General features: G+C 35.1%; 7 protein-coding genes and 2 long non-coding RNA genes across 10 annotated transcripts in view; 7 read left to right on the plus strand and 2 right to left on the minus strand.

The window, feature by feature from the left end:
• Positions 1–6,156: 6,156 nt before the first annotated feature.
• LOC124445095 (52 kDa repressor of the inhibitor of the protein kinase-like) lies at positions 6,157–6,984 on the minus strand. Its single transcript, XM_046995804.1, has one exon. It carries the CDS (start codon positions 6,982–6,984, stop codon positions 6,157–6,159), a length of 828 nt encoding a protein of 275 aa, XP_046851760.1.
• Positions 6,985–29,705: 22,721 nt separating this feature from the next.
• LOC124446830 (signal peptidase complex subunit 3-like) lies at positions 29,706–39,135 on the plus strand. Its single transcript, XM_046997711.1, has 5 exons — positions 29,706–29,922; positions 31,837–31,910; positions 32,064–32,140; positions 32,548–32,663; positions 38,917–39,135. Exons 1-5 carry the CDS (start codon positions 29,780–29,782, stop codon positions 39,047–39,049), a joined length of 543 nt encoding a protein of 180 aa, XP_046853667.1. The 5' UTR covers positions 29,706–29,779; the 3' UTR covers positions 39,050–39,135.
• A 3,746-nt stretch (positions 39,136–42,881) lies between these two features.
• LOC124445096 lies at positions 42,882–43,848 on the plus strand. Its single transcript, XM_046995805.1, has 2 exons — positions 42,882–42,901; positions 42,966–43,848. Exons 1-2 carry the CDS (start codon positions 42,882–42,884, stop codon positions 43,846–43,848), a joined length of 903 nt encoding a protein of 300 aa, XP_046851761.1.
• Positions 43,849–53,233: 9,385 nt separating this feature from the next.
• On the plus strand, positions 53,234–81,943 carry LOC124446009 (putative ATP-dependent RNA helicase Pl10). Its single transcript, XM_046996798.1, has 17 exons — positions 53,234–53,362; positions 53,580–53,652; positions 56,097–56,201; positions 56,987–57,145; positions 57,950–58,019; positions 59,168–59,267; positions 59,648–59,695; positions 59,957–60,047; positions 60,325–60,401; positions 62,069–62,164; positions 66,067–66,227; positions 67,834–67,978; positions 68,407–68,551; positions 73,423–73,604; positions 78,502–78,619; positions 79,437–79,593; positions 80,091–81,943. The coding sequence occupies exons 1-17, from the start codon at positions 53,318–53,320 to the stop codon at positions 80,314–80,316; spliced, it is 1,998 nt and encodes a 665-aa protein (XP_046852754.1). The 5' UTR covers positions 53,234–53,317; the 3' UTR covers positions 80,317–81,943.
• Positions 75,007–76,926, plus strand: LOC124446010. Its single transcript, XM_046996799.1, has 2 exons — positions 75,007–75,673; positions 75,776–76,926. The coding sequence occupies exon 2, from the start codon at positions 76,035–76,037 to the stop codon at positions 76,638–76,640; it is 606 nt and encodes a 201-aa protein (XP_046852755.1). The 5' UTR covers positions 75,007–75,673; positions 75,776–76,034; the 3' UTR covers positions 76,641–76,926.
• A 3,805-nt stretch (positions 81,944–85,748) lies between the features above and the next one.
• LOC124446443 lies at positions 85,749–86,616 on the plus strand. Its single transcript, XR_006948430.1, has 2 exons — positions 85,749–85,818; positions 86,407–86,616. It is a non-coding gene; the product is annotated as an uncharacterized LOC124446443 (long non-coding RNA).
• Positions 86,617–89,438: 2,822 nt separating this feature from the next.
• On the plus strand, positions 89,439–90,516 carry LOC124446317 (histamine N-methyltransferase-like). Its single transcript, XM_046997163.1, has one exon. The coding sequence runs from the start codon at positions 89,502–89,504 to the stop codon at positions 90,369–90,371; it is 870 nt and encodes a 289-aa protein (XP_046853119.1). The 5' UTR covers positions 89,439–89,501; the 3' UTR covers positions 90,372–90,516.
• A 6,595-nt stretch (positions 90,517–97,111) lies between these two features.
• LOC124445716 (guanine nucleotide exchange factor DBS-like) overlaps positions 97,112–120,811 on the plus strand; it is a 47,654-nt gene continuing 23,954 nt past the window's right edge. The window contains exons 1-10 of one of the 2 annotated variants that reach the window (XM_046996462.1): positions 97,112–97,560; positions 107,262–107,336; positions 107,440–107,554; positions 107,944–108,034; positions 110,055–110,168; positions 110,639–110,755; positions 112,507–112,713; positions 115,974–116,165; positions 116,304–116,423; positions 120,551–120,742. In XM_046996462.1, the coding sequence (XP_046852418.1) occupies positions 97,479–97,560; positions 107,262–107,336; positions 107,440–107,554; positions 107,944–108,034; positions 110,055–110,168; positions 110,639–110,755; positions 112,507–112,713; positions 115,974–116,165; positions 116,304–116,423; positions 120,551–120,742 (1,305 nt within the window). In that variant the 5' untranslated portion in view covers positions 97,112–97,478. The remainder of the gene's footprint in view (positions 97,561–107,261; positions 107,337–107,439; positions 107,555–107,943; positions 108,035–110,054; positions 110,169–110,638; positions 110,756–112,506; positions 112,714–115,973; positions 116,166–116,303; positions 116,424–120,550; positions 120,743–120,811) is intronic. The other variant, XM_046996463.1, reaches the window with a different exon arrangement.
• On the minus strand, positions 106,688–118,745 carry LOC124445720. Its single transcript, XR_006948233.1, has 3 exons — positions 118,711–118,745; positions 111,701–111,962; positions 106,688–106,929 (listed from the first exon to the last, which is right to left on the minus strand). It is a non-coding gene; the product is annotated as an uncharacterized LOC124445720 (long non-coding RNA).

Genomic DNA, 120,811 nt, shown 5'->3' on the forward strand with positions numbered 1-120,811 from the left:
CATTTGCAAATTGCAATAGATTCTCGAATCTCGATTGTTGAAGATGCTAAATCAAAATGAACTTCAGTTTCACTTGAATAACGCGTTACAAAGAATTAGTCAGTTGGAAAGTTCAAATATTACTCCTAACAGTCCGCTTGGTTCGACGAACAACTCCAGAAGAGCAGCGGCTCGACGCAAAGTCGAATTAGAGAGGCTAGGAACTGGGTTGAGCTCGACGTTAGTAATCTATTCAACTGACAAATGGACTATTTTATAGGGAAAATTAAACATTAAGTATGCCTCTTTATCGCAGACAAGGTGTGGGCATCATCGAAGTTGATTGGGCGTCATCATTACAGTCTGCCAAATCAGTTATAACCGGTATAGTGTCTTTTTTGACCGATACCATTGTCCAGGTCCCTTTAGATAGACTAGATAATCTGGAAATCTTATATAATCTTTACGTGTTCTTTTTTCATAACTCTGCTAAACAACGCAAACACTGATCAAGAAACATTCGGTTTGCTTGCAAACGTCTTAAACAGTCTATTGTCAATTCAAAGAGCACTTTGTCTTGAAATAGAAAGGCTCCAATCAATCAATGATGAAAATTGTTACAGGTGTCCAATTAATCCAACACACAGGCCGGGTCGACCAAAATACTATATTACAAAAGATCAACTGGAATTTTTGCGAAGCAAGCACTTTTCGTGGGTTAACATTGCCAAATTACTTCATTTGTCTACGCGAACATTACGGAGGAGAAAAAACGAATTAGACAATTACGAGTTTTCTAATACCTCGGAGGATGAGCTTACACAGGCTATGGAAGACATAAGGAAAGTTACCCCAAATATTGCTCAGAGTAGGATAGTAGGTGCGCTAAGGGCTACAGGGATTCATGTTCAGAGGCAAAAGGTGAGAGAGTGTTTAAGACAAATTGATCCAGTTGGAACAGCACTTAGATGGATCTCAGCAGTCTACCGACGTAAGTATTATGTTCCGCATCCTAATGCACATTGATGGCAACCACAAGTTAATACGATGGCGGATATAAAGAATGTTATATGCAGTGCGGTGTTTGAAATTAAATGAAGATATGATCTTCGCACTTTGCTGGACAATTTAAGCAATTGTCTCATGAACCTGAAAAATTCAGGTGACTCAACGGGATTCGAACCCATGACCTCTGCGGTGCCGGTGCAGTGCTCTGACCAACTGAGCTATGAAGTCACACAGTAGACCAATTTTGTTGGGCTCATGTTTTCTCGTGAAAGGAATAACATATGAAGAATGTTATATGCAGTGTGGTGTTTGAAATTAAATGAAGATATGATATCATAATCGAATCCCGTTGAGTCACCTGAATTTTTCAGGTTTATGAGACAATTGCTTAAATTGTCCAGCCAAGTGCGAAGATCATATCTTTATTTAATTTCAAACACCGCACTGCATATAACATTCTTCATATGACATTCCTTTCACGAGAAAACATCAGCCCAACAAAATTGACCTGCTCTCCACTGTGTGACTTCATAGCTCAATTGGTCAGAGCACTGCACCGGCAACGCAGAGGTCATAGGTTCGAATCCCGTTGAGTCACCTGAATTTTTCAGGTTCATCAGACAATTGCTTAAATTGTCCAGCGAAGTGCGAAGATCATATCTTCATTTAACGATGGCGGATAGTTATTCACGCATGTACTGATGGTTACAGCCAACTTATTATATACTTGCAACGTGCCAATAATAATCGCGCATCATCTGTGCTAGAGTTTTTTACACAGGGAGTCAAACAGTTTGGTTTGCCATCAAGAGTCAGATCAGACCATGGCTTAGAAAATGTAGGCGTTGCACGCTTTATGCTAACCAACAGGGGTTGTGGAAGGGAAGTATTATAACGGGTAAATCAGTGCATAACATTTGAGTTGAGCGTCTCCATAGAGACGTTTATTGTGGCGTACTTTCTCATTATGTCTGGCTATTTACTAACATGGAAGAAGATGGTTTGCTTGATTGTCTTAACATCACCTATTCGCACTAAATTACGTTTACATCCCAAGAATTCAAAGATCTCTTAACGAATTTAAGTACCAATGGAATAGTCACCCCGTTAGTACTGCTGAGAATCTGAGCCCTGAACAACTATTTATCAGTGGAGCTATGTCCAATTGCAATGAAAATATACTGGTAGAAGAGAGTGACCAAGACGAACTTGGTGCCGGCATGGATTTAGACGAAAATGAAACTTTCTTAATCAGTGATGACGAGTATAATGTTTCTGTGTCGCAAGTAAATGTCAATGAAGAGCAAACAATCTTGGTACACGAAACTATTGATCCCCTACATGATGATGGAAATCATGGTGTAAATGTGTCTAGAGTGTTTACAATTGATGAGCGAAACAACAATCAATCAATAGAATGTACAGTTCTCCTAATTTTTTTCCAATATAAAAATACCGTTCATTAACATAACATTTTCGTTATTAAACTATATATTCTGGAGAAAAAACAACGCTAATTCAAAATTGGAATCACAAATAGGTTGAAACTAGTTGGTGTCTCCCATACTTAACGAAATATTAACCTAACCTTAACATAATTGTTTAGTTGTTTAAGCAATGTGAAATGACCAAGACAATTTATCAGCTAAGATATTGCTGAACTCTTCGGCTAACTCGTTGTAACATTGGTACGTACTTGGGAGCTCTAACAATGGTGCACATGCAGGGGCGGATCTAGGATTTTTCAAACATCAGTCATAAAACGTCGGAGGCGCTGTGCACCTGGGGGGGTCTGAGGCATTCTCCCCTGAGGAATTTTGAATTTCAGAGCCTTGAAAATGCCATTTTCAGCGTTTTAGAGCAATACAAAATGTATTTTGTGGGCATCGGTTTTGCGTGAATACAACACATTTTGCTTACGTTTCTTTTAAAAAAAATTGAAGTGAACAATACTTGAATGTTTTGCCAAATATTTAGGCTCATTATCATGCCAAATATATAGCTCATTAGCATGTCTAGGAACGTAAAATTTATTTTACAACAATGCTATTCAAAAACAGATATAGTCTTTAAAAATTTCTACCAAGTTTTCAGGCATAGACCCCCCTAGAGACCCCCATTCAAACCTCTATGTAATGAGTTAAGTTAGAAATTTGGTACTACAAGTGACAGTTCATAGATATAGAAAAGCTCAGACTTCAAACCATGCAAGTTTACTGTAACAGAGCCAGCAGATTCACCTTTTGAGAAAAAACTTAAAATTTTTTTCTGCCAAAGATTAAGCAAAAATTATTAGAGTTAAAATTTGCAATTAAGGAGAACTTAAGGCCATTAATGTTTATTAGGCATTTCACTAGACTATTATCTTCTGTAAGTATATGCTAGGTGTGCTACATAGCAATCACTAGTAGCATTGTATTTGCCAATACAAATAGAATGTAACCAACATGCCTTTAATTATATAATTACATGAATGTTAAAATTGGTTCATGTATCATGCTTACTGGTTATGATAAATATCTTTTCATATGATCAAAGCTCGTTTAAATGTAAATCTGAAATGATTTAGTTTAGAAATTATAATGATCATCAGAAAAATTACCTAGTGATCATGAAAAATACTTTGCTGTTTTGCCAAATTTCAAGGTTTATCTGCATACATAGAAATCTTGACATTTTTACTTTATAGAAAATGCTTTTCATACATCAATAGCCCTTTGGAATTTATGGCAAACAATCTGGTATGAGTCGTAGATTAACACAACTTTAAATCTCTACATGAGGTGTCCAGTTAGAAAAGGGGACAATATGTGACATGGGACAACATTTCATGTATGTGAAATACTCGGGTTTAATACCATTTTAGCCAAATTATCAAAATAAAAAGCTTCGTGGATCAGAAGACTCAAAATCATAGGTTATAGTAAACAGCTTCTCATGTAATCAATGTTAGATTTCTCAAATCTTAAACAATATGTAGTATAACTGTCCAATGATTGAATGATCAATGATCATAAACTGAAAAGCCCCAAACATTTGTTTATGATAAAGTAAATAATAGTATGGCGCCTTATGGCTACAGATTTTTTGTCCATTGAAATATATTTGCAGGAATGTAGGATTTTGCCAGGGGCGGATCTAGGATTTTGGATACCATAGGCAAAACATTATGACGTCATTCAGTGCTAAACCTATGACGTCATACTTTGCAAAACATACTACACTATTTATGCTTTCGATAAATTGTTTAAATCAAACAGTCTAATCATTCAGCTATGCAGAATCTTGTAGATCTCAATCGTATAAATACATAAAAACATTGTATATTTATACTTACATATCACAAGGTCGTTGATTTTCACTATTCAGAATATTGAATGCACACAAGACTGTTTCGCCCCATATCAGGGCTTATCAGCATGCCTAGGCACACTTTAACGCAAAACAAAAAATCGTGATCCGGCATGGACAGCCCTGTGAGAGCCGAATTAAGCAGACTGGTTATGTCGCCAGAAGTTCGCCTACACACCTTTGAAAAAGGAGTTTGGTTAGAAATGGGTGACTATATGGGATATTTCATGGATGTGATATTGCTCAATTTTTCACACCATCCCAGTCAATTCCAACCCTTTACCCCCCCACCTAAAAATGAGCACTCTGGTTTTTGAAGGCGCCAGAAACTCGCCTTTCACACCTTTAGCAAATAGCAAAAGGAGTTTGGTTAGAAATGGGTGACTATGTGGGACATTTCATGGATGTAAGATTGCTCAGTTTCTTACACCATCCCAGTCAATTCCAACCCTTTACCCCCCACCTAAAATGTGCACTCTCATTTGCCAACAAATGAGCAGAATGTAAATGTAATGTAATAGTCAAAATAGAGCTTAGTATAAAGAGTCTTTGTGAAGACTAAAATTTGGTGTAAGGAAAAATTATTCTATTTATGCTTAACAATTTTTGTGAAAGTAAATTTATGTCGACAACGGCCGAGTACCATACACGTACTCAGCAGTTTTAAGATTGGAATGTATATAGGGAAAAAAACCTTTATCGGGCGAGCTATTAGTTTGATGCAAATTCTATTGACGTTACTATTGTGTACAACGCACAATAAATGGTTAACATATGGACATTTCAACAAAATAAAAAACTAGGATATGAATAAATTCATGCAAATTTTAGCCTTGTATTTCCAACAGCAAAAGTATTAATAACCTCACCAATATCTGGTACAATTTCCTGATGAATTTGCATCAAGGCCAAACCATTTAAGCGTTCCCCAACCATGGTACTTCGCTGATAGTTTTTAAGTGTCCTAAGGGAAGAAATAGATCGTTCACATTCACAAGAGGTAATGGGGAGCGTTCCTAAAATACGTAGTAAAATTTTAATGTTTTCAAATCCGGCGAAATGAACAGATTTTAAAGTCTGGGCAATGTTATCAGGAAGGAGGCCGCAGTGGGTCTCCCAATAAGTGTACCACAACCTAAGTTCAGCATCTAAGGCCAAAGGATTTGGCAAATCATCATAATAAAAGTTAGCCACAGTTTTGAATGGCTCTTTCCAATCCACCCCATCTCTTGTCATGGACATCATTTTCGTCGGTACAATGCTAAGGCCTTTATAGACATTCACACTCTCAAGGTCGAATCGTGATTCTAAAGAAGATTGCAAATGATCTAGTAGAGGAAGAGTAATTGCACGTTTATAATACTCAGAAATGGTTGTGTGGGAATATTTTCCCTGGTCGTTTGTTTGCGCACTGTTCTTGGTTTCCATTCTTCAATGCCAACTTTTGCTGCCAGTTCAAGCGCTTCGTCATACCAGGTGTCATGATAAAAATCAGAGGAATTCCTCATGTTCACCACCTCAGTTTTCAAAGTTGAAATTAAATGAATACCATCCATTATATCGATACTCTTACCCTGTAATAACTGTGTTACTGGAAGAGTTGAATCAAGAATATTTCTCGTGATAACTAAAGCAACGACGAAATCAAACCTGTCAATAAGTTGAAACAAAGATGAGGCATCAGACTGAAGCGACGGTTTGAACTCACCATCTAGATTTTCAGACATATCGTTAAGGGTGGTGTATACAGGTACAAAAGCTCTTGGAATGTATCTAAACCTTCGATACGTTCTACCCATCTAGTTTTGCAAACGTCTGTTAATCTAGTCTTTTTCGAGTTTGTTTCTGAATTACGTATATGTTTTTCAAGGGAATATTGCGAGTTTGGGAAATTTTAATAAAATTAGTGGCATTGTTAACATGTTTCAACATATCATTGACAACACGTATACTCAAAGAATCGCAAATGGATAAGTTTAACCTATGACTATAGCAGTGTGTATAAAGAGCCTTTGGGTTAAGCTTTAAAATTTGAGCTGCTAGACCATTAGTGCAACCAGCAACTGAACCAGCCCCATCATAACCTTGCCCCCTACAATCATCTATTGATAAAGTCAGTTCCTTTAGAGCCTCTAAAAGTAGCTTGGCAAGTTGAGCACCACTTAGTCTCCACTTACAAAAAAGAAATGAAATGAATTCTTCCCTGATATTCATATCGGTATCAACAAAGCGCAAAACAAGAGACATTTGTTCTTTATATGAAGAATCAGATGCTTCATCAGCAATAACAGAAAAAAACTTTCTTTTTTTGATATCAGAAATAATCTGATTACTGATTACCTGGCCACAACATTTAATGATTTTATTTTGACTTGTTTTAGAAATATAACTTCTATTCTTACCACAATTCTTTAAATGATTTTCTAAAACTTTATCCCCTCTCCTAACTCCATAATTGAGTGTTTCAATGAAATTACCAACCCCTCCAGATGAATAACAACCAACAGTAGGGTGATACTTGGAATCATCACGATGCCCACGAAGAGGTAAACCTAGACGTCCACAAAAAATGACAGAATCAATAATTGGAGATAGTATTTCCCTATTCTGTTCTATTTCTTTCTTGATACCAGCATCCATGATCATCTCGATAGGCTGCAGAGTACCTGATATTTGGGAACGCAAAGCATCAAAAATTGGTGATGTGGATGCATGCAAACCGACTTCCCTCCCTTTACTTTTTCCAGCATGTTGAGTGAAAGAGCATTTAGCATTCTTCCAATCTTGAAGAGGTTCAGTAAACAACTTTTTTACTTTACTGGCCTTGCCTGGGAATCTATTGCCAAACAACACACACGATAGACAATACGCACCATTTTGTGAAGGTGAATAGCAAAGCCATTCATGCTGGTCTAGCCAATCATGCCTAAATGATCTGCCATTAGATTTAGGAAAATGATACTTTTTATCTGGTTTATATACATTTTTTATCAAATGACATATTTCAGAATTATCCATACCCTTAACTTTCTCCCTATACAAGGAAACATCAAAATTATGGGTTAAAACAGCAGGTTGCATATCACCAGAAGTTGGAATACCAGGCAATAGTTCCTGGGATGATGTGTGAAGCAAAAGACTATTGGCTTTATTTAATGTCTGAGCAAGAGCTGCAGCAGAAGAAAAACTCTCATTGGGCATCCTTTTAAAAGTTGGTTGGGCAGCAGGCCTATTAGTTGAAGTAAAAAAATTTGAAATGTCAACTGTTTTTGGTGCAATATTTGGAAAAATTTTGACAAATTTTCGTTTCTCTGTTGTTGAGCTGCTAGAATTAGACTGTGTACAGGAATTAGACAATTTTCGTTTCAACCTGTGGGCATGGAAAATGAGAGGCACAAAATGATTAGACTGAAAAGTCTCACCTGGTTGTACAGATCCTTCATGACAAAACAAAATATTAATAGCATCCAAACCTCTTTGGCTTAATAACCGGGGCTGAACAATACGATTAAATAACAATTTATATCTACTTTCACCAGAATCAGGATAAAAGTATGAATTTTTCTACCTAAAACAGAAGATAGGCCCAAAATACAAAGAAAAGATGACCATTTCTGGTCATTACAATTTAAAATAGCCTCCTGTTTTACCAGTTCATCTGTTGTAATCCAGTGTCTAAACATTCTTTAGACACTGACAAAGGCAAAGATTGTTTAAGCTTTGGGCAAAGTAATCACTGTGCTCACTTATAACAGACAAAAAGCATGGGTGTTGAGCATAAAAAGCAGCATGAATAAATAGCTAAAGCGATGTTAAAATTCGCAAAGTAGGGACCAATGCATTGTTACCTACCAGAACTAGGAAGCTGAACTGTAGAGGCAATTGCCAGAAGCTTCAGATCTTAAAAATATTCAAGAAAAGAAATTAATATTTTGTTTGGTAGATTGATTGCATTGTATGAATGAATTGCTGACTGTAGACAAAGATATAGCCTAGCGAAATTGAGATTTAACCATTTTACACGTATATATAAATACTACAATACGATATATATAATTATAATATATTTACCTTATTGCAGTACAAGTCTTTCCGTCATGAGCGTGCTTTGGCACATATATTTCAGCTCCAAAATTTCGACACAGAGTATGGTCGGGGTCATAAATTCTATCTAACAGCTGCTCGTTAGTAAACATAGGTCGAACGTCGACCAATAAACGAGAATAAAGCTCATTAAGGCATTTTAAATCGTTTTGGCCAACGCAGACTGAGCAGTCTCGTATAAATTACCACAACACAATGAAGACATTATAAAATATCACAAAACCGTAAACTGAGCACAGAGGCTGTTCAGAAACAATACGAGTGTATGTTAATTTTCAATTGCCTAATTTGCCTAGCTCAACTATGCTTATCAACAGCAATGATTGGTTGGAATTGCTCAAGTTAGGCAAAAAATTGACCAATGAAAGCATACGGTTGCAAAAATTGCCCAATCAGAATACCTATACACGATGTCAAGTTAGGCAAATTCATCTTGTTTAGGCAAATTGCTAACAACCAATCAAATGGCTAGATCGCCTTCTTGACTTAGGCAAAATGGCTGCTTTGCCTAACGACACGGAGCTTTATAGATAATCATACGCATCTGGACTACGATTCATATCAAAATTACGTCATTTAATTGCACAACATTTCTAAACAAAAGTCAGATGATTTGACTGCGATAAAGTGCTATTCATAGTTTCATAATTCGATAAATTCGTATCGAATCTAAGTCGAAGTATATTTTGGTAATTTCACCATACCATAGGCACTTGCCTATGGTGCCTACCCCTAGATCCGCCCCTGGATTTTGCTGCCATTTAACGGCCACGATTCCCCAAGCACTAAAGAAATCATAGCTAAAAGTCCTCGGCAACAACAATTTTAGAAGCATCAATCTGCTTACCATACGCCATATTGACATAAATCGCATCACACACTCGCATAAATTGACTTTGATATATTACATTCATGCATACACTTCACTTGTCCTTTACTTACGATTTTGGATGTAAATTTCTGCTGATAAAACTCAAAACAATGTTGGCTTTCTTTTGAACATCAATGACTGAAATGTCGCTTGCGAGATCGTCTTTGCCAAGCATTTACAGTTTATCCATAAATTTTTCACCCTCTTGAAAAAATTCACAGTTTGGACAGCAGCATTCATGTCAATATATGAATTTGTAAAAGATTTCCATAAATTCCATCTGATTGTAGTTTAGTTTCTATCATGCTTATAAAAATTACTATGAAACGATCAAACATTCAATTCAGACAGTGAGCTTGACAATGTTAGTTCAGTTGGCTATCAGTCGAAACCCGTCAAACCAATCACAATAAAACAAAAATTCAAGTGAACCAATTGTAAGATAGCAATTGGACTCCCTTATACGTCCGGCCACCCCTATTATAAGTCGAGACCATTCCAGACTGTCCACTGATCTAGCCATTGACCAATAAAATAAGCGTTTTTGGCGTTCATGGACTCCTTTATCCGTCGAACTAGTCAAGCCACCCCGCTTATCAGTCGGTTATTCCAGGTCAATTAAAATTCAACTGATCTGGTTACCAACGAGATATTCATTGGATTAGTCATTAGTTTTCAATGATAAATAAAGCTGGATTTTTATCACGAAGTAAATGCGATAAGAAAGTAAGAATAATTAATGAATTTTTAATTAATATGAATAGGTAATTTTTGAATTTCAAACATCAGTCGCGCGACGGATTTGACATACTCTAGATCCGCCCCTGTGCACATGTATGCGCAATTGGCCGCCTAGCAAAACCCTGGGTAACCACAAACTCTACTTTGAACTGTTCAGTTACAATAATGTCGCTACCTGTAGTGAACTGAAGAAATTGTGTTAAAGACTGATCCCTTAAAGACTTAATGTACTGCTTTAAAAAAGCCATACATTGGTTTTCAGCATCATTATTTGGTTCGCATTTGAGTAGTTTTATAACCTTACGTGTGGTTGGTTTCTTTTCATGATACAGTTTTCTTATCTCTTCGATGGACTGAAAAGGAGGAAATGACTTTAATTTATGGATATAAGGCGTCCAACAGTGGACTACATGTTTAAGCTTCTGCAAATTTTCTTGATGTGCAATCTCACTAAGTATGGACATCACGTTTTCTTCACTCGGCATGCGGAAACACTTGTACGAACTCAATATAACTCCTTGTTCATACACTTATCAAAGGTCTCACGTTCATCATCACAGATGTACATTCTGAAGGATTGTATCAAGTCATCACGCTTTAAGCTTTCTTCCTCAAAAAGACAAGTAGCTATAAATGCTGCAGAAAATGAAATTGGGAAATATTTTTCCCTTATGTAGCCATAAATAAGAATTTTAACAATTGCAACCCATTGCATTTTTTGATGGTCATGCCTTATTGAAGGCACTTTTTCCAGCACACCAATTCCCAATGAATCAAAAAATTGTTGCCAAAAGCTCGTAAGGACCTCCCTGGCTACATCCACTCCTTCACCCTTTTCAGGCAAACCGTTAAAACCAATGACAGTGAACATTAAAACACTGCTCAAAACGTTTGGGTCTTGAAAAAGTACTACCAGGTCGTTTTTAATGTTTGTCCTGTGTACTGTAACAGCTCTTACATCACAACTTTCCAAGTGTTCATCTGTCAAAGGGTACACTAAGTTGGAGAAAAAAGGAATTATATTCAGAAAATGTGCATCATGTTCCATTCTATTTATTTTGAAATTTTTAGGGAGTTTTTGAATATTTTTTGTCTGTTGTCATATTTTCATTTAACATATACAGTAACTTTTAAGGAAGAATATTACCTGAATAGACCTTTTCAAGGTTATCGTAGCCATATTGCAGGGGGTGCAAAAACATTGGGCCGAGCGCGCGGTCACGCATGGCGTCCATATAAATTACTAATAAATGCGCAAAAATTACTCTTATACATATTGGGCATTTCTTTCAAATATAATTCTCAAACTCGTCCATTTTAATAGTCGAATTATTATTTGCGATTTTTTATACATGTGAGTCCAATTTTGTGGTAATCAAAAAGCGGAAAGTTAAAGAAAACATTTGTTTTCTTTGAACAACTTGACCGTCGTTTGAGCGATGTTCTTGAGTTCGTAACACACGCACATGTCTATAGCAAAGTCAACAAGTATCACGAGGAACTATTCTACGGCAAACTCTTATTAGTATTTCCAATTATTTGTAAAGAGACATTGCTATTTTTATTATTATGTATGGCGACTAAACAGCCAGAAGAAGAAACAGCCAAGTATTCAAATACACACTTAAAACTGTTAGTCGATGGCAGGCCGGTGTGAAACCTTACATCATACTCTCTCGTCAACTGTTCAAATTCCAAAGGGACAGGGAGTAAAGATGCCTCAGATTTTGCAGGATTTCCATCAAAACTTGAATTCGAATCCTCGGTGTCATAGGCTTGATGAGGACGCTTTGATGTCGTCCATGTTTCTCCTCCTCTACGTTTAAGCGGAGTCCTCGATTGCTCGTACTCTGATAGCGCAATAAAAACCGAAGGATAATCCGTTCCGCAGTTATTTGGGGTTATCTGGGAAAATAATTTGAGCAAACGAAAGTACCTTGTGCACCAGGCTTTGGGTTAGAGTCATCGGCTCTGCTGTTTTCAAGTTGTTTTCGCCAAATTTCAGCAAGTGCTTGATCTTTGGGCCACTTATGAAAAACTAGCTTTTCTACGTGAGACCTCTTAACTTGATAATCAGGATAGCGTTTATCATTATCGCAATATCCAACTGCACAACGCGCATTTTTTATCATTTCGCCTTTGACTGCTCACGGCTACTCGACTAGTTTAGGGTTTAATTCGTTTGACTTGGCTTATGAGTTCCGCACATTTGCGAACTCAAGAACATCGCTCAAACGACGGTCAAGTTGTTCAAAGAAAACAAATGTTTTCTTTAACTTTCCGCTTTTTGATTACCACAAAATTGGACTCACGTGTATTAAAAATCGCAAATAATAATTCGACTATTAAAATGGACAAGTTTGAGAAATATTTTTGAAAGAAATGGCCAATATGTATAAGGGTAATTTTTGCGCATTTATTGGTAATTTATATGGACGCCATGCGTCACCGCGCGCTCGGCCCAATGTTTTTGCACCCCCTGCAATATGGCTGCGATAACCTTGAAAAGGTCTATTATGACTAACTTTTGACATTTTGACTAACTTGACATACTTTGTAAAATGCTATAAAAGCATTCTTAATATGAAAAAAACCTGAATCTTTTTGATTTTAATGGAACCGGAAGCGCTCAAATGAATAAGACATTTTTCCTTGGTTTTTAATGTGCTATCATCTTAATTTTATCGATTTACCATCCCCATGACTTGGTTCAGGTAAGGAAGAAGATTGAGACAGTGGCTGTTGTGGAATACCAGTACATTGTTCTACATATACGGGCTCTAAAAGTTAAAGACTATTAGTATGATTAAAACACTTGTTAACCTAGCATTTCATTCTACGAATGATTGGGGGGGGGGCATATTTAATTATAGTAACAAAGTAAAATGTGGCTTGATATTGTTAGGTTACCATTTGATTGTTCCTCAAATGCATCAGGTACCCTAGCAGGAACTGCGATCTCACAAACTTGCAATCAATTCTCCTGCATTGGTGACTCTAAAACTTTGAGCAATAAATTAAGAGTTTGGTATTAGGATTGGTAAATAATTAGAGTCACTCACATTCTAGTAACTTAAGTATTTATTTAAACATCTGATTTTCATACTATCAGCACATTTATTAACTGTTTTGGCTAAACCAACAGGAGTTGGTACAAATGAAAAATGATTTAATTTAGCTGGCTCTACTTTTATTGCTTGTAGGATTTAGTTATTTTCTTAAGTCATACATTTGGCAATATGATATTAATACATTCATATTTTCCACAGTCTTTATTGATATTGAGTGGAAGTACTTTCCTGTTATGGTACGGTGATTTATGTATGATATTTACATATAGACACACTGACTCAGACAAAAATTCACAAAACCTTATCCCTATATGCATATACAAAAAGGCTGCATGTTAAGCACAACCTAATTTTGTATCTGTTACGAAATTGTTAATTTATGCCTGAGCTCCAGTTACCTGTTCCTTCAATATCTGACTCAGATTGAATTTCCAGGACTTTTGGTTCTTGCTTAATTAATGCTGGTTTCAGCAATTCATCATCAGCATAATTGTCAGTCTCACTACAAGCAATAAGTTTTTCATTGGAGCGTATGTAAACAGCACCTTGACCTGACAACTTCAAGAGCATGTTGCAGTTCATAGTCACCCCAGGGGCTAAATTTGGTAAAACAAGTTTTCCATATGAGGCCTATAGTAAAAAAGACGAGGAAATAATGTATATATGCATTAATGAATTACATATTTATAAACAAAACATTTATCACTGAGTAAATAAACGGTGTCTTAAATCCAGATATTATAATATTCATACAGAAATTATAAGGCAAAAGGTATTTCCAGAAAAGTAGGAGCAAATGGCTTATAATACTAATTCATTTGTGTGCTGTTTTTTAACTCCCCTCGCTGCGCACCCACCAATACATCCTGGACAAGATGTTAAAGCTTATGCTGTTACGTATATTAGAATATATGGTTTATGGTACCTTCACATATTCATAACCACAATTTTGGGTCTGCGGAGAAACTTTTTCTATTTCTTCTTTTAAATTAATATCATTCTATTCTCTTACAAAAGGAAAGCTGTGAATAACTAAACCGTCACTTTCCAACTAAACACGAGAAGAATGAGTAGGAACTGAAGTTTGAGTTGGTTCCGGAACCAACACACCAGGTCTTTGTGTACTGCTTTGGGTTTCATAGTTGATTTAGAGGTCGTCGATGTGCGCTTACGTTTTTTCTTGTTGCCAGAAAGATGCGACGTTGAAGCCCGACACAATGGCATTTGGGTTGATGTTGACCTTATTGCTGCGTGATTTGCTAAGCTTGGAAAACTCCTTCGCAGTTCTTCCGTTAAAGTCGAGACGGTCGAGCCGCTGTTTCTGCTGGAGTTGTTCGTCGAACCAAGCGGACTATTAGGAGTAATATTTGAACTTTCCAACTGGCTAATTCTTTGTAACGCGTTATTCAAGTGAAACTGAAGTTCATTTTGATTTAGCATCTTCAACATTCGAGATTCGAGAATCTATTGCAATTTGCAAATGGCGGCCACGCACGCTTACTGCCCACGTGATAAAAACAAGGCCGCAAAGCATCATAATTAGAACATATTTTTTTCGGAGAGCATATATTTTTTAAGTTTAGCATATATTTTTTAAGTTTAGCATAAGTTTTTCAAGTTTAGCATATGTTTTTTAAGTTTAGCATAAGTTTTTCATATTTAGCATAAACGTTTCAAGTTTGGCAAATATTTTTTAATTTTGGCATATATATTTTTAAGTTTATCAGATATATTTTGAGTTGAGAACCGATTTATTCGATTCAGAAAATGCAAATTTGAAGTTCAGCACATATATTTTCTGAAAGACAAATTTGTCCGGCTTGGCGCCTCATATATCCAATGGACCAATTTGAGCTGAAATGATCGCTTTGCAGAAAAATTATATTCTCGACCTCCCCCTAATGTCTATAGCTAATTATACAGCATTTTGCACTTCTTTTAAAATGCCAACACTTCAATCATTCAATTGTTGGATATCGTAGTGTCCACAAAAATGTACATGTCGCTTTCACAGGTGAGATATTTGTTTTGTTTTTTCATCAAAAATTGAAAAGCAATTGAACTTGAAGCCTGAGCGATAAAATCCAACTGTTGTTTTCAAGTTTTTGTTTTTAACTATCAACATACTTTTCCACTTATTTGTTAATGTGTGAAACCGTAAATCTGTTTGCAAAATAGTTTCCCTGACGCTAAAACAGATTCTGTTCTTTTTACTCAGTGGGGAGATACTATGAAGAAACGATCACCCCCAAAGAGAACCCATGAAGTAGAGCAGAGTTTGTTCTGATCAATTTTCTGACAACATGACGAGATGATCGGATAGCAAAATGTTTCTCGAATATGCTGAAGTACCACTATATCATAGATCACTATATTAAGACAATTAGAAGATGCTATTGACCAGACAGAGTCTAACTGGAAAATGCTAAGGCTGAATACAAACAAAGGTAAATGATTTACAGACTTCCTGTCCAACAGTTATTTGAACTTGGACTAATTCTATGGATGGAGATAATGGATTTAATAAAGATGCCTTGAATGCTCTGAAAGTAAAGGTCAAGTACCAAATAAAGATAACAAGGTGATGTGTGTCTTGATGCTTGATGAAATGTCATGTAAAAAGGTCATAAACTTTGTGCTTATGTCCTATATTGATACTATATTGATACTGAGATTGATGATGACTTACTGCAACTGTACAATCTATGTAGTGTGTTTTGTATAACTAAATTGTAAAATCATGTTACATCATGATATTGAATTATTTCAGTAGAATGTTGTTTGAATGTTACTTATATGTGATGCATGCCATATTGAAGCATTAAAGATTCAGTAATGAAAACCTCAGTACTATATATTTCTTCTTAATTTCAGTTTTAGCTGAAAAAATATTTTGAGCTTATTTACCTAATAAAGTACAGAATGGACATTTGCCCTTGGCTTTATTTTCTGCTTTATTAAACCAGAGAAATGTTTTGACTTTTCCAAGTTTTTCTTCAATTTTTTGCTTCTTAGTTCATTTCATAATATGAATGAAATACAGGTAGTACAGTTTAATAACTCTATAATTACTGAAACGCTGTTAAGCTTCTCATAAAAACACAAAATGTTTTTAATTAATTTGGTTTTATTGCCTTATTTTTACATGTGTACATGCACTTCATCATTCTTGCATAAACAACACCATACTTAGAGGGAAAAATCTCATAGCAACTAATATTAAATATGGGTATAAAATTTATTATTGAGGTGAAAGTTGTATTAGTCAATCAAATTCTGAACTCACATGGCTTGTAGGAAACACATAAAAAGAGAAAAAGAAGAAAAGTATTAAATACACAATTGTGTATTCATGTATTTAAGTATTATGAACACTGTTATAATTTAAGTGTTTAAATTATTTGCATTTTTTCCATTTCACAATCATTACAACGAAATCAAATATGCTACAACTTGGCAAGTATTTGATGCAGTTCTTGTTCAGAAGACCACAAAAATCTCAAAGGTTCTCGTGATTTGTATACAATATTTTTTTCATTATTCATTTACGAAACGCGAGATGCATGAACAAAAACAAATCCTACTATTGTTGCGAAAAAGGCCATCACATGAAAGAAAGCAAAAAACTAATGAGAATAAATGAGCTAATATTTCCCTACTGATCTGCTGAGATAAAATATGATATATTTTGTTTCGTGCAGACTACAAACTTTGATATCGAGCAAATCATTAAACGACAGTTACGACGCGCACATCTGTATTCATATGTGGCCAACAAATAGCTCGTTCGTCGATAGTTAAAAAAGGCAATCCGTCGTAGAAGCCGACAACTGGCGACCACAGTAGACTCGCTTTTATGAAATTTATGTTTTTACATTGATTTTCATCATAAAATGCTTGCCAAATATGCGAAAAACACATACACTTTTTCCTCACTCTTTCTTAAGGGGGGAGAGAGAAATTATGAGATTTTCGGAAAAGCAGTCAATTTCGGTAAATCTCAGCGGTAATGGAACAAATCTTCCATTTTTTTGGCGTCAGCCGCTAATTAAAGCCGTGTTAAGCCTCATTTCCACCTATCGCACGAATTAACTCGCAGCTCGCTGCGAGAACTCGCAATTGCTCGTGTCTGTTTCGAGTACTCGTTGTTTGATAACTGTTTTTCAGCGAGCTAAGAAAAAAACATGGCGGACGCTTAAGAAGTGAAGAATGAGTCCGTTGACTAGAAAGCAAATAATTCTTTTACTCTATTTGCGAAGTCGAAGAAGACAGCGTGAAAAATACCGCAAACGTTTTTGGATCAGGCCGATATTCCAAAAGAGATCTCAACATGGCGAATTTTTCACTTCAGTGAAGGAATTACGAGATGGAGACCACGAAGGTTATTTCCACTATTTTAGGATGTCACCTGATCAATTCGATTACTTACATGGCCTTGTAGGCTCCCTTATTCATAAAAGCGATAAAAGTCGTGATGTCATTAGTTCAGAAGAACGATTAGCGTTGACACTTCGCTATTTAGCATCAGGAGACAGTCCACGAAGTTTGTCTTTCAGTTATAGAATAGGAGTGACAACTGTACACAGAATTATGTCGAAACGTCCGTCAACAACAACAAAAACAGTCCTTCTCAGGACTCTACTGATCTAGACGATCTACATCTACAAACATGTAACGATACTCCGGGTTCAAACCATTTACTTTATTACGATGATTAGTTTCCGTGGTAAAAGAATCACACAACTTGTTACTGCTTGTCTTGTATCTTCACGTCTGTAGTATTACTTTTTGTATTATCCGTGTATAAATGCAATTGTTGCTTCCTATGAAATACACCCAATTGCCTGAAAGGTTTGTACAGTAATTTTCTGGAAAGAAATAATTTTTACCTAATTGGTGGTTCACTTCTATGTTATAGAGGACTAGAATTTTTTGAGACAACTTCTCGAAAGAAAATATGTAGAAATTGCTCTACTGCGGTGGGCAATGCATGTAAGCGATGTTCCTACTGTGGACAGCTCATTCCAAAGAGGCCCTCTTCCGTCTCAATACCACAATATTCGACCACGACAAGACAGAAAATGCTGCTGATGAAAAGGGTTAGATATGTGTTCTTTAATGTATCTTACGGTATTGGAGCAGATGTTAAAATATCAATGTATAATTTGATTGGTTTCGGAATTGGACTTTTTTGTAGGCTCAGACTCTTCATGAGAACCACGGTTATCATGTGGTGGTAATGTATTATCACTTATCAACCACTGGAGGTCCAACCGTCTGGGATTATGCTGCAACTCCTGGTTTGGCGACAGATTTTATTAGCAGCAGTGGTGTAATTGGAAAATCAGCCAGAAACTTGTTTCAAACTGGAACGAAGAAGTTATGGCAAGATAGAAATAAAGATAGTCAACTTACAGATCTTTCATCTACAAATACTATCCACGCCTCTACCTCCCCTTCCGTGTCGTTTTCTGTTTCGCCTTCTATTTCAACATCTTCATCTGTTACTCTTTGTAGCTCTGTTACAACCTCTCTTCCCCGTTAGTAGCGCTGTTTCGACATTCATTCCTATACGCAAAGATTTTCATCTTAATACGATTTCTGCGACTTTCGAATCTCCCTTCCTCCCTGCTGCTACTAATACCAATACAAATGTCTTCACTGATTCTTTTAGCACTAACACCACTCTGGCCTCTTCCAGTGTATGTACCTCCATCGGCATTTCTTCATCTGTTTCAACCTCTTCTTCCTTTTCTTCAAGCTCCTTCGCCGCTACAACATCTGTGCCAACCATATCTAAAACGATGGCTCCATCTGTCCCTACAGCAACTTTTAGCACAGGTCAGAAATAGTGTACATAGGTGTTAGCATTAGAATGGTTGATTTTTTAGGTTCTTAGAAGTTATCAGGTTGTCGCAAAACAAGTTCGATCTTTTGTTTATTAATTTTGTCATCAGCATTGAACACATTCTACAACAATAGACATGACCAAACACACATGACTACTTTCATCTTTAAAATGTTAAAACTTATTTGGTTCTTTGGCAGCCACATACATGCCGATGATGCGTATCAATATTTTTCTGTCATAAGTAGTGATTAACGAAGCAAATGGCAATGTCTTGAATTTAAATTGTTTCATGTATAATTAGGAACTGTTGTAGCGTTGGCCAACCAGAACAGCGTAGTGTGTGGTTTTGGATGTGTCTCAGGAATGTCGAAGGTGCATAATCGACCCGTGACTCCCGGCTACCTATCTGTCTTTTTTACTAGTGTGGTACCGGGCAAAATAGTTGCTCCACCATTGCCTGGTCCATTCGACGAAGATGTCGTAAGAACTGGCGAGTCTTACATTTGGCCAGTTGACAGAATGTTTGTTGCTGGACCAGATGATTTTATTCACAATATATAACTACGTAAATCTTCCGCATTTTTTTTCTTTATAGATTTTATTGTTTTCGTAAAGAAACTTCCTTGTATATGTATATTATAGTAAATTTTTTATTTTTGTGCCTGATCTTCGAGTGGAAATATTTTTGTTTGATATCATTGTATTATAAAAAGAACAGATTTTATATTATATGCGTCATATCACGTAAGAAATCCAAATAAAATTTGCGATATGCTTAGAACAACTAGAGCTCATTTATTATCTAAAATATTTATGTAATACACGCACGCGGTTTTATTCAAGTGTTGTTCACCTATTAATCCCAAAAATAAGATGATTTAAAATTCTTTCTATGGAGAGGAATAATAAATTCTGAAAAAAAGCGTCAACTGTTGCGTGAAAAAACACTAAGACGCTAGCAACCAACGAATTAGATTCCAGATGTATCAAAAAAGTAGACTCTTGGAAAAATTTCTCTAAAATAAGACGCGCATGAGTATTTTAACGTTTTCTGGTACAGCTGGTAATGATTTATTTGCAAATTTGAATAAAGTGCAGTATGAGATTAAGAAGCCAATTCCAAAGGTAAGTGAAATACGAAAAAGCAAAAAAAATTCAAGTGCTATAAAGATCTTGCGTTGGCCAGCGCTTGCCCTCAAATTGCTTGCAATTAAGATAGCTTGCACAACCTCTTCCATATTTTGAATCAAGATAATTAAATTGTCTTTTCAATGAAAATTTTTCGTGCGCAAGGACTGTTTTAAAGGACTTTTACCAGCAGATATTTCACTGCTATAACACTTTGCAATTTTGAAACTTTCATTTCCAGCTGTACCCCTGTACCGCGCGCGTCTTGTTACGAAGAACTTTTTATCATAATATACTTTTTTGATGCACTCTTACTATACAAACGATATATAGGCAATACACGTTATATTGGCTATGCACACTATATACACTATATAGGCTATATACACCGTATAGGCTATACACGCTATATACACTGTATAGGCTATACACGCTATATACACTGTAATAAAGTAAATGGTTTGAACCCGGGAGTATCGTTATATGTTGAACAATACAATGTTAAAACAATAAAAACTTAAATTTTGCGCCAATTCCAGTCGTTCTGAAACAGTTCTAACGTAACTTCTCATAGTCATTGTTTTTTGTCACTGGCTATTAACTATATACTGAATTCAAAGAAAAATATTAACTTGGCTATAAGAATGTACTATGGCTATAAAGTAAAAAATGCTGCTACAACTGATTTTATAAGGTGAAAATTTAACTACTTCCATGTTAAAAAAACAGTTTTCCTTAGAGAAGAAATAATCTTTAGCGTAAAAATAATTGTTTTTCACTAAAAACTGACACAATTTTCAATTACAATGATGTGTTCCGTACAAAACTCGACTATACATATATGACTGTTCCGTAAAAAAGCTACTAGTTTTGAAGAAAATTAAAAACAATTGTCGGAAATTATGTAAATAAATTATGATTGTTATTTGAGACTAGGAACTTATCGTTAAAGCGGAAAAAGGAACTTATGATTATTGAGTATTTTAGAAGGGTCAAATTCATCTGATGCGCGATATATTTTTTGCTACTTTGGCTAGCAATATTGTGATACATCACACAACATCATACTATCACACTCGAATGACGTAATGTCCGCAGTGTCGCATTCGTCTTTCTCCCGAAAATACTCGATGAAAACTCTCCTCACTGACAATTTATTCCATTCCGTTTATTTTTACGTCTTAATACTCAATAATTCGAGCGAAAAAAGTTTGCAAAACGCTTGCAAATATCGAGCAAGAGTCTGTCATTATACTTTTTTATATAGCGTTCGTCATCGTTTGTTATCTTAATGGCACTCCATTAAATTACAGAACCGTGCATCATAGTACATATTAATAAATCCCAGACACTGACACTACAGGACACGACTACATCAATTACAATACATCACACAGAACGATACTGCCCTACACTTAATCACACAATACATCACACTACATCACAATGCATCAAACTACATCACAATGCATCACACTACATCACAATGCATCACAATGCATCACAATGCATCACACTACATCACAATGCATCACAATGCATCACAATGTATCACAATGCATCACAATGTATCACACTACATCACAATGTATCACACTACATCACAATGCATCACACTACATCACACTACATCACAATACATCACAATGCATCACAATACATCACACTACATCACAATGCATCACAATGCATCACACTACATCACAATGCATCACAATGCATCACACTACATCACAAAGCATCTTTCTCGTACACATTGCTTTTAATTGAACGGAAAAATCAAAATTATAGGCAGACAGCAGACGGAATCAAATTTCTTTTATGTTGGTCATATTGTACATAATTTGAACTTATTTTTTAAAAAAAACATGCCCTAGCTTTAACATCATGAATATTTAGTTTTAATCAAATTTTTAATATATTGACATTAATGTTGATTGTCGAACTAGTCACATTGATAAGTATGTCATGCAGAAAAAAGGCATTGTTTTAAAACAGACAAAACCTTTAAGTGTAGCTAATTGTTGAACAAATAGAAGAGTGTAAGAAGGATTTGTTTACAAATCTAGTGCACAAATAAAACACTGGTCTTTCTTTATACTATACAAGGATGTGTGAATTTTCACCAAGTTTAATATTTCAAATGCATGGCAATATTTCTTTCACGTTTTCCATGCATTGTTTTAAGATTGATCATGAATGTCTTTGCTGTTTCTCTAAAACATGAGTGCTCTTTGAAGAAATTTCTTCAAAGAAAAATGATTTAGCTTTTAACGTTCCTTGTGGCAGCAATGAGTTCTCACTTCCTTTGAAAATGAAACGTCCATCAAGTGAAGTACATCCATTTGAATTTCCTGTATATTGGGCATAATACCAAAGTGTCACATTTTGACGAAAAACATGCACCAGCTAATAAAAAACATAAGTATTGTGATGCAGTGTGACAACCAGTCTCTTTGTAGCTACTTACTTAAAGTTTTTATATAATTTTCAGTCATCTTAACGTTTAAAATTTTATACTTAAGTGTTTTTTCTCCTTAAAAGGATATTTTTCCAGCCACAGTAATAAAGTTCAACAATTTTAATGATGCATGATAATGCATCCTCCGTTATCTTGTCCATGCATTTATTGACAATTGTTCAATAATGAGAAGGCTCATAAAATATTCATGTCATTTATAGCTGGTGCATGTTTTTCGTCAACATGTGACACTTTTGCACTATGACCAGAATAAAGGAAATTCAAGTGTTTTATTTGTGCACTTCAGATTTTGAAACAATTCCTACTTACACTCATCTATTTGTTCAACATTTACCCTCAGAGATTTCGTCTGATTTAAAAGAACGCTTTTTTATGCATGATATACTTATCAGTTTGACTAGTTAAGCAATCAACATTAATGCTTCATATTCCTGCATTGATTTGCAAACATCTTTTTTGTACATTATCATAGTGCTAGCTTGGGTTTCAGCTAATATCAAAAATTTGATCAAAAGAAAATATTCATGATGTGAGAGCTTGTGTATGTTTTTGAAACATATGTTCAAATTATGTGTAATATGACCAATATAAAAGAAATTTAATTCAGTCTGCCAATAATTTTGATTTTTCCTCTCAAATAAAAGAGAAAAGTATTCAGTATGTAATTCACTCTAAATAAGAAAGATTGCATCACAGTTTAAAATAAGCAATAAAGTTTTGTAAATTGCAGAAGTATATCAATTTGAGTTAAGGCACCATTGACATGTAGAAGGTATTCTTTCAATTTTTTAATGTCCAGGAAACAGTTATTACGACATGGTCTCTTGATTCTGTTTGAAACTTATACCTGTACCAGACACCGATCCTTGGTAAATTAATTAGACATTAGTTACATATAGTAATAGTTAAGGTTCTGTCGAAGTTGCGGAGGAACTAACAGCAAGTGATCACTAACTGGCATATATGTACATACTTTAATTGAACGTTTAATAAAACTTGATTTTTTAATACTAATGTTGTATGTTTTTATTCAATATAACTTGTTGAAAAAACTAGGAATTGTGATGAAATTGTTCAAAGGAATGCTTGATTATATTTAGAGATGACACAATTCGATTAATCGATGATACCTAGCGGGGGGGATTGGGGGGGGGGGTTGATGATTTTCGAATGAACATTATTAGTCAAAACAGGTTAATTGAAACGCAATAAAATGATAAAATAAAACACAACTTAACATAAAAATAAAAATAAAATGATAAAATAAATTTTAAAGAAATGAAGGTTGAATGAACCACGCAATTCAATACTAGTAAAAATGACTATTATTCGTTTGTTGTACATAATCGACCATGCATATATAATTGCTCATCTCCAATTACAGATGCGTAAATTCAAAAGTGAATGAATTAGCTTTCCGTCTTACGAACCACTGGTAAAAGAGGTTTTTTACCAGTCTTATAGCATCTAACAGTATATTTGTTTCTGTGCTTTACCATTCTATGTAAATAAAACAAATGATGCACTTTGGGCATAGCACACAGAATCTTCTTAAACCTGGAAAGCCAGACGAAAGTCTGTTCAGCAGCCATTGTATTTCCATTTGGGATTTCAGTTTTTAAAGGCAAAGGATTGTATTTCTCCAGGCAATTCTCGTCTTTGTGATTTTTGATATGAAGGCTATCAATTATTTTACAAATTGACAGCCATGCTTTATCCCATGGTTGAGACCATGGCAAAACTTTTTTCGCTGCTTGTAAGCCATCTAGGTGGCACATGTTGTCATATGAAAAAAAACGGAACTCCAATTCATTGGGTTGATTTCCTTTAACATAATGCGCAGCCAAGAACGAGTAATCAAAAACACTTGAGAAGGGCTTTCAGATCTGAAAAAAATTAATTGTTATGTAAATGTATAATAAATACAAAGTTTTTCTGAAGATGCGCTTTTGTCAAACATTCTCTGTGCTTACCTATAAAGAGGACTCCATTTATCGATTATTCCTCCTCCTCTAACTATAAACAAATGCCCTCTTGACCACTTTTGAAGTCTTTGTTTTCCCCCAGTTTCCTTATTGCATTTTGTTTTTGTTGGTTCAACACAATCTCTTAAAATAGCTTTAATTGCATCTGGCTCATTATTAACGAACTCAGCATTGCCTATATGGTACAAATTAGCGTTAGCACTAGTTATCAATTGTGTTTAGAAACGACACACAATACACAGCTTTTTTGTTCCATGCATTGTTCAAAAAGAATAAAACACCTACACAAGGCTTTCTAAGTTCTAACCGACAAGAAATTTGTCAAGAGATTTGGTTTTCATTTACAAAAGAATGACTTTGAGGCTTGAGGCCTGAAACTTTTGACGCTACACTTTTATAAACATTGAAAGTGCGAGAAGGCAAAGAAAAAGCACGCAAAATCAAAATAATCCAAAGTAACAATTTCCCCACCATCACGCGTGCAAGTATAACTATAATCCAAATGCTGTCATAAAAAGTTATTTTTCTATCTTAAAAAAATAATAAGTTATTAATTATCGGTACCAATGTATTGAAATTTCGTCAAAATATGGACGAGGTTAAAAAAATTCAAATTCATGCCATCATTCACAAACCTGCTTTATAACACACTGTCATTTACGACCACTTTTACGTTAGTAGGAAAGCCTAGGTTTCACTGATATATACTACTAGATTAGCTACAATATAAAACTGTTTTTCATATTGCGAAGTAAACAAATTTTAGACAAATATAACTTGTGACTCCACAGCACTATTTCCTACGGGGAAAGTGTCGTGATCTTTATCAAGCTTTCTCGGTGTTTCGTCCATTTTTGACACGTCATTGTTAGAAAGCAGACCTGTGTCGTCAATCAATTCTTCACCTATAAAATAGAGTAACTCTTTGTAGTAATTTTCTGTCAGCTCTGTAATACACATATCATTGAGATAAATTTAGAGAAAGGGGTACCAATTTCCCTGCAAAATACTATATACCAAAGCAAGAGCTGTTGTGATTAAGTGTAAAAGCTCTTCTAATATATCTCGAATTGATCATGAAAAATCGGACTCTATTCTTAAGCATGATTATAGTCATGACAATTTTGGAGTACATACCTATGTTACTTGGCTTCACACCACAATATCTTAAAAATCCACGCACACTAGTGGGTACATTAGGGAAGTTTTTTTCCAAATATTGCACATGCTGTTCGCAGAATGCCATTCCATGCTGAGGCGACCCAGTGCATACATTGGGATAGTTCAGCAATGGAATACCTTTTACAAAATTCTGAAAACATTTTCATATAATATTATTAAGTTACGAAAAGCAAAGGAGTAATGTTATATCAAACAAAGATAAGTACCTTTCTACGCATCATGCAATGAGGAAACATTAGTTTCCATATTCCATCGGCAACCCATAGCCTTCCACATCCTATAAGTTTGATTACGAAGATATCTTAGCCTGATGAGAATCACAGCTATTTTCCAATAGAATACATTTATAGCTTTTAAACTAATTTTAAAATACAATTGCATTTAACTTACCGCGCTCTTTGCAAATATCAGAACAATCGTCTGATGTACGCTCGTACAAACTTCTCGCCCTAATTTTGTCTATTTGTTCTAGAACCCTAGAAGAGTCCCCATATCGTTCTCTTACTGCCATTGTATACTTCATTAAACGCTTCAGAAAAACCGTTAAATGATACCAACGAATGACAACTATAGAAAACTTGTTTCATTTGTAAAATCTACTTTCTATGTTAACATTAATTAATGAAGTGATTATATTGTAACTTACGCGAGTGACAGCTGCCACTGAAGCAAAGTTGAATCAATAAAACAGACATCCGTAGCCTCGATCATTTTTCTTTGTTCGGGATATAACATCCAGCCATCTTTCCCATTACCGTACTTGGAATATCCAAAAAGCAAATTACAGCGATTGCATCTCAGCGAAACTTTCACTCCATCGGTAGTTCCAGAAAGATCGTGTACCTGAACTTTTACTGGCTTATTGTAGCTCACAAGATCATGGTTGCACTTAATATACATTTGGAGCATGGAGGTGTAAATACATGCAACTTCCTATCGGTTGTACTAGGAACTTTTAATTTAGAAGCGGACTGTAAAAGAACATTTCCATCTTCTTCTTCTAAATTGGGACATACCAAAGCCAACACTTCTTGGCGTACATTCACGGGGAGTACAAGCAAAGAAGACGCAACATTGGCAATAGAGCACACAAGTGACAACCCATATTTCAAAACAAGAACAAACAGAATTACATCAACATTTAGATCATTGCAAACTTTCAAATTAATAGATTGGATATCACTTAATATCCTCGACCCCACATATTCTTGATGAAGTTCCTCGTTGACATCTTTTCGCAAATCGTCAACCGATTGGCAATTGTTACGCCTGCGCTTCGACATATTTTCAGCTTTCCCTAGTCAGAAATGATTTCGGCTTTCCCAGTGATCCAGTGAGAAATTATTTTGACTTTTCCCAGTCAGAAGTCATGGGAAATACTATTATTATGCATATTATGCCATCTCGATTGCAATTGGCTAAGAACCTACCTACACTGCTATAGGTGACATATTATATAATTGTTCATGCAAAATTGTAAATAAAAAAGTATAATGACAGACTCTTGCTCGATATTTGCAAGCGTTTTGCAAACTTTTTTCGCTCGAATTATTGAGTATTAAGACGTAAAAATAAACGGAATGGGTTAAATTGTCAGTGAGGAGAGTTTTCATCGAGTATTTTCGGGAGAAAGACGAATGCGACACTGCGGACATTACGTCATTCGAGTGTGATAGTGTGATGTTGTGTAATGTATCACAATATTGCTAGCCAAAGTAGCAAAAAATATATCGCGCATCAGATGAATTTGCATCAATAAGGTTCAATTAAAAGCAATGTGTACGAGAAAGATGCTTTGTGATGCAGTGTGATGCATTGTGATGCATTGTGATATAGTGTGATGCATTGTGATGCATTGTGATGTAGTGTTATGTATTGTGATGCATTGTGATGTATTGTGATGTAGTGTGATGTAGTGTGATGCATTGTGATGTTGTGTGATACATTGTGATGTAGTGTGATACATTGTGATGCATTGTGATGCATTGTGATGTAGTGTGATGCATTGTGATGCATTGTGATGCATTGTGATGTAGTGTGATGCATTGTGATGTAGTTTGATGCATTGTGATGTAGTGTGATGTATTGTGTGATTAAGTGTAGGGCAGTATCGTTCTGTGTGATGTATTGTAATTGATGTAGTCGTGTCCTGTAGTGTCAGTGTCTGGGATTTATTAATATGTACTATGATGCACGGTTCTGTAATTTAATGGAGTGCCATTAAGATAACAAACGATGACGAACGCTATATAAAAAAGTATAATGACAGACTCTTGCTCGATATTTGCAAGCGTTTTGCAAACTTTTTTCGCTCGAATTATTGAGTATTAAGACGTAAAAATAAACGGAATGGAATAAATTGTCAGTGAGGAGAGTTTTCATCGAGTATTTTCGGGAGAAAGACGAATGCGACACTGCGGACATTACGTCATTCGAGTGTGATAGTATGATGTTGTGTGATGTATCACAATATTGCTAGCCAAAGTAGCAAAAAATATATCGCGCATCAGATGAATTTGACCCTTCTAAAATACTCAATAATCATAAGTTCCTTTTTCCGCTTTAACGATAAGTTCCTAGTCTCAAATAACAATCATAATTTATTTACATAATTTCCGACAATTGTTTTTAATTTTCTTCAAAACTAGCAGCTTTTTTACGGAACAGTCATATATGTATAGTCGAGTTTTGTACGGAACACATCATTGTAATTGAAAATTGTGTCAGTTTTTAGTGAAAAACAATTATTTTTACGCTAAAGATGATTCCTTCTCTAAGGAAAACTGGTTTTTTAACATGGAAGTAGTTAAATTTTCACCTTATAAAATCACTAGTTGTAGCAGCATTTTTTACTTTATAGCCATAGTACGTTCTTATAGCCAAGTTAATATTTTTCTTTGAATTCAGTATATAGTTAATAGCCAGTGACAAAAAACAATGACTATGAGAAGTTACGTTAAAACTGTTTCAGAACGACTGGAATTGGCCCAAAATTTAAGTTTTTATTGTTTTAGGCAGCTACACTTAAGTGTTGTTTTGAAAACAATGACGTATGTACCAAAATGAGGCATCCAGCATGGAGACAGAAAAATTTTACAAACAAGTGTAAAAACTCACCCGTATTTTTGGGGATTTTCGCCGTCTTTTTAAAAGCTAAGCATGGATTCATGTAAAAAAAATAATCTATTTTTAGTGATATAATTATTATTTTGAATTCTTGTTTGGTTTTTCGTATTATTACTTTATATAAAGGCATGTAATGTGTTCGTATCTGCTATCATAGTTACCTACCTTAGGTAAATATATAATATAGATACAATAAATTAATACAAAATTCGCGGCGCACGGTCCGTCACTTTGGAATGGGGAGAATTATCGTTTGTTTAAACTATTTAAGTGATTTTTTGAGCCGCCTATGTTCATAACAATGGTTCATAATCAAAAGGAAAAGTGCACTTAAATTGCAAAATGGCGCAAATCAGCCAAGCTCATTGCTTGTCCTGATCATCTCTTCTGACTAGTATTTTCAAATGTCATTTTTGCACAAATAAGTAGCATCCTGCGTCACAAAATATTTTGTTATTTGTCATAGAAAAAGATGCAACAGGAAGTTGCTCTATGAGAAAGCTAAGTTTTCGAAAATTGTAACATAAATTTCATGTTGCCTTATAAAGTGATAACTCTGGATGTACTCTACGTAATTTTCTCTAATTTTTTTGATATGGTTGAGAATAAAAGGCCATTCTAATCAATTACAATTTATTACTTTTTAAAAATGACACTCTGCGTGTCGTCAACAAAAAGCAAACAAATATAGGTCATTTTCAAAAAATCCTGTCGTGTTGTGAAACCATTGAATGAAAATGGACAAGAAAGTGACCAAACTTGTGAAATTTAATCACCAATGTAGTGAAATGTGAAATAATGGAGTGGCAACATCGGTTACAAACACTAAACGTGAATCCTGTGGTAACTTCCCGGTAGTGCCATTGTTATTCTTCTTCTGCTCTCTCATCTTCTCGCAAAATGAATACGTTTCTTTCGCGGGCAAATAATGTTTTTGCCTTTACACTGACTGTTTTGGCGTTATTAACGTTTGGATGTTTTGTTTCTACGTTTTTTAAGGATTACAATCTGCCTGTAGACTTGAAAGCAGTGAAACATGTTGTGTAAGTGACTATGTTTTGATGTATTATAACTTTTATATAATTATTGTAGAAAAATATGTCTTACTTGTATGGAAAAACGACAAAATATTTGAATAACATGTTTTTCATTGTTTAAATGTTTGATACAGTCCTTTGGATTGTATTCCCTGTGAACTGTACGCCTGGATACGCCGAAATACAATGTAAATTGAAAGTTTAACAAATGACAGTAAATGCAATCTGGCACTAATGAAGAATTACAAGGTGTAAAATGATAATTTGGAAAGTAGTCTAATGAGTAATGTGCTTCTGTTTTCCTAAAAATCTCAAGAACAAAATACTTGAAAATGTCAATTCAGGGGTGCAAAAATATCCTGGGGATGGACTCAGACCCAAATTGACCATAGTTTGTGTTGAATTTGTTGTTTTCTCCCTACTGAAGGGCTCTAAAACTTGTCGATTAATTATTTTTTGATGCGGCAATTGCCCTTCTTTGCAGTCAGGCCTTGTGGTACAAATATATCTAAGATTTTAATTTTCAAATTTGGCAAGATAGCTTTGAGTTAGAAATTTATAGACATCATACTGTCCAAAGAGAATTGCAGAAAAGGCTTACTTTGTTATGGTTTCAGTGTCAGGGAACATATAAATTTTAGCATATTGCTTGTTAAATCTGAATTGATTTGTTGAAGGCATTGTACATTAGCTAGTGAGTTTGGAGAGCAACAATTCGCTACAATGGACCTATTGCACTGATGTTATAAATCTTAGTCTCATCTCAATGTAGCCACAAATTATTACTATACAAGCTTTTGACAGGCAATTATAGGCCAAATCTAGCAATTAAAAAAAAGTAAGGTTTTCTTAAAGATATGAAGTTGACGTTGAAGTTTGATTCCAGCTAAAGTTGTCAAAACATCTGTCAACACCAACACCAATAGTCCTTCAAACATGTGACAATTGAATTTACTAATTTTTTATTATTTCATTTCAATAGTAATTTTAAGTTATTGATTGTTGTCGATACAATGTAACTTGTTAATAATTTTATGCACACATTGAATCATCAGGAATAAGTAACAATACGTATAAATATTAAAAATAAGAATGTCTATACGAAGGATTGAATTAGATTTCTGTATAAAATATGCAAAAGTCAAAATTTTTGTGAATCTAGACTGATCGCATGCTGCCCGACGCTGCTGTAGCACTTACCTGTTGCACATGAGCAGCTTCATTAATGTGACTACGTAGTGACGTGCTGGTGAAGTTGTAAATTTTACAGCAAGTGTTAATCATGTAGACTATGAAGTCACGACTTTTCATGACGAACAAGAATTCAACTTGTATAAACTCAATAATACAGAAATTTTTGTGGTGTACGTCAATTTTCACAACTTTGAACGCCCATAGAACCGAAATTACACATCGATGCAAATAAAAAAGGCGCTAGGGGGCTTATTAAATGTTGCTTTTGGTATTAACGTAAAAAAAGTTTCTTGATGCTCATTTTTCGTACCAGTGACCCTTCGTTTACACTACGCTGTTTTTATATCTGGTTTCGACGCTTTTCCAGTTCATGTATATTACACTGAAAGAATGAAAGGCTTTGGTAGATTTAAATTATGTTTGATTTTTTTCAGTGCAATCAACACCTGCATGTGCCCAACACCAGCATTTTTCTATTTTTTGACAATGTGATTTTTTTATATTCATATCTTGTTTATCTGCATATCGTTACCGATTTTCGCATTATAGATGTCTTAAACCATGAGCTATACCATTTTCTGGTGTTTGAATGTCTAAAGTATTTACTAACACGATCGCTAACTTTAGTAGTGTTCATTTTAATTCTCTATTTCGTGCCGTAAAACCGAAAAACTAATAGTGAGTGATGTGCACTTTCACCTTTTGCTTTAATTTCTTCTTCTCTAGGAAACATGTGAAGGACTTCAGTGTTGGAAGAGAATTGAATGACTTGGGGATAGTAAATGTTGATATATCAGCTGATATCTTTTTAAAAGTTTATGTCTAAGAAAGTGAAGAAAACATCCTACAGTTAGAATTTGAACTCTTTTTCACATACTCAGTTTATGAATAGGAGTTAATAGTTTACTTCTTGCATTGCTTTTTATACTGCTCTTTTTCTTAACCATTGGTATATCTAACTGGCCTCTTTGACTGGAACACAAAAATGTTATTTGTCTATTTGACTGCGGAATACTCTACGGAGAAAAATGCAAGTGATACATGCGCTGTAAACTCTTTTTATAGCTTGCAAATGCTCTAATAAGTACATATTTGAACTATTGTGGGAGAAAACAATCACAAGATCATCGAAAAATCTCTTAAATAGCGAAAGTGGTGTATCTCGAATTCTACGCCCAAGTTATATACCTCATCTACTCAGATTCCATAGCAATTTTTTGATTTCTTGCCATTCATAGAACATATATTCTTGACACAAATTTATATTTTTTCAAACTTTTTGCATGCTGACAAATGTTTCTGATCTACTAAAAAAGTCTGTCATATTTTATAATGTAAATAGTTCTTCACCAACTGCCAGTATTTTTTGTTCTACTTTTTTCTTGTGTTTGACATGATTAACGAAGGTAATCATATTTCTTACTGTGTGTATTTTAGAAACTGAATCAAGTGGTGTTGTGGGATAAAATTATCGAGCGTGGAGAAAATGCCATCCTTAATTATAAGAATATGAACTCGGAATACTATTACTTTGACGATGGTTCCGGTTTAAAGTACGTATTTGAATTACCTGAACCAGTTCTGATGGAGAAGTCAGATTTCTACACAGGGTGTGAAAAAACAATAGAACTGTAAGGAAAACGTTGCCAGATTCATGTGTGCGCAAGAATTTAAAAATCTTTTGTGGAAATTGATTATAGGACTTCTAATGGTTCATATGACTGCATGTAAAGTGTCGCAGATAGTAACCATTTTTAGCATAAGAATTGTGTTACCCAGAGGCACTTTCGAAATAGCTTGCGCACGAAAATGGCGTTGCTAATAAACAACTGAAAAACATTGGGTTAAAATATTGCACAGTTCTTGATGCTGTGCTAAGCATAAGCTAAGCTTTGAAATCTCGTTGATTTTTTTAGAACCTTCACAGTTGGTGAAGGTTTTAAAATAATCGACGCTTAAAAAGGAAAAACACAAAACAATCAGTGATTTGGATTCCTATAGCGTTCCTGCACGCATTTGCAAAATCTTTTAAATCTTGAGCAATATGTGCCATAACTTAACCCTATGTGTTGCAATCATTGAACTAAATACATGGAAGGCTACGTCAGTCGGTATTTTTAAGCCAGTAGAGCCCAGTCTTTCTACGCATTGTAAACACACGGCTAATGGAACAGAAAAAATAACTTGTACAAACTACCAAGCTCCAAAACTAAAACACAAATTCTTTTTTGTTTTAATTTGGCAAACAAAACTTTCACAAATGAGACTTAACACCAAGTGTACACAACTTTTTGACAATTACATTTTTGTAAAGGAAGCCATAGCCAACCATAAATAGAGGGCATTTTCCTGTTTTTGCTTGTTTTGGTATGTCTGTAAATGTGCCAAAAACGAAAGCGTTTTGGTTTCAAAGCAGAATAGAAAAGCACATAAACTTTTAAACAAACATCAGTTTTGTAAATTTATTTTTACCGAAAACAATTATTATTAGTGTTCCTCCGCCGTGGACGTACAAAAACGCAATTTTTAGTTCAAACTTACATGAGATAGGCTTTGAAAATGTAGTTAGATAATATATGATAATACTCGTCACATCCTCCCAAATTAAGGGCTTCTGTAAATAGATGTACGTACAAATATTTCATGTTGAAGCATGCTTCTGAAGTGTTTCCGATTTGTATGAATTGAACGATCAACGATGTCATCGTTTTTAACAGTTTCTACAATGATATTTTCCAATTCGAAATAGGTATTCAATAGGAAGCATCATAATTCACAGTAAAAAGATTAAGCCGCATCACCTTTAATGCCACTATACTTTCTACAAATATTCTTTCTTTGAACAGAATCAAAAAAAGACTTCGGAAAACATGTTTATTTAACAACTCTTGCATAAATTGTAGCTTAGCGCTTGCAATACACGCAAATTGACCTCCAGACACGCGTTGCTTTTTAACTGTGTCATTTTCTATCTCAAGTCATTTCAAAACTGCTTCTTGGTAGTACAGTTCTTAGTTCCCACTACAAAATAGTTATTATTTGCAACAATTTTACTTTGAAATGAACCATTAGAAGTCCACCTTACTATTTCCATCAGAGATCTTTGCTAACCTCGAGGCTTGCGCATAAAAAGTACAATATAGTTTCTGTTTTCACTATTTCACAGAATGTCGTTATGGTTAATGCCGGTGGGGAGGGTTTTAGCTACGCTTTTTGTATAGCTATATAGTTAAAAAGTATTTACATTCAACTACGCAGCTAACTCAGGCGTGTGACAAAGTTTGGCTTTTCCCAACTGCATTTAAAAAGTAGTAAAATTTAACCATGCTATGCATCTAGCGTGCCAGAAAAACGTTTTGAGTACCACTCTAATGATCACCCGTGGATCAGTGAATATCTCCGGCATCTTATAAAACTTCGTCAACGTGCGTATTTTACTGGAAATAAATCCTTGTTTAAATATTATCGAAACATTGATAACAGAAAAAGGAAAACATGTAAGAGCCTTTACTATAAAACAAACGTAGATGTTTTAAAACAATGTAACTCAAGACACTGGTGGCGGGAAGGAAAACGTATCAACGGTCAAACATCTCACTCACGTTTGCATGACTGTATTCAATCAGAAAATTTAGAACTATTATCTCCAGTCGAATTGGCCAATGCCATCAACAATGCTTTTCTCGAGCCCATGCAGGAATCTTGTCCTTTCATTTTATGCAGTAATGAATTTGAGAGTGAACAGTTTCCTGATGTAGCAACACATCATGGCAGACATTAAATAAATGAAAATCTCTGAAAGCTTCAAAGCTTCTAAATTTTATGTATAAAGAATATGCTGAGATCTTAGCAGGTTCAATTTGTACTCTAATTAACTGTTCCTATCGCCCTCAAATAATACCAACTTCATGGAAGTTAGCAAATATCATCCTTGTTCCAAAGGAAAACGTCGTAAATGACATAAATAATCACTTAAGACCAATGTCTCTAACCTATTGTCTATCAAAACTGGCTGAAGAATTCATTATCGAAAACTTCGTTGGCCCCGCTATCCTAAATTGTATTGATCCTTATCAGTTGGGAGGAATACCGAAATCATCCTCAACAAATGCGCTTATTAGTATGTTGCACAAATAGATATAAGCCACTGATGGTACTGGAAACTCAGTGCAAGTTTTACTCATTGACTATAGAATAGCATTTGATTTGATTGACCACTCTATTTTGATTAACAAACTTCAACAACTTACTCTTCCGAATTTTATCATAAATTGGATAACTAACTTTCTATGCGATGGGAAACAACGTGTAAAATTAGGAAAAAATTGTATTCTCCTAATGGGGTCTGGTTCCAAACAGTATCCCACAGGTTACAAAATTAGGTCCCTTTAGGCCGTTAGCTCTGGCACGAAATTGTTTCGTTTCGTCGCCCCCATCGCGGTGCTAAAGTATTTCAACGGAAAGTAGTAGATTCGAATGCGCTGATTTCAAATATCTTTGTTTCCACACGCCAAAAAGCGCTGCTTTTTCCACAATGTAAAACCAAACTTGGGTATTTTGATCGACTAAGCGCCATCTTAAATTCCGCAGTGTGTTGATCTTTTCACATTTTTACTTGAAGTACCTTCAACATACTCATGAAACGTTGACTCACAAACAGGAACATATGTTGATGCTCATTGTGTCGGAAATGCGTGCACGCGCTTAATCGGGAAGATCCACCTATCCGACTGAAAAATGTATACACTCGTAAATATACGGAAATTAACATATACGGTATATAAATATTTTATAATATATATATTCTAGCTTTGCCTGATAGTTAGCCAAATAAGCTAAGCAAGATGACGCGCACACCCACCAAAGCGATAAGAAAGGTCGGTCTTCCCGCTTTGGTGTGTTTAAGCGTCATACATGCACAACTAATTTGTAAAGTCACGCAATGCTGAAGAATATATAAGGATAAACTATAAAATTAAATCGTTATTAACTCTGACTGTTTTCTGAGTACAATTCTGCAAGTCACAAAGAGCAAATCAAGAGAATGGATGAATGTTTCATTCATTTTGATAGTAAATCAGGCAAACTGTGTCAATCAACGGCATGCATACAATCGATGAATTAAGTGGGCATGCATACAATCAATTCATTTGAATGGGGAACCTAGTAAAATTGCGGCAAACGTTTCCTAACAAGTCAAACGTTGATCGCTGGGTCCAGACAGAGCCTGTGAGAGAAGAAATTGCCAAAGTGCATTTTTATAAGGAATGCTTTATTCGTTTCTGTGATAAAACAGAAGTCAAAAGAGCCGGAAAAAGAATACAGAAAAAGACAAATACTATTGATGCATTCACACAAAGTGAAACGAGCGCTCCTGTCATCCACAAGATCTGGCGTGCACATGTACGAATATCACAACGGACATTGCTTAGTGGTGATAAAAACATAGTCAGACGAAATAAACATGTTTTATTGTGCAACTTGTGCAAAAGCAGATAATGAAGAGGAAGAAAGTGATGGTTACGAAGAAGCAAATATTCAGCCTATATTTCACCATACGGAAGTCAATTTGAAAGAATTTTATGATGTTGCGATGATTTTAAAAAATGTTATAAAAGGAGTACTGGGTATGGATCCATGTTTGCCACCATCGGCTGTCGATCTTTCAACAGACCAAGTTCTAAAGATGGTCGCAGTTGTATTGTTTAATTTTATAGCTTGGATGTTAGGTTTCTCAGATTATCCAGAAATTTCATCTCGTCTTGAGTTGGAGGATTCGCATATGACAAAAGTCCTATCAATCTGCCAAGACATATTGTATATTGCGTCGAATGGGAAAAAACAAACTCCAAAGTCCTTAGCACTGGTTATGGCAGTCTGGCAACTTTTAAATGGATTTGGCCATTCTGCCATTTAGACTTATGAAACAGAGTTAGCTAAGCTATCTGTGAAATCAGATTCTTTCCTTCCAAAAGGCGCAGAAAAAATAAACTTACTTGCCTCGTGTACGATAATGACGATTTCGCTGAAGATTCTAGGAACAAAACCCACATACTCGGAGTCATATTAATTCAACGAGAGGATTCGTCTGGCAATGAACCTTTTGTTGTTTCAAAATAGCAAAAGAAAGGTGGGAGAATATATAATGCTCTAATTAAAGATATTGTCCCATACATTCTTGGGAAAAAGCAGACACCACACTTTGTTGACATTAATACACCAATGTTAACTAATTATTATGAAAAAAATTTCTCGTCTCATGAAGAACTTGCCAAGCGATTGAATTTTTGCATATCTTCTAATGAAGCTATGCCAAATTCACTTTGGGTCTCTACTTCATGGTTGGACAGGTTTTAACATTCTTTTGAGGCAATGTGCAATACCATAGATGTCTCGAACAGACAACGGCCTACTGGCTTTTCATCCTAATGATTAATGACCTAAGGCAGACAGATATTTTCCATTGGAAGTATGTCGATGACACAACCTTTTCGGAAACTATTCCAAGAATCGAAATCAGTTAATTTCAGTGCAGAGGCGATGAACTAGAAAAGTGGAATCAGGAGAATAAGTTCCAACTTATTGTTAAAGAATGCAAAGAACTGCTTTTCCAATTTATTAAAAATAAAGGTACTTTTGATAACATCCATCTCAGTAGGGTGCCCAACTCTAGTCCATCAAGACAAAATTCTTGAAGTGATGACTTTGGAGGATCTGCCCATGTCACAAGCATAATCGAGAAAGCCAACGAAAGAATTTTCTTTATAGTTGAACTAAAGCGAGCAAAAATTCCACGTAGAAAAGTCGTTAATTTTTATTGCTGCTGCATTAGACCCGTTCTGGAATTTGCTTGTGAAGTATTCCACTTTGCTTTGCCAAAATACCTTAGTGACAATGCTGAAAGAGTACTATAAAGACGAACATCAATAATCTATCCTGGTTTATCTCATTGCGACCGATTACATAAAGTAAATTTGACTCTCTTAAGCGATCGTCGAAGACATGCCTGTTTCTAATTATACTATAATATTACTAAAATTCCTTCTCATAGACTGTCAAATTTTTTACCAGAGCGTTGTTCTATCAACAATAAATTACGGTGCACACGTTCTTTTAAACTGCCTCTAATAAAAACTAATAGATTTTTTAAATCTTTTATTCCTTCCTGCATTAAAGAATTCTCTTGAATATAGTTTTTATGTAAGTATTTGTCTCTTTTATCCATATCTTTTATGATCTGTATTTGATTATTCTTTTTTATAGTTTAATATTGATGTAAAGTAGCACGCAATTCAGTTGTAGTTAACTGCAATGTGCTTTCTTTGAATAAAACCAATTTATTTATTTATTTATTTAATTTTTTCAATCTACAAAGAAGTCAACTCTGTACTGTTTCATCCAACATCGTCGAATATTGTTGCGACAATTTTTACCCTTTTTGACCACCATTGTTGGTTAATGTTTGTAAATGATGATCGTCCAGGTTAATAAAGTCCTGAGAAGGACTGTTTTTGTTGTTGTTGACTGACGTTTCGACAACCTTAGCGGTAGTCATCTTTTGACTCTGAAGATGACTACCGCTAAGGTTGTTGAAACGTCAGTCAACAACAACAAAAACAGTCCTTCTCAGGACTTTATTAACCTGGACGATCATCATTTACAAACATATAACGATACTCCCGGGTTCAAACCATTTACTTTATTGTTGGTTAATGTTGTGCATTGTTGGATGAACTTTAACTGTAGTAAAATATTTATTCAACAAAAGATAGAACTTTTTCCCATTTATTTTCTGTTATTTTTTAGAGGAAATCCAAATATCACGCTATATTTGTCGTGGAACGTCATTCCAAACGCTGGTCTTTTGCCCAGAATCTTCGCCGACCAAAAAACGGAAACATTTGCTTTTCCTAATGAGTATACTTATGTTAGAGTGTAGGAGTTACGAGCTAAACATTAGGTATTTTCTGGCAGTCGTTTTGTTTATTGTACATCTAGTGAAATAAACCTTACAAATTCTTGGTAGTTGTAGGTGATGGGTATTAAATTTGCGATTCAAGCCCCATTTTCTATGACTTCTCTGTTTTTAAAGAGACCTTAACCCAAACTCAACTCAACAATGATGTGTCATATACACTCAAATTAAATTATTGCCTTTGAGCAATGGATCTAAATTTAAAGATTCTGTAAATCGGTATGCATTGAAAAATATTTCTTCCATCCGGTTGTTTGGGAAGCTCGCGTGATTTAGCAGTTCATTTGTAAAGATGTACGAAACGACGTTTTATAACTTTTTTTGTATTCGTCCATGCTTTCGTATTCTGTGATTGCAAAACAAATTTTCATTGATGAAAGTGGAACATAGATGTAAAACGGTTTCTCGTTCGCATGCAACAATTGAACTAAGGAGCATTGACCCAGCGACCTACATACGATACAGTTTAGACACCGGAAATAAAATTATCTAGCATCCACCATTTTTGTTGCAAAAGCCAGCAAATTTAGAGCATTAAATGGGGGAAAACAAATTTTCTGTAATGTTTTCTTATTTACGAACAGACAGCGATGGCTACCTTTGGAATTCAGTTGTTTATAGATATCGTAATAAGAGAAATACTGTTTTTTCGAGCATTCGACCAACCTGCGCCCTTATTTTTAAAAGGTTATTTCATAAAAGTTAATGTCGAATCCCAGAATCGAGTATTGGAATGGAGTGAAAGGAGTATTGCATTATCTTCAAGGAACATTAGAGTATGGTCTTATATATTCTAATAACAATTCGAGCACAGTTTTAACAGATTACTCTGAAGCAGATTACGCAGGGACTTACCAACTTGTCTTTCAATAACTTTTTTATGTAATGAAAATTTAAGGAAATACTACGAGTTGGAGTAATCAACGAGAAACATGCGTAGCTAGATTAAGATTAACCACTGAAAAAGAATAACTGTCTTGAGCACAGCTAGTCAAGAAGTAGTTTGGCAACAAAGACTTCGGTCCCGTTTACACTTTACCGGATTGGTATCGCAGCAGGTTGAATATTCTTTATATTAAAGGCAGTAAAATTGTTCAACGTCAGAAACACAATCAAATAGACAAATCTATCAGCTTAGTAAGCTTTTACTCCGAACAGTTACCCCTTTAAAGCAAATGAAGATGTCGTGATCAGCAAATCCGTTATAATGTAAACGCAGCCTTCCTGGCCATGTTTTGAAGAAACATGATTGTCCTAATAATAGGTGGTGTGGAACAATTCCCCTGGGAGTGGAAGAACAATGGAATGTTCGCCATGTTGGATTTTATTTGCATTGTAGATAAGGACATCCCTTTGTTAAAACAATCCAACATGGCGGCCATGACGTAGCTTGCACACCAAAAATTTACATAAAGACGACCAAGGAACGATAATGCTCACCAGAAGTCATAAGTTTCGTAATCAAATTAAACACATAGATGTGTCGTAGAACAAGGAATTAATTAGTTGAGATATTCAAATCTTTGGACACGTGACATGAATGACGTCACATATGCCTGCTCTCTTCTCTTGTGTTTTATAAGTTGTCAACTTTGCAATGTTCTTCTGTATTAAAAGCCTTTTTTTCACGAAGTGTACAAAGATTTTTCGAGTGATTTACCCCTCGTTCAAATTAAATGCTGCTTTCAACTTTTTCTGGAAATTTGTTCGTTTTCCTTGCTCATACTCCATTAGTCCGACATTAAAACATTGTGCAAGGACTAGGTCTTTAACCTTTGTATTTGAAGCGGAATTTAAACGTTTAGCGAAATGGAATCTCTCAGTTTCTTTTTTATTCATGAAAATTGAAAAGCTTGGCAGCGAAACAAACACCTGGGGTAGAACCAGCTCAACGGAAACCATATTTATTCAGTATTTTAGCTAAATTTTATGTTTTGTTAAAGTTTGTCGATGAAAAAGGCATATTCACAAGGGCGGCGGAACATTGATGTTTGTGGGGTGGGTGGTATTATTCATATATACATGATTTACTCTTCTATTGAAATCAATTGTGTTTACGGATGATAACTTATGAATACATGAATATAGCCCCCTCCCCAGTTATCAATTCTTTGTTTGCAAAGACGTCACTTCCCGTATTTCCACTGTCATTACGTATTTATATTTCCAGCTGAAGGGCAGGTAAAAATCATATATTTATTCAAATATGCCGGATTGCTGTTCAGTTTTTACTTGCTCTAATCGAGCTAATCGAGAAAAGGATAAAGGCTATTACAGGATACCGAAAGAACTTCTCCATGAAGGGGAAACATTAAAAATCTAACAAAAATACGTCGTGAAAAGTGGCTCAGAAACCTTTCATTGTCTCCGAAAGGTATCGAAAGCCCCCATGCTCGCGTATGTGGTGAACATTTGTTAAAGGTGCGTTGACGAACTTTGTGATTCAATATTAAAAGCAATTGCGAAAGAGTTTTAACTGAAGCGCCTTGCAAAATGTCTATAGACTCTATGAATATAATTGTTTACATTTTTTACAATTTTTTTGTTTCCAAGGTCGTCCAAGCAATGTCTACGACGAACACGACGTTGATTGAGCTCCTACACTTAAATTGGGTCACCAGAAATTAAAACCTATTCGTGAAAGTGCCATTAAAAGAAACGATCGGACCAAAAAGCGAGACCTTAAACGACGCCATTCCGAAGCAGCCGTTGCCCTCCTTGATTTACAAAAGCTGGCTCGACTGGAGTCTAACGTCCATCAAGAACATGAACACCCAGGAGAAAATAACTTATATTTACAACAAGGTAAAAGTATTTTTATATTTGCTTTTTGAAAAACTTTGTACTTATTCATGGTTTTGCTTCAATAGAGTCTAATATCAACCATGCTGAATGCCAGACTGAAAGACAGGTTCAACATGTAGAGTGCCGCATTTAATTTTAAAAACGGTTCTTCTAAGAACCACCAAACGCAGTAAAAGGTTTCTTTTTTTTTCGTTTCCCGAAAACAAGCGCATGCAAGATATTTGGATTGAAAAAATCCGACGCAAAAATTGGAAGCCAACAAAATGTCATTGTGCAAAATGTCATTGTGGTTATGTTCGATACTGGAATAGCCAACCTCTGCATGGGCGAATGCCTTTGGGCAACTTGATCTTTGCTGCCAGCATTTTGTTTAGTGGTAGTAGCCCCAGCAAAGTTCATCAATTCCTTAGTCACTCAGGCATACAATTTCTGTCAGAGCGAACATATAGCTATATTCAAACAGCGTATTTGATACCTAGTGTTTCAAATGTTTGGCATATGAACCAAAAGCATCTTCTAGAATCAATCAGAGAAAGGAACATTAACCTTGGAGGAGATAGAAGATGTGATTCGCCTGGATATTGTGCCAAGTATCGGTCATATAGCTGCATGGATTTGGAATCTAACAACATTTTAGACACACAACTTGTTTGGTAACAATTCTTCAACAACTGTACATAAAACATATGGTATGTAGCAAAAGGTATAGATTGTCATAACAAACCAACCTTTTACACATTTCATCAATAATAAAAATCCACCAGGAATCAAAAAGAAAATTTTGGCAGCATCAGAAAAAAGTGGTTGCAAATTATTGTCAGATTGGGCCCAATCAATTTCCAACCATGTATACTGGTGTGCTGCTTCCAGCAATGGTGATGAAGAACTTGTCAAAGCGAAGTGGTTGTCAGTTCTCAACCATATATGTGACATCCATGAGGGACAAAGTGATGTATTCCCAAAATGTGAACATGATATGATATAGCCTAGAATGTGGATAAAAAAGGTATTGTAAGCGAATAAATTTCAAAGTAACATCAACATATTTTTTTTGTTAACTAACTTCTGATCTTAGGTTCACACAAGACGAAGACTGCGGTTATCAACCACCTGTTTCAGAGCATGTCGATGCTAATGATGAAAACATTGATGACTTGGAGAAAAAAACGATTCAAACAGATATTACTATAGACACTGGAAAAAACACCGAAAATACTGAAGACCAAGAGGTCCAACATAATGACAAGCTTGTTGATAGTAACGGGGAAGATGAGGCAGAAGAAGTTTGTAATAGAGAAGTTGCAAATACAAATACTCAATATGATGTGGTTCCTGCTGTACTAAAGTTTCATGATGTTGGTTACGTAGAATTTGACGAAATGACAAAGCTTCCGCGAGCATCACAAATTCTTCGCAATGAAATAATTACTCTCGGATCCTTAAGTTTTCAGCATACAGACAATCTATCCTCAGTATACGGAGAACGTTTGATTACATCGGCATCGTTTAAACGTCAACTGGTGAATGGAGAGGAAGTAAATCGGTCATGGCTGTTATATTCACCAATCAATAAAGCTGCCTACTGTTTCTGTTGTCTATTATTTACATCATGGACTTCAAATTCGCGAGCTGCAATTGGGTTAAGCAACGGTTTCAACAAGTGGAGAAAGCCAGAAAAACTAAAATGTCTTGAAAACAATCCTAGTCATCGCATGGCTTTTACTAAATGGAAGGAAGCTGAACGACGGCTAGTTGGTGGTACAGGAATTGAAGCAGTCGTTCAAGCGCAGATTCATTTAGAAAAACAACGCTGGCGGGGTGTATTACAAAGAATACTTAGCTGTATTAAATTTCTGGTTTCACAAAATTTGGCACTACGTGGTCATGAGGAAAGCTTGAATGCCCAAAATAATAAAAATATTGGAAACTTTCTCGCGCTGATCAAACTCGTTGCTTAGTATGACCCACTATTTGCAAAACACGTCCAACACGATCAGTTTTCTATTTGTCATCCGAAATTCAGAATGAATTTATTCATATACTTGCATCAGCTGTAAAGAGCAAAATGTTAAGTGATTTCAGGAATAACAAATACTACGCAATCTTACTTGACACAACTCCTGATTTAGGACATCGTGAGAAACTTTCTCAGGTCATAAGATTTGTGGATGTGGATTTTCAAACTAAAAAAGTAACTATAAAAGAGTCATTTTTAGGTTATATCGAGATACATTCAAGAGATGCAGCAAGCCTAGAGAAAGTCGTGGTCGAGAGATTGAAATCTGATGAGATACCTCTAGCCGACTGTCGAGCACAATGTTACGACAATGCAGCTGTGATGTCTGGGCATATATCTGGCCTTCAACAACGAATATATGACAGAAATCACAGAGCACTGTTTGTGAACTGTGATAACCACAGCTTAAACTTAGCAGGAATACACTCAGCTAAGCAAGATCCAGTTGTCGTCACGTTTTTGCGACACTTGAAAGTATATATTCATTCTTCTCTCATTCAACAATTCGTTGGGAAGAGTTAAAAAGAGCTCTTCCGATAACAGTAAAACGAGAATCTGAGACACGCTGGAGTGCACGATCACAAGCTGTTAAAGCTATCGATGAAGGACTGGATGAACTAGTAAGATTGCTAGAAAAAATTATGGGAGGACTCTACTATGACCCCTGAAACTAGAAGTGGTGCACAGCAGTTACATGCCGCGTATTGAATTTTAATTTCATAGTTTTATTACAATTCTGGAATGCAGTTCTTGGGAAAATTGATCGGGTACGTAGGATCCTACAATGAATTTCAAGGAAGCTGCAATTGATATTGAATCTTTGGAGCAAGAATTTGCCACGCTTGGTAATGGTTTGAGCCAAGCTGCTATAGAAAACGCCAAAGGAAAATGCTCGACCTGAGGGATTGAAGTGGACAGAAGAATCAAGCGTGTTAAGAGAATGCCTGGGAGAACTGGCAAGAGATGCAGGACTTTCATCAGAAGAAGAAATTGTGCGCGTTATGAAGAATGCATTTGATCGGCTTCAACATGAGATGTCAAAACGTTTTTTACGACTAAAAGACATGAACAATAAATTTAGATTTTTGCTGGACGTTAAGACTCTGGCACAGATGAGGATGCAATTCGTCGAAATTGTGCAGATTTTCCAAATTTCTACAACACGGACAACAATGGCTACAAACTTTTCATCGAAATTGGTGATTGCAGAATGCTGCTCCGTAACCGAACTGAAGCTCTACCAGAAACTCCCTTGGATCTTCTTGGTTTTACTGTGTTTTATGGAGATAACGTATTTCTGAATTTGCTAATTTCACTACAAATTTTGTTAACAATAGCAGTTTCAATTGCAAGTTGTAAGCGGTCGTTCAGCAAATTGAAACTGATTTTGTCGTATCTGCGTGCATCAATGGGACAGGATCGTCTCAGTGATGTTGCTCTTCTTAGCGTTGAAAGAGAAACATTGGAAACAACAAATTTCGATAACGTGATTGACCAGTTTGCGACAGTGAAATCAAGAAAAATAAATCTATTGTAGACTATATGAATTATCTTTGACAATGACTGAGTGAGTCATATGCAATAAATTGTATAATATTGCTTCTTCTTTAAAAATAATGGTCCATTGAAATGTGAACTGTTTTTCCGTATACAGTAAGGTATACAATGTTATTGTAAAAGAAAATACGATTAAACACGCAGGAGGGGGCGCCAATTTTACAATTTGCCCCCTGGCGGAAAATACACTGGCTACGCCTCTGGCCGTACTGTAGCCAACTTACAGCGTGTTAACTTCTTTAAAATTAGGTATATATATATATACTGTAACAGGGGCAGTTGAAAGTATCTAAAATAAATAAGAATACATTGAAACTTTATGGTATGAGTGGCCTTCACAATAACAGAAATAATTGCTGTTGCAACAGAGCAGAATAACAAAGTTTTGTGCAACACGAATTATCAATTATTTCACATCAATTGAACGGCACTTGTACAGAACTAACGAGCAATGTTCTAAGAGATCTATAAGGCATGCTAAAGATTTTCATTCTATTTACTATGTACAGATATAAGTAAGTGACATTTTACTAAACTTAGAAAAATGAAGCGTTGTTTGTGATGCTTCTACAACATCTTGGGATTTTGACATGCCATTGTGTTTATTTGAGTTGTGCTTCAAAAAATTATCAGCATTCATTTCTGAACCACAATCTTTACATTTAAACTTTCGTTTATAAATTCGCGTGCTTTGAGGTTTTGGTTTTTTTGCGCGGGGCTCCTGAACGTTATCATCTTTAATTCTAGTTGCGCCTCCCTCTTGAGAAATTTCAATTAAATTAGAAATGTATCTGAGTAAACATCAAAATTATGACAGCATACTATGAACTCACAACTCTCCTTCGGTAATTGTGGGCCTACAAACTTCGGGAAATATAACTGACCTTCCATTGAAAAGTAGTCTTTCTTGCCCAAATATACAAAACCGCATAGAATTTGATGAAATTATTGGATTGAAGCTCGCTTCACAGCATTCGACAATGCAAAAATTAGCATAAGCATTTTTTTAACATTTGCAATCATTGTATCCAGCGGAATCAATTACTTCATCTTACACATCTCACAGACACATTGCACTGTAGAATTAAGCCAACATTGTCAAAAATGAAGGTTTGTTATTTCCACTTAGTAATCATTTAGTTGTTTTCGATGGTATGGCAATTTTTCTACTTCCTGAACACTGCCCTGCCACTTGACGGCAATATGCCCTGCAAAAACACTGTTTTCAGCAATTGGGAGGATATCACCCCCCCACACACCCCCAACAGTTACGCCCCTGTTGATGGCATCTGTAACATAGCTGTAGCTGCTAAATGTTTGTTCTGCAATTTTTACATTCATCTTAGGCCTATGCATAATAATGTGCCTCTTTAAAAGTTTGTTAACAAAAAATTCTTTAGTGGTAATGATCAATTTCTTACCAAGCTTTAATGTTCAAGGAAAAATTTATGAAAAGATGCGTTGCTATCCTTCGAAAAGTTAAGTTCCGCACGATTTAACCACGATTTATTAAAACTGACAAGACTTGGGTCTAAAACATGCTTCTCCTACGTTGATACATAAGTGGTGGAGGTGATAGTTTAGGTTTGCTTCCAAAATTTTGACAGAATTCTTTATTTAAAACTGACATTTTAATTAGATTTTATTAAGGGTATCGCCTTTTTGCCACCTTTCAAGAAGGCGCCCGTAAATAATTTTGCCTCACCGTGACAACGGCAGTTAGACACATTTAAGTAAAATACATGGAACGCCACCTGCAATACAAAACCCTAATAATTTTTTGAAGCCGTGATTTTACCCCAGACGCGCGTGTGTAGTCAATCTATTATTACTCCACGAGAGAATCTCGAAACATTAAACACGCGTGTCTGGGGTAAAATCTCGCGTGTCTGGCGTAAAATATGGCAGGCTAGCAAGCGATCACAAATATCAATTATATCTCGTTCCAGCGACCGGTATTAGCAACTTGTACTTACTAGAATGTATTGTCTGGTATATAGTCCAATTCGGTATTATTTACATTGCTTCTACATTGTTCGCTTTACTCATACAGACTCACAGTACACAGTTGGTGAAGTCAAACGCTCAAAGCAAATGAATTTATTTTGCTTTCGAATATTGTACAAAATACAAATACTATTTTTATGGATTTACAAATTTAGTTATTTTACATAAAGTGAAATATGATACGTGTCAAACTATGAAAAAAAATACAAAGGTCTTGCGATTTACATTGTATTTACAATGCTCAACGCAAAGCGTTTCCTTTCAAATGTAATCTAATACAAGTCATAAGCGTGCTGTGTTGATTTATTGTTTATGAGAACGTTCTCTGAACGATATGTTAGACACGTCAGAAAACTTTTTCGAAACACAATTATAGCAAAAATGCTTTTCGATGAAAAACCTTTTTAAATTCGCGAGGAATGGCAACAGTTTTTCATTAAATCGAGGACATTGCGTACAGGCGACGAATGACTTAACACTAAATTCAGTGAATGACCACTGCAGTGGACGTAAGTTGCCAAAGGTTTATCTCTCTTGATAACTGCTTGAACTGTAACATTAGACGAAGACATGTTGCTAGTCCCATCATAGCCCTGACCAGTGACCACTTAGGCTTTGTAGTTAAAGACCAAGATCTACAAGCGCTTTCTTAATTTCTGACGCGATTCTCTCTCCAGTTATTCTTTCTAGCCTCACAAAAGAAATAAATGCTTCAACGATGTCTTCTGTACTTTTCTCAACATAACAAATACACAATGAAACTTGCTCGACATTGTGGCTTGTAACTTCTCTGCACTTATGACAAAAAATTGTGCCTCTTTAATCTCATCAATTATGTTTTTACGAACAATATCGTTTGCCAAAATGTCTATCATTTTATTTTGAACTAAAAGGGATGTGTATTTAGCATTCTTCATTTGAGGAAAGAAGAGTTGCATTTTTAATACATCGTCATATTTTGCCAATAGTTTTAAAAGTTCTAGAAAGTTTCTGTGATTATCAGGGCATGTAATGTCTTCATTTGATGTTCGAAGAGCTATGCATTGTTTCACACAGTATAACATCGCTTCAAACACACTCTTCAGGATATGTCTACTTCGTTTGATGTTCTCATCCTTCTTTTTGTCCAACAGAAAGGCACAGTTGCTTCAGAGTGTTTATGACCGTAAATCATTTCCAGGGGCGGATCTAGGATTTTTCAAACATCAGTCATAAAACGCCGAAGGCGCTCCGCACCTGGGGGGGTCTGAGGCATTCTCCCCTGAGAAATTTTGAATTTCAGAGCCTTGAAAATGCCATTTTCAGCGTTTTAGAGCAATACAAAATGTATTTGTGGGCATCGTTTTTGCGTAAAAAAAAACACATTTTGCTTACGTTTTTTTCAAAAAAAAAAAATGAAATGAACAATACTTGAATGTTTTGCCAAATATTTAGGCTCATTATCATGCCAAATATATGGCCATTAGCATGTCTAGGAACGTAAAATTTATTTTACAATAATGCTATTCAAAAACAGATATAGTCTTTAAAAATTTCTACCAAGTTGTCAGGAATAGACCACCCTAGAGACCCCCATTCAAACCTCTATGTAATGAGTTTAGTTAAGTAAGAAATTTGGTACTACAAGTGACAGTTCATAGATATGAAAAGCTCAGACTTCAAACCATGCACGTTTATGGTAACCCTTTACCCATCTCCACATCAGTGCCAGCAAATTCACCTTTTGAGAAAAAACTCAAAATTTTTTTCTGCCAAAGGTTAAGCAAAAATTATCAGAGTGAAAATTTGCAGTTAAGGACAGCTTAATGCCATAAATGTTTATTAGGCATTTCACTAGACTATTATCTCCTGTAAGTATATGCAAGGTGCGCTATATAGCAATCACTAGTAGCATTGTATTTGCAAATACAAACAGAATGTAACCAACATGTCTTTAATTATATAATTACATAAATGTTAAAATTGGTTCATGGGTCATGCTTACTGGTTATGATAAATATCTTTTCATATGATCAAAGCTCGTTTAAATGTAAATCTGAAATAATTTAGTTTGGAAATTATAATGATCATCAGAAAAATTACCTACTGATCATGAAAAATACTTTGCTGTTTTGCCAAATTTCAAGGTTTATCTGCATACATAGAAATCTTGACATTTTTACTTTATAGAAAATGCTTTTCATACATCAACAGCCCTTTGGAATTTATGGCAAACAATCTGGTATGAGCCATAGATTAACACACCTTTACATCTCTACGTGAGGTGTTCAGTTAGAAAAGGGGACAATATGTGACATGGGACAACATTTCATGTATGTGTAATACCATTTCAGTTAAATTGTCAAAATAAAAAGCTTCATGGATCAGAAGACTCAAAATCACAGGTTATAGTAAACAGCTTCTCGTGTAATCAATGTCAGTTTTCTCAAATCTTAAACAATATGTAGTATAACTGTCCAATGATTGAATGACCAATGATCATAAACTGAAAAGCCCCAAACATTTGTTTATGATAAAGTAAATAATAGTATGGCGCCTTATGGCCACAGATTTTTTGTCCATTGAAATATATTTGCAGGAATGTAGGATTTCGCTGCCGTATAACGGCCATGATTCCCCAAGCACTAAAGAAATCATAGCTAAAAGTCCTTCGTCAACAACAATTTTAGAAGCATCGATCTGCTTACCTTACGCCATATTGACATAAATCGCATCACACACTCGCATAATTGATTTTGATATATTACATTCATGCATACACTTCACTTGTCCTTTACTTACAATTTTGGATGTAAATTTCTGCTGATAAAACTCAAAACAATGTTGGCTTTCTTTTGAAAATCAATGACTGAAATGTCGCTCGCGAGATCGTCTTTGCCAAGCATTTAAAATTTATCCATAAATTTTTCACTCTCTTGAAAAAATTCGCAGTTTGGACAGCAGCATTCATGTCAATATATGAATTTGTAAAAGATTTCCATAAATTCCGTCGGATTGTAGTTTAGTTTCTATCATGCTTATAAAAATTACTATGAAACGATCAAACATTCAATTCAGACAGTGAGCTTGACTATGTTAGTTCAGTTGGCTATCAGTCGAAATCCGTCAAACCAATCACAATAAAGCAAAAATTCAAATGAACCAATTGTAAGATAGCAATTGGACTCCCTTATACGTCCGGCCACCCTTATTATCAGTCGAGACCATTCCAGAGTGTCCACTGATCTGGCTATTGACCAATAAAATAAGCGTTTTTGACGTTCATAGACTCCTTTATCCGTCGAACCAGTCAAGCCACCCCGCTTATCAGTCGGTTATTTCAGGTCAATTAAAATTCAACTGATCTGGTTACCAACGAGATATTCATTGGATTAGTCATTAGTTTTCGATAATAAATAATGCGGTATTTTTATCACAAAGTAAATGCGATAAGAAAGTAAGAATAATTAATGAATTTTTAATTAATATGAATAGGTAATTTTTGAATTTCAAACATCAGTCGCGCGACGGATTTGACATACTCTAGATCCGCCCCTGATCATTTCATCCCCCATATTTCGTGCATGATTATGGTAAGCAAGATTTTCATGATCTCTGCATTTTTCATGCTGTCTATGCCAATTTGAAAATAATTTTACAACAAAACTTCCTTCATTTGTTTTGTCCTTACGAAAACAAAGTACAAAATATGCAAAAAAGACCATCCAAATGTATGCTGTAGCGGAGCCATTGGTGGTTTATTAAAATATAAAAGCTCAAGTTGAAATAGTGAAATTATAACCCTCAGGTGGCAGTTCTAAGAAAATTGTACTTCTCGCCCGAAGTGAGATTATCTATTGCTTTTTGGATATCCTCTTTTGATCCATTGGCTATTCTACCAATATCAGAACATGCCATCCCTACAATTTAAAACATAATTATATAATGACATGTAGTAAGTGACAGATGTTAAAAATGAACTATTAGGCATAGTAAATTAAACTATATAACCATCAGCATGAGAAATTCTTCAACCTACTTTGAGGATAATAGATATCTTTACTTTTTTCTTGTATCTCACTAATAAGATGTGCTTGGGAGCTGGTATGAGTTTCTTGGCAGATTTTGATTGAGGGCAAATTTTTCTCGGGTAAATTTTCCTCAGTATCTGACATTTAAATTAGTTTAAATGATTAACACTCGAAAAAAATTTTTATATGCAGTAATGCAAATACAGTTACTGAGTTACTGACCATCTTTCTGTTGCTTTGGGTGAAAGAAACCATGAATACTTTTGCATGATTTGGCTACCTTTCTTTTTTTGCGTTCTCTTTCCTCACGACGTCCCATGATAAATTACATGCTCGATATAACTTATGCTCGCTATGAAATAATGGCATCAACATGGCCGCATGATTGTGTTTATTTTAGCGCATGCTCTAGTACTAGTGCACTTTTTATTTGAAGCTACCGGGAAACTAACAGGTTCTAAAACATAAAGATATGATCGTTTTCATTTTCAAAAATGTAAAAGGCAATTTAGATTGTTCATTGTTCTTTTATTTCTGTAAAGCGAGCTAGCTTAGAAAAGCGGACATTTTTTAGTTATGGGGGGAGGTTGCACCCTCTGGTTACGAGCCTGGTTTAAAGTAAAGAGTTTTTATGGGCTGCTCGTTGTTGTTGGTATCGGTTGTTATATCAGACGTTTTAGTGTTGCTTTGCAGTTAGCATTTTTTTTGTCTTGGAGATATCGTTTAACAGTTTTGTTAATGAAGTGTAGTGGGAGAGAGTTGCGTAATAAAATAGATGTGATGTTCTTTAGGTCTTGTTGAAAGCCATTGTCGGCGTTGTTAATTTTGTATGCTCTGTCTATGAGTGTGCGTTTTTTTCATACAAAACTTGATTAATACGCACACTCACAGACAGACTTGTCCACCAGAATCAGGGAACAAGCCACAACTGACAAAAACTCACATATCTATCGAGACCTTTTAAAATCACCTTCATGTAAGACTTACTATTCACCCTCTTGCCACAGTATAGGAGTATACAGTAGGTCCACTACATGTGCAATTGGCTGCTGTATATTTAATTAGACTACTGGCTGCCGTTAGCCATTTCTTCATTCCTATTGTTCAAAAAAAAGTGATTGACTGGCTTCTACTTTGGTAATTACATGCGTAATAAGATACGTGTGGCACGAAAAAATTCAATAGAGTGTCTCTACTGTATATTCACTATACTGTGCTCTTGCTTCAAAATCATCGACACTGCAGATACTACATTCGCCCTCAAAATCAAAGAAGCACTTCACATATCACATACATAATACCTTTCTTAAATTTTGAAGATGGCATTATGAGATTTTGAAACATGTTTATTTTAAATTTACTGTTGAAACGTCGATAATTTTAGGACTTCCAATTTGAACAGTCTTGAACAAAATTGACTTTCTTCGAAGACATCAGGGGATAGAGTTATCCTCTGGATAGTGTTACCCTCTGGATAGCAAATTTTTCTGAACGTTCACAAAATCTCTTGGAGGAGAAATATATACGATTTGATATGTGAAATCATGGATATAAAATATTTTTTCGAAGATTACAAAATTTGTTTGTCATAAGAAAAATATAAACACCTTTTTTACACGTTTGAAAATTTTCGCTATCGAATGGATAGCGCTATCCAGGCTTCGTGCAACCGGCTCCAGAATTCCACGATTGCCTACTTGAAGTACTCCATTTTTCACTGTGACCGATGGATTGCTGCCTGAAGGCTCACTTAGACAATAAAACAGTTTTCACTTTTACTTAGCAAACGCCACCAGAAGAAATCCTACTTATTTAAAATCAAATATCATTTCAGTTATGAGTTATGGAGCCCCAGAAAATAATCGAAGTCTAGATCGGCAAGTATGTTAGTAATATAGTCTTTCTTTAAGCGGACTTTTTATCGGGAATTTTCTGTTGATTGTAAATATCAAACTTGCTTTGCCATTGCCAAAAATAATCCTGTTAGCGCGCGTTCATTGCCTGGGCATGTACATTTGTGTTTTACTTGACGATGCCCTTTTTAACAGATAATACTGTTTAAAAAAGTATTATACATATACGTTCGTGTTTTTCTTAGTTTGCTGGCCTAGACTTGAAAGCCGGTGATTTGCAAAGTCGGAACGCTGGCACTCAAAGGACTTCACAAAGCAGTAAGTTATGGTTTACTCTATTTATAATAAATCTGCACTTTTAGGTTTTTGTTACTGAAAAATAGTCTTTAAAGCATGCGTGACGTGCTGTTTTACTATTACCCACTACATACGTAATTAGCTATAGAAATAATAACCTTTTTATTTCTCATATTGCTTTGTGGCATGAAATATTGATAGGGACTTTGATCTGGCAATTCCATTGGTGTTCTAGGCTGATTATGCAATGCTAGTAAATGTAGTAAACCCTGCAGTATATGAAGCCTACTAATTTGCGTAGTTTAATTAATTACAAGTGTCTTGGCTGATTATGATATAAAGTATGTAGCTATTGTGGCAAAGTATATGTCTTATTGACTTATTCTACAACATTTTCACCATTTTGGAATCTTGAAAGAAATTGTAGAAACTCAAACAATTTAAAAAATAGGTTAAGCTAATATAGGATTCTAAGATATGTTGTAGGAGAGTTACCATTCCAATTTTAAATCAAGGAAGTTGATAAGGATATTTGGGCAATTGATAATTGGGGAGCTATTATTCACATATATATGATATGCCATATTGAATTCTTTGGAAAACCATTGCTTGCTGTTGACTGTGGTTTTACAAACTGCTGTTTATTTTGAAAAACATGCAGAGCCAGTTTTCTCATGTTTGCACTATAGTGCAATATTACCCAACCACTATCCTTATTAAAAAAGAATCAAAGCTGTTCTTTCACACTCATGTTTCATAAATGGTCAGCATGTTCATGTGCGTATTGAATAACTAAAATAGTTTCTCAACTTTTTGAGCAATAATTATTAAGCTTATACCGAATCTTTAGTTTTCACTCGTATGGTTGTGACATAACTATTTACTTGTTAAAAACTTAAATTATGCCTTCCTGAACACTACTCTTTTCGTAAGAGTTTATTGTTATACTTCATAGCTTTTCTTTTGATAAAAATGAAGAATTTATGTCTGTCATATTCGACAAAATATGGAGAATGTGGTAGAGTCTTGTCCAGCACGTCCCTGTAGTCCTCCTGGACTACCCAAGCTTTTATAGCAATTTCAAAATAAAAAGTTTATATAAAATAATCAACTATAACCATGAAAACTAAACATCTGATGTGGGATTTCTAAACATGTCATAATTATAAATTAGGTCCTATTCAATTTAATGTGCTAACATTATTGTCAAAAGTTGCCTTCTTATGCTTAGTTTTTTCATTCCTCTGGTTTGATTTGAGGTTGTTGGGAATCGCAATGATGTTTATTAACATTTAAAACCTGCCAATTTAAAGAATGTAAATTTGTTGAGGTGCATGGCCTTAGAAGTCCATTATGAAATTTCTTGTTTATCACTTCAAGTGTCGATGCTGTACCATGTCATACATTTGTTGGTCTACCCACTTGCCATCTTCATATCAATGTCTCTGAACACTTGAGAGTGTTGTCTTTGACATGAAAACAGTCATCACGCCCTGCCATATCTACCATCTTATTTCATATTAATTTATCAGCTTACATAGCTTAATAAATCTTGAAAGTCTACCAATCTCTTAACTCGCACTCACAGTGATTGTCCAAAGCGCTTCCATCCCACTTGAGTTATTTTAAGCACCCCACTACTCTTTGTGATCATATCCACCATTGTTTACATCTGTATTGTACGTATCGTTTCTCACAGTGTAAGTACTCTTGGTCCAATTTGTCACTGTAATTTAATCTCTGTATTTATGTTCGTAATATATAAGTTTTGCTCAGCTTTGTCTGATGATTTCTTATACAAAGATGAAAATTCAAAAACCAAATAAAATTATGATTATTGTTCCAATGACAACGCTAAAAATTGCTGCTAATTAGAAATTATGGTAATATTATCTACGACTTAGCACAAAATTATCATGGAAAGGTTTCCTTGTCGGATTTTCGAAATTATGAAAAGTTTGCCAATTGTCTTTATTATGAAAAATTTCTTACTTTAAACTATAACTGTATGGTGGGAGAATTTTTATTTGCCTTGATGAAAATGGTTTGGAATTTAGTTTAACTATAAAGGTTGATAATGTAAAATAAATGACTTTTTTTTATTTAATTGCATTATCAAGTGTATTTGATTTCAGTCATTAAGGAAACATTGCATTAAATCTAAACAGTTTTTAGCTTATATACTTTTTAGTATATTTTGTATATATCCATTTGCATGTCTTACAATGGCATGTTAGTTAAGCTGAGTAATAGTTTGCATTAAGTATCACCCGGACAAAATGTATGTATTTGATTGTCATTCATGGTGATGAACGTCGAAACACCACCCTTTAAGTTATTTTGTGGTGAGGACTGTTGAAGTTATTATATTTTATTTCACAAAAAAATCTCAACCTTGCTTTTCTGTGCAGTATCTAATAAGGTGACGTGTCAGCTTGTGAAAAATATTGTTCTTTTTTATGTAGCTTACATCCCTCCTCATCTTCGTGGAGGAGGTGGAGGCACACAACAACGTTCAGCTGAATTTTTTAGCAGAGACAGCTATTACGGAGGAAGAAGTGGTGGAAGAGGTACGTATGACAAAGAAATTTACACTAGGTACCATCTCAGGAAGGGAGTGTAAGGACGTTTTTGAAAGTTATTCTTCATGCTTTATTTTTCTTTTATTATTCTATTACCCAACTCAAATATAGCCTACAAAAATCGTGAACTTTAGCTATTTAGGTTCAGCCACTTAAACTTAAAACTTGACCAATACGCGACATAAATTAACAAAACAGTTACGTACGTAGGTATGGTGTGAATCAACACAAACTTTGGTAATATCGCTTCACAATTTCTAAATAAACGAAGCTTATATTAACAATATAAATGCGCTGACTTTATGGAGTTCTCGACAATATATGTAACTCCGACGCATTGTTGAGTAAAATGCTTTGAAAAACTTAATTCTGCCGGCATAAATTCCCGCACAATCTCGCTGCAAAAGCAGCCAAAAGTCATGCAAATTCTTTGGACTATACAATGACCGAAAATGCAAGCTGTCACTGGATTGAAACTTAGACCAACTAGATTGCACAATTGTTATGAATGGACCAATCGATACAGACAAAGTTGAACTTTCGAGTGTTTCATTCACTCCAAAAGTCAGTCAAGAATCACGGTATCATAACTCCTGCGAAATGACTATGTTTACTACACAAATCGTTCGAAGTCAAAGTAGCGAATAATTGCTGTATTCTCTTTGCCGAATTCCCTGACTACCGATGCCTCGATCCATTACTTGAATGCCCCGAGGAAGTTAGTGGTCGTAAGCTAAAAGTTCGTTTAATCAGTGTCTTATTTTATGTTATAGGTTATTCCCGTAGCAATAGTTATGGCAACAGTTACGGTGGGGGAAGTTATGGATATAATCAATACAATAACTTTGGTGGCAATAATAGAAATAACTATGGCGGTGGTTATGGAAAACGTGGTAGTGGTTATAGGGACAGAAATTACGACTCTCCCAAAGGTATAAAATGTTATAATAGTATCCATTTATTCTCGTATTCTAAAAGCTCACTCACAATCATTGAGTGCGACATGAAAATTGCCCTCTCTCTAATCAATGACAAAGTCGTTTTTTCATCGATGGCAAGATTTTCGCTAGAATCATACAATCATGGCTATGAAATTGTTCTCTTCGAGCACATAACTGTGAGCTGATTTTGAAGCCCTGCTCAGTGATTGTGAGGGTGAGTGAGCTTTTAGATTGTGGGACGTACACACTACGCCATATGGTGGTTCTGTTTTTGAGGTTTGCATTTTAGGGCTAATTTTCAAAAAAGTCGGGTTCACTAGAATCCTTTGCTTGCTTTTCGAAAAACTCGTAAATAACAAGAATGGGGTAAATTTGTGGAAAATTACGTGTGTTAACGAGGCATTATTGTTGCTGATGTAAACGAAATGTAAGCACTATTGAGACCGTACCATAGTTCTAGCGGATAGGGAAAACGTAGGCTTCATTGTTTTCACTCTGGCGTGGTGTAAGTCTTAACGATGAAATAATGCTGCTTTTATCAAATAATCAGACGCTCATATAAACATCATTGGCCAATCGGCTTTTCTAATGTCGAACAAGCATCTGGTAAAAATCATGTAGTATTATAAAACCTAGCAGTGAGCTACGTAATCTTCATGAGACATTTTTCGCCCAAAAGTACGAAACATCGTCGTTTGAAACAAAGTATCGTCACTTTTTAACATTCATTGTATCTATGTAGAAAAACATACACGTCTCGTGCATATAAATATGTTTTTGACTGTAACATTGTAGATCCTTGGATGTCGTTGCCCTCTGCGGAAGATTGGGGCAAGCTATTACCACCCAATGAACGCTTGGAAAGGTACTTAAAGATCTTTTAATAGCTAAATTCAGTATGAAAAATACCTGTGACTCATTCGGTTTTGAAAAAGTCTGCCAAGGGAAAAGGAAAGTTAAAATGAGGTTTATAATTATCATTTTTGGAATTTTTGAAATGTTAGTTCTCATAAACTGAATTCGTTCATGTTAAGCATAGCGGGGCAAGATCTTAATCTATTGTGGAAATTTTATTGATGCGCGAAGAAATTGCTAATTTCTAAGAAATTCTAGTCAGTAAAGATTGCAATTTTTTATCGGATAAATTTAAATTTTATGCTTTTCTTATGTGTGAATTAGTTTTTTTGACTATGGTTTGCAGTTAGCTTTAGACACCTTCATTTACGTAGCGCAGCTTCCTAGGATGCTAACAACTGTCACTCATTGGTTTGGTAAAAAATGGATCATTTGTGATGATAGAAAGTTTAGTTTTTTGAAGCACTTATATGTACCATGTCAAGAAATTGCTTGTTCCCATTTTCCATAGATGGATTTGTTCTCAAACCATAAATTAAAACAGTTGTAAAGCTTTGTTTTAAAGTAATTGTAAAGGTAATTGTAAAACTGGAAGTAGAGTTTAAATTGAGCATTTTTGTGGTGAAGAAAGAACGCAATTAATAACTACTCTGGAGAAAAGAACACATTTTATTGATACATCTTTTCAAAATAGAAAAAAATTCAGTTAAAAACATTTTAAATTCCTTCACTTCATCCAAGTTTGGAAATGTGTTATTTTGTCTTGCGTGTATTTACAATTTGAATTCTTGCATGATTTTTTTCTAAAATCTGGAATGCCGTAATTGCAAGCATTCTTTACAAGTTGCGCTCTCTGTTCTTTGTTTGGGAGTTTGTGACTTATTAACTAATCGTGGAAAATCAACCAAGCAAAAACAACATTGTGGATTATTGTCACATGAACTAATATGTAACAAATTTGTTGTTCTCCTTTTTTTGCGCGCAATTTGAAGATTTTTTGAAAATGAAGTGTTCAATAAAAACAGCTGAAATGTGCTACATTCACATGAAATCAATTTTGCAAGATCGATCTTGCACGCCGATTTGCTCTCTGTGATAGTATACATGCGACTGAAACGCGTGTTAATCTCTCTTCTAAATGTTTATTTTAACTTTCAGAGAACTGTATGCTGGCTGCAACACCGGTATCAATTTTGACAAATACGAAGATATTCCCGTGGAGGCGACCGGAGATAAATGCCCAGATCATATTGAAAATGTTGTTAGAATATATAAATTTTGCAAGACGTTGCACCTGTGCATTTTGCTTTGTGTATAGCTTGTTAATTCATACCCGGTTATATTTGCTGAAAAAAGTGCTACCTCTTGTATACTAGGATCCCACTCATATTGCACGAACATGTTTGCTACACAATCATCAACTACTTAGTCATCACCACCGCGTTTTAGAAATAGGTTTTCTCTTTTTGCTAGCTTATCAACATTTTATGTCGAAATAGTTGTTTTGTTTTGTGTCATCACTAATTCAAAAATTGAAGGTTGTTGGACGTTCGTCCTCGTCAATTGCTTACCATTTTTTCCAAACACTAAATTTTATTTTTACTTTCTTGCTGATGTTTTTTCTACGTTTTTATATAGTTCTCTGATTGCTCCAAACTGGGAGAAGTTATAACTCACAATATTGAAGTAAGTCTATCCGCGAAATTCTCAAAAAGAAGTTGTTATCGTGATTATTCAGTGTTTCCACAACGTACAACAAAAAAATTTTCGTAGATTCTTCAGATTACTCAGATATTGGAAAATTTCCTCCGATTTCTTTGATTCCTGTTTTTTCGTCGAAATCCAATTTTTTGGTCAGAATTTCGTCAAAAAGGGAAACCTTGCGATTATTTGAGACGGGATGTGACGTAGATGCGTAGACAGTATTTTTTTTTCATTTACATTCAGCTGTGTCAATATTCCAAGCCAACACCGGTTCAAAAATATGCCATACCGATCATCACTGGATATCGTGACTTGATGGCCTGCGCTCAGACAGGTTAGCTTTTTTAAACTACTTTCTTTTGAGTTGTTCATGCCATGAATACATTGGCGAATTTTTGTTATTTTTAAGTGAATCTGTTGTAAGAGTGAATTGAATGTGTTGGAAACGCATTACATGCATTAAAAGGATAGAAGTTTATGCTAGACATTGCCAATTTAAAAAAAATTGTTTTAAAATTGGATGCGTCCGTTTTCTAAATCTTGTACAATATCCGTGTCCCTTTTCTGTTCGCCAAGGAAATTTAATTGAGGAAAATTTATTCATCTTGCAGGATCTGGAAAGACTGCTGCATTCCTTATTCCGATTTTGAGTCGAATTTTTGAAGATGGACCTCCGTCCCCCCCTGACGTATGTACTTTTTATGTATTTTTTTAATGACAAGACAGTCAGACAATCATCTTTTCTGTTATTTATCGTATTTGACCAATCACCGTTAATCGTGCAATCATCCTTTACCGCTTAATGCTTAGATAATGAACTCTAGAGAATGCAACATTTGTTTACTTTTGTTTTCCTGTCTTACTGATTTCGTGCTAAAGATTAGACCCATCCCCAAATTTTCAAAATTTGATTTTGGAAAAATACTCTAAGAAAAAGTCTCCTAAAGATTTGTTACTCTACAACTTACTTCATCTAAAACTTAGTTTAAACTAAAAACTTAAATTTCTATCTAACACTTTCGCAGCATTGTGGCAATTAATCCTTATTCGCACTCGAATATCGAGCTGGTAGGCCCCTTCGGAAGATATCTTTCAAAAATGCTCATATTTAAATTTGTAAATGGTGCATATGTTGTGCATCACATGCAAGAACATTGTATGAATGCAGTCAAGCTTTTGTGAGTAGCACTAAGTTATACTGCATAAAAGTAGACGGACGACCGAAGGATGGACTTCCATATCATTGATCTCTATAATATACTGGATTTAGCTTAAACAATATTATTAGTAAAAACTCGAAAGCTTAAATGTATTATTCTTTCGAGTTGTTACAATATAATGTCGGCTTCAATGATTTGAAGCATTACGACAACCCATTTAAACACATGATGCGAGTAAAACTATGGGCAATGAATTCAATGAAACATTTGATATGTGCAATTCCTCTGCATTCAAGGATGAAACTTAAGTTCAAATCAGAGCAGATCGTTTCTGAAAAAGCCATAAGCGTTTGATTTTATAGAATAATGCCTTTTTTCATCTTTTCATTTTCTTCACAGAGCACTGTGACCAGAGTGTGAGATAAACGATACGCATTAAAACCAAACTGCATTAAATACCAATGCGATTTTGTTATTTTACTTATTTACATAGTTAAGGTATCAGATAAGAGTGAATGTGCAAGTACAATGTAGAGCGGATATGAAATATGATTGTAAAAGACGAGTGGACAAGATTGAAAGAAAATGTGTGGGAAGGGGGGGGGGCAAGTAATCGAAGAAATTAAAATATGAAAAACACAGTGTTAAAAGAAAAAAGTTGATGATGGCTTGAGTTTAGAAAAACTTAATCGTTTAAATAGCTAAATATTATGCTACACAATCTGTAGTTAGTCTGAATAAGTCTTGGGTATGAAAATAAATATTGTATTGTCAATGTTGTCTGTTCATATGAAAATAAGCTTGCTTTTGATTTCTCGTGAGTGAACGACCTATCATACTCTTCAAAAACGTTCAAAAGATAAATTGTTGAACATATAGCGTTTATCGTACTGAATAGTTACATACACAATTGCAATACATGTATCGTTGGAACCATGGAATGAGTATTATTTGCGCAAAATTTGCACAAAATACGTAATGAGTTTAGAGATGAAGCCAAGATGGCGGATTGATTTGCTTAATTGTCACACTGCTTCGCTTCGTGATAATGACAATGCTTTGATCGAAGGTTGCGCTGATTGGGAGTATACAGTATTTGTAACACCAACATAAAATTTTGTTACTTAATAGCTATGTATTAAATTATTAAAAGGAAATTTGGTAACATTGTTGAATTTGTTGCATGTTTTTACAGATGAAGCATCTTGGTCGACGAAAGCAGTTTCCTATCGGTCTTATTCTTGCTCCGACCCGTGAATTAGCCATTCAAATTCTCGATGAAGCAAAAAAGGTTAGGCATGTGTCTCTCGCAGCAGTTACCTAGATACTGCTCAATTTTTCTTATTGAAGCTGGTTGTAGTTTTGTATTGTGTTTGTTAAATTTTCTCACCTATGCTATATGAAAAATGAAAATCAATTGTATGAACGAGACAACTCACGGTTACACAAAGAATTGATTGAACTTTTGCTAAAAGAAGAAAGATATGGATTTTATTTATCGATGCCCGGTTTCCATATAATCGTTTCTGTTGCGTGATTTAGGAGTGACTGACAACGTATAATAAGGACGGTGAATTATATTTGAAATAAACACAATATTACTTACTAGTAATATAATAGTTTAAAAACAATAGATGCAAGCGGGTGGTAAAAAAGAGGAAATTGAACTTTACTTCAACTGAAAATAAAAGCCCTAACTCTAACCTAACCTGCTGGATCAAACTAGTCTGCACAGCTAATACCGGCAACAGCAAAGATACCTCAGTTGGTGGTAACCTCCAAGTTTTTTCGATACTCTAGACTATGGGTATTATTCTGTGGTCTTTACGAAGCTCTGATCCACCGATCTGTTGATGTGACCAACTTCTCTTACCTCAGGGAATTAGTTCATCTCAAAATACTTAAGCTTGTTGATTATTTACCATTTACAAGAGAAGGGTACGCAGACTAAGGAACTGATGGTAACATGATAAAACGATAAGGGCACACCAGAGAAGTAGTGAGCGCATACATCCGAACGATTCTTGAATTGCCCACTTTAAAGGAGAAATGTTGCTCAAAGTTCACGAAGCATTTCAGAAGAAACATATATGTTGAAAAATAGAATCCTCCTGACACACCCTTGAAAGTCTTGGTAAATTTGATGCGGCTCTTCATTTCACATCAGGCAAACTACAGGTGATCAAGGGAAAACTAGCGATAACCGATGGAAATTGGCGTGAGTGGTTGTTTTAAGAGATGGTGAATGCCTTAGAACAATAAACAAGGAACTGTTTCGTGAAGGAATCTGATAATAACATAATTAAGAAAGGATAAAGCTCGCAGGGTCAAGATTAAGTTGTTAAGGGATGTCTGTACTTTTCCAGAGGTCATAATTCAGTCAACTCTACTGCGATTGTGATAGCATAAGAAAGAAAAAAGATATTGGTACAGAAGAGAGTATGTTTTAACTGTGTTAAAGGGGAAGATACAATCCTTCCGAATGTAAAAGTAAAGAGAGATGCCAGGTTAGTCAAAGCGACACCATACATCTATTTGTGAGACATAACCAACTTTTCTGACGAATCTTGAATGACAGCCAATCATGTTGGGAGGTCTGCGATCATGCATTCTGTGGTGTTGGAAAAAATAAATGGGTTCAAATGTTGTGCACGGCTGGATAGTGAAGCGAGTCATTGTTAGGAATCTTCAACTACCCTGAACTTGATTCCGAAGTTCAATCAATGAGCCACAGACAATTGAAGGTTATATATCACCGCTGTGAAGGAAAAATGATTTTTCAAGATTGTTGAGTTAAGTTAGAATAGAATTGGAGAAACGTACGACGAAGTGGAAGTGCGATGTAGCTATCACCGTTTGTCTCGTTTTAATGCAGAGAGCCAAGAAATTACGAACCCATCCTCGAGATCCATTTAGCTTCCTTTGGTGATTCTAGCAATAAGGGAAAAGCATTAGTTGTGGCCAAATCTCGCACAAACTACTCTAACCATCCCAAGATTGCAATTTGTGGCTGCTCATATGGCTCTGAATTTGGTTGTACGTAATTTTACTGTCAGCTGGACGGCATGACACGATTCCATTTCATTGGTCTAACCATAACAGGAGTGTCGTCAGTTTGTGGCCAGTCGAATTTGAAAAACGTCGAGAATGTTTTATGGCTACCTGTTTTTACAACTGACAATCAAGGGAGTAGAGCCAGAATTATGAATAGCATAGAAATGGAATGGAACGGAGCACGAAGTACCAATAGAGTATCAACTCAGTCACGAAATCAGGTCAGGCAAGCCAGGCAGCGAAGAACATTCAATGAGACATGTTTGCTGTTGATGTTGAGATAAGTATTTTTACGACAGTACTGACGAAAGATTTGTCGAAAGATATAGCTAACACAAAGAGGTGTTCATATGTGCCATATCAACCGCTGAGGTCGAAAACCTAGGAAGATTTCTTGTTAATAAAGCACAACAACATGCAATCGAACAGTCCAACTTTGCCGAGGAAGAAAATCAACAGCGATTTACGATGTATAAAGATGAACTGTTAGAGTCTCGTGGTCGTATCCAGTGAAATTATCCATTCTACCTATCAGATGATGTGTTATTTACAGCTGAAATCGTACATAGATCTCATTTCACGGTATTACAAGGAGGATAGGAATGGTAATGGCCAAGGTTCAAGAGAAATTTCGGATACCTCGGTTACGTAAAACAATCGAGAAGATTATCTCGAGATTTCATAGATGTAAAAGCTCTGTGCGTTTCACCGGGTTTACTGCCATATTGTAGAACCGAACAATCCACACCATTAAATGTATTTGTGGTCGATTTTTTATGAAGTACAGACAGAAATAGAATAAAAGAAAGTCCTACATCGTTTATATTTTCAGTCTTACTCGTGCAGTGTAACTAGAGTTACTACCGACTCTTGAGATAAAGGAATTTCTTCCTAATTTAAATCCTCTTATTACGCAAAGAGGTAGGCCGTCGGCGATTTGCTCAAATAAAGACCACACGTTTGTTGCTGCTGCAAAGTGGTTAAGATGCGTGAGAAAAGATGAAAAGTTTAATTAGCTTTTTCGCTAGCATTCAATTGCTTGAAGATTAAACTTGAGCAGGGCCCCATTGTCGGAAGGTGAGTTTGAGCGTTTAATCGGTATGATGAAAACAATTTTCTAACTAACTTGGAAAACTAACTTGGGTAGAGTTAAAGTAAAGTCTCGATTGATAGTGAATTGTTCATGACCAGTTGATTGCTATGCTATGTGAAGGATGATATGAAATAACCACTGTTATCACCAAATTCAATGCTGTTTTGAATGCAAATTACATACTAGAATTGAAAAATCATGTGTGAATAATCGAGATAAGAAAGCGCCCGAAGTATTTGAACCCGCTAAAAGAAGAAATACGGAAGCGAGGGATAATTGAATACATGCAAGCTTTTTGGAAACGTCTCGAATACTCATTCATCAAAGGGAAACTCTATTTAATGCCGAGGAAATTATGTCAATTAGGCAGACATGTTTTGTTATAGATGGACGATCGAAATTGAAGGAAGTGATTTTCTCGTGGTCGAGATCTTGAGAGATGAGGTTGTTTGGGGAGTGAAGTTTTAGAAATGGTCGTGATTATTTAAAACGAGCCGTAATAAAATCACTACGCTCTCGAACTTCAACGTGATGACCCGTGAAACACCGACCAGATGACAGTAGTTCAACTCTCAGGCTTAAATTCTGGATGGTGAAACGTTTGTTCTGAAGTGCAAAGTTTTTAACGCAGTACAAGCAATTAAAGATACTTTAGATGTTGGCATCAAGGTGTAAAAAGTATACTCTTGGAAAAAGTTCTCTAACCTAAGACACGCGCAAAATATGCAAAAATTTGCGATAATTCTAAGTATTTTAACGTTCTCTGGTGCAGCTAACTCTTAATCTTTTGAAAACTCAAACTTTTGAACCAGCGAGAGAACTGTTATTGAAAGTCTTGAAATCTGCAAGCCAATTTGCAAATTTTATTGTAATTCCAGTCTGAACAACATTGATCCTCGCCGTTCTAAACCTAACGCAAACCTTGTGAAATATCTGCCATTATTCTGTGAATTATCTTTCTATAGGTGCATTACAGAATTTTGATTTTTTTCTTCTAAATGTTCAACGTAGCTTAAAGAATAATAGAAAGATATTTTGGGTTTTAGTTTGCGTATAGATCTCACGTACGTCCTGCCGTCGTCTACGGCGGAGCTGATGTTGGCCAACAAATGCGTGATCTTGACCGCGGTTGTCATCTTCTTGTTGCCACCCCTGGACGTCTGGTGGACATGTTGGATCGTGGCAAGATTGGCTTGGATGTTTGCAAGTAAGAAATGCCACTGTGCATGACAACTTTAAAAATTTGCAATCAAAAGAATTAGTATTTCGTATTGTGGTTTCCCAGTAGACGATTTTATGACTATGCTTTTGTCGACTCACCTTTTATTTAAAATCGTCTTGTCCTGTGCTGATCTTTAGTTTAATTTTTTTTCTGTGAATTGATTGAGCTAAATATTTTTCTAAATGAGTGACTGCCCATTTCAGTGTAGTAATAACTTGAAGTTCACTTAAGTACACTGTAAAAAAATTAAATTTAACCTTGTTTGGATTAATTTTACTGGCAATTAATTAGTATTCAACCTAGCATAATCTAGTTACATGAACCAAGACATCCTGTTTAAGATGACATCCTGTTTAACTTTTTTCCCTGATCAATATATTAATTAGGATTTTTGCTGTTTTTTTTACCTTATAAAGGTTATTTTTAGGTCTACAGATAATTTGCAATGTATTGCCATCGACAAGCACGAAAACTTTATGGTTTCCGATACAAAATAGTTTGAAGGCTTCTGTGTTAAACTATAGTGACTATAATTTTTGATATCATTCTCAATCTCATCCAATGCTTGTTAAAGATCAGACAGGAGAGATTCGACCCGTCAAATTTTTCCGACATACCTGGCTTTAACATTTTTAAGGCGGCAACTTAGCAATACTTTGTACAGTTTGCCCAAGCACATCAACAAAAAGGTTAAACTACTTGCTAAACTATAGGTCACATTTCCTGACTAAACTGAAGAGACAATAGTAGGGACAAAAGCTAACGAAATTTGATTATTTACAGAACCTGGTAACTTTAGTTTAAAATGATTTAATAAAATAACAAAAGAATATAATTAAATTTTTTACGTTATTGGTCTGCAGCTGTGTTGGCTTTGACCTGTGCAAAGCAATCTGAGCTCAACCAATCAAATCAATCGATCAAGCAATCAATCAATCAAATCAATCAATCAATCAAATCTTCAAAAGAAAAATAGATCTTTGTGGTGTTTTCACTAGCTTATGCAAACCTCGGACACGTTTGTGAGAACTCTCTTGCATTGATCTGCTCCCGAGTTCTCCCAAAGATCCCCTCGGTTTTCATAAGTTTGTGCAAACACAGTGAACATCACTTATTTCTTAAGAATTATTAAAGCTTAAACGTAAACCCAAATTTTGTGTATGGTTCTAAGAGCAATTACAAAATGAGTTGTTTACAGTTTGGTAGTATATTTTCATATATTTTGCTTCTATTGTGTTGTGAAGCTCCCACAGAAAGCTTGATGAAAGATTATGTCAAAACAGAGTTGTACTGCGAATTGCTATTATTAGTCATGACTATAGCTTAAGTTGTTTTCATGCAAATGCAATCTGTGTAAAGGCTTAAGCACAAACGGAATACAAATAAATTGTGATTTTCGTTTTTCTTCACCCAATTGAACAAATCAGGTGAGATTCTTTTGTCCTCAAACAAGCATGAAAAAGTGGATGAAAAATTTAGTGTCACGTAAATTCTCTGTTATACTTAAACTTTTTGATGACAAAGTTCACTCTGGGAAAAAAGACAACTATTTAGTATTTTTTTCATATGACATGAACCCATTTTCTTAAAGGTTCTTGGTTTTGGATGAAGCAGATCGCATGTTGGACATGGGATTTGAACCCCAAATTCGTAGAATTGTCGAGAAGGACTCGATGCCAAAAACAGGCCAAAGGCAAACCCTCATGTTTAGTGCTACATTTCCAAAGGAAATTCAGGTACGCCTTTCTCTTGAAATGGCTGGTTGGCCACATAAAGTTGATTTTCAAGGACTGGTTAAATGATATTTTCAATTCCTTAATGTGAAAAGTAAATTTTGAGAGATAATTGACGAGTGAAGTTACTAAATTTGTAAAGCTGTTTTTTAATATAGCTATATAATTTAGCTGCAAACCTCGTAAAACTTAATTGCTGCAAATCAAAAACGGCAAGATTGTATTGTTAGTATGCGTGTATAAGCTACCCACAAAAAATATTTCTCGCACCCATTTAAGAAGTATTTAAAGAACTTAAAATTTCATAATGCAGTAAAACGTTCACTGATATAAAATTTTTTACTGCATTATGTATAATCCTGATATCGGATCACGCCTTTTTTCTACTTAAAATTTCGCCAAGATTCAAGTTCTAACTTCTTTTATTTAAGGTACTTGCACGTGATTTCTTAGACAACTACATTTTCTTGGCTGTTGGACGTGTTGGTTCAACAAGCGAAAATATCACTCAAAAGGTCGTTTGGGTCGATGATGTTGACAAGAGATCTTTCTTGTTGGACCTTCTCAATGCTTCTGGTATGTCATACAATGAAATAAAAGAATTTGAAAATATTTTATTGTTAGTAAATATTCCACAATATTTTAAAAGCTCTCCTGCACTAAGCGATATCGAGACAATCTGTTGCTAACTATGAGAGTACCTAGTGTTCTTAATCCTAGCTTATACCTCGAATTTCAGAAAATGTAGCAGAAGTGGTAAGCTCAGTTTATAAGACGATATTTCGTCGAATTCAATTCGTTGAGTTAGTATACGCAGAAACTTACCTTCCTTCAAAAAATGGCGGCTCACAGAAAGGCTATTATTGGGCAACAAATTTTAAAAATTACACGAGAGAGGAGATAAAAGAAGTTCAGTTTACTGCTACATATTATTTCTAAAAGGAGAAATGTCGTTCAGCTGTGCCTGTTATTACATAATATATTTTTTTTTGAGAAGTCTGAGATTTCTCGAATCCGTTTCAGTCGTTCTCTTCAAAGAACATCAACATGGACCTACTGGTTGGACTCTATTTGGGCGATTTACTCAGTTTTCGTCTCTCTAAGAATCTTTTTGCTTTTATTCTGTGAAGAATTGAAAACAAATTGGAAAAAATCGTATAACTGAACGCTCAGCAGTGTCGCTTTTTTGTCGTTTGGCCATGTGCATTTAAGACTAATACGTTGTGACTATTATACACTGTCAGCCATGTGTTGTCTTGGAATTGCTACATTTCAGAAGATAATAATCGAACTTTGTGAAGCATTAGTGGTTCAGGAAAGATTCTGTTACCTCTCATTTTCCAGCTACTGAGCAGCAACTGAAACCAAAGATCGCTGATATGGAAGGAATATGGCAACATGCTGTTGGCCTACAATTTGTGGTTGCTACATTTCTTTTGAATGTCCTGAAGGAGGTCCTGAGGCAGCAAAAGGGTATCATAAGTTTAAAAATTTTCATTCAATTGTATTAATGGGTCTCGCTGATGCTAAATGTAGGTTAGTTTGGCCATATGCTGGATTTCCTGGAAATACCTATGATGCTCTTAAGCCCGGCGCACACGAGAGCTATGTGCTCAGCAAAATGTCATTCGTGCCAAGTGGCGTAAGCAAGTTGCTCTCGTGTGCGCGTGCTGTTTCCGAAGACTTTGGCCATTCCAGGCAGGACTGGCAAATATCTAACATGTTTGATATTTTTTGCCACGCGTGGCGAAATGCTTTGTCGATTTGTCCGTGTGCGGCGTCTTGAAGCAAATTGCTTTTGTGTTTCCAATACAGCGCTTGCTCAATAAATTTCGTATCAAACCAAAATAACGGCCCCGACTGAACAAAATGATTCAGTCGAAGAAGCAATTTCAGATGATAAACTAGTTGATGTCTGGCCTTCGATCAGCAGATTTAAACGGAGACAAAAGATAGTCTGCTTTTGAGGAAATAAGAAATCGTCCATGTTTTACAACAAGAAGCTCGTAAATGTCTGTTTCTACGGAGAATTAGCAGCAGGCATACAAGTGCTACTTCGTCTTCTTCAGAACCATAAATTGACGCAGCATTTAACTCATTCAGTTGAGCAAGCCCCTCATTTCAGTTGACCAAAATAGCGGCCCCGACTGAACAAAATGATTCAGTCAAAGAAGCAATTTCAGATGATAAACTTTAGATAATAAACTAGTTGATCTCTGGCCTTCGATCAGCAGATTTAAACGGAGACAAAAGTTTATCATCTGAAATTGCTTCTTCGACTGAATCATTTTGTTCAGTCGAGGCCGCTATTTTGGTTTGATACGAAATTTATTGAGCAAGCGCTGTATTGGAAACACAAAAGCAATTTGCTTCAAGACGCCGCACACGGACAAATCGACAAAGCATTTCGCCACGCGTGGGAAAAAATATCAAACATGTTAGATATTTGCCAGTCCTCCCTGGAATGGCAAAAGTCGTCGGAAACAGCACGCGCACACGAAAGCAACTCGCTTACGCCACTTGGCACGAATGACATTTTGCTAAGCTAAGCTTTCGTGTGCGCTTGGCTTTATCCTCCATACAACCAACCTGTGGAAAGATCTCACTGAATACACTGCCGTTCCATTAATATCCAAAAACATGAAACCCTATACCAATGCTAATCTTACACCTCAAGAGAGATACTTTAATTATCGTTTATCACGAGCAAAGATGATTCTGAATGGGTGTACGGTCAGGTAAAAGGAAGATTTCGGGTGTGACTCCAAGAGTGTGAGTGCAGTGAAAAAACCACTTATAAACTTTAGCTTGTAAAGTTTTGCATAATCTTTGCATTGAGCATAATGAGTCCTTACCTAAATAGCTTGACGTGTTTTCTGACCCATAAATATAACGGCACGACCTGGATGTCGTAAGAGACATGCTTAACATGATCAGCTGTCAGAAGGTCAAAGAAAGCTCTGTAGAAGCTGGTAGATAAGTTCTGTTTTGAAAGGAAAACTTTTGGCAGAAAAGCAAGAGCACAGAAAGCGCCATTGATTGAACAAACCTCAGTATACACTCTAAGTTGATGGAAGCTAAATATATACAAAAATATAATTACAAATAACAAAATAATTACTTTGTGTATAACTAAGTTGAACTTTTTATAGTTCAAGTCAAAGTTTTGTTAATGAGCTCATTTGTGATCGAAATGGTGAACTTCTTTCCCCAGCTTGCATACTGTTGCCTTCGTAACCACGAGGGGAGGTTTGGGGTGTAGTTTGATCTCTCCTAGTCGATTGAGGTGTTCCATATAAATAAACTTGTTGGGCTGAGGGACTTCCTGCATGAAATGTTAGCTGCGCAGGAAAGCCTTGAATTTGCACTCTATTATTTTTGTTTGAAAAAATCTTTAGAAGCACTATAGCTTCACCTCTCAACATCTTTCCGCATAAATTTCAAAATATTTTTCGCATCCGATTTAGTCAATGTCTCCACAAGTTTCAATACTTTACCGACTGACTCTGCATTATTGTTCTTTCTTTTTTTCTTTTCCTTACAGGAATAAACATGTTCTTGAAGTGTTTCTCTTGTTTATTTTGTTTATTGTGAGTTTCATCAACATCTTCACCTTCTTTACCATCAACATCATACTCATGAAAAGGTGTACTTGGCGAACTTTCGCTTGGGGGCTGCTGATGGTTCTATGGATTGTTCCGGCTGGCATGAATCTCTGCCTTTCATCAATGGAAATAAGGCATCAAACCACTTTCCGAATCCTTTTTCTTCCACAAAGCGCTTGTTGACAGTGGCTGTTTTTCTAGTTAAGCAACTTTGTCACACATATGAATGCTCCGTTTGAAGTTGGTTCGCATTTGCTGTGCTGTGCATGGTAATTATTTGCAGCTTCCTTTGTTTTCTTCCAATTCGTGTCTATATATTTCGTTATCTGTTGCTCTTTTGTTGTTTGTGAATATAAGCTTTCGCTTATAGCTTTCGTTATGGACAATGATGTCTCCTATGTAATATATGTGCTCTGAACTCATCATAGATCTTTTGCCGCCAGTTTGCATCTGATGTTTTGTCTTTACGATATGTCATATCACATGATTCTCTTCTTCAGCTTCGTCATCTTCATAAATATCGTGCGTTGTAATAACCGTTACAATACGAAACGCTAACATTTTCTTTCCTGTCTACAGCATTTTCCTTTTCTTCAGCAACTATGCAAGTTGGACGATTGCCAACGCTTCAACTACAAGTGAAATTCTTCATCTAATTAAGCGGAATCAGTGAAATTCTTCTAATTAGGCGGAAAATTTCTTTTTAAAAGAAATGAAGCGACCCGGAGAAAGCAAGCTCAAGCCATGAAAAAGTTGCAAGCTATCAACTAAAAAATGTTAAGTCCTTTTACCGATTCCTGTCTCAACGTCCATACTCACCAGTGTCACCTGTATGTATGTTACGGTTAGATATGAGTAGGGCTAGCGGTTCTGACAGTGTTTTCATCTCTAACATCGAAAAGAACAGGGAAGTTAGATAAGTACATTCAAGATGCAAAATAATTGCAGTTCAATGGACAATCTCTGGCGTGACCGGTTGTTAGGCCCGGAAACTGAAATATAATAATTGAGGTTACGGGGTAAAATGGCGAATTTTTAAATCTGTTTTTATCTGATATTTTGCTGAAAAGATTAGAGTTCTTCGCCAAATGCGGCCCTACAAAAATAAATTTATCGTGCTTGATTTTTAAATACTTCGCACCAATCATTATTTGCATATATTGCGTAAGCGGCGAACTGTTTTCATCTTACATGCCATCTATTCCAGTATTATTTTTTATTGTTATATATGCTACATATAGGAAGTTTTTTGTTTATAATTTTTTCGTTAAAAGTGTTCAATACATATAATTAGAGCTAATAGATATAGATATATTTGTTAAAGAAAAAAGTAAAAACAACTACAATTTTATCCCGACAAGCCTTTTTCGTGGTTGCTCACTCATTATATCCCTTGATGAGTGAGCAATCACGAAACAGGCTTGTCGGGATAAAATTGTAGTTGTTTTTACTTTTCTTTAATATATATATATATATATATATAGATAAGTTTCTCCGGATTTTAAATGATTTTATTGAGCTTTCGACTCGTTGCTTCGAGCCTTCATCAGAATGAAAAATATTTATTTACACGTGCTTTTAGCAGTTAGATACACGTGCTTTTAGCAGTTAAATATGCTTTTAGCACGTGTAAATAAATATTTTTCATTCTGATGAAGGCTCGAAGCAACGAGTCGAAAGCTTAATAAAAATCATTTAAAAATCCGGAGAAACGTTTATCTTTTATATATTCAATGCCTGGATTACAAATTTTCAAACTTATATATATATATATATATATATATATGTAGCTACGAGAAAATGAGGTTTTATTGTCTTCGACAAAGATGTGTTTATTTTTAGGTCCTGACTCATTGACGTTGGTGTTCGTGGAGACGAAGAAAGGAGCGGATGCATTGGAAGATTACTTATATCGTGAGAAATATCCTGCAACGTCCATTCACGGCGATCGCTCCCAGCGTGAGCGGGAAGATTCACTGCAATCATTTCGGAGTGGTAGAACTCCAATTCTTGTGGCCACTGCGGTGAGTTTGTTATGTCAAGTCTGATAATGTAAAGCAAGTGTTTGTCGATAGCTCCTTTCTTTTTAGAAAGAATTTTTTTTCCGAGAACCACTTTTGAAATAGCTTGCCCTAAAATAGGACACAAATAAAATGCAGTTAGCTATAACACATTTGGTTTAAATATAGCACAAACATAAGCCACGATATAGAAACTGCTTTGCATACACATAGACCAAATTTCCTGAAGTTTTAATATCTTGAACACCATATGCCTTATTTTAATCCTGTGCGTTCCGTCATTTTTGTGCTCAGGCTTGTTTGAGATTGCTTCACGGAAACAAATTCCTCGCTTATATTATGTATTTATCGTGGCAAATTTACTGTCCGGTGAACCATTTGAGGAAGTCTTTAACTACCTTTTTCCACTAAATGTGTTGGCAAATCTTGCCTGCAGAGTAATATATTGACGTTTTTCCAGCTGATGCATTTTTATATGCATTGTAGAGACGCCGAATGTGTCTACAATAACCTCGTAGACGTTTGTGACAACTTTTGAGCAGCTGCAACCCTCGACCTTCGGTCTTAGGCTTGCATTGATCATCTCTCAAGTTCTTCTAAAGGTTTGCTCGATTTTCATAACCCCTGTGCAAACACAGTAAACATCTTTTATTCTTAATCACACGAATAAATATTTAAAATACCCTTAACTAGTTTACGAAACTTGATATTATTTGCTTGATCATGGTTATAACAGAAGCCTTTAGCCTTAGCTGCAGTGGAAAGGTCATAGCTTATCCAATTACCAATTGCAATGGTTGTTATAGTTATCAGTCCAATGATGACTAATCTGATCTCTAATCAAAATTGCCTTCTTAAATTGACGATGACGTAAATGAACATAATTAAATTAATTTAAAAAGTTCGCGTTTATTGATTGCATCGTATAAATAGGATTCGGGTTAGTAGCTATAATCACACTTTAACAGTCTAAGAAGAAACTAGCGTTATTTGGTTGTTATAAAGTGCGTCTTTATAACGTCTTATCTACAAATAATATTTTGTGCAATTATTGATACAATTGAAAGCCGGTTTTGAAAAAATCAAATAAACGCGATGTTTGCCATAGTTTGTAAAAAAGATATGCGCAAGCTTTTGAACAAAAAGAAGGCGGGAAAAAGCGGCTAAGCTTGTTTTGAACATATTTACAATCTATGCAAACGAGAAAAAGTTCTAATAAACCGTCTGACCAAAGGGTTAATTGGCGAAAGTTTTTGAAATGTTTTACATTGATATGTTTTAATAATATTTCTGTTAGTTGAAGTGAATAAGCTTCGCTTCTGCAGATAACATTGACTCGGTCTGAATAATACTTGATATTATGCTCAACCTCATCCAATAATTGTTTATTAACTCCCTACGTAATGCTGCAATTGCAAAAAAATTCTGCTACAAGTTACTTAGGCTTAGTTCAGACGCTTTCTCATGTGCCGAACTTAATACAACGCATTAAGTACATGACAAGCACGACGTATGAATCAATTAAGTTCGGCGGTTTTAATTTTGATCGACTCAAGGATATAGCTCGGCTGGGCTTGCCATGCCTAATGCATTAAGTTCGACACGGCACGTTGTCAATTCAAACGGCGACCTTCTCATGTGCCGAACTTAAAAAAGCGACGTGAAACGAGTGCGTTATCACCCTATTCGTGCGTACATATCCTATTCAATCCATGATCTAAACCCGAGTAAAATGGCGCGAATTTGTAAACAATATGGCTTCTTCGTCGAGACAAAGCCAATCGATTGTTGACTGTAATTTTTGCCAAAAAGAAACGAAATACAAGTGTATAACTTGCAATCGTCCAGTTTGTAACCGTTGTAGTTTATTTCAAGACGATGAGGAAACTATTGGTTGGGAGGCTGGAGTATCTGTTGGATATTGCCCAAATTGTGTAAGGAATTCTACCACCGATAAGCATCCAGTCGAATCACCGGAGATGGAAAATCATTCCACTCCGTATAATTCAAATACTTTTTACGCTGAAAGCCGAGAAACTTCAACACCCTCTCCGTTGATTTGGAAGAAAAAGGTTAGACCTAAATAATTATTGTTAAAGCCCCAAGAATTATAATTTTCTTTTATTCAATATACCGTATTCGTACTAATATTTTGACCAACATTTTATTTGTAGTGGCTCAACTGATGATGAATCTGAAGTTAATGATAATGACAAAGGTTCAAAAAAGAAAGCTGGCAGGAAAGCCTTGTAGACCGAGAACGTTCTAAATGATTATATCGATATTGTTGCTTACAGTGATTACTACAAGAAAAAATTAATTTTCACGAATACAAAAAACCAAAAGAATGGTAATATATACGAAAATATTTTGACAGAGCTTAAAGCAAGGTGCCATGAAAGAAAAGAAAGCATAGACTTTACTGTGTCTCAAATGCGTAATAAATTTAAGAAATGCATTGGAGAATGCAAACATGCTGCAATTACCATCAAAACTGCTAGTGGCATAAAACGTTTCCAAGAAGACAAAGGCTATGGTGTATGGTTCAAGCAGTTGTTTCAGCTTGTTCAATCCAGAGACTCTTGCAGACCTGAGATGGCAATAGAACCTTCATTTTCAAGTGATATCAGTAGTTCTAGCTCCAGTGGTAATCCTTTTCTGATTGACCTGGAAGAAGAGGAAGAAATTCGACACTTGGAAGAAGGTGAAGATAGTGTGAAAAAATCATTTGTTCCCATGAAAAGAAGAAAATTGTCAACAAAAGACAATGTTGGTGAAGCTATAGCTCTTTTAAAGACTATGGTGGACAATGATCCATCCAAGGAGCTGCTACGTTTCATGCAAGATGAAGCTGAAATAGCAAGAAAGCATGAAATTGAAATGACCAAGCTTTTTCTTAATTGTCTAACTTCATCAAATGGTGCACATCATTCATGGTCACCACATCAATATAACTCACCATTTCCACCACAACCCAATATTCAACCAATGCCAAACTTTCAACCGATTCCAAATTTTCAACAGTCATTCAGACTATGATCTCAAACAATACCAATCTTTATAGAAATTATGTATGTGAATAAAAATAACATATTATGGCATTTATTATGCCCTGAAGCACTTGCAATGTTTAATTAGTTCTTATTATTCAGTTGTGTTATTAATAAAGACATAACAAATAATAAAGATATTTTTTACTAATTGCTACACAAACTTTATGTTGTTATATTATCAAAATGTTCAAATCAAATGTTATTTGTGCACAATAAAGCATTATATAATCACATTAGTTAAGATTGAGAATTAGAAAGTGCCAAAAAATTAATTTTTTATGAATGTGTTGTTCAATATATGAAAATGAACTTTTTTTCAAAAGTCAAAGAAATTGAACCACTTCTCCAGTCTCCTCCAACCTAAGTTTTTCCACCAAAGCATTTCTTATATCATCTGCTTCTTTGGAAGTATCCCTGACTTTAGGACATGCTCTCATTTGTAGCAATTCTCTTACTGAATCTCTATCTCGCGTTTCACTTTTGCCAGGGTCTTGTGAAAGATCCAATTGTTTTGAGATAGTATCTTTCTTCATTAAGCAAATGTTATGGAGGACCAGGCAAGCCAGGAAAGTCATTCTGACACTTTTTCTATTACTTTCACATTTTCTGTACAGCACATGCCACCTACCTTTAAGCTGTCCAAAAGCACTCTCTGTCACCATTTATGCACGGCTTAGTCTGTAATTAAAATACCTTTTCCTTTCAGAAAGGACAGCATCTGTATAAGGCTTCATAAGCCATTTGGTAAATGGAAAAGCAGAGTCAGTAACTATAAGTGGCTGGACTGTTTGCTGACCAATTACTTTCCCAATTGCTGGCAAATAGTTTCCTTCCTGAATACTAGCCCAAAGCTGTGTGGATTGAAAAATAATAGCGTCGTGTGAGTTACCTGGGTAGCCACAGCTTCCCCAAATAAATCTATAGTGGGAGTCAACCAATTCCATAAGAACAATAGAGTAAAAGTTTTTAAAGTTGTGATACTCTTTGTTTGCTTCCTGACCACCTGGTGGGCGCTTTGTAGAAACGTTGCAACCATCAAGGGCTGCCCAACAACAAGGGAACTGCCAAAAGTGTTCCGTATCAATCATTGAATCTTTGAAATCTTGCTCAGACTGTTTGACATATTCGTCCCAGAGATGTTCAACGATGGCTTTGCAAACTTCATCAGTAATAGAACATACGGTGGAAACACGAAGCCCAGTCAATTCTGCAATTGTATAATATGTTCCTCTTCCAAGGCGATACAAGCAAACAGCTAGTCGAACCTCTGGAGGAATGGGCTCTTCAACTTTGTTTTTCTTTTCGAGTACGTGTCTTAGGCGAGCAAGAATAAACAGAAACGTTTCCCGAGATATTCTAAATGTTTTCTTGAATCTCATTGCAGAATATTTAACCCAAAGTAGATTCCACCATCCTTTATTTCTAGCAAGTCTCCGACATGATCGAGGCGTTATTGATGTTGAACACGGGTTTTGCGAGAATAAACACAGAATCAGGGTGATCGCAGCTCTGATTGCTATGATTCTTCTATTAATCAATAACTGAATAAGAGAATCAAGCATTCTCTTTCGATTTTTGGCACGCTCTAGCATATGTCGCATAAAAATGATCTGTCTTTGTGCTATTTTTTTTCGCCATATTGAAAATCCCGCTATTTATTTGAGCATGTGCGTTGTATAAACGCTGACGTAAAGGAACGAAAGGTCATATGAAGGAATTAAGTTCGATTGAATTAAAATCGACGTTTGAATCAAATTCCTATTTTGCCGTGCTCTGCCGAACTTAATAGTAATTTGGCACTACACATGAGAAGTTCGCCGTTTGAACTAAGCCTTAAACTGTTTTAGGTTGCAGCTCGTGGTCTGGACATACCACATGTGAAACATGTGATCAACTTTGATATGCCCAGTGATATTGAGGAATATGTCCATAGGATCGGTCGCACAGGTCGTGTCGGCAACACAGGTAACTTCTTCGGTTCTATAAAAGTTTTATTCGAAAGTTGCAATTCAATTTTGATTGTCTAACTAAGAACAATGCGGTTATATATTATTGGGTGAAAGTTTTTTCGTGTATACTTTTAGGCCTGTGCTTATTATCACATTAAACACAATGAAACACGCAAATTAATAAAAATTGCCGTTTTTTATGGTATGCCGAAATTAATCGCTCGTATTCAAACCTTTTTCTTCCTGTCATCTTTCGTTTCATGATACGAATATTTTTATTTAATTAATGTGTTAAATGTATGTTCGGTGACAAAGACGTTTTAACAAGCTTATGATCAAACATTACAGCAGGTGGGATTATAACGTGGTAGAGTTAAAGCAGACAGTTAGGTGAAACATTTATTTAGGATGTTTAAATCTGATATTTTGAGGGGTAGCACCCCCAAAAAAATCTGTCCTTGGTTAACGAGCTTTTGTGCGTTTTTCATTGTTCACCTTATTCACTCGTTTTGCGCCGCTTTGAATTATTTTCAAATTCATGATTAATCGACACACGGTCACACACCATCAAATTTGTTGAAAACGCTAATACAAAACAACCACAAATCTTAAATCGCCTCAGAAATTTATTTTCTTGTAAAAACATTGTAAAAACGTGTTTATTTTCGGTTAAATTTTCTTGTTACAACCCATAATTGACAGATCTTTCTGAACAGCACCGCCCCCGAATGAGCGCCTCATCTAAAGATCTAAAAATTTGAAGAACGCCGCGGCGCTCAAACAAGTAAATACAGAAATAGATTTTACTATTCGTTGATATCTTTGTTGTGCAGGCTTGGCAACTTCATTCTTCAATGACCGAAACAAAAATATCAGTAAAGTATTGGTGAATATTTTGGGTGAAGCAAAACAGGAGGTGCCACCTTGGTTGGAGTCTATTGCTAGCGAATATCAAAGCAGTGGTGGATCGCGTAGTAAAGGATATCGTCGGTAAGTAATTGTTATCTGTCAACACAATGCATGATAGCATTCAGTTGCTTCGGCTATGTTCTTTAATTTAAAAGGCACTTAAAGGATTCAAACTTTACTTTTGAAACACGTTTTTGTTGCATATTTTCAAACAATTCATATGAACAAATTCACTAATTCACTAGTTACTACAACTGAATTTGGTGGAGTTTTTTTCTATATTTTTTATTATGTATGTTTGTAATTTATAAATGAAAATATTCACATTGTCAGTGGCAGTTTTTAGTACGTAGAAAGTTGTAACACGATGACGCCATGTTGGGATTTTAAATATAGAAGTGCTACTTGTTTGTGATGTCTTCTGAAAATACGCATTCGAAAAATCAAACCGCCTCTATAATCTATTTTACTTTCAGTGAAAGCAAAAGTATTAATAAATAAAGGTGCTAGTCGACATGCTAAATTTAAGAAACTGTTTTGACAACATGATAGATGTATTGTGTACAATTTTGTTATAGAACTGGCAATAGTGCATTTGGCTCTCGTGATTATCGTCAACAAGCCAATCGCGGTGGTTACATGCAGAGTAATGCAGGCGGTTATGGCCAAGGCTATGGGGGATTTGCTCCTGGCAACTATGCTGGTTCTTATGAAGGAGGAAGTAACTATGGTTATGGTAACTATGGTGGCTATTCACAACGTGGTAACTCCAATAGTGGTCGCTCCAACGATTGGTGGAATTAAACCATTGTGTTGTATTTTACGTTTTTCCATTACTCTATTCTTTCATTTTCTGTGTTTGGTACGTTTTTGTGCAGTTGAGTTGGGATCTTGGTGACGCACCTTTTCAGGACTTCTTGGATGTTTTCTCTGCCATATATATTCTTCCGTGTGTGTACTTTCTCGTATACTTGCGATCATCGCATTGAAAATGTACGTATTACTGAAGGACATAACCTTTTACGATGGATGGCCTTGGCGTTCGCGTTTCCCGTAAACATTGGTTTATATTTGGAAGTGGAGGTCTCTGCATTCTTAAGATAATCTGTTCGGCCAAGGCTTGAATGATTTAGTGGTGTAACCCACAGAATTGATGTTTGTATAATGATCAGATACTACAAATCTCTTATAAGGTGTTTAAAGTTATTCAAATTTTGGCTAGAAAGTATTTGTACCTGTAACTATTTTGTACTTGTTTTAATTTAAGCCATGCACGTTAGGTTGTCTTTGCTACTTTGATTTGTACTTGCCTATGTATGCTAAGAAATTAACGTAAGTTTATTTAAGTAAATTAGTGCTTAAATTGTGTTCAAGTAAGTCGCATTTGTTACGTACGGCTTTTAGCAGCATTGGTTAACAATACCTGACCCTGCGTCCTTTCATCATAATACTGCACATGCTGCAAAGTCCGCTTTACACGTATTTCCTTATGGGAAGAACACGTTGCATGGTTGAAATTTATTACTGTTACAGGAAACTTAATATTTTAGCAGGTTTTGGTTTGGACAATTTAGTCGTTCTAAATTTCGGTGACATAGCGGTCTTAAAACTGTATTGAAGTCATCCTCACCATTAACAAAATTCCTTTTTAATAACTGGCTGATTAAAGTAGATTAAAATTACTTGGAAACGATACGAATACTTTTGTTAAATTATAATAAACCTATTTCTATGATGACATGCGTTGCTTGTTTTTTGGAAACAATGAATTATAAGACCGTAATGTCGAAAATTAAATAAAAACATTTAACTTTCTTCTGAACGTTATGTACTTTTACAAAGGAAACTTTCTTGTTGATATCCAGTGTATAAAGGCGTGTTGACAAATTTTCACGTATAGATTCTATTGTATAGTATATATATCTCAATATTGATAGATAGAGATCGAACTTGAATTGTGATCGACGTCTATTTATATGAAGGATGCATGCTGATGATATTTCAGAGTAAAAAAGGTATTTCGCTATAGTGTTACAAACGTTCGTAACCTTACCAATAGGCATGATAGAATCGTTAGAAAATCTACTCCCCCAACTAATTTATTGAAAATAAGTACTTGAAAATTGCGATTTTGCATTAAAACCTGCGTCAAAAACTGCATGTTCTATTTTCTTGTGTGGAATTTGTGTTGATTGAATATACCTTCCTTTCAATGCTCGTCAATGCTCGTCAAATGTCTTCAACCATGCCGAAAGAGATGCATAAGCATGTTGCATTTTCGTATAATTATATCTTTTTCCTAAGGAAGTGTTAATGCAAAATCAGCTCTTATCGTAATTGTACTGTTACGTTACATTATTGTAATTATTATTATATTATTTGTTATAATAGCAAGAAGTCCTTTAATTAATTCAGTCATCAAGCACGTAAACTTGTTGAATTGTTTTTTTATTCTTAAATTTCACTTCTGTTCCATGATAAAACTTTTCGTTCTACGTTTCAAAATTATACTGTCCAGACTTTGATATCAAATACGTTTTCCTCGCCATCTCTTGGTTACAAATAGCTGTGATGTATATTCAAACTCGGTTAAACCATGATTAAACCAATGGTTTTTTAAGATTAATGGTTTTTGAATGGTTAAACCAATGATTTTTTAAGATCTGGAGCGAACAAGCGGTCAGGTATACTTGCTTTTAAAAACATACCGGTTTATTACTGTTCAAATATATAGTTCAAAATATTTCCATCATTTACTCTCTTGATTTCTATTAAGAAATAAAAGATGTTTACTGTGTTTGCGCAGGCTTATGGAAACCGAGGAGACTTGGGAGAACTCGAGAGCAGATCAGTGCAAGCCGTTGGTTGCACCTGCTCGAGAGTTCCCACAAACGTCTCCGAGGTTTGCATAAGCAAGTGTAAACACGAAAAACATCTTTATTTCTTTTATAAAATAAAAATAATGCGAAAAAGACAAACATTTTAATTTTTCCTCTGAAATGTATTCATGATCGATTTGCAAATTATCTTTGACTGGTTGATTGTTTTTATGGATTTGATTGGTTGAGCTCAGATGTGTTTTGCACAGGCTAATGCAAACACGGCTCTAGACCAATCAGCGCATTCGTTTTCTTGTTTTTATTTTATAAATACTGTTTTTACACGAAAGATAATCAGTGAAAACTACGATACAAAAACATTTTCGAAAAGGAGGAAATGCTTGAGTGTTTTATAGAATTAAATTTTTTAGACACATCACTGTAACAATTTGATGGTTAACCACCAAAAAATATGATATAAAGATTGGTCTGAGATAAACTAATTTACTTAGGTCGAAACAACCAATACGGCAATACCAATTGAGTAGAAATTAATTGCTACACAATACTTTTTGCAAACATTTATTTCCTGCAAATTCATTTTGTTTATTATAACCAAATTGTTCATCATGAGTAAATTCAATTAATTATGTCAACTCAACCGTTCGTAGTCTTGACGATTTTGCAATTCAATAGCTTTTTGGTAATCTGTCATTACGATAATTTTGACTGTTTTAAGTGTTTTTAACATTTTTAGACTTAAAAAATCACACTTACCAATCGTCAAAACTTAGATTTTCTCGCACAAAAAACAAATCATTGTGTATATCATTGCGTTCTACACAACTGATATTGTTTATTAACACTATATTTGTTTTAAACACATTTCTTTTAAAATGCCAACTTTGTTCGATTGTTAGATGTGATAGTGTTCACGAAATGAAACATTGTCGCTTCTCGCAGATAAGATATTTTCTTCTTTTGTTGAGGTTCATTTTAACGATAAGCCCATACCTCAAGTTTTTGATGAGGTCATACACAACTTTCTCGGCAACATTAGACCAACAAAGTCACGGTCTTGAATAGTAACTACATACTGTACTGTGGTCACGCTCTTATAATTTATATAGATGTTTACTTCACACCGCTGGTGGACGATAATTCATCGTCAAGAAAACACTTTCTTTTTCTTTGTGTTGAGATTTGCCTACCTTTTCAAAATATGGCAAATACCTTGAAGACTATACATACGTCATAGAATAGAGAATAATAGAAGCATAGAATAGAGAATAATAGAAGGGCAACTCGCGTCGGTAACCTTTGATGTAAGCGTGGCGCGCAGTTTGTTTCGCGCATACCGGAAATGTGACGGCCGCCATTACTCTGGCCAGTAAAGTGTACAACATTTACTATGAAAATATATGGAGTGGAAGCCGTAAAGTGGGTTAAAATGTAGATTTTTTGAGCTGTTGGCTGTTTTCGGCATCTTTTTGAAAGAAATTGAAATAAAAAGGCAAGTATTTTGTATATATCATGTAACAAATGCATTTATTTAATATATTTATAGCGAAATTCAGTCGGAAAGCTTGAACAGGTTCTGAGGTTCACAAGTCCTGAGGACTTAAATGAACTTGGATGTATTACATGTTAAATATATTATTGTGATATAAAAGCTTTTTTTTTAGTTTTATAAAGGACAAAAATTATATGCACAAAGCCCTCAAAGGTGTGTGACTTTAATGTACTTTCTGTCTTTCTTTTAGTTGTTGCGAATATGCGGTTCGCAAATTTTATGGCGTAATAAATACGCATTCTTACAAAAAGTTTCTGCAAGAACTCAAATGGGAATTCCTTACAGCAATCAAATTCCTTTGGTATGGACTTGACGGTGTCTAATATACTTCGACCAACACCTTCGCTCTTTGTGTAGACAGAAAACGTCTTAATAAATGTGTCTTCAAGTTTGATGATGTATTCCAGATAAGGAGAAGATGGTGATTGTAGTCCTCCTAAATCAGATTTCTTTTCATCGAATGCTTTAAAGTGGCAGAAGAACTTTCTGCTATCATCCAGTTCTGTAGATGAAAGAGCATTGGTGCATTTCAGACAAGAGTGGAGTTTGAAACTCTTCATTAGAAGAAAACCAGACACATATGCAATGGCATTTTCCCTCATTATGTTAGTAGCAACATTTGGCTCCTTGTAATTCGAAAACAGTTAAAAATAGCTTTGGAAAAAGTACAACTTTATAATCTCGAATCAAAAAGTTGCAGTAGAGACGCACACGTGAGAAAGATCCACAGCAAACCAAATATACAATGCTTTGGGCGATTTGAGAATTGAATAACATTGGAAACTTATTTTGATAAAGACATTTCTGAGTGAAAAATATGTACAAAATAACAGCAATATAATAAATATTATATTTTCTTAATGGTTACAAGGCTAAAAACATGTCTTTGTCATTAAAGATTTACATGGTGCACAAAAATCTTTAACACAAAACAATTTAAATTTAGAATGTGTGCATTTCATGCAATAGAAAAAGAAATACACATATTTACACATATTTACACATATTTATTCAGTACACATATTTACATTCAAAAAATTTAATGACAACTTTATTCAGAGATGGATATAAGAGAGGGGTGTGCAGCCCTCCTAGCTTAAGCTAGATGGGGGTGCAGAAGAAATGCTAATTTCTCTATAAATAATTGGTATACTAAACAATTAAGCTGAAGAAATTGTGATCAATGTTTAATAGAGCACCCTTACAAAAACCACCCAATCATAATAAAAACTTAATAGAATTTAACAAACAAAGTTTAACATGCTACTGCAACAAGTAGCCACTAAAATCTAATCCAACATACTAAAACTACATAACACAAGACACTTGCAACATAATCCTCACTGGAGAACTGAATGCCAAAATAACAACTAGAAAAAAATATCAGAAAATAAATCATAACTATTTGCAATAAATTTAATAGAGCACAAATCGCAACAAGGCAAAATTTATAAATAAGGTAAACAGAGTGTATACCTCACTAAAACTACATTTGGTATTAAAAATGCCCAACTATTAACATATTAACATTTCACTCATGCTTAAAATGATAAACAAACCCTCCATGGTTTGAAACTGAATGTTGCTAATTTCCAATATTATTTTATAGTACGCCAGCGTCAAGTTACTGGCCAGAGTAATGGCGGACCTAACGCATGCGCACAGAAAATACGCCACGCGTTTCACCTGCGAGTTGCCCTTCTATTATTCTCTATTCTATGATAGAAGGGCAACTCGCAGGTGAAACGCGTGGCATATTTCTGTGCGCATGCAGGTCCGCCATTACCTGGCCAGTAACTTGACGCTGGCTATAAAATTATATTGGAAAAGTGCGATTTTGGGATAATAATCGTCTAAAACGCAAACTGTTTTGTAAGATCATGGAATTTTGTGACAAAACGTGAAAGAAATAAGGTGAGAGACCATTATTTAATTGCTCGCAAGTCCGTAAAGGTTTTTTATTGGTAAAAATTACATGTTTCAATGTAGGGTGTTTATGTTACTGCCTATAGAGTTGTCAGTATGTTAGGTGAATAGAAGTCCAGAAGTAAAATCTCTTGCGTTTTCGTCCTTTCTGAATTATAAATTTCAAACTTTTGAGGTGTTATTATAAATGTATTATTTAAAACACAAACTTGTCAGAGTTTTACTTGTACCAACGCTGTAATATTTCAGGTTGCAACTTGCCAATTTGCTGAACTATAAATCAAGTTAATCAACCAGCTAACCAAGTAATCCAATAATGATTAATGATGCTTGTGTGTGAATTATAACTGATGATAATTAGCAACATTCAGTTTCAAACCATGGAGGGTTTGTTTATCATTTTAAGCATGAGTGAAATGTTAATATGTTAATAGTTGGGCATTTTTAATACCAAATGTAGTTTTAGTGAGGTATACACTCTGTTTACCTTATTTATAAATTTCGCCTTGTTGCGATTTGTGCTCTATTAAATTTATTGCAAATAGTTATGATTTATTTTCTGATATTTTTTTCTAGTTGTTATTTTGGCATTCAGTTCTCCAGTGAGGATTATGTTGCAAGTGTCTTGTGTTATGTAGTTTTAGTATGTTGGATTAGATTTTAGTGGCTACTTGTTGCAGTAGCATGTTAAACTTTGTTTGTTAAATTCTATTAAGTTTTTATTATGATTGGGTGGTTTTTGTAAGGGTGCTCTATTAAACATTGATCACAATTTCTTCAGCTTAATTGTTTAGTATACCAATTATTTATAGAGAAATTAGCATTTCTTCTGCACCCCCATCTAGCTTAAGCTAGGAGGGCTGCACACCCCTCTCTTATATCCATCTCTGAATAAAGTTGTCATTAAATTTTTTGAATGTAAATATGTGTACTGAATAAATATGTGTAAATATGTGTAAATATGTGTATTTCTTTTTCTATTGCATGAAATGCACACATTCTAAATTTAAATTGTTTTGTGTTAAAGATTTTTGTGCACCATGTAAATCTTTAATGACAAAGACATGTTTTTAGCCTTGTAACCATTAAGAAAATATAATATTTATTATATTGCTGTTATTTTGTACATATTTTTCACTCAGAAATGTCTTTATCAAAATAAGTTTCCAATGTTATTCAATTCTCAAATCGCCCAAAGCATTGTATATTTGGTTTGCTGTGGATCTTTCTCACGTGTGCGTCTCTACTGCAACTTTTGATTCGAGATTATAAAGTTGTACTTTTCCAAAGCTATTTTAACTGTTTTCGAATTACAAGGAGCCAAATGTTGCTACTAACATAATGAGGGAAAATGCCATTGCATATGTGTCTGGTTTTCTTCTAATGAAGAGTTTCAAACTCCACTCTTGTCTGAAATGCACCAATGCTCTTTCATCTACAGAACTGGATGATAGCAGAAAGTTCTTCTGCCACTTTAAAGCATTCGATGAAAAGAAATCTGATTTAGGAGGACTACAATCACCATCTTCTCCTTATCTGGAATACATCATCAAACTTGAAGACACATTTATTAAGACGTTTTCTGTCTACACAAAGAGCGAAGGTGTTGGTCGAAGTATATTAGACACCGTCAAGTCCATACCAAAGGAATTTGATTGCTGTACGGAATTCCCATTTGAGTTCTTGCAGAAACTTTTTGTAAGAATGCGTATTTATTACGCCATAAAATTTGCGAACCGCATATTCGCAACAACTAAAAAGAAAGACAGAAAGTACATTAAAGTCACACACCTTTGAGGGCTTTGTGCATATAATTTTTTGTCCTTTATAAAACTAAATTGAAAAAAAAAGCTTTTTATATCACAATAATATATTTAACATGTAATACATCCAAGTTCATTTAAGTCCTCAGGACTTGTGAACCTCAGAACCTGTTCAAGCTTTCCGACTGAATTTCGCTATAAATATATTAAATAAATGCATTTGTTAAATGATATATACAAAATACTTGCCTTTTTATTTCAATTTCTTTCAAAAAGATGCCAAAAACAGCCAACAGCTCAAAAAAATCTACATTTTAACCCACTTTACGGCTTCCACTCCATATATTTTCATAGTAAATGTTGTACACTTTACTGGCCAGAGTAATGGCGGCCGTCACATTTCCGGTATGCGCGAAACAAACTGCGCGCCACGCTTACATCAAAGGTTACCGACGCGAGTTGCCCTTCTATTATTCTCTATTCTATGCATACGTGTAACTCACGCGAGATAGCGCGCGTGACAAAAATTGCATATAAATCAAGAAATATATTTACTACATAAATCGATTGCATAAAAAGCCCAAACAGATATCTGGGCCGCCTATGGCAGTATATTATTAAACTGGATAGTTAATCATAATCGTAAACTTGGACTTTGTTGTGATTGTCATTGCTTTCGATCGGTTACCTGCTTTTCTTACGGCTCTGGTATACCGGCCACATCAATGGTTGGATGCATTTTTCGTCAATATTCTCATCGGTTTCACTTGCACACTCAAATTAAGGTCGAAACAAGAATCCTCAAAATATGCAAAAAAGCCTGCGAGGTAGAGAAAGCCCCAAAGCCTGTCAATGTTTACCCACTAAATTAAATTTATCTATTTCTCGCGTCCTTGCCACTCATTTTCTTCGTTAGGAAACAAATCAATAGATATTCCTTTATTTTTTGTGTGACTGGCGCAATTAACTTGATTAGGTTGGCCCAGCAACACAACGTTTCCATCGCGTTTTTTTGTATAGATTACTAGTAAAATATGCCATGTTGATTGGATGTGTTCAACCACAACTCGTTATCATACGATCAAAAAGTTCGCAAAAGTATGGCTGAAAATGGCAACTGTGAACGTTCATAAAATCATTTATGGAAATCAGATGCTGACATTCAAATTATAATTGCAGAAATGGAATCCCCAAATGCTATTCTTTAAATTTAGCTACTAAAAATGTGGGGCTAAAATTGGTAATATAAACACTTTAACATAACATTTTTTGCTAATGTATAATAGCGAATAAAAGAAATGATTCTTATAAAACAAATAATAATTGTTCTTGTTTTTCTTCAGTCAATTTTCTCGATCATTGAAAAAGCCTCAAACCATATCTGCGTTAGATAAGCTTTGAAATAGCTTAAAACTTATTTTGCCCATATTCGTGTTTTATCCTTTCGTGTAAAATACGGATCACTCATCACTGACGGATAAGCCTTGACGTGCACATCATCTAGCTCATCTGCTGGTTCACAAATGTCATTCGTCCGTCCGTATCTGCGTTTTACCCCAATAGCGTGAATCTATAGTTAGCGATACTTAAGAATTAATTACTTTGTTCATCTGACCTTTGTGTTACAGTGTTAAATAGATAAAGGCAGTTACAAGATAATATAGTGAGAATTTTTCTAAGTTCCATCCCAAACATGAAATATGGGTAATGTATTGTGGTAATAAACTTTTCGAATGAGCCCCATTTATGGTAAAGTTTTAAGCAAGGTCAATAGGGTCAAATAAGTTTTCTGTTAAATGTCATGACCGGCAAACAGCATGGTATTACAAGCACGCAGTTGTTTATTCGTATGTTATTTATAAAAACCAAGTCGGTAGGCATTAATTCTATTTGAGTTGCTCATCAACTATGTCAGCTAAAACTGGTGCTCTAAGTCTAGAAGGGGACTATCCCGCTTATGTTGAAGAATATTTCAACAAATCTACTGAGCAAGAAGTGCTTACGGAATGGGCGCTCGCTAACTCAAGCAGAATTGTTGTTTCAGACTTTTCAAGCGGGGAGTACACCATGTTGGATGTATGTTCACCAGACGGGAGCACGAGCTTAAAAATTCTCTCTATAGTATGGCGCAATTTACAGCCTGGAACTCAAACTACTTTCCGGGTTGTCAATAACCATTCTGCTGTTCTTGAAAAATACCAAAATATTGTGAATTCTAGTAAGAAACGTGAATACAAGAAAATAAAATTTGACTGGCGTTCCGAAACCTTAGCTAATTACTTTAAAGAAATGTCTGAAAAGTCTGGCGGTGGTAAAATGAATTTGGCCATGCTTATACATGGCATGTATTACTTGGACGAACCAGAGAAAGACCTGTTACATATCTACGAGAATGAACTTGAAAATAACGGTGTAATACTATGCGTCATTCAAGACGAAAATAATTTTGCACTTCGAATTCAGAACGGCTTACGACGTGAAGGCAAGCAGTTCACTGAATGCGTAAAAATGATTAGCAGTAAAGAGGTCATCGCCATTGCGAAGAAACACGAGTGGAAGCACGAAATTGACTCTGTCGAATACATTGTGGATGTGAGCGAATGTCAGCAACTAGATTCCAGAAATGGGGAAATGCTTCTTGACATGCTGTTTAACGCAAAAAATGTAAGAGAAAAAGCGTCAAGTGATTGCTTACAACGTATCTTAACATCACTGAAGGAAGACGCCGTTTCGAACGTTCTTAAGGAAAAGTTAGCTATAATTTTGATCTATAAATAGAGACGATACAATATACATAATAAAATTTTCCAATGAAGCAAACGGTTATACAAAAACCTGAGAAAGAGCCTGGATGTACACATGAGATTAATTATAAGTAGACAGTTGAATAAATTGCTCTTTAAATTGGTGTAGTTAAAAATAATTGCACGCAATTCCTCTACATTCACATGCACAATTCACTCCGTCAACAAGAGAAGTCGTTCCTTCAAATTAGAGAAATTCTGTCCCAGAAAGAAAAGTATAAAACGTCGTAAAAATAACTATAATAGTGTGAAATGCTCATGAAGGGATGTGTCTATCTAAAAATTTTAATTTATTAGGACTTCTTACATGGCACACGTCATGCTGCTCACGAAAATGACGTTGAGACGTCGATCCACAGCGAATAAACTTGGCATTTATTCGTCATAATTCTAAAACCATTAAAACTTTGCTTGGTTGCAAATCAATGAAATTTTCATGAAGAATCAATATTTGACATTTAGATAGAAAACCTGATTTACCCACGCTCTCCCTGAAGCTGTTTTTGATATGGACTTGTAAAGAAAAAAATATATTTACATTTGATGCAAGTGACAAGTGGCTATATTGATGCAATTTAGATACTAGAGTCAGTGGTTTGGTGACTTGAAAAGGCAAAAACTAGAAGCAATTTTGTTAGCAAGACATTGTTATTGTTTCTCTAATTTCATATGTGCCGGACGAGTGACAACATTATGAAGCCTGCATGTTGACTATAATACATTATATAATAACCAGAGGAATATGAGCAATTTCATTGGTCGAGAGCTATGATCTATAAGAGGACATGCGCACGGAATTGACGTCACAGAAAAGTTCATGTTTATAAAAACAAGCAAATGGCGGATATATTTGAAAATTTATCACAATACCTCCCTGAATGGAAAAATAAAGATATTCAGAAAGACGTAGTTGAGGCAGTTAACGTTTTGAGCAAAAAGAAAAGAAAAAACCCGGTTTTCAAACATTAATTAGTACTTCGTCTTCGATAACAAAATTTCAAGAAAATTGATCAGCCATTGCTTGTTCATTTTGTTAGCCAATCACATTTTATCACGTGATTAAGCTAGCCAATAGCATTTCTTCAATCCTATAGATCACGTAAGCGTGATGTTTGCAAAATCAAGACTTTTCAATGTTCCAAGTGTTGGGAGACAAAGAAAACAAACTGTTTGACGGTTTAATTTGGGAATTTTTTTGATTTTATTATATAAACAAAATAGATAGCATCTCTCGCCCCGGTGGCTCGTGGCTCTTTTTTTAGTTTTTATCACAATTGACGTCATACCCGTGTATCTATAACTGTATAGACAACAGTTAAATGCTATCTATTTGTTAAATATGTAGCGATGATTAACATTTAAAATATGAGGTGTCGATACATGGGTTACAGAAACATTCAAAACAGAAAAAAAAATTTTGTGAAAAGCGTGGCATTGCCTTATTCATATCATCTGTTAAAACATATCACCATAAATGATTTCCAGTAGAATGTAATCCATTGGTTTCCATTATAATCCAATTGGAAAATAAAGTTGTAGAAAATTACTCAAATTATCTTTGATGTGTTTCACAAATGAACGAAGTACAAATTATCTTTCATGTAGCTAGTTAATAGCATCGCAGATGCTTGAATAGGGTGTGTGTATGAAGTTGGACTATGCAGCCCAAATGATTTATCTTCAGTAAAATAAACAATAGTATAAATATTATAAGTTCATGGAAGTATGTATTTTATACCAAAAATAAACTTTGATTGTATTGCCATCTATTTTTGTCTGTTTCTTCGTCAATCGTTGAATGACAGACAAACACAAATATTAAATGTCCATATATTATACTATATAACATAGACAGACGTATATTTCGTCTTCACTATAAGCTGTAGGTTTATATACTAATTACTATTATACTTAATACAAGTAGGCTTGTATTAAATCAAATTCTGTCTGTGGATATTCACAGGAAAAAACTCGTCGCTTTATCAAAACTTGCATGGCTTGAACTCTATTTTCTAAAAAAAGTCTTAATGACTTGTTGCTTAGCTTAACATTACCGTAGGTACTTATTTCTATGACATGATGGAAAATGCAGAGTGTGGTGTGCGGAGTAGGAGTACGGAGTCTCTCCATTTTCAAAGATAGACCCTTCTAATACAGACTCTGCGTTTTCCACTTTATGTCCCCATAGAGAGGAAAATGCAAAGCCTACTAAAAATTTTCTACTCTTCAAATCACACAATATAGTAAAAGAAATGTCAGTGTTATAAGTTGAAAATAACTCAAATGTGTGTCAAAAACATGATATTTTGCATACTGAAAATCTTGCAATTTTATCTTTTGCTCAAAATTCACAAATTGATAGTTGAAAGTTGAAACTGAAAAGATCAATGATTAAACATTTCGAAAAAATGGCTATTGAATATTTCGAAATTGTCTATCAAAAGACGAAAGTTAACGCAGATACTTGACAAGCTTAACCGGAAATGTGATAACACAAATTGCTTGGATCGCTTGTCAAGAAATTTGCTCTCACTATCAGACACAATGACCATTAACAATTGACTGAATTCACTCCATTTGAATTTCAGCAACCATTTAAAGAACATTTTAAGGACATTTGCCATTCATTTTATAATGATCACTTTGATCTTCCTTGTCTTTTCAGACTTCAAAATTGGCTAATTTTGTGTTGAGGTGCAGTGATTGGGTACGTGACATGTATTGGAGAACACGCTGCTTTTCAATGCTGTAGTTCATATGTGACATAACTGAAATCTGCAGCAAAGTCGAGAAATTTATTTTTATTAAACTTGTGTTGAGTGAATTTTCGTGATTGAGATGCGTGGTATCAAACAGCAATGCTTCGATCTCCATAATGTAGTCCAATATGAAAGAATCCAAATCAAGTTGAATATCTTAATCTGGAGGACATCGTGCGAGGGAAATTAAAAATGAAATGAATAATTAATAAATGATCACATCATGCATTTTATTATAGAATTTACACTATATTTCTTAAGCGTTGAAATGCACCGTGCTCTTAAGAACACGTCACGTCCGGTAAACTAGTACCTCACGGTCTAACACGAAAAAAGCCAAATTTGAGGAGCAAAAAATCAAGGAAGATCAAATTTTCGTCCTATTAAATAAATTTCTAATATTCTTAAAAGTATTCATTCTATCTAAATACATATTTCCCTGAGGGAGATATTGGGCTCTTAATCGCGTCTAGACTTTTAGTTGCTCTTGGGTCATCACAATCCCTGTTCTGCCCGGTCCAGTTTCGTCACTTCTTCCAAAAAATTAATTTTCACCAATTGTTTGCGTTCACTTTAGAACATCCGGTAAAATGTATCTTGAGCACGTTGTATGATACATATTGGCAAATTGTACCACAGATGAATAACTTTAAATCGGTAACATTGCCCGCTGTTGTTGTTGTGTTGACATCACATATCACAATCCACAAAAGTGTCTTTATCATCCTCTGGAAAAGAATCTAAATAACAGGTTGTGTCATTTCTTCACGGTTATGTTTGAGAGGTCTAGTCATAGATATTGATAAATTTATTTGTAAGCCAACGTGGGAAACCATTACATGTTGAAAATCTTTTCATAAAATTAATTTCAGACATTAGATTAAATAATGTTTACTTTATACAGAGTTTCTATTGTCTTGTGTTTTAACTTGAATCGGATTTCTTTGATGTGTTATATTCCTTCAATGCGTAGTCTGACTAATGAATATGACTACTGAATATAAACAGGACCGAAACTTCTGAGGGGAGGTAGTGTGTGTGTGTGTGTGAGACAACCCCCCAATTCGTTCAATCTTTGGTCTAGTCGGGCAAGTTACAGCAATTTGCCGGGAAATTTTTGAAAAATTGATAAAAATACAATATGATATAATACACAACAGAAAACACAAGGCAATATTATAAAGATATAATTTTCATAATTACACAGTTCCACAATTTTAAAAAGCAAATTGGGTAGGGTTTTGTACTCGTATATATCGTAAAAAACTGGAGACGTTTCAACATGATATGTGGAAATTCTGTTTAATTTTACAGATGGAAACAGTTGATTTGTAAGCTCAACGACAGCCTATTTATTGTTATTTTGCAGCATTAAATTCTTTCATGCGGAAAGTTGTATAATTGTATACACATTTTTCTGCATGTTGATCAGTCGGTGTTGTTATCTGTGTAAAATTTATTTTGTCCTATATCCAGTTCAAAACGACATAAACTCAGCATTCGCAGCCCTGCTGACGTAAAGAAGTTTTATGTTATAACGATATTCCAAGCCTTCATGGCACAATATAATTTTTATCTCGTGTTATAATAATCAAATATAGTTTGTATTTTGCAATCATTCTGATTAAACACAATCGTTCACTTTGGAAAACTTTGGTGAATTAAAATCCCAGCAAGTCATACTAATTTACTTTACAATTGCAAAGGCAAATTAACCAAAGCAATACCAAATAATTGTTCCCCAATATTTGTTATGCCAGAAATGTGGAATTGCCAATTTTCAACACCGACAAAAAACAAAAACACGGGCAAATTTAAAACACCAGTTACCCTACGGGTACCCGGAGTTATTTGAATGTACGAAAATTTTCAGTCATTATTTATGTTTGAAAATATTTTACTTCATTATTTTATCAATATTTTTCTCAATGACATGAATTGGTTGTCAAAATGAGACAAAAAACTCACCTCTTATATTTAATGTAGCTAAATTGTTATGGTTCATTTTTATCAGGCGTCCTGCTGACATGCAGGTCATAAATGGCATACAGTATTACATAATTATTCAAATACAAGACATTTTTCATCTTTTAAATTTATTTTGAAATTTGTTTACAATTGTTCCGTAATTGGCAAATTATTGTGCGCTGTTTTTTGAAAACAAAACCCGGAGCGATTTAAAACATAAAGAATTTCACGATGATACTTTTTGCTTTTTTAATGCTTATTTCAGACTCGTAGTTAATATACTCACGTGTGCTTCAAAAGCAGTTTTTCATTGTATCTTATATTTTACTTTCACTACATAAATTTAATTACAAAATTTCTTATTACTTTTTGTAAACAGGAAAAGCAAATCTTTTTCAAGCAGTTTTTCTTACTAAATTTTGTTTTTGTCAGGTAATATTTCAGAAAGTGATTTTGCTTTTATTTATAATTTTATTGAAACGAATAAACAGCAGTATATTTTTGCTATCAAAAAATTAGTTTAAAATGATCGGAAAACACGATCCAGCAGGAAAAATGCCGAAATAGATGCAACTTGTTTCATACTATCATTTGCAGGAGTCCTACAAAAGGTTTGCTAAATCATAAATACTTTACGACGTGGTGGCGTCCTAGACTCAGATCCCTCGCGAAAATTTCACGGCGTATTAGACGAAACGTCGTGTTTGCTAAATAACTCTCTTATTGCTTTTGTTTTTTCTTTTGAAATTTAGTCATTAATTAGCCTTTTAATGATCAGCCTCATTTTCATGGAGGCGCTATTTGAGAATACTCATTAATAAGGGGCTGTTCACATGAGTCCAGTAGCCGGGATTCAGCGAAGTGTTAAATCATTTTGGTTAAATCACCTGATGATAAGTATTGAATCGTTTCCATTTGCCAAATTCATTTAACGCTTGACTGAATCCCGGCTACCCGGGCTCATGTAATCAGCCCCTAAGCGTCAAGTGCAAAATTTGCATGGTTCCATACCCACAATTATTCATCTAGGTGAACTTAGTAATCATACAAAGTTTCATGTTTATCACTGTAAAGTGAACAATTTTGGCGATACGTTAAGTAATCAAAGCGCCTTCCAAAGCAGTAAATTAGCTGAAATGATCCTAGAAATGACCAAGGTTTAAGAAGAAATTGGAACACACAGGGTTGAATTATGACACATGTTGTTTAAGCTATTGTTAGGAAAATTGGCTTTTATGCGTACACTAACGCTTACCTTTCAGAATGCGCATAATTTTTAATTTTTCGTTGTTAAATGCTATTTTTTCATAATACTCATCAATTATACATAAATATTACCTTAAATTATGGAAATATGAATAATTGATGATGATTTGAAAACGGCAAATAGAAAGTAGCAAAGTAGCAAAAATAAACCGCGTCTTGGATGGCAAGCGTTCGCGTGCGGATGGAAAAAATGCCAAATCAGTCCTAAAACTATGTTACCTTGAACATCTACCATATTTTAAACCTGTGCATTGCAATTGCTCTTTAGCATTGACATTTTTGTGCGGAAAAGATCTCAAAAGTGCTCTCGGTAACATGCACTATTTTCACTTGCAAAAATTTTACTGTCAGATGAACTAGTGGAAGTCCAACTACCTATTCCATCCAAACGTTTTGGTAGATCTCGCGCCTGTTTGTTCATTTTTTTATACACCCTGTATACTGGTAACATTTGAAGCTACTTTCCCAAAGTCAACAAATAGATTTTTTAAATTCTATCAGCAAGGTTGATGCAACTAAATGGTCTGGTTACGACAAATTAAAAGTACGCAATCAATGTCGTTATTAGTGGAAAAAACAAACAATCTTTATGTAATACATCATCTCTGAGATTAACTCCAAAGCAAGAAGAAGGAATGCTCGGCGAGCTTTTACAGTTCACTGTGATCGTTGGATGGAAGATCAGGATTTAAGATTAAAAGAATAAATACATCGCACTGTGAATCTTTAGCAACTGCATAGCAAAATGTCTTTTAGGTTACTACTAGGGCTTTTTATTGATATCGTTTCACTGTGGTTGACTGGGCAACGCATAATATATTGAATATGCAAATTTGTGTTAAAAGTTAATATAAAATTTTCATAACAAGTCAAAGTAAAGTAAATTTCAATTGCCTGACATTGCTTTTGAACGCCATATGATTTAGCTGAAAGATTATTGACTCTTATCGCATATCATTGGTCTTTAATACCTTATTCAGAGTTTAAGGTGCTCAATAAATGCAATATGATGAGTTCTACAATAAATTTCTTTGCTGTAAGAAACGCTTGAAAATATATGCTTCATCAGAGATACGTAGATTTTGGTTATGGATGAAAGAGAGAATTTAGCAAGCTTGGAAGATAAAGGTGATGATAACAGTTGGATATGGCACGGATTCCTAAATGAAGGTAGTTCTGAATTCCTGCTATAGCTTTTACGTTGATTTTGACTGCTTTATTAGTTTTGAAATATATTGAAAGTGAGGTGTTGAGAAGCACTATCTCGTTAATATTAAGCAGTAAGTGCAGTGATTCGAGTAAACATAGCATGAGTGTCGCTTATTTTTTACATTTGTTGCAATTTGCTGGAATTAATAAAAATGCTCTACGGTCAGTATCTGAGCGAAGAAGTCCTATGCGTTGAGTCGTTGACTGACAAACTTTCTCGTTGTATAATTGCATTACAGCTAGACGGCGTTAATTTCTTGATTTCCCGACTAATCATATATCATGCTGGACTTTAACGTCTTTATTACATTTTTGAATGTGACTATACCCAAATGGCATACAATACGAACGAACAGTCGGTTTCTAGTTTGATAAGTTCAAAGACGGCCATACATGAAACTGGTATAGTAACGAACGATTTAGTTGATGCAGTTGGAGATACTAGAGAATGTCTTTATAAACTAATACCTCAACAGAAACTCGAGTCCATTGAAACTTTCTTTGATGGAGTTTACCTAAAATCAGGCCTGTACGAGTGGTTCATGTGAATATTCTAAAGTTGGCCTTAACCGGTGACGTGGCAAGGATAAGGCGAGTAGGCGGTACAAACAAAAAGATAGTTTTTTTGCTGAGCATCGGTGGAAACGAAATTTGTACTAAAATATGGCTCTGGAGTGTGAAAGTCAATCACAACACGTGTATTTTTCATTTTTATGCAGTTTTACAAGAACTGACTTTTGCCCACTACGTGTATTAACGACGTAGTGATGATTGTATTGATGATTAATTCTATTCAAATATTTACGCACAGAATTGAAGTATTTTGATAAACATAAGCCTATACTGTTTGTGCATTTTTAAGACAGCGTGCGAACCTGTCAGCGATCTTATTCATGATCAGAGCATCTTATTCATGATCAAGCAAATTCCTCCATACCAAAAAGCACTTGACGAAAATGGATATCATTACACACTGAAATATGACCCAAACGCACTACGAAACGGAAAAACAGACTTAGAAATAACATACTCTGGTACAACCCACCATACAGCAAGAACGTCAGCACAAACATCGGCTACAAATTCATTTCACTAATTGCCAAGCACTTTCCCATAGACCACAAACTCAGAAAACTATTTAACCGCAACACAATTAAATTAAGTTACAGCTGCATGAACAATATGGAACATATTATTAATAACCATAACAAACGCATATTGAGAGAACCTGACAATACTAATGACACCATCAATGACAAAAATACACAAACTAAAACATGCAACTGCCGACAAAAACAAAACTGCCACTTAACGGAAACTGCCTACAATCATCTGTCATCTACCAAGCAACTGTTAAACGTTTGGACAATAACACAACTGAGACCTACATCGGACTTACAGAAAACGAATTTAAGACTCGACACAGGAACCACACTGCCTCTTTTCGCCACAAAAAACTAAGAAACTCCACCGAACTCAGCAAACACATATGGACACTAAAAGACAACAACATCGCTCACAATATCTCATGGAACATCATTACTCACAGCAAACCGTACAACAGCGCCAACAAAAGATGCAACCTATGCCTGAAAGAAAAATTCTTCATCACCTTCCAACCACAACTATCATCACTCAACAAACGTAACGAACTTATCTCCTCTTGTCGCCATAGACACAAGGCACTTTTATCTAATTTGTAATCGTACACTCAATATATTATGTAATTCTATCTTAATTTTTACCCTAACTTCCTCTTGTATATATAATCTAGCACATGCTTTTGTATTCATTTAATATTATCCCCTGAAGAGTGATATATATATATAAAATAAAATAAAATGGACAAGTGTTTGCTGTCGCTACTCGGAGTTTCACGCCGTAGGGCGATCTTCAGGCAACTGACAGATTATATAATATATATATATATATATAATAATAATATTATGGAGAATATTCCTGGATAAAAGAGCGCTCAATATCCTATATAATAGGAGAGCGTAAGATAAAATGAAATAAAATGGACAAGTGTTTGCTGTCGCTACTCGGAGTTTCACCCGTAGGATGATCTTCAGGCAACTGACAGATTATATGTTATTTGCTGACTATATACATCGATTAAAAGGTGTTAAGTTACATGACGGCATGCACTAAACATATCGGAACGTTTATTTAAAATGTTCTTTTTACGTCCTTTCAGGATAAGTAGCCTTTCTTCAAGCCAAACACGGCAGGTTTTTTGGTTTTTGTTCGGAGGTGGAAGTTGTTTGATGAAGTCCCATTTAATATTGTAGTTTGTTTTCTTTCAGTGTCCACGTGTATTTAGAAAGTTCTGTCTCGTTGCGGTATTTAATTACGAACATTAACGTGGACACATATTATCATAATATGCCAGGGTTACCAATTTTCAAATATTTATATATAATTATATATAAAATGAAATTCACAGATCGTCCAACCACCCACCATCAGTATTGCGCCAACTACCCACATCCATCAACAACCGAATTAACACACTCTCATCTAACAAAGACACCTTCGACAATGCCGCACCAATTTACAATCAAGCTCTTAAACAAAGCAACTTCCCACCCAACTCACCTTTAATCCATCAAACATCAATGTAAACACTACGTGCAACAGAAAACGTAACGTCACTTGGTTTAACCCACCATACAGCAAAAATGTAAAAACACACATCGCCCACGACTTCCTACAACTTATCGACAAACATTTCCCACCAAATACTATACTCTCTAAGGTATTCAACCGACACACAATACGCGTAAGCTACAGCTGCGGCGAAAACATGAAAACTTTCATAACCAGACACAACAAGACTATTTTAAAAAGACTTAACCCAGAAACAACCCAGAACAAGAACAACCCCCCAAAGAAATGTAACTGCAGACAGAAACACCTATGCCCGACAAATGGCAATTGCCTGAAACCCAAAGTGATTTACAAAGCCGACGTGACAACGACTGACAACAACGAAACAAAAACTTATACAGGTGTTACTGCATGCGCTTTTAAGACACGATATCGAAACCACACTAAATCAATTACGAACATTAAATACCGCAACGAGACAGAACTTTCTAAATACACGTGGACACTGAAAGAAAACAAACGTAACTACAACATTAAATGGGACTTCATCAAACAACTTCCACCTCCGAAAAAACCCAAAAAATCTGCCGTCTTTGCCTTGAAGAAAGGCTACTTATCCTGAAAGGACGTAAAAAGAACATTTTAAATAAACGTTCCGATATGTTTAGTGCATGCCGTCATGTAACTTAACACCTTTTAATCGATGTGTATAGTCAGCAAATAATATATAATCTGTCAGTTGCCTGAAGATCATCCTACGGGTGAAACTCCTAGTAACGACAGCAAACACTTGTCCATTTTATTTCATTTTATCTTACGCTCTCCTATTATATAGGATATTGAGCGCTCTTTTATCCAGGAATATTCTCCATAATATAATTATATATATATATATATATTGAAAATAAAATATATTTATATTATATATAATGTGCCCTCCCGGCTTTCACCATAGTGCAATGACAAATCGTTTTGAAACAATGAAGAACATTCAATTAAGTTTCTTTAAGATTTATTACCTTACTTGTGTTAGCATTCAGAATACTTATTCATTCTATCCTTTAACATTTCAGGTTTTTAGCACCTTTTGTCACTTCATTGTTTTGAAACGCTTCAAAACAATCTCCTAATTGATTCCCAACTCGTGCATAAAAATCGTACGCACTGACCAACCATAAAGTAATCTATTATTATATCCTTACTTGTTCTTGTTGTAAAACTTTGCCTTAAGATTGTAATGACGTGCGCATAAATTGCGTGTTCAATTTAATCTAGAAGATTCTTTTTTGATCAAGATGTAAACACAACAAAGCATGCACATGTAGTGTCAATAACTGCATCCCTCGTAGAATATTATGTAACTCATGGACTGGAAACTAAGCATAATTTGTCTAAAAGACACTGCAGAACGTCTACAATGTCCATCAAACTCAAAAAGAAAGGATGCAGGAGTTGGGTACTCATCATTTGCGAAAAATCTGCAACAATTTATTAAAATTGATATGTTACCAGTGAATCTAGACGTAAAAGGTCTCGATGGAGGTAATGGAATAGAAGAAACGCTGAAAGAACGCCAAGCATCATGGCATAAGTCATGTAGGGATCTTTTCAATAAAGCAAAATTGCAACGTGACCTGAAAAGAAGCTTAAGTGCGGAGAAGACAGACGAAGAACAAACATCTGAAATCGAAAAAGGAAGTCCAATTAAAGCCAGAAGAGCAAGCTTCCCTGCAGTTTCCAAGAACGAGTGCATTTTCTGTGATAAACCAGACAACTCTTCAAACCTTCGTGCAGCTTCAACCCTTGAGATAGACGGCAAGGTTAGAGAATGTGCTGTTTTGCTAAACGACAGACAACTTATAGCAAAAGTATCGAATCGTGATATGGTAGCAATGGAGGCAAAGTACCATCGTAAATGTCTTATTTCTCTCTATAATCGAGCTAGGTCAATGAAGGCTGAGACGTCAACAAACTCTGAACGTTCAGGACCAAATCTTGATGGGCTAGCGTTTGCTGAACTTATTGCTTGTATTGAAGAACGACTAGAATCAGATTGCTTAGTTTTGCTTAAGATGACGGAGCTGACAACATTTTTTAAAATGAGGTTGAAGGCATTAAGAATTGTAAGTGGATCAATTAATACTACCAGACTTAAGGAAAGAATCTTGACTGTTTTACCCAATATTACTGATCAAAGTAAAGGAAGAGACATTATACTTGTATTGAAACATGAAATTGAAAACGCTCTTAAAAGGGCAAAGGAAGAAGATTCGGAAGCATGGCATATAGCAAGAGCGGCTATGATTATAAGAAGAGATATATTTCAAACAAAGAACTCATTCAACGGAAAATTCTCCGAAGATTGTCAAAAGGATTCTGTTCCAGCACCATTAAAAGTTGTTATAGATATGATACTTAAAGGAGCCATTTCTAAACAAACAACCGGCAGAAAGAGATCCAAATCAAGCTTGCTTAACTATATCTCAACTTTTTGTTTTCAATTGCACTTCACGCGAGCGTGAAGCGTCAACACCTCATCACACTAGAGAAAAGGAATGTCCGGTACCAATATACACGTCCCTCAAAATTCATGGAACTACGAGAGATAAATCACTTATCGACGCTTTTTCCAAGTTGGGATTGTGCATCTCGTACGATCGGCTTTATCTGTTTCTTCCGACATTGCTAATTAAGTAATAGCAAGGTATGAGAGTGATGACGTTGCTTGTCCGTCGACGTTACGGAAAGGATTCTTTACAACTGCAGCAGTTGACAACATAGATCATAATCCCAGCTCCACACGTTCACAAGACTCTTTCTACGGTACAGCAATTTCGCTCGTGCAGCATCCAACAGTTCATGAAAATGGTGAGAGTAGAGAAGTAGATTTATTTGATTCGTCTATTTCTAGTTCTAAAAAAGTGTCACAGCTTCCACCATCATTTTGTCATGTCCCACCAGTGACTCTAACATGTGGTGAACTTTATGCCCCTCCACTTCATACCGTTATGCAAACTGTATCTACCACCGTCAACCAAAGGCAAGATCTAGAGGAAGACTGGCTTGAACATGTGCAACATCTCGTTTAAAAGGAAGACCGGAGTAAGGACGACACTTTTTCATGGGCAGTAAATCGAGCATCAAAAACGTCGTCAACCTCTTACGAACCGGCAATCATTACACTTCACCCAATGTTTCGGGAGGATGCTCATTCATTTGCAATGATATTATATTCAATGAATGTTATTCAATCAGCTGTTCGTCATGTCAACTACTCTCAAACCCCAGTTATCGCCGTAGACCAGCCCCTATTTGCTTTAGCCAAGCAAATTCAATGGACTCTTGTAAACAGTCATGGACAAGATAAATTTGTGGTAATATTTAGTGGCTTACAAATTGAGATGACGGCTTTTAAAGCTCTAGGAAAATGGCTTGATGGGATTGGCTGGACCGAAATTTTGGCTAAGGTATAGCTAACCAAGGTGTTGTACAGTCATTCATCGCTTGCAATCATGTGGCAAGAACAAGACGTGCCATCAAGTAAGAGCAGCCAGTCTTTACTACCTATAACTAGATGCCTATAAGGAGTATGTCACGAAAGTTGACAATGGAGAAGCTAAAGAATTCCACATTTGGAAAGAAGATATGTCAAAGGATTATCCACAGTTTTGGAACTAGAATTACTCTGTTTACAACTAGTGCGATCATTTAGACAAACTAATTTCACCTTATACTTCCAGTCAATTAAGCAACTTGTTCCGTGGATGTTTGCTTTGGACAAGGTTAATTATGCAAGATGGCTTTCTATCCATATCTGTCCATTTGTCGGAGCTTTCATTCAAACATCCTGACGTCTTTAACCAGTTCTCCAAGGGCTCGTTTGTGGTGCATAAAACGAAGAAACAGTTTTCAGCTATAGCATTAGAACATGCTCACGAGCAAGTTAATGCAGTGGTAAAGGGAGAAGGTGGTGCTGTGGGACTAACCGAAAACCTTTCAGCTTTAAGGAGATAGATGATTGCAGGTCCAGAAATTGCACGAATAATTAGGGAATTCGAGATGAGTACACATGTAGACAGTCAGCTACACCATGAGCAAACTCCATCAATTCAAAAAGAATTTTATAAAGATGTCTCAAATGTCGTCTCCAATTTTCAAGCGATGTGGAATCCTTTTGTAGAAGAGAGCGAAGACCTATTTACCATCCACACAAATGACGTGATGAACAGTTCCGTTGTTGACACGGTGAAGAATGTTGTAACCCTTTGAGAAGAACAATATCAAGCATTTGTTAAAGAAAGATTTGTTGAGAGAAGCAAGAGTATTACTGAAACGTTGAAAAGGAATAATCTGCCTTCGTTTAAAACAGGAAGAAAAAGAGTTTCGTCAAAAGATAAAGTAAAAGTACAAACTCTCAAACTAGACTGTGCTTTATTTTCAAGATTGTATACAGCCAGTCAAAATCGAAGTGGCGATCTCGATGATTTCTTTAAATATGAGAACCAACCATGGCCACTATCTCTCTCACAAGCAGGAAGTTTGCGTACTGGTAATAAAGCAGACTTTACAAAGTGTATCGCGCCCATTACCGAAGTTCAGTCACCAACTCCCGATCTTATTATTTTAGACGGAGCTGTTGTTGTTCAAATTTCACCTGGAACTTGGGAAACCTACAAAGAGTACGCACAGTTTCCTTTCATTTCTTATGTGTTAAAGCAATTTCAATTAGCTAAAACAACTGATTTAGTGTGGGATGTATACAAAGAGGATTCGCTGAAAAAAACCGCACGGGAGAAGAGAGACTTTGGTCAACGCCGCAAGGTTTCATCGACAGCACGTATCCCTACTGACTGGAAGGGCTTCCGGCGCGTAAATGCCAACAAAATGGATCTTTCCAATTTCTTGGCGCAGAAAGTTATTTCCCAGCAGATTCCAGAAGAAAGAGAAATTTACAGCACATTTGAAGAAAAGGTCTTGTGCTTCCCTAAAAGAACCGAAGTATCAATGTTGGAACCATGTAATCATGAAGAGGCTGACACACGATTGATGGTGCACGTGTTAGATGCAAGTAACTGCGTCCACCAGAGGATTGTTCTAAGAACAAATGATACTGACGTATTCATACTGGCCATTTCAATTGTGAAAAATATGAACCCTTTTTGTGTTGTTGTAGCAGTTGCCACATAAAGGGTTAATTAAAAACGTCAAAAAAGTATGAAATATTGAAGTTGAGGACGTCAAAATATTAGCACTTTTCTTTTTTAACGTCTAACAAGAAATCGATTTATCACTCCATCATCAAGCTATACAACCAATGTGGAAAGTTATGCTTTGATATTTTTCGTGCAACGCTGTTAATGAACAACTTGAGCATGGAATATGGGCAGTCCTCTCTTCCTGTCGTTATATTTAAAAAAATAGTCCTTTTCGATAAAGTCCTTTAAGACAGGACGCGCGTGGAATAATGAAAACTTTTGGTTGATCTAAGTGATCTAATGTTCTCTGTTACAGCTGGCAATGAAATGTTTGAAAACGCAAGATTTTTACCAGTGAAAGAACCGTTGTTCAAAATCCTTCAAAACAGGCCTTTAGCACGAAAAATACTCATTGGAAAAGCAATTTAGTCATATACACCCTAAGTCAAAATATGGGCCATTTTGTAAGAGCTATTAAAATTTAGGATAAGCGATGATATAGGCGAGATCTTTTAAACTTAGATTTTTTTGCGTTTGTACCTTTGAAAACCAAGTTTTATCACATTATCTCAAATTAATTAGATGCATTTCGGAAATTTGTATAAAGTACAGTATGAAATTAGCAAACCAAGTCCGAAAAATATTAATGTCGTCTTAAAACTTGCGAAAAAAATCCAAGTTATGAAGATCTCTCTTTGGCCAGCGTTTACCCCGAATTCTTTGAAATTTTGGTAGCTTGTACAATAAAGTCCATATTTTGACTCACAGTGATTAAATTTTTTCCGAGGATTATTTTTTGTTCGCAGGCCTGTTTTGAAGAACTTTTAACAACGGTTCTTTCACTGGAAAAAACTCCCGTTTTCAAAAATTCAGTGCCATGTATTCCAGAGAACTTTAAAGTATTTAGAATCATTAGATTCGGCTTCATTCCTCGTGCATCTCATTTTAGATAACTTTTTCCGCACGTCAACCTTTTTTATAGATTCTGCTTGTTCAATTAAAACTTGTGACACTAAATTTGAGTGGTTGAAGAAACAAATAAATTATTCACCGAATGTATCATGTACTACAGCATGCCTAGTTCCTCTCTATCTCACTGATCCTCTTATTAAATTAATCAAAAAGCATGACCGTTAAATTAAACACACTGGACGATACTTCATGTCACCAAAGCCTAGTAGAAGTGCTGAATCTTCAAAGTGTCTTAAAAACATTTCGAAATATTTCTTTCTTTAATTTCCTCAGCCTCATATTCGGAAAACAGACAGATGTCCTCACACCCTCATGAAATATGCTATATTTGAAAAATCAGAGGTTTATAAACATGTACATAATTGTCAGCATTTCCAAGTTATTTGTTCCTCATTAATTTGTCTGTAAATGGTATACTAGTTTAATTTAATCTTTGATCACTGTATACAATTATTGATATTTCTATCAACTGGGCCTTGTAACTAAAAGCAGCCACATTCAAATTTCAACTCCTCTGCTGAACTATGGTATTTGGCGATCTGACAACTTCCTGTAATATATTTAAAAAAATTTTAAAAATACATATAATTGCAATGTTTATTTCTGTGAAAATACAATTGTAGTTTTTGTGAAGTCTGCATATTCTACTGATCATATCATCATGACATTGAAGTACTTGGATAAAAATGTTTGCTTTTTATTTAAATATGATATGGCAGTGGCAAATTTTATCGGTTACATGGCATGTAACTTTGCACAAACTCATGCATACGATCCATGCCAGCCAATTGTCTTCCCAAAGTGTTTTTTATATTACAGTTCTGTCTTAAAACGCCTGTGCTGCAAGTTTCCTTGTTTGATTTGTATATTACTATTCCGCAGGAGATGTTGATTTTCCGAAATTGAAGACTATAGATGTTGCTCAGTTGCTGCAAGTTAAGTCGGTTTACGTTTCAGGTAATGTACACATCTGTTTACATTCACCCAAAAAATAACTGAGAAACTCCTCCTTAGTGGAAACAGGTCTGAGAAAATTATGTCAAACGTTAACGTTCTTTAGGGGGATTCGACAAGAATGGTTCTCCTTTGATCATCTTCCCACATTCACAGAAATTCGCTGATATCAGTCAGGAGGATATCGAAAAGATCTTTCATTATCTTGTTCAACGATTTGGGTAATTATTACGTTCGTTTCGAAGTTACAGAACTTTTTTTAATTATTCAATGTACTTTCATGCACTACTTTCATGCAACGCAGTTATTTTATCACAAAAAATCTGAAATAGTGCGAAAACTAACAGAGAAAATTTGGTAGATTGAATGGCATACTATATTCTCTTGCTCTTCTTTTAGCTAACATTGTGTACAAGCATAAAGCTTCCACTCTAAGTATCTGAGACTTTAGAAGGTTTTGTCCTTTTACTCATTTTCAAACAAAAAGATATACATTATAGAGCCCGTGGTGCTCATCAAGCAATGTGCATTGGAAGAAAGAAACTTTTGTTTTATTAGATTTTTATCATAAACACGCATGTCATTTTACTGATTATTCTTTGTTTTTCAGTTCGGATGAGAGAAAGAAAGGTTTCACTGCTTTAATTGATCGTCGTTCTGAGAACTGGATGTCTGTAAAACTTGTCCTTGACCGATTAAAGGTAGCAAATTTTTAGATTTGTATGTTAGATCGCTTGCCATTTACTGTACATTAATTAAGCTTTGGTTTATGAACAGACTTATGATTATTTTCACTATACAGGGTGTCGCAAAAACCGGAACTCGCATAAATTAATTATATGTTTTCGCTAAAGTGATTATGTACAATAAGGCTCGTTTCATACGTCGCATTTTAAATGTGCCGAATGCATTTAAAAAAAAGATGATGAGGCATTTTATCTCATTTTCTCATGTCTTTAATGCATTTGGCTCATGTAAAATGTGACGTTTGAAGCTGGCCTAATTTAACTAACATTCAAAACTGTTCAATAAAGATGACAGTTCTGCGCCTCTGGGATTTATTAAGGTTTGTAGAGTATTAGTTAAAGCAAAAACAATTAAAACATAAAAGTTGAAAGCATTGGCGGATCCAGGGGTGGCTAGAATAAATTCTTGAAAACATATTTCCATTTTATAATACTTTGGAGCGAATCCTATTGAGAGCAGTGGCGTAGCCAGCCCGCAAATTTCGTCCTGCTATGTTAATTTTCCTGTGTTCACTCATTGTAAAAACAAACGATTTCTAAATGAAATGAAGAATGTTAGGGGCTGATTACATGAGCCCGGGCAGCCGGGATTCAGGCAAGCGTTAAATGATTCAGGCAAATGGAAATGATTCAATACTCGTCATCAGATAAATTTTCCCGAGAAATTTCACAATATTCTGATTTAATAGCTACGCAAAACTTTTAAAATTACAATAACCAATTTGGCTTAATTTATGAATTTCAGCAGGAATGACTTGTGGCGCTTAACAAACAGTTGTAATTTTTACGCTTAAATCTTTGCCTTTTTTCAATCCCTCGAAATCCTCACTTAGCCGGGATCATGTAAACAGCGCCTGACACTACTTCAACTAAATGGAAGTCTATAGGAGAAGCAAGCTCTCAAAATGGCTGTCAGTATTTAAGAGTCCATCTGTGTCGATGATTTTCCCTTGTCAAAAACAAATATATATTACGGGAAAAATATTGAAGGTAGCTCTTCGATTGGGGGAGGCTTAGCTCCTTCATCTGAATTATTAGGGGGGCTGTAACCTCCTTATGCCCCCCCCCCCATTCTCACCACCAATGACATGTACTACCTTTTTCATTCCGCTACGTAGATGACACAATCACGGCACTACATACAGATGAGATTGATGATTTCGCACTCACATTAACAAACAGAACAGCTACATCTGACGTTTACACCTGACGTTTACTCCTCATTTGACTCTGAAGATGATAACCGCTAAGGTTGTCGAAACGTCAGTCAACATCAACAACAGCAGACCTTCTCAGACTCTACTAACTTGGACGATCTACATCACAAAACATGTAACGATACTCCCGGGCTCAAACCATTTACTTTAAACATAAATGGTGTCGCTGATTTCTTTTTAATTAAATGAAATTTGTCTGAACTACTGAGCACTTGATTTATTATCCATAAGAAGTATATCATTGATTTTAATATGACTCTCTTTTAATGACCGTCGACCGGGCGAAACTAGAGCGTTAAGTGAGGGTTGGGGTTGGTGAATATTCATCATTTATTGTATGTAGACCCTCCGTAATTATGGTATTGCAATTTAATATGCCTCTATTGATTTATTGTGAGTTTGCATTTATTGGTTGTCCTAAAGAGTTAGAGTTTCATTCTCAAATTGCATTGTACCATACTATGTATGTTTTTACTTATAGCTTCAGTTTGCTTCTAAATCTGATATTATAATTATGAATGTCTCTATTCTATAAAATGTTTATTTCATGTCAACAAAATTACTCAAGTATTTGAAAACAAACAACCATAATAAACCCAGATAACTGCGCATTTTGACTGCTCTCGAAATACTCCTCATAAACAAGTTTCGCGTGTGCATTTTCAAAATCTCTTGCCTGTTGCTTGCCTTGCAGACGATACATTTGTCATTAATAAAGTTAGGCTGAATGTAATGTTTTGATTTTTTAATTGATTTAGTTTTTGTTCACTGCCACAGCTGCCATTCAAAATGCATATGTCATCAAGCCACAAGGATTCTTTCAAAAATATTCCGAAAGCAGTTTTCGATCTAACCAATCATACAATTTTCAGGTAGGAGTTGTTGTTAGTCTAGGCACGTAGCCTGAACAATAATTGGGTAGGTGTGCGTGTGTGTGTGGGTGTGGGAGCATATTCGATGCCATCGATGTCGGCTATTTCAATGGTAATATGAGAATCGTCGTTGATCAATGTACTGCGCAAAACATGTGAAATATAGCAAGAGTAATTTTGTTTTAAAAATTCAATGAAAAAATAGCAATTTATCCCCTATTTTTGGTTGGTCAGCCATGCTTCAATTTAAGTATTGATGAATGCATTGGATTACTGGTTTTGCAAGTTTTCTAGAAAATTGACATTTTTACAAATTACTTATGCTCGATTGCTCAAGTAATTGAAACCAAGTTTTATGCAAATCAACTCTAGCCAGCTAGCAACATTGTTTGATATAATATGGGATTACAACTTTCCTGAATGTCGAGTAGAGTGATATTCCAACTTTGGGCAAATAATATGTTTTGCAGGTCACCATTTTAAATGACATCAATGTTTTGTATGAGTATGTGGACAAGAGTCAGCTGACCCCATGTCTCGGTGGCTCACTTATGTACAATCATCAAGAGTGGGTACAATACAGAACCGTAAGTTCGAAATTTTTTCCAAAAATTGTCAAAATACTTTTTAGGAATGCGAACATTCACCTCAAGTTATGCCGTATTGAAAGCGCTCATTAATAAAATTTTTGCAGCCATTTTTATTGATTTTACAGAAAATTCTTTCTGTCGAAGTCTGTTTTCTGCAAACTTACTTAAAAGTGGTATTTTCCGACTGATTTTCACAGCTTGTGATTTTCGCTGCTTTCTTTGCATTCTATTAATTGAGCCATGCTTGACACGTGTGACGTCATCATCAGTGCATATTCACAACTTGGCCAATTCAATCATTTAAAATAGACAATCTGAGGTGGCAAAGGGCATTGTGTTGCTGTATGTCCAAACTCAATGTCTCTCCCAATACTCAACAGCCTAAAGGAATCATTATCTATGTACTTCCTAACAAAGAAACAAATCCTTCAAGGCCAAGAGAGTATCTAAGTTAGATTTTCTTTGTGAGAATAGACCAGCCTTTTAGGCTAATGATGTCTCTTTTTTCCCCTTAATGTGAGACATAGTTTTAGTAGAAACCATAAAATTTTTATTGTGCATAGTTTGTGCATAGTTTTCATCATGGTTCTAATGACGTTTTGCGAGGTCGCTTTGCTGTTAAAAAATAATGAAGCTGATAAAAACGAAAAATATAAAATGAAACGCAAGGAAAGTTGCACTGTTGATCTGGGGGATATTAGGAAATCTTTTGTTGATTCTGAAATTTCGAGCTTTAATTCGTGAACATTGCATGGTTATTGTGAAAAAAAGAAATGAAAGCACCTCAGACAAGACATAAGTGGAACAAAGAAAGAAACTTTATAGACTAGAAGAATTAAATTATGACTTTGCTGTAAGTTTGTCATAAACTAAGTACATGCTTGATTCTGTCATGACTCTTGTTTCAGAAAATTGAATATGCTTTTTGATTGTTTTACTAACCTTTCTTAGCTTTTTTTCATTTTGTGTGTTTTTTTCACGTTTGCCACACCATAAGCCATTTTATAGGTGATTATAAAAATGCGATTATTCTTCAATTATGTTCAACATTTGAGAGCACTAACTGTAAAATACGTCATGAACTGGTTGGAGCATGTTGCTTGTTCTCCTCAGTCACCATAGTTCTGAGGACAGGTGTCATTTATACCAAGGTAACACTCCAATAAAGAATTCTCTCTTGCCCAACCAATTCTGTCCGGACATCCTTAGAAATATAAAATGCATGATTTATGCTGTTTTTTCATAAATTTTTATCCTCAAAAACAAACCCCACTTACTTATATCACAAACAACCGCGACTGCAACTTTTGTAATCGTTATGACGTCATCGTGAGCAAAAATGGTTGTAAAAGCATTGCATTCAAGATTTGAAGTTAAAATTTGGCTAATTCTACACAACTTATGATGGTAAAAATTGATAACATTGGTAATTACTTTGTGCGATGGTTTTACAATTTCAGTATTTAAGTAACTTTGGGAAAACAAAAATGTTCTGCTGAGATATCCATCCGGGATCTTGGTGGCCTTGTCGTCAATGTTAGAAATTTTTAGCGGTTTCGGAGTTTTTGACATTTAACGTGATTATATGAAACTCGTTGTGCATGCAGAGAATTTTTCTTTTTCTTCGATTAAAAAATAAAGTGCACTATAAGAGTTAATGACACATAGGTTTCCGGTGTAGATAGGATAATAATAAATTCCATGAAGTTGTGACTAGAATGTTTCAATAACTTTTATGGTACTTTTAGGCCATTGATAGGTTTCGTGAAAATTGCCGTGCTATCGCCTCTCGCTTGGTAACTTTAAAGCAGATATTCGATAAGACAAATTTCTCTATATCTGATAACCAAGAGACAGAGCACATGCTAGATGTTCATGGTCAAATGTGGATTGATGTTCGTGACGACATTGATAATGCACTTATGACGGGCAAAACGCAGCTAAAATGCATGAAGGTATATTAACACTCAGTGATTTGGTTTGCTTTTTGTGGAATTTGTTTCATTACTATCTTTTGATTCTTTTCAATTGAGATTACGAATAAAAACTTGCCAAACACGAGTTTGGAGCTAAATACATAAAATATCAAAGTGTAATTATCTGGATTTTGAATTAGCTATCTATACGATAAATTGTTGACAAGGCAAGCATTCTATTCATAGAGAAACATATAGCAATCATTTTGAATATATATTAAAGCGAATTCAACGAAAAGCCGCAAGTTATTCATTGATTAAAATTTGAATGAAATAAGCACGTACTTGTTTAGTTTCAACATTTCATTGCTGAAAATACTGTGCTATTTTATAACATGCAGTTGGTCTCCAAAATTGTTTCCTGTATTTGCAACAACATTCGGAATGTAGCTTAGGTATAGTTCTTTAAAAGATTGTAGAAATTGTTTGGTTTAGTACTTCTTACTTGAGGAATAATCAACTATGGAGGAGAATTAGTATGAATACCATCCAGTTGGTTTGTAACAAATGCTTTTAACTTAATATAATTAACAATTATCTGTTGAGGTTGAGTAAGATTATCAAGAAGCATTCAGACTGAAGTCAATGTTATCTTCGAAGCGTATTATTTATTATATAATTATAAACGCTGAAGCTTTCATACTATTTTTGTAAGGAAGTTATAAAGTTTTTTGTGCTACACATTAAATGATTTTTGCGGTTTGTTTCGCTTTTTTTCGTAGCTAAATAATCTTTAAAAAGTCTACAGACTGTCAGTACAACTTTTTCCGCGTGTTTTTTACTTCTTTATTCCCATTGATTTAAGCAAAAATTTGAGAATGTTGCTCGAGTGAATAAAAACGGTGCAAAATTCTGGCATTCGTGCGTTTTTCATAACAATCGCTTAATTCCCGCGTGTTTGGATCAGGAGACCATCTAAATTCGGAAACCATTTTAGTGCATGTTTAATATAAATTAACATCAGCTAAACGCGTGCTCTGACTGTTCTATGCCCGTGTTTGGATCAAGTCATCCAAACACGAAAATTATGTTGTCGTCAGTACGCTGTCATGAGAATTTTCAACATATCGGAAAACAAAGACGATTTTTTGCCTAAATTGACTTGAAGTGCATTTCTAACCAAGTAAATGCACACTTAAATCAAGATTGGTAATTTTTCCAAAGTATTCATTTCAATAACCTTGCTGTAATTTTACTTTTTCGTGGTTTTGACTTCGTTCTTTACTAAATTTTCCGGCTTTGTTCTCTTGAGAGAATTTAGCTTCCATATTTCCGCTTGTTTAAATAAAGCCTACAGCACTGCCCTTTTGTTGTTATGTTATAAACCATTTAATAAACGGTTTCGGGTGTTTAGATCGCCTGATCCCAACACATGGGAGTGTTGTTTGAGGTAAGAAAAGCGGTGCAATTGGTGAAAAGGGGTGCAAAACTCGTGTTTGGCGCGTGTTTCGCGCACTTGTCTTAACTATCCTTTATTCCCGCGTGTTTGGATCAGGCCATCTAAAAGAGTAACCGTTTGGTAAATGTTTAAATGAAGTATTATTTACTATTTCAAAGTTTGAAGATTATATATTGATTTGAGAATTAAAATATAACTGTTTTTTACGACGTCTAATGAACTGAAAGTACAAAAATTTTCCCGAAAGTTGCTTGGAACTTTGTTGATCAGGGGCCAGTTGCACGAAGGCCGAATAGCGCTGTCCACTGGATAGAAAAATTTTTTAAACGTTCATAAAATCTCTTAGAAGAAAAAATATACAATTTGAACTGTGTAATTACTGAAATAAAATATTGTTTCGAAGATTACAAACTTTCTTTGTCGTAAGAAAAAAAATAAACACCTTTTTTACGAGTTTTAAAATTTTTGCTATCCAATGGATAACGCTATCCAGGCTTCGTGCAACCGGCCCCTGCTAATCAAAATATTCATATTTTCAATTGGCCATTGAGTTAACCAGTAAAATTATGTAAATGTTCCTTTATAACAACGTGATAAACTGATCAAGTTCAACAAGTTAAATGTTAAAATAGCAAAATATTTGTTGCAGTAAAACGCACTCTCTGTACACTTACAGCATTATATGCGTGTGACTGAGCTACCTACACCAATGGAAAATATAGCAAATACGAGTGTTTTTTGAAGGAATTTATTTTATTTAAAGTTGGACTTAAGAGGATGAAATTTTAAGTTCAAATAAAAAATGTGTCCCAAATTGACCTTTTCAAGCAGAAGTCGGAATAAATCGGAATAAATCGGAAAATTCAAGGTCTACATTCATAGTGACGTCGAGGTACCACCATATTTGGAAAGAAAAAATTTTGGCGATTAATTTATTTTATTATATGGCAAGCGTCACTTCTGGCAAAATGGCGCGCTTTGATTGGTTCAGAAACATTTTTGCCGCTCCATTATTTTCCCGTAATCGATTACGGTCCAAAACGCGTAATTTTACAGTCAAATGTAAACAAACTTCGTAAAGCAAACCGCAAAACGCAAAAAAAAACAAAAAAAAACATGTTAGCAAATGTGAGTAGAAGGAAAAACTCTCGGAAAACAGATACAATTTTAAACGATTTCATTTTTCTGAAAAAAAATGAGGAAAGTGAAAGGCCACCCGTACAAAACAGCAGAGACGAGAAAGAAAGCGAGCTTCGTCTGTCTTTTTGTATAAAGCTCGCCCCACGGGATCGGTCTGTACAAAAAGACCTTCCTCCAATATTTCTCCGTAAAGACCTAAAGCTTTGTTATTAAGGGCTTAATCAAAATCATAAATGTTATCTACGAACTTATGGGGTCGAAATATTGTCTATTAGCGATTATGCTTTAGATTGTCATAATGTTTAGATAGATAATAAGGGTTGCGGTAGCGGCTGGCATTAATACTAGTGTACTCATTACATTTATGTTTGAACCAAGGGATCATATACACTACAATTTTCAAACTGCTCAAAAACACACATTTTTGGCTGACACACATTTTCTTAAGTCTTTCCGCCATCTTGTTTACATAACTGTGCGTGTTATAGTACGTGTTATCGTCATGGTTTTTTCGCGGATTATCTGCGGATTATGTATGTAATGGAGTGATTAGAACCAAGTATTCTGGAATGTCCTTTTTAATAGGACGGGAGTTTGCTATGATCTTCGCCTTGCACTTACATTTAGGCGTTACTCATGTTATCTCACAGTTAAATATATGTAAATTATCTCACAATTTAATATGTAAATTATCTCATAGGGTGACGAAGATTTGCTTGAGAGGCAAATGTCTTCTTGCTTGGCAATCTCACAAACCAGTGTTGCCGATTTACAACAGTTAGTTGACGAAATGTCTCGAGTTAAGGACAAGTTTGAGCAAGAGTGGACGTACCATCAAAAATGTGTTGTTCAATCTTTGCAATACAACTTTTTTGAGACAGAGTTTGTGGAGGTTAGTTATGGTAGCAACTAAACAAATAGATGATGATGCAAATGTTTTCTGGATCTTCGTTGCTGTTTTTGAGGATATTTTTAATTTATTAACGTTTAATGATCACTTTAATTTATCACATTTGCTCATGGCGAATAGATAAAAAATTTGCTTGTGGATGCGCAGAAGAAACTTTCGAGAATGAAAGAGCTTGGTGATTCGGTCACCGCGGCAAAGAAATTGAAGATTGACACAGAATCTCTCAAGGATGAAACAAAGGTTTGAATTTTTCTTTAATAATTGAAGGTTGCATGATTCAACGTATGATACAAGCTTGTACGAAGGGCAACGCTAAAGAATACTTAACAGTAACTTAACTGTTATTTGATGAGGTTGAGTATGATTGCAAGAATTATTAAGACCGACTGACCGAGGTTAATGTTTACTGCCAAAGAGAAGCTGAAGCGGAAAACGTTGACCAAGGTGTGAAAATTTTTGATATCATGTGAAAGCTAAATCCCATAGTTGTTTTATCAAACAATTATAAATGTAGAAGCTTTCAAACTATTTTGTGCGGAACCCATCAAGTTTTATGTACCCATCAAGGACACAATTTAAAATCACAGCGTTTACTTTTCCAGTCATTATCAGTTGGCTTCCCTATAGTTACAGATTTGTCACCCGGCAACCATAGGGTGAAGGTGAATATACACAAACTTTATTACTCTACTCTAAGGTGCCGTGGTTAACTTTTTTCCATGATTAAGCAAGTTGTATTTTTGTATCAGTCTTGTATGAGGACATGTTAAATATAAAAACTGATCACGGGAAAGTTTATAAAACTTAAATTTTTTCAAGCTAAAAATTTTCAAGGTTTTATTTTTGTTTCACAACGCAACAGTTTATTATCTATTAAAACTAAAATTATGTGTAATAATTGTAATAAATGATTTTCAATATTTTTTTCATGGATTCGCTCCATTTTTGGTCCATATTGGGGATGATTTTGCCGTGCATGCAAACATTTTGATAGTTTTGAGAAATGTAACACAAACTTCACATACTACTATCTTTAGCCATAAGAATTAACACTGTACATGTATATTGGTATCCATGGCAATATTAATGGTAGTGCCCACTGGTAGTGCCTGAATCCGTTTGAAGGACTGGTTTGGCGGAATTTACTTCAATGTCCTCGGTCTCAAATTCACTATCACTTTGAGGATATTTTAAGTATTTGTGCTTGCGAAAATGTATACTATTTACATACTCATCTATCTAAGCATGAGATGTTTTTTTATCAACAACAAACTTATCCATGCTGTTGTCCAAAAATTTGTATGTCACTAATGTCAGACATCAGAATTGTTTTATATTAGGAAATTTACAATATAAATATCGAAGTAGTCGAATTGCATTTACTGTTAAATGAAATGTAGTGTTGTACCTGAAGCTGAAATAATCTGTGTTTAAGTCTATAAATTTAGATTGTCTCTGTCCTGTCCATTCAAATACAATTCGTTGTTGAATGTTGATAATCGCTCACGCTTCTTATTCTATTAAAGAACTTAAATAGTTGGAATGTTACTAAACTATACAAAAAAAGATAATAGCATAATACTTGATCCAAAAACTATAAACAATAATGACCTTACGTAACAATATTTGAATATTAACCTTCCACTACTATACTCTTCCTTGTTAACGAGACAAGTCTACTCAAAAGTAGAGAGTCTTGCGTCACATGTCACGGGCTTGTGACCGATATAGCAGAGTTACAATTCGAAAGGTATATCATAGATTAATCAACTGAATATTCCTGTTTATTTAACATTGGCACAGTGGCGTGCGGTGACCGAATTTAATAGGCAAGCGCTGGGGGTGAGGTTCGCGGCAAGCCGGGGGCATGCTCCCCCAGAAAATTTTTGGATTTTGAAGGCTACTGGAGCGCATTTCCCGCGATTTCTGGGAGTACTTTGTCGATAAAAATGTATCTGTCGTGACTGAAACAGTATTGAAAAAATCTACGCAAAAGGAAGCTCTTGTCAATATCATAATCTTGTATTACATGCTACAGATAATATCTTCTACACACATAAATTGCAAGACAATAGGCGCGAAATGTATTGTAGCAGTCGTGATTATAACAATTAAGAACAGCCAGTTTCGCGCACAAAATTGGCACGGTGTGTTACAAACTGAGGCCATGGCGTTGTTTAATGTTTATATTTTGGTATAATGACGTCATGGCAACGTGTTCTCCCGTTCTTCAAAATGTGTCTGGCACTGACTCGTACGTTTCAGAATATCGGAGAGTCGTGTTTATTATTTAGTATCTTGTACCTTTTATTTTTAGTCATTAATTTACGAATTCAACGACACAAGACTGACAAGAGCATAGTGTTTTGGTCATAATGCTAGTCATACTTTACCACAACACACGTTTGCGTGCATTTCGATATCTCTGCAGACTGCGGCCCCTGCTTGTTTACGCACATTGTGCGCAGAAAATAATAAAATAACCAGTAAAGCACCTACTACTTTATATTAGAAATCAGAACATTACCTTTCGCTCTCAGTCATCTTTTAATAAACGATAACATTAACGGCGTGAATAATTCGGATGTCCAATGTGTTGAATATACGAATATTATTCGTGCGCTGATATGTGTTTAAAATTGCGAGCGTACAAGACTGTTCACCAATCGCTATCAAGCGGCGCCCTTAGAAGCGCCGCTTGCCTTTTCTCGATATTCCTCGAAGAAGAAGCCTCCAAATCTAGATTAACGCATGCGCAAATGTTCAAATTGAGCTCCGAAGGCAAGCGCGCTTGCCTTGGTTAATAAATAAGAAATTTTTAAGGTGTATTTAATCCACTTGACTCATCTTACAAGTGTAGCAAAGTGAAACCGAAAACCACGACAGTAAATCGCGTATAAATAGCAAGCATTTCAACTGTAAAGACAATTTAGACAAAAGATTACAGTGACATTGTTTAGAACCGAAAATTTTAAACTGATTTTGCTCAGAGATTGATCCAAAAATTTTTTGTTCGGTAAAATGCTTAGGCAAGCGGCGCTTGCCTACGCTTGCATGACCGCACGCCACTGCATTGGTATTAGATTCATTCTTTTCCTGTGGGAAGCGTGATGCTTTCACTGAAGGGTCATGATGTATTGTCTAACATTAACACCGGATTATGTTACTATATTTTTAATATGGAATTCGAGCTTTGTCCATATGAACTGTTTAACATGCTTGCACAAAAACAAACAGTAATATTCAGTTTATTAGTCTAAGTCACCTTTTAACTCTGCTATACGGGTCACAAGCCAGGGACTTAATTTGTAAGGCAAGATCTCTACTTTTGAGTAGACTTGTCTCGTTAACAAGGAAGAGTAGTGGAAGGTTTATATTGAAATGTTGTTAGATAGGGTCATTATTGTTTATAGTTGTTGGATATAGCATTGTGCTATTTTTTGGATTATTAAAGAAGTATTGTTGATGCACTTAGCTGCATTATATTCATATAACTAGAGTCAAATGATGAAGCATATGGTTTAGCGCATTTTACTAATAAGCACATTGGGCCTCTACCTCTACATATCTACCTTACATATCTACCTCTGCAGGGTAGAGCAATAGGAAAAAAGAATAGATCACATTCTAATTCTTTTTCTAGAGGAAACATATTTCATTAACAAGGACACATTTTTAATTTACAAGGACACAAAGTGTGTAAAAACACACTTCTTTTAATGCCTTCAAATATTGGGCTAGATTCTGCCATTTGCTTTTTGTCATTACAGTTGTCAAATAAAAACTACGCTACCTACAAATAATTAATCAAAACATTGAGAATTATGTAAAGGCTTTTAGCCAACCACAATCCAGATTACACCAACATTCTTTATAAAATGCAAACAATAAAACGTGTGCAGTGATTGGTCTACAGCTGTGTTTGCATTTGGTTGTGCAAATCGATTTGAGCTCAACTAATCAAATCAATCAGTCAATGAAAGAGAATTTGCAAATCGATCATGAAAAGTTGCAAATCAATCAATCATCATGGCATGCACTCATCTGCTCTCGACTAAGCAAACACAGTAAACATTTTTTATTTCTTAAATAATAAATGTCTTTATTTAGACAATATTAGAAATGAATATGACGTTAAAATTGGTGAAGATGAAAAATTGCCCATTTCCGTTGCATTGTTGTTTTCTAGCTATAAAAGCATTCTTTTCCTACGAAAATTTTGCGCGCTGAAAACGTGTAAACTCCGTGTAAAAACATTACAATATTATGTTTTTGTGTTCGCCTTGTCATTTTTTCATGTTATTGTTTTTTTTTTAAATTTGTGTACCACAATTATTTGAAATACTTAAATGAACAATTTCTTTTAGGGTGTTGCAGAAAAACTGAAGGATATGTGCGAGAGAGGTGAAGTAATGATAAAAAAGGACAACTATCACTCGAACAGTATAAAGCTCAAATGTAGCGAACTTGAAGATTTAAACAAAGATTTTGAAAAGAAACTTGAAGAACGGATGCATACTTTAAATAAATCAGCCGAAGTTCACGAATGTTTAACTCAGGTAAAGTGGTAAACCATGGTTTAAGACAAGAACGTTCAGAGTATTGGTGATAACAAGTGCTTTCACATA

Source organism: Xenia sp. Carnegie-2017, unplaced genomic scaffold (assembly GCF_021976095.1).
Source record: "Xenia sp. Carnegie-2017 unplaced genomic scaffold, XeniaSp_v1 HiC_scaffold_22, whole genome shotgun sequence".
NCBI classification, from domain to species: Eukaryota; Metazoa; Cnidaria; class Anthozoa; order Malacalcyonacea; family Xeniidae; genus Xenia; species Xenia sp. Carnegie-2017.

Bases quoted from the DNA above. Each gene is read 5' to 3' on its own strand.
- LOC124445095 (XM_046995804.1), bottom strand. From the start codon at position 6,984: ATGATCATGGATGCTGGTATCAAGAAAGAAATAGAACAGAATAGGGAA.
- LOC124446830 (XM_046997711.1), top strand. From the start codon at position 29,780: ATGAATACGTTTCTTTCGCGGGCAAATAATGTTTTTGCCTTTACACTG. The intron at 31,911-32,063 runs ATATCTTTTTAA...AACCATTGGTAT, and splicing joins AAATGTTGATATATCAGCTG to ATCTAACTGGCCTCTTTGAC. The intron at 32,141-32,547 runs GCAAGTGATACA...TGTGTATTTTAG, and splicing joins AATACTCTACGGAGAAAAAT to AAACTGAATCAAGTGGTGTT.
- LOC124445096 (XM_046995805.1), top strand. From the start codon at position 42,882: ATGTGGATAAAAAAGGTATT. The intron at 42,902-42,965 runs GTAAGCGAATAA...TTCTGATCTTAG, and splicing joins ATGTGGATAAAAAAGGTATT to GTTCACACAAGACGAAGACT.
- LOC124446009 (XM_046996798.1), top strand. From the start codon at position 53,318: ATGAGTTATGGAGCCCCAGAAAATAATCGAAGTCTAGATCGGCAA. The intron at 53,653-56,096 runs GTAAGTTATGGT...TTTTTTATGTAG, and splicing joins TCAAAGGACTTCACAAAGCA to CTTACATCCCTCCTCATCTT. The intron at 59,268-59,647 runs GTTGTTAGAATA...GTTTTTATATAG, and splicing joins GCCCAGATCATATTGAAAAT to TTCTCTGATTGCTCCAAACT.
- LOC124446010 (XM_046996799.1), top strand. From the start codon at position 76,035: ATGCGTAATAAATTTAAGAAATGCATTGGAGAATGCAAACATGCTGCA.
- LOC124446317 (XM_046997163.1), top strand. From the start codon at position 89,502: ATGTCAGCTAAAACTGGTGCTCTAAGTCTAGAAGGGGACTATCCCGCT.